Below are 131,619 nucleotides of genomic sequence, written 5' to 3'. Positions count from 1 at the left end.
GTTGCTGAAGTGGAGTTGCTTCACTGGGCATGCGTCGGAGACCTGAAAAAACACCTGTGTCACCCGGAGAGCTCATTCGCGGCGAGCAGAGACACAGACAGCAGTCTCAAATCCCTCCTTGACTTTTCACCCAGAGCCCTGACAGTAACTTGGATCCACTGCAGAAACTGATTTCAGCTACGTAGTCATTAAAAGATGCAGGCTTGATTATTTCAATCAAAATGAAAGAAAAGAGCACAAAATCTATTCACAGCTTTCTGTGAGCTCAGTACTCAGAAACAAGACATTCCAGCCAATGCCAAAAAACAAAATAACAACAACAATAAAAAGAAATGTCCTCGAGGCAGAGGCAGGCGGATCTCTGTGAGTTCGAGGCCAGCCTGGTCTACAAGAGCTAGTGCCAGGATAGGCTCCAAAGCTACAGAGAAACCCTGTCTTGAAAAAAAAAAAAAAAACTAAAAAGAAATGTCCATTAATGTCCACATAAGGGGATTAATTTTGTTTTTTGTTTTGTTTTGTTTTTGCTTTTGACAGTGTCACGATATAGCTCAGGATGGCCTCCAAGGCCTCCAATTTACTATGTAGTCTAGATTGACCTGGAACTGGGGATTCTCCTGCCTCAACGCCCTCGGGTGCTCAGACTGTAGGCATACTCTATCACTTCTAGCCAGATCTGGACTTTGTAAGCCTTGTCCTTCACAGGATAAATGAGATGAAAGCCAGGCAATCTTTCCTAGAAAGACAAACAGTGAGTCCTCCCCTAGGCGTGGGAACTTGTGTTTCCAAGCACTTGGGCCACGTTAACGAAAGACGGGTGCGAGGAGCTAGTGAGCACACGGAGAAGGGCTCCTGCTTCTTCCAAAGAGTTCAGACTTCCCCCACCCCCGAGTGAGTCCATGGAATGGAAGAGAAGTGACAGGTGAGCATGGACGTTAAGAGGCATGTTCTTTGCGTGATGCACTCCGCTGAGCTTCCATTAACACTTAGGGGAATTGTGGGCAACTCTCAGAGGGAGGGGATATCTCCACTGCTCCCGTTTTAATTTTTTTCAATTAACAGTTATGTTTAGCCGATTCCCCACAGAGTTTGCTGGTGAGATTGCTGGCTTCCTAATGCAAGCTTCTCTTCAGCTAGCCAAGCTAATGCTGATGACCTGGGTTCTGAATCTGATGTGCTGTTAGGCATATCCAATGTCTACCTAAATGCATTTGGGAAGTAAATCTTGTCTGGAAAGGTTTGCTCAGTCAACCTAGGGATTAGAAATTACATTGACCCAAGAAACAAGATTTGCTATATTTAGTCTGGGAACAATGCCAAAAATGCATAGCTAGACCAAGGGAATGGGGGGAGGGGGCTAGAATGTATTTACTCCAACATCTTATAAAGCATTACGGCTAGCAGTGGTCTATGTAGCACCCAAAACAATTCCAAGATTTCATGACTTTTTGTGTAGATCACAGTGACTTTCCGTTGTGGCGGGGAGAATGATAAAAAGAAATATAATCAACTCAGGCTAACCACAAAGTCTGGAACCTCCTAACTCAGCCCCCCAAAGTCCTAGAATTACAGGCCTAAACCATCGTGTTGATATTTTTGTTGTCATTTTGCAATGAGGAAACCAATCGAAGAAGAGACTGATTAAGACAATTACCCAAAGGGATAACTGAGCCAGTACCAGGCCCAAGACTCCAACCAAGCTTATCAGTCTGTGCACAGAGCCTTCACTGTTAACCCTCACCTGTCCTGGGAGAACAGGGCTCTGTCTTTCATTTCAGTTGGAAAAGTAATGGAGTGAGCTCGTTATAATAACAGAATGGTTTCCAGGCCTCTCAAGAAAAGCTAAGGAGCTTCTGACTCTCCATATCATCTTTAGACTATCATTTCCCTGAGTCAGGCTTCCACGCCATCTTCAGACTATCATTTCCCTCTCTCCTTCGTTGTCTGTCCTTCCTAAGAAAAGCACTGATTGAATTAAACATTAAAACTCCAGGAGGAAAAAAGTCTCCAGAAGGGCCGAGTGTCATTTATCTTTGTGTCTCTAGTGCTTGGTACAATACCTGGCCCAGAATAGGTGCATGTCTCTGACTATCCAGAAGGAAAGGGGGATGAATACGCCAATAAATAATTGACTTCATGAAGGTTACTTTATTTGTAATGCTTATTGGAAATTCTCCTCCACTTTTTAATGTAAGGTATATTTTTAAAAAATTTTCAGCCATATTATTTAAGTATCCTGAATATTTCTTATTTCTGACGAGTTACAGAAACATTGGCATGGAACTATTTTTTTCTGTCAGTAGAAATACATCTATCTAGTACTATCTTTGTGTCTCTAGTGCTTGGTACAATACAATTTAGTACATTTCCAAAATAGAGTTGAAACAGTTTCTATTCTAAGGACTGAGGCTGCTGAGCACCCAATGCACGTCTTTTAAGAGGGTCTTCTTAAACTTCATTAATTCAGTGCCAGAGTTTGCACCCAATGCCCCGTGTGTGCTGTGCATGCTCTCTACAGCAGAGGCACAGCCCAGCCACATTCTGTTCAATTAAAAGAAACAGATCTCGGAGAATGGTGGGGTTCGTAGCTCTCTCTTAAACTGTCCTTTGCAAACTGTGCAACTGTGATAAAAATAATTTCAAGAAAATGGGTATAAGATGGTGTTACCATTAAGAAGAATTTAAAATTAGAAGTAAAACAGAGCTGGACATGGTGCACCCATCAGTCATCACACAGGAGAGCTGGAGGCGGAGACAGAGGAGGATTGAGTCCAAGGACCCCCAGCTACATAGGACCTTGTCTCAAAATAAATACGAAGAAACCTAGAAGCTCATCGTTAAAACTGTATACAAGTATATTTAGGCTCAAGGAGTCTCCAAATGTGCATACACTGTCTTCCACACTGGGTTGTCTTTCTAGCAAAAAGCAAACTTTAGATTTTATGTTAGATAGAATTCCATAAAAAACTTTGTTTTTAATTTAAAAAAAAATGCTAAAAGAAAGGCAATAAAATATAAGTTCTGCTTCAGCAAAAGGACCATTCTAGAACATTATTTCTATCCAGGGTGGATCATCTCATATGAAATACAACTGAACTTTGTTTTGTTTCGTTTTTCTTGAGGCAGAGATTTTTTTCCCCCATAATACCACCTCTGGCAAATGTATTGAAATAATGAAAATGTCAATATATGAGGTCATATTTGAGGTGCATTTGGATTGATTATGTGTTCTAGTAGCCTGAAATCTAAATGAAGAGGTTTTTTTAATAAGAAGGTAATAGGACTACGGAGATCTTCATATAACATAAAACGCATGAGGGGGCATGTCGTAATGTGAATATGACTAATTGATCACCTTATTAGAAAAGCATTTATCTTGAGATGAAAAATGGCCACACTGTTGTCTGACATTTGGATGGTCGATGTCTTGACCAGGAGAAACCGTCGCAGGACACTCCAGAGGCAAAAGCAGTTCAAGGGATCAGCCGCCTGCCAAAGGTCACTGATGGAATAATAGGGCTTTTACTCTTCATCGTCTGAAGAGAATCCTCTGATGCTACTTTCATCCCGATGAGGGAAAAATAAAACACTGGCCAAAAGTCATCTTTTTATTACAAACAAAACCAGTCAGTGTTCCAACCAATACAATAGAAGACAGAATTTCTCCATCACGAAGTCCCTCAGTAAGATACTTACGTATATCACTTACACTCTGCTTATCTGATACCCAGACTAGTGGGATATTGAATTATTACTGAAGAAACACAGCTAGAAAGTCATCTGAGTAAGTAGTTCTATGCCTTAAAATTACTCAAATGGGTAGGATTCTAGATATATGTTTAGAATTCATATTTATTTTTAAATTTCCATGAGAAAAAGAGACTTTAGTTAGTCTTTAAAAGTATGTGTAATGGAGCCGAGGTGTGGTGCACACCTTTGACCCCAGCACTCAGAGGCGGGGGATCAGTGTGAGTTCAAGACCAGCCTGGTCTACACAGTGAGTTCTATGGCAGCCAGGACTATGTGGAGAGACTCTGTCTGAAACAACAACAAAAGCCTGGAAACAAGGTTCAGCAATTAAGAGCACTGTCCGCTCTTCCGTTTTGTCTCCTAGCACCTGCATGGTGCCAAATAACTCATTGGGAATTCCAGTCACACAGGGTCTGGGGTCCGTTCCCAGCACCCACATAGCAGCTTACAAGCATCTGTAACTGCAGTTCCAGGGGATCCGGTGCCCTCTTCTTGGTTCCATGGGCATCAAGCACAGACATAGTGCACAGACATACCCAAAGAGATCTGGTGGTCCCTCTCCTCCGCTGTGGAGCAAAGGAGATCTGATAGAAGGGCTGCTCTGGGCTCTTAATTTCTGTGCATCTTTGCTAATTTGCACATTTCCTATCCCTGAAGCTGCACACAGTTAGAACTTCAGTCTTTAAGCTTGCTTGGGAGTTTAGTATCACATTAGCAAATAGAACTGAACTATTCATCCAGTGTTGGCAACAGAGCTAAGAGGCACTGGTGGTGATCATGACTCCCAAGCCTTGGACTTCCTGCTCCATACCAAAGAAAAGACTTCACGCAGGGCCAGTATTAGCTGGCATATCTACTGAGCCCCATGCTAGGTGATACAAAAGCTAGTCCATCTCTTGAAGAGCTGACTCTGGCTTCCCCGCTACCTCTGAATTTTTGCCAGTGAATTTGAAGTTAAAAATCAAAAACAAGCTGGACAGTGGTGGAGCACACCTTAATCCCAGCACTTAGGGAGGTAGAGACAGCTGATTCTCTGAGTTTGAGACCAGCCTGGTCTAAAGAGCAAGCTCCAGTATAGTCAAGGCTACAGGGCTACCCTGTCTTCAAAAAACAAAAACAAAGGAGGCTAAAACAATGCAATCTGTTTGCAGTCCATGCTCATTTTAAACTCCATTGTGACTGGAGGGTAAAGGTGCTTGTCCCCAAGCCTCATGACTGTTTTTGAAACAGGGTCTCCTGGTTGGCCTGGTTGGCTGGTCTTGAACTCACAGAGATCCACACAGATCTGCCTCCTGAGTGCTGGGGCTGCTGGACCACCATTACCAAGCCAACAAAGCAATTTACTGTGACCCTCTCCAACTGGATCCGAGGCAGAATCATGTGTCTTTTTTCTTTAGCTCAGGAATAGTTGGTTGGACCTGAACTTCAGGGTCATCACTGACCTAGGCCCTCCCCCATACAGATGTCCCTTCCTCGCTCATCTCGGTCACTCTAGTAGAAAAAGGATTCCCAAGAACTATTCCTCCAATTATTCCTATCCCTGTGCACTAGTCTGGAAATTATCCACTGGTGTTTGGCAAGAAATAGGATTGACCTCTATCTTAGTTACTTAACTCACTGCTGTGGAAAAATATTTGACAAAATCAACACAAGGGAGCAAGGACACAGCTAGAAGATGGCATTTATGAGGAAGAGAACCCTTACCCAACACCGCATCTTCTGGGGTCTTGTCTTGGATCCTTAGTCTCCCAAACCCTGAGAAACAAGTTTCCGTTACTTATAAACCAACCTGAGCTTGAATGGATTAAGATATCCATAGTCCATTTCCACTATGAGATATGGGATAGGAGTCTAAAGAGATGGTTCAGTGGTTAAGAACTTTGACTCTACAAACATGAGGACCTGAGTCTGACTCCCAGCACTCAAACAAAAGGCGGAGCAGGACCCAACTAGGTGGGAAGTGGGAGTAGGACAATCGCTGGGATTCAGTGGCTACCAGTCTAGCCCTAGGTTCAATGAGAAGCATTGTCTCAAGGGAACAGAAGAGAGCGATACAGCGGGACATCTTGATGTCTTCCTTTGGCCTCCATGTAAACACCTGCATACACACAGATATGTAACACATCACACACACACACACACACACACACACACACACAAAACACATACACAGAGGGAGAGAGAGAGGGGGGTGATAATACAACTTACACACCAAGACAAGAAGATATGAAATTTAGAGCTATTTCAAATAGATATCAACTGAGCATTTCTGCTATACGTTCAATTCATTTTATCTGGACATCAATTATGTATCACTAATTTTTTGTTTCAACTTTAGAAGGTACTTGTGGTGTGGTGGTTTGAATGTGAATACCCTTCTCTCCCATCTCCCCTATAGGTTCAGCCATTTAAATAGTTGGTCCTCAGTGGAGCTCTCTGGGTTGGGTAGGAGGTATGGCCTTGCTGAAGGAAGTGTCTCACTGGGATGGGCTTTGGATTTTTAAAAGCCCTGTGTCACTTCCAAGGAGTTCCCTGTTTTGAGGTTGTGGTTCAATATGTGAAGCCTCAATTTTCTGGTCCTACTGCCATGCCTGCCTGCTGCCACACTTACCCACCACAATGGTAGTGAACTCTTATTCCTGTGGAACCACAAACCCAAAGAAATCTTTTCTTTTGTAAGTTGCCTTGGGTCAGGGCGTTTTAATATCTCAGCAACAGAAAAGTGGCTGACTCGGCACTTGTGATTCGGGCCAGAGAGATGGTTCTGTGGTTAAGAGCACTGGCCTCTTCCTGGGGACCTGTGTTCCATTCCCAGATGATGACTCACAACTATTTGTAATTCCAGTTCCAGGAGATAGATCCAAAGTCCTCTTCTCAACTTCTCAGTAATCAGGCATGCACATAATACACACACACACACACACACACACACACACACACATACATACATGCATATATGGCAAAACACCTATATACATAAAATAAATAGATAAATTTTAAAAGATGTCTGTGAGATCCTGAGACCATCAAGTCTCCTCTGAAGATAAGAATGAATAGCTTTCAAAACACTGTGTAATAGTGAGAGCTTTGCAGATCGCAAGACTACGACGTTACAGATGGGTTCCAGTGTCCACCACACGGTCATAATTCCGGAGTCGTCTTTTAACTATAGAAAAATTCCATAAGAAGAATCTAATAATCCCCTGGGTCAGCTGAACCACTGAACACATAGCCTGTATTCTAAATATAATCCTCTGCATTCTTCCTTAGAGGAATCTGGTGACATGTGTGGACCATATGGTCCAGTCTGCTATCTCCCCAATCAGCAAGGAATTTACTGAGATTCTTCCTAGAATCCCCCAAGGAAACAGAAATGCATGGCAAGAGAATTCAGGTTGAATTAGGGAACCCTCTTAGATTGAATTAGATATTGTTCTATCTGTAATGACATCAGGACCTGTTATTTTGTCATTCAAGAATCACAAATGAGACTATTTGTTTGAAGTAAGGGCAAAAAAGAATGTGCACACCGTCTTAGAGATAAATAGGAAATGTGCCCAGGTAACTCAGGGCTCGAGGCCCTCTGTCAGTATCATCTACCTGTTAAACGCTCACAGCCTACAGAGAAGGAAAGATCTGGAAACTGCCTGGCAATAGGTATCAGAATCAACCTAGGAGTGTGTTGGCTGCAGCCATCTCCCAAGAGTTCTGAGACACAGGTTCTTGGCTATAGTCTCCATGGCCTTTAAAATTAACAAAAAAAAATGCTCTGGCCCAGGATTTATTGCTTGATATACATTACATATACATCTACATACATATATGTATGTGTGTACATATATATATATATAGTAACTCCAATAAATATGTTCGTTGTAATTAAGTAAGATTTTGCAGTTCATTACCCTGTAATGGATGTAGCCTTTGGCTGTTTTTGAAAGGTAAAATATAAAGAAAAATGAGTAAGTATCTTGATTAACTTATCTGGGAAGATCTTACAGTCTTTTAAACAGACAAGTGAACATTTTTAAGAAAAATAATAGCACATAACATAAATATGTGGCATATTTGTAATGATAACCTGTTCTTCAAAACAACCACCACTGAGTTAATATTGCCTGAGCTATTCCAAGGATGCAGACAGCGAGACATTAGCAGGCGGCGTGTTTTGTACAGAGCAAGTTGCTTAGCGCAGCAGCCTCCACTTCCCAGCCCAGACAAATAACAGTGATTACTAGAAAATCCTTTAAGAGTTTCTAAGTTGTGGCCAATTTACTTACACTTACAATCATGTGATCAGTTGTTCTTTAAAGCAGGTTTGGTTATGGGCTCTGAATCTCTGATTCAAGCTGTCTTTCAGGCCCTCTGTCCAGGGCGAAGTTGATGAAACTCATTTTCAAGTGATTGTACTTCCCCATTGGGGATGCTTTAAGGTCTCATTCCAAACCCTCCAATTGTTGAGAAGTATGCAACAGGTGAGCCAAGATTCCCTACTTGCACGCGCACGCACACACACACACACACACACACACAGAGAGAGAGAGAGAGAGAGAGAGAGAGAGAGAGATCAGACCTAAGCTGCAACACAGAAATAGAAAGAAAAGTTTAACTTCAGTTATCCAGGAGCGACTCTGTGATTTAGATAATAGAAATGATCCACTTTTACTTATGCATACATGTAATGTGGTGTCTTTTTTTAAAAGAATTTTTGAGTGGTTTGTGAGAGAGGTCAGGTATAGCACGTGATTTCTCTCTTGGAAACTTACTGCTTACTGAACTAGGCCAGATACAGAAGAACAAATATTGCACCTCTGCGTTTCGATGAGGTGAGGCCTAGGACAGTCTGAGTGGCACAGATTAAATGTAGATTGGCGGCATGAGGCCTGGGGAAGCGGAGGCGGCGTCTCTGTTCAGTGGGTCCAGAGGAGTGTCAGCTTTGTGTGACGTTGATGGCTGTGTAACAATGTGAGCACACCTAACGCCGCTACATTTTCTGCTTACAATGGATAAAGAAGTAATGTATTGCTTTAATCCATGGTCCTTCCTGTGTTGAAAACAGTTTATTGTTTAAGTCATTTCAATTCCCATCATATTTACCTAGTCTTAGCCTGCTCTTTTACCTCAGTCTTTAACTCATCCCATTTTCCTCCAAAGTATCTGCTTTGTTTTCTGTTGCCTCAAGTCTTCATCATCTCCATCAAAGCCATTGAAATTAACCCCTGAGTGGCTGGAGTGACCCCTGCCTCCCCCTCTGCGATCTGTTTAATGCGTGTGTTCTCCGTGGTGTGCCACTCTCGCCCTGAGGAGATGCTCAACACATACTAAAACAGCCCAGTCTTCCATGCAGAAGGAACCGTGCGTTGAAGAGCGGACTATTCATACATGCACATTAGTTCACTTCTTTTGGCTGGCTAGGACTTCCCACTAACTTAGTTCACTGCCGATGGGGCGGTAGTGGAGGCCCTGTGGGAAGTAGTGACCCGAGCACAAAGTGAAGCACCTTCTAGCAGGACCAGAGTGGAGCACATGGGCAATGCTTCAAGAAACAAAAATCTCACTGGGCATGGGGGCACACACTTAAAATCCCAGCACTCAGGGGACAGAGGCAGGTGGATCCCTGAGTTTGAGGCCAGCTTGATCTACAGAGTGAGTTGCAGGACAGCCAGGGATACACAGAGAAACCCTGTATCAAAAAACCAAAAGGAAAAAAAATCTTTGAAATATTTATATAAAATTGGTAAAATCCAGCCAGGTGGTGGTGGCACACACCTTTAATCCTTGCACTTAGGAGGCAGAGGCAAGCAGATCTCTGTGAGTTCAAGGCCAGACTGGTCTGCAAGAGCTAGTTCCAGGACAGGCTCCAAAGCTACAGAAAAACCCTGTCTCAAAAATAAATAAATAGATAGATAAATGAAAATTTAAAAAATTAAAATTGGCATAATCCTAGACAGAATGAAAAGGAAATGGCCAGAGAATTAGAGTGGAGAAGATAAATATGTTATATATTATATGTCATAAATCATATATTATTAGATCTGGCCGTGGTGCTGTTATGGCAATAAATAGCAGCCCTTCCATAACAAAGATGTGTACAAACCATAATGCAGGCCAGGGGAAAGAAGCATTCAAATTAATAAAACCAAGCTGGACATGAAAGTGCATGCTGTAATCCAGTACTCACAAGGCTGAAGATAGAGAGCTTCAGGTTAGTGTGGGCTACAGAACCTGAACTTATCGAAGGAAGGGAGGAAGGAAGGAAGAAAGAAAAAGAAAAAAAGAAAGAAAAAAGAAAGAGGGAGGGAGGATCAGATTATGAATAATACTAATCAAACCATGAAACAAAGCCAGAAGAAATAGATTTGGGGGTCTTCACCAGCATCTAGTCCAACATGCCCACTTTAATCTAGAACCAAAAATAGCAGAGAGAGAAAGCTGATCCTGCCCTCCATCACTATAGTCTATGAGACAACCAGCAGAGACAACCAGCAGAAACAACCAACAGAGACAACCAACAGAGACAGCCAGCAGAGACAACCAGCTGAGAGCCACCAGTGGGAGTTGTGGGATTCCCCACTCCAGAGATCTTCTGGTAGACTCTGAAGTCTTATGAATTCAGTGGGCTGCCAAATTTGTTAAAGCACCTGGATGCCGGCCAGACTGCCACTTGGCTTTGTGCTGCGTAGACACAGTCCCACACATCAGAAGCTCCCAAAAGCATTTAATATCACTGGGGGGACTTATCCTGTGTCCCTTGCTACCAGGTTTATACATTTCTGGAGGGCATGGCACTAGGTTCTGAGCAACAGACACTGGAACCCCTAAACTCAGGGCAGTTTAGATGTGTGTAGGAGAACAGGGGAACTAGGCTTCAACCCCACAGCTAGCAAGCACTACCATCTAGAATAGGACTCTGACAGGCCTCCGTACTCCAATCACATCCTGTGGCGGCAAGAAGCAGCTCTTCTTCCTACCAGCCACGTGAGGGGCTGTTAGAGGAAGAAGTGAGTGGATCAAAACAACGGCAGCTGTGAAAATATGTTCCCCAAAATGTACATAATTCTAGACAAACTGAGAACGCTGGTACAGTTCGGAAAAGGATGACTAAATAAATAAATGTTAAGTGGCAAATAAATAAATAAATAAATAATACCCTTTCCCAGTCTCCTCACCCATATACCTAGAGGCACCCAGTTGCTAGGAAAATAAACCATCTTCTAAATAAAACCATTTCTCATTGTAGTTATTTAATCCTTACTAACTTCCCCCAGGCTTAACTCATGGACTACCAGCAAACTTTCCAAATCTGCATAACAGAAATGAAAGAAAAAGGCAAAGCTTTCTTACAAACGCATATTCACACCAAGGTGGTAACACACGGACTACAATCCCAGCACTTGGGAGGCAGGGGCAGGAAAACTGGGTTGGAGGCATCCTGGGCTGCATAGGAAATTTGAGATCACCTATCTCAAAAAGCCAAAGTTTGGAGATGTAGCTCATTTTCAGAATGCTTGCCTGGTATCTATGAGGCCATGGCTTTAATTCCCAGCACTACAAAAAGAAACAGAAACGTGGTTGTGTATATAGCAAGTTGCTCCTAACACTAAAATTTGTCTTTCTTAAGTTTTGCTTTATGAATATAGAAAATGGTTGTCATAAATGTGATTACCATATTTCTTTGTTTCTCAGTTTTTCCTAAGGTAGATATTTTTAGAGATTAAATTTTTTTTGTTGTCTGTATGTATCTGTGCAGGTGTGTGGGGCTACCTGAGAAGGCCAGAAACATTTGGATCTTCCAGAACTGGAGTTACAGGCTCTGGTGAGCTGCCTGGTGTGGGTTCTGGGAGCCAAACTCTGGTCAGTACTTGCTCTTAACTGCTAAGCCATCATCTCCCTAGGCCCATGGTAAGCTTTCGTCTTCCTTCCTAATGAATTCTGATTTTATCAACACAATTTAGAACTTATTTCCAACTGGTGAGAAGAAAATTGTCCCCAGATCCCACATTTAAAAAGCAACGGTGTGGTGGCAGTTTTGTAATCCCAAAGTTGAGAAGGCAGAGGAGACAGATCCCCGGGGCTTGATGGCTAGAGAGCCAGGGGAGACAAGGAGGGTAGTGCCCGGGGAAAGCCGCCTTAGGTTGTTGTGCTGGCTGGTCTTATATCAACTTTAGCACACACTAGAGTTACCTAAAAGGAGGGCGCCTTTATTGAGAAAATGCCTCCATAAAATCCAGCTGTGGCTGGGTGGTGGCAGCACAGACCCTTAATCTCAGCACTTGGGAAGCAGAGGCTCTTTTGTGAGTTCAAGGCCAGCCTGGTCTACAAAGTGAATTCTAGGATAGCCAGGGATGTTACACAGAGAAACCTTGTCTTGAAAAAACTTTTTTTTTTTAAAGTGTGTGTGTGGGGGGGGGGGGGGGGGAGAGTATAAGTAAGGTATTTTCTTAATTAGTGAATGATGGGGAAGGGCCCAGTCTGTTGTGGGTGGTGCCATCCCTGGGTTGGTGGCCCTGTCAGCCCCTGCCTCCAGGTTTGAGTTACTGTCCTGACTTCCTTCAGTGATGAATAGCAATATATGGAAGTGTAAGCCAAATAAACCCCTTCCCGCCCACCACAAAAACAAGAAGAAAATTGAACATATGTGACATCCAAATGCTAATTCCCTGTTGAAGAAATGAATGGTAGCCCTTATCTATCATTTACTTGATCCATGTATATGCACATGTACATTACGGACATTTTTATTTAATTATTCAAGAATTGACACTGTCTAATCCCTCTGGAGCTCTCCATCAGGAAGAGTAGATGCAAGGAGTGTGGCCATCAACTGCATTTTTTCCTTATATTTGAAAGTAATGACTTTATTATCTTTATACTTAATGAGTCACTATTTTGAAAACTTTAATACAGAAAAGCCCTACAAAGAAAAAAATACCAAGAAAACCCTACTACTTAGAAGTAGCCATCAGCAACATGTATCAAACCAGTAACAATGTATCAAAATGTATCAAACCATCAGTAACAATGTATCAAACATCCCTACTACATAGAAGTTACCATCCCCAACAGTCCATACATTTCTTTCCTGACATCTGGGAGCTGCCACTGGGAGCTGAGGAGTGATGATGAACCCGCAGGCACAATCGTTGCCTGTCACTTTTAAATAAAAATATGGAGCTTACCTTTACTTACATTTAGCAAGGGACAGAAAGAGATGAAACTAACAGATAGCAATGTCTTCTTCAGTAAGAGAGGAGCAAGGAAAGAAAAAGCCTTCTAAGAGGAAAGGGGATGTTTGGCAGTTTGTTTGTTCCTTTGTTGTTTGTTTTAACAACCCAAATGTTTTGAATTTTCTAAGCGTGCTCCTCAAGCTGCAGACCCTTTAGTGAAGTAGTCTCAGCTAACTCAATGTGACCATCATTAAAAAGGATAATAACGTTTCACAGCCTCAACTGGAAGGGGCAGGTTTGGGAAATCTGAAACCTTCATTCCTTATTTGTATATAACCTGGAGCCACCCTGGTCACTGTGGTGGCACGAAGAGGTATTAATCAACATTTTTATTTACAGGTGTCCGTTTAGAGCAAGCTCACTGGTGGGTCAAAATGTATATATTGTGATTGCGTGTTTTTAGGTGGAATCAAGACCTACAACAATGTAAGGACCCTTACAAAATTATCAAAACCAAGCACACCAAAACTTCTCTAAAAACAGACTCAAAAATTCTCATGTATTTTTCCCATGTGACAAACACAGCTGTTTTTAAAATCTGAGGAACCATATGCTCCTAAAAAAAAAATAGATTATTCTTTTGCAAGTGCACTTTTATTTGTGGTCGAACAGAAGAACAAATTGGCTGTCTTGCCAATTTGCTTTTCAAGTTGATTTGAGCGTTTTAGGGACAAATAGTATACTGTCCTCGTCTGAATGAAAAATGCTATAGCTTTAATTTGTCCTTTGGAGCTCATTTTATTTATCGACATTGAATCTATCTTAGCTACAAACTTTTCATAAGCCAGAAGTTTCTTTTCTTTCTTTCTTTCTTTCTTTCTTTCCTTTTTCTTTTTTTTAGCTTTTTAAAGGAAGATTTATTTAACAAGGTTCACTTAGTGCAATACAATGAAAGACTTAAATCAAGGCCTCAGAATTTCATACAAACACCAAAAAAATCCTAAAGTAGTAGTATTGTGTCTCAAAAATTTTCCATTAACTTAAAAAAAAAAAAAAACCTCACATGCCTTACAGGTTACCAAATGAAATTAGAACAAACATGCCAAATGTTTCACTTTTAATTGTAGACACAGCTCCTATATTAAGTTTTATTTTTTTAAAAAAGCATGTCTTCTCAACATGCATCAACAGTGTTCAATGTAATGTATATATATAAGAGCAACATTTAACATAATTCAAGTGCTTTAACCTAAATACGCTTACTACTTACATACATCCTACAGTAACCAGAGAAAAGCTGGGAATTGTTTAACAGTTACAGTTCACTCGACTTCACTGTATCATCCTAGGTGATGTTTAACATTGAACCTTAATCTTTTGAGTAAAGAAAGTAGGCACAACTCACAAGGATGGATTGCAACTGTTAAACTGAAAGGTTTTTGTTTTCTTTAAAAAATGATCAAGAGTCAGTGATCAAAGTCTATTACATTCCCCATCCACCACTCCTACTGGACATGCGAGACATCCCTTCCATTCCACTCACGCCCGTAGATGCACGGCTTCCGCTGCTGCAGTAGCTGCTGTTCACCGCTCCTTGGCTTCCTACGCAATGTTTGATTGAAAATCACTGGAGTTTTCCTGTAAAACTTGGATATCCACTCTCGCTGCTCTGACCGCCGTAACCACCTCCATAACCACCACTCAGCTGCTGGCTGGTGGGGCTACCATGACTGGACCCGTGTGACAAGCCCAGGCCTCCTGTCATTTGCCTACCGTAAGCACCAGAGCTTGCTCCTGCTGTAGAATTCAAGAAGAGTTCTACATATCTGTGTGGTATGTTTGCTTTATCTTTTGACATAGTTGCAGCAGCATCTTCATGGGTTGCAAACTCAACATCTGCTTCACCGGTTACTCTGCCATCAGGTCCAATCTCAGTATGTATTCTCACAGGGTTGAGTGGTGAAAAAAAAAATTATAAATGCCTTTCTCGGTAGCTCTGTATTCTCGGTAGCTCTGTATTCTCGGTAGCTCTGTATTCTCGGTAGCTCTGTAAGGTGGTCCCCGCATGTGTGCACAGTGTTCTGTTGAACTTTGGAAAGTAAAGCCGCCATCCCCATATCTGTGGTCAGGCATTCCTCTTCCAAATGTATCCAAACCAAATCCACAGCCATCATTATAACCATTATAATCATCATAGCCTCCATAGCCTCCACCATAAGCACCACATCTCATCCTTTCAAAACCAGCTCCTCTGTCAATGCTGTTACACCCTCCACCAGCCCCAGGTCTGTCACATGGCCATAAGTTTTCGTGGTGGGTCATAACGAGTTCTAACTTCAGCTTGACTGCTCTTAAATATTTCAATATACCTGTGCCCTATTCTTTCCTTGTGTTTCTTGAGAGCCTTTCCAGCTATTTCCTGTGAAGCAAACTGCACAAAGTCCTCCCCCGTACTCCTCCCGGGACACTGGCAATGTTATCCCATTTGGCACGGTTTCCAACCCTGAGAAAAACTGAACAATTTCCTCCTTGCTACAGCCAAAGGGAGTTCTCTATGCTGTACACAGCCATCATTGGCCGTGTCAGGACTATTTGGACCAGTATGCTTCAACACCCAATCCATTTCAACGTTGTTTGACTTGAATACTTCAACATATCTGTGTTTCCCATAGTTTCTCTGTCATTTTTCAAGGTCCATTTGACTTCATCTTCTGATTCAAGTTCAACAAAGTCTCGCTACTCGGTCTGCCTTCTCTGGTGTAGACAAAACGAATCTTGGGCCCCATTTTGAATTTTACAGTCAGAAAAAAAAGCGCTGTGCTCCATCCATGGAGCAGGACCAGGGCAAGCTCCAGACCTTCACCACGAAACCCTCTCCACCATCATCTCTTCGTGAGTCCTGGCGTTGAAACAAATCCCACACAAAGGTTCGGCGTGGCTGAGGAGAAATCAGAAGTTTCTTTTCTTAAGCCATTCACATATTGCACGTTTCACCCGAGATCCACATTTCGCCTGAAATACGGCTCAGGTTTCAAATGTAAGAGGACATGTAAACAACTGTGTCTGTATAAGGTTGTCACTCATAGAGTCTAATAAATGCTGACTCTATTCTGACAATAAGATCATAAACAGTTAGGAAAAATAAGCAGTTTTATCTACACAAAACATTACTCTACACATTTATTAGACTTTAAAGTGTCCTTTCCTGTTCATTTTCATTTGTTTTTGTTTGTTTTTTGTTTGCTTCATTTTAAGGTCAGATTTTAATAAACTTGTAGTAGAAATATACAGTTAAGAAAATTTAGTCTCCCACTTCCAAAGTAGATTGAAACAGAAATTTCTTCTTTCTGCATCAACAGAGTCCAGAATGTGAGTGGTTGGTTGTTTCTTTTTTTTTTCTTTTTTTTCTTTTTTTTTTAAATTTATTTGTTTATCATGTTTATTTGTTTATATGTATACAATGCCCACATATATGTACCTGCAGGCCAGAAGAGAGCACCAGATCTCATTCCAGATGGTTGTGAACCACCATGTGGGTGCTGGGAATTGAACTCAGGACCTCTGGAAGAGCAGCCAGGGCTCTTAACCTCTGAGCCATCTCTCCAGCCCCAGTAGGTTGTTTCTTAACTTGACTGTCTATGGAATATAGCAACTGAATAAAAATAAAAAAGGCTTTATTTTGGGGAGGACGTGGGAGGAGATAGGGTCTCACTGTGTCGTCCTGTTTGTTCTTGAGCTTACTATATAGACCAGATTGGCCTTGATATAGAAATCCACCTGCCTCTGACTCCCCAGTGCTGGAATTAAAAGCCTGTATTATCCAAATCCACTCCCCGTCTTACAAAATAGCCAGGCAGGGGCTAGAAAAATGGTTTAGCAGATAAGATCACTGACTGTTTTTCCAGAGGATCTGGATTTGATTCCCAACACCTACATGGTGCTCACATCCATTCATAACTCCAGTTACAGGGGCTCCAATACCCTCTTCTGGTCTCTTCAAGCATTTTTCATCATGTGATACATGGGTATGCATGCAGCTAAAATACTCATATGCATAAAACAAAATAATAAATTTTGAAAATAGCCAGACAAAATGGGACATACATTTAATTCCAGTGCTTGAGAGCCAGAGGCAGGTAAATCTCTGTGAGCTCAAGGCCAGCTTAGTCTACATACTGAGTTCCATGCTACAAAGTTAGACTGCCTAAAATAAATATATATAGGCAGGCAGTTATGAGGGCAGGCAGGCAAGCAGGCAGACAGACAGACAGACAGATAGTGAATCCTGTCTTCTGCAAAAAAGAAGCTCCTTTAATGACGGGGGGCAGCTACACTGTGGCTACAAGTATTTACAATACAGTTGGGAATTATACTGGCTTATGAACATTGCACTATATGTTCTCCAGAGTTTGTGACCTCATCAACCACAAGCAGTTGGCTAGGGTTGCAGTACTAGCCATAACTTCCCTCCTAGTCATCAGTCCCTAAGTCCAATGAGGTGGCTACTGGTTACCACCAAGATGCAAGCGCCACCATTACAGCCTCGGGTATGTCTTGCCTGCTGGTTATTGTAGTTCACGGCTTCACAGCTCAGTGGGACACTGGTGGCTTTGCTCTCTTGGCAGCCTGCTATCCTGTTTGCAAACTGTGGGAAGCACCCCCGGGGCGGGGGAGGTTTCCGGGGCTGTGGTAGACCTAAGTCCTGTGTAAGAAATGTGTGACATCTTCATGAATAGAATCTTACCTCCCAGGCCTATAAGGTAACCAGGGGCAATGGCAATAGCCTATATTGTTTGGGGAATCTTGTTTCTCCTGACCAACAACTCAAAGGCTTTCCCATGCCTGGCACTAGGATTTTGTTAAATAATCTGTAGTTCTTTAGGGGATCATCATCATCCCAAGTGGCATAATTTCATTTATATTGTTTATCTATGTATGCACACACACATTGTGTGTGTGTGTGTGTGTGTATTTTTGAGTAAACATAAAACAATTGTTTCCCTCTGGCTTTTACAATCATTTTTAGTGTTCTTATCCCTTTCTGATCCCATGCAAGTTTTATCTTTCATTCATAATTTTGTATTTGTCTTCTGAATGGGGTCCTCTCACGGCGTGTAAGTGTAGGCTCTATAGAGTTTCTGATGATAGGATGCGCTCAGCAGTTTGGTCCCCTAAAAATGCCTCAGAAGTGTCAGTAGCCTGCTTCATCAGCTACTGCAGGTCCAAATGACCACTTTCTGGCCCTCCTTTCCAAATGGTATCAATAATAGTGTTTGAAGCTGGAGAGATAATCTTGAAACCTCTACAAGCTGAGTGATAGGCAGTCTCTCCCACATGAATATTTAGGATCACTTTCCTCTTAGTTTATTATTGAGTTTAACAGTTTCTATTGAAATTATATTCCTGAGCAACAAGGATAATTTAAGAAGCAATTACAAATGAGCTATTCAATGGAGCTGTTTTGCATATTTATTGCATTTTCATATCTTGGAAACAAGATAGAAGTAAAAAACTATGAAATCTTGATTTCTATTTAGATAGAGATTTATCATTATTTGTGAGATACATCCACCATGGTTTTACTTTCAAACCACAAATAAAGTTTTAACAGTGGGCATTTTTCTTTTTGAGAGGTCTGTGGTCAGACTAAACATCTCACAGAACCTGATTAGATCCTGAGGTTTTCAAATTCAATATTCCACAGATACAGAGCACTTCTTCGGTCATAAGAAATGATTAAGAACTTTGGAGCAGATGTAACTTGCCTGAGCCCGTTTCTTTTTTTATGACGGCACGCCAATCAGACAAAACCTCCTCTGGTATCAGGCCTTGTCATGCATAGGTTTGAGACGGACTAAATCACACATAATTAATCTTTTGACAATCTAGGTGACATTGCTTTAGGTTTTTACATCCGCAAGGGCTGCATTTGCCAGCAGTCAAGTTAGGAGATTTTATGTTATTAAATGCTTTCTTTTCCCTCCCAATTACCCTGAATCCAGAAAAGTAGACACTCAGTCATTATGTGAAGACAAAGGAACATTGAATGGCTAATTATACAACAGCCAGAACTGCCCACTGTGTATTCGTTCTTATGATAGATCACTGGAGGGTGAATTAGCATATTTAGTTCGGAATCTTGTAGGGTAGAAATGGGATTGTTGTAGCGGCTAACGTTGGTGTGGCAGCCTGGAACTGTCAACAAAGATAGCTGGTGTAAAATAACACAGGGCTCTGAGTAATGAGAAGAAGGATGTTCTGTAAGGGAGTCACATGATAAGATGTGTTTGATGATATCTAAAATCCACTTTTTCTGTATTCCCACAATATCACTGTAATCCTACAGACTACACTTGCTTCCCTGGATACAAACTCTCTCCCCATGGCAGTCTTAAAATTAAATATGTAAAAGTCATTGAATTGTTGAATTTTCTGTAGCATTTTCCTTACTGGAAGAGATCTCCAAAGGTCACCTAGTTCAGCCCCACCTTCAGCCAGGACTGTCCTTAATACTGAATATAGCTGTATAGTGATCTGCATTAAGAAAGCTTTTAAAGATCCCTGGGGTTGGTCAAAAAATAGCTAATATTGGCCTGATTCATAGAACAGCATTATACGAATGTCAAAATAGCCACCTTCATCAAGGAAGACATCCATCAGGGCTGTTAAGAGCTAGGACCAGCTTCACAGGGAAACGCTCCACTTTCTCAGAGAAAGAGTGGTAGATTAAGGAAAAGACCAAGTGCGTAGTTTCTGGTTAGGTATTTCAACTCTTGTCAGAAAGGAAACATTGCCGTATCAAAGACCGCAGGAGGAAATTCACTAGCAGAGACTAAAAAGGAGAGATAAGTAGGATTTGTAATAAGTCTTTGCAAATAGCCAAAGAGCTCAGAGAGGAGGCAGCTGTTTGAAGCAAGGTCTGCTCAGCTTCAAGCTATTGAGGGGCAAATGATAAAGCCTAAGACTAGCAATGAGGAGCCTACTTTTAAAGTGATTTGTCCCCCTCCAGATCAGCTGAGATTGATAGAACTAGTATTGTTTCAATTCCATTAAATGGTGGGTACAAAGGACGAGCATTAAAGTGTGATTTCAAATGCCTGACACAGCTATCACACTGCTGGGTATCAAAAAGAGTAATGTTCCACTGTTGTTTAAACTCTGAAATTGCTGGAGTTGGAGAGTGTATACTGAAGTTGAGAAATAAAATGGAGTAGGATTTTTGTGTGGCTCATTTCCATCCTTAAGCCCTTCTGTTGACCTATCCGGAGATCTTAAAGAAATGGAGATAAAGTAAGGGAGATGTCCTAACTAGATAATTGTATGGCACACTCACTTGCCTTTATATGTTTATATTGTAATTTTCCTCATACTTATATTAACATGAGATAACACAGGAGCCTCCTTGGCTGTGGCATCTTCATGGGAAGGAGACTGAGTGGAAATAAAGACAGAGGTTTTGTGCTTCATTTGTTTTTAAACTGCCCTCTTGCCAGATTTCAAATTATACCTATCCTAAGAAATTAATCTGAAAGTACTCCACTGTTAAAAAGGGACAAGCACGCTGGGTTCTCTGGCAGAGTTTAGTCTAGGTTATAAGGAGAGGATGCTTTTACTGCTCGCCTCTCCCAGCCTCCGTTGTGACGTTTGGCTTTGGATCAGAAACAGGCAACTGGGGATTTTTCAATGAGCAGCAACTTTCATCAGAAGGATGAAGAAACCAAGTCTTGGGGTGACCTTCCCTCTTCCTTTGGTGAGGATAAGAGAAACAAGAAAAAGCAGGTCTCTTGGGGCACCTCTGGGCGGGCACCAAGCCCTTGAGTTAATGTGAATGTCCACCATAAAACTAAGGCAAGGGAACTATTTCCTTACGTATTTTATAGTTAGTGGAGTAGTTCTCTGCCTGATTTGTGCAGATAATCATGAACAATACACCGTGTGTGTGTGTGTGTGTGTGCGTGTGTGAGTGTGTGTGTGTGTGTGTGCAACCTCTAGAGGTGTTGTTTTATTCCCAGCACTCAGGAGGCAGAGGCAGGCAGATCTCTGAGTTCGAGGCCAGCCTGGTCTACCGAGTGAATTCCAGGGCAGCCAGGGCTACTCAGGGAAACTGTCTCAAAAGAAAAACAGAACAAAACAAAACAACAACAACAACAAAAAAAAACAACAAAGAAGAAGAGGAGGTGTTATTACTTTTAGGTTGCTGATGTAAACAACTTCCCATGTTACAGTCAAGCAGTTTCAAATGGAGGAAACTGAATCAGCCTAGGGAATCAATGAAAAGGATGTAAGAAAAGGCAAAGAAAAGTAGATTCTGTAACTTTTATTGCCCAACAAAGGTCAAAACCTTTACATGCTATGTATGACATTAAATGCCATATATATGTTCACTGCAAGCAAATCTTTCAAAAATATACATACTGTATATATTTACATTCAAGTGTGAGTAACTGACATCAAGGTATAATTCGGGCTCTAATCCTTTGCCACCCTGTGGATTTGCGCAGCTACTAACTAAACAGCGATTGTATCCTCACGCAGGCACACGAAGAGGTAGAACGCCACTTAACCAACTAACAAACTGGAGTGCAATGTGAAGATCGTCATTGAAGCAGCTTAGCTACATCAAGGAGACCCGAACTAGCTTTGGTTATCTCAGGAAGCTGAATATATCTAGGCTATCCTTGAATTGGAAACTGAAATGACTTCAGAGAGGTGCTTCTCTGACTGCATCAGAGGGTTGACAGAATTCGACGACTGCCTCTCTCCACCCAGGAACTGTGAGTGACTAACGGCAGCGCTCGGGCTGGCAGCTAGAAACCGGTTCCCTGATGAGGCAGAAATGATATGCAAATAAGAGATATCAAAATAATATCTCTGTACCCAGCCTCTGGAACTAGGAAGCCAATTCCCACAATTCCTTTGCCAGGTCAAATCCGTACTAATTTCTGCTCACACCCAAACTGAGCTCCTAAGTCTATACAAAGTGAGGGCAGTCTGTAACTTCTGTAGACCAAAGGTCCTCAGTCTCAAAAGTGGACCTCAGGACGGCTCTTGAGCCTGAGAAGGGCTTCCTAGGTTCCGGCCAGATTTAGTGGGACTTGTTTCTGACCGAGGAAGCTGAAGAGAGGCCACAGAGGCAGCTGTGGCCAGAAGCCCCTCTCGTTCCCTTTTCTTCTGTTTCATCCTACGGTTCTGGAACCAGATTTTGACCTGGGTGTCATTCAGCTGCAAGCAGTTGGCTATCTCGATGCGTCGTGCTCTTGTTAGGTACTTATTGAAATGAAACTCCTTCTCCAGTTCTGTCAGTTGCTTGGTGCTGAAATTCGTGCGGATGGCGCTGGAGGGGCTTGCGGCTCCATATTCGGAGAGTTTGCCTGCAACGTAAAGACAGGGCGTCAGCGGGGCGAGGGGATGCTGAAACTATTTAGTGGGGGCTAAGAGTTAGGACCAAAGTCACAGCGCGGCCCTCCAAAGTGATGGGCACAGCTGCTTCAGACAAAGCGCTCCGAGGGCTCTGCCCTAATATTCTCAGCTCCTGGGGCATTTCTGACCCTGGACTCTACCCGCTTAGGGGCAGAAGCTCTATCCAGGGAATAGCGGTCACGCTCCCGGCTAAGCACGGAGGAGGCTGCTCTCCCCATACCAGGTGCCTCCCTCCAGCGTCCGTCTCCTTACTTTTCTTGGGGGCGTTCCTCTTCACTTTCATCCACTCGAAAGTGCTGAAGGCCGGGAGACCGGAGGTGGGAGAGGCGGGCTTAGGACAGGCGCCAGGAGCCGGGGACGCAGTCTGGAAGGGTCCGGGGTGGCGGTCTGCTGGCTCCTTGAGACACGCGGGGAAGGAGCCAGGCTCGCCAAAGGCAGCGAAGTCCACCTGGCCGCTGAGCAGGAACGATCCTCCCCCGGAGAAGACCGCCGAGGTGGCATAGTGGACGTGCGCCCCGCCGTCGTCCGCCGCTCTCCCGAGAGCGCCGGGGAAATCGAACGCCGACCCGGACCCCAGGAAACCGTAGTCGGTGGCAGGCACAGAGGCAGGTGCGGTGCCCCGCTCGTAGGAGCCCTCCAGGGTGCAGGGCGCGTACCGGGGCGCGGAGGACTGTGGTCCCGGAGGCTGAGCCGGGGTTGCGGGGGGCGATGGCGCGGGCCGGGCGGCGGCCAGGGGCAAGCAACTCACGAAGGCGCCGTCGCCGCTGCCCAGGGGGATGGCGGGCTGCAGGGCCACGGGACGCGCGTCGGCGCGGCAGAACTTGGGTGCAAAGCCGAGCACGTCGCCGCCTACTCCTCCGTTGCTGCCGCCCGCGCACGACACGTATTCCAGGTAGGAACTCATGGCTGGCTCCGTCGGGTGCAAGCCCGGGTCCAAGCACTGCACCCTGCAGGTCTGCGCAGCTCCGCCTTCCCGCTACCCCCTCTGCCCTCGCCGAGCCATGGCCAGAGAGCTCCGAGGTAAATAGTGGCCTAATATACCGGCGGCGGCAGCCACGTGGTGCCCGCCGGCCAATCGGCGCCTTCCCCGCACTGGCCGGGTCCCGACTGGAGCGCGGTTCCTCAAGCTTGCCCCGCTGCCAACTTAGCCCGAGGAGCCGGGGGCCTCCGCCCAGCACCCCGGGGAGAGTGGCGCCAACCCTGGGTGGCCAAGGAAAGGGCGGGGCGAGAGCCCAAGGCACCAGCTCCCTGGACAGGTATTGCGTTAGAAAGACGAGGAGGGCGATTGATGCAGGTCCCTCTCAGGACCCTGCGGGCTACTCCCCCGGGACTGGCAGGGTGGCCTTGAAGGAGGCTAGGAGGAGAATTGCCTTTGCCCTGCGGGTGCTCTACTCTGCCCTCACTCTGGGAAGGTCAAGTTACTCCCGTCCCCTTTTCCTGGATGCAGACGGGTTTTCGCGGCTCTGGAGCCACGCCTGTCCTAAACCTAGAGCAGATGTTGGCTTTTCCCTCTTTTCTGCCTCACCGACAACTCCTGGGACCTGGGGATGAAATCACTTTCACTAGCTTTTCTTTGCAACATCCCTCACAACATTTCCTTTGGCATCCCTTCCAATCTGTGGCGACATGTTTACAATGTCAGTGTTGATTTGGACAGAAAATAAGTTTCTGTGTCCTGTGGAAGGAGCCGGATTTTCTCCTCCGAGGTCATCAGAATAAAGAATCCATCCACCCTGTGGTGGAAGGCCCCTTGTGTACTGTCTGAGAGGCTGGCACACCCACCAACGCTGCACACGCTTTCAATGACACTCTTGGCTGGAGGGCGGCGCAAAGGCATCCTGGGGACTGGTCAGATCTCAGAGGTTTGGACTGGCTTGTACCTTAAAGCAATTAAGCTACTGTTCCATCAGATAAGTGCTGCGTCGTCTCTTGCAAGTGAAATCTGAGGGCTCACGATGTTAATGGGCTCACATCTTTCCCTTGATAATATGGTTTTGTTTACTGAGACGGGAAATAAAAGTGCAATTGGCACAGGAAACGAAGAGTAGAAAGGTTGTACAGGCGGGCTTTGCATTGACAAACTTTCCAACTCCCTTAAGCATCTCTTTGTATGTTTTCCTCCTTAGGGCTGTAGGAAAATACCAAGTTAAATAAATACAGGTTATTTACACACCGCCCTAAGTAAATGAAGGTGGTTTCCTGAAAGCCTGTGTAGTGAAGATTCTAAAGGGTCTGCTCTTAGTCTCTTCAAGTGCCCTGAAAGCTTGATCTGTTACAGCCTCTAAGTTATAGTGCCTAAGGTTCTGTTATTGCTTACGGATCCACTTGTCATGAAAGTGTGAGTGAGCCCTTGCCTAAAAGTTCCGCTCTTTGACCCCATAGCCCAGAAAGCAAGTCCCTTGTAAGTAAGCAAAGCTATGCTAAAGTGTGCTATGCTGGTGAGTCTGAGCCAGCGGGGCTGAAGGACCCGGAGTTAGGAATGGAAGGGATGATATGGGACTGCACACAAGCTGGGATCCTCCCATTGAATGTAGACCTCCCACCTAGAACCGTCCATTATTCGCTTCCCCTGAAGCAATTTTTTGGAGACTTTTGTCTTTGCTTGAAATAGGAAATATGCTAAAATTAAATGGGGTAGTTGTTGTTATTTTTCTTATTCTTTAATGATTTATTGTTATTTTATGTACATTGGTGTTCTGTCTGTATGAGTGTCTGTGTGAGGGTGTTGGACCCCCTGGAACTGGAACTACAGACAGATGTGAGTTACCATGTGGGTGCTGGGAATTGAACCCAGGTCCTTGGAAGAGCAGCCAGTGCTCTAAACTGCTAATCCATCTCCCAGCCCCCTATTTTTATTAGTATTGTTTTGTTTTCATGATTGTATTGAGAGTGGACATCAGAAGTACGGGCTGGAGTAGGGTTCAATATTGTTCAGACTTAGTCGTAGTTCCCTGATGAACCCATCCAGAGAGCTGTGGTCTGCATCTCCTTCACCTGTCTAGTACTGGAGTCCTCAGGGCATACTAAGCTTAGGAACTCGGTTTGCTCAGAGTCTGGTTCTTTTATTTTGATCTTGTTGAGCTGAGCATCCAGCCCAGGACCAGACACATGCTAAGTGAGCACTCTACTCCTAAACTACACACTCAGCTCTTGAGTTAGTTTACTTAATGTTTGTGGCAAGTCAAGCCTCTAGTCACATCATGCCCAAACTCACCAGCTCCTCACCACCTGTCCTAGGTAAGAACATTTTATTATGCCTAGAAAAAGATGTTCTCAAACCAAAAGAACAAGATTCATTGCTGACTAAATTCATTCTGGGTCTTAGCTCTACTTTAAGTCTATTAGATGTCTCTCTCTCTCTCTCTCTCTCTCTCTCTCTCTCTCTCTCTCTCTCTTTCTCATGAACAGGCATGCACAAGCATACAGAATCACACACCCAAACCTCACCCAGGCTAGGCAAGTGCTCTGCCACTGTCTCCCAGCTCATACTCCAGAATAATCTTATTTACGATTCTCAAAGGAGAGATTGGAAGATAGTATTAGGGAAACCATGAATAAAAATAAGCGAATAGAGATTATTTTTAGTAACTATCCAGTTTGTCTCCAATGTTTGCGAAATATGGGGAAATGTCTTACCAATTTTAATAATTGCTTAAGTCATGAATCCTTGAGGGCCACTGGCCCCTCTGAGTTGGTGCTGTGAGTTCTCCCTGGGAGGTGACAGCGAAGGGGCCTGATTGCCCGGGTGAGTTTGATGTGGGAATGCTTTGAAATAGCCTGTCTGCTTACCACAGCAGCCACCCCCACCCCACCCCACCCCCTCTATCTTTCTCTCCCATTCTAATAACAAGCTTCTTTTCTGATATAAGTGGTCATTCCTGGTGGCCTTGTCTTCTGTGATTTAAAGTTGACTTTAAGAGACATCAAGGCACTGTCTTCCATAAGCCCCACTGTGCTAACCCTTGGAGATAAATAAGTGAAATCGAACTCTTAGATCTGCAGATCCAAAGCAGAGAAGATCTCTTAACCTGTGGGAGTAAAAGACAGTCAAGATGTGTCCTCTTATACCAGACTAAGAGAGAGGAGATTAGGATACGGCTCTCTCAAGCATCTCCAGCCATCAAAGGCTAGAAGTAAGTACAAAGGAAGAGGTATCCTAAAGACAGGTATTTTAAACCTCTCAGCAGTCTGATAACAGGAGCCTCTCCAAGGAAACAGTTCAATACTGTTCTCTCTTAAGTCTTGCAGATGAGAGACTCATGGGCCAAGTCAGTTTTTGACACATGGTAGGTATTTAATAAATGTCTGTTGGTCAGAAATGAAGAAGAGAAGCAGTGGTATACTCTACCATTGTTTAGTACTAATTTAAGAGGATCCTCAGATTATTGACACTCAAAAGGACTTGCTTTATTGGAATCACCATAGAGGTTTACTTAAAGGTACAGTTTTATTGGTCACTTCCAGAAATTTCAATCCAGCAGGTCTGACTTAGGAATCTTTATTTGTCTGTTTGTTATTTTCACTTGTTTTACTTATTTATTTGTTTGTCTGTTTGAGACAGGATTTCTCTGTGTAGCCATGGCTGTCCTGGAGCTCACTCTAGTTTTCTTTTTTTAATTATTTATTTTTATTTTACATGTATTGGTATTTTGCCTACATGTATGCCTGCATGAGGATGTCAGGTACCCAGAAACCGAAGCTACAGACAGTTGTAAGCTGCCATGTGGGTGCTGAAAATTGAACCCAGGTCCTCTGGAAGAGAAACCAGTGCTCTTAATCACTGAGCCATCTCTCCAACCATCTATAGAGCAGGCTAGTCTCGAACTCACAGAGGTCTGCCTGCCTCTGCCTCCTGAGTGCTGGGATTAAAGGCATAAGCCACCGACACCTGGCCCCTATCTTTATTTTTTAACAAGCTTCTTGGGTGATCTTACAGCAGGTATTCCAAAGTACACTTTGAAAATTTCTGCTTTGGAAGTTGGTATTGGGGGACAGTGGGTGAGCAGAGTGAAAGAGAGTGTGGCCTGGCCAGCTCACACATGAGTCAACCTGAACAGAGTCTATCCGCATGTTGAGTAGCAGTGCAGAGAAGTCAATGTCAAGGTCAGTGGTCCCCAACTCCAGAAAACATCTTAGAGATGTGGTTAATTGGGCCAGGGAGCTCAATGGTTAAGAATGCTTGCTGCTCTTGTAGACCTGAGTTCAGTTGCCACCAGTCACACTGGAGAGCTGACAATGACCTGTAACTCCAGCTCCAGAGGATCTAATGCCTTTCTCTGGCTTCCTTCCACACCCACACACATTTGTGCTTACAAGGACACAGACATAAATATACACATAACAAATAACTATAAAAATAAATAAATCTGGAAGAAGTGGTCAGTAGGAAATTCGCATGTGTTTTCCAGTGTCTGGTTATTCCATTAGTTTGCCTTGGATGGATAAAAAGTGAAATTTGTTTCTTCCATTTCTTCGAGAAACCCAGGAGTGGTTCTGAAGCAACCTTATAAGGAAAGGAGTTAGGATGGGTTCCTAACTCTCATTTCCTTCCATCTCCCAGATTATCTGGTGGGTGCATTTGAACTTCAGGGATCCAGAAGGGGTAAAACAGTCCTTGACCTAAATTTCTCTAGCTAAAGGACAGTCAGCCACAGTGTGAGATGGCAAAGCTGGAAAGCACCTTAGCCACAGACCGGGTGAAACTCTTGTTTTGGGGAAGGAAGTTGCTTTACTCAAGAGTTGAAAGAGAATGCCATCCTAGCAAAAATGATGGAGCTCAGTTTCCCACAGCCCATTGCCTTCGTGCACCCTAGACAAAGGAAGAACTAAGGCAGCTCTTGCCTGGCACTGTCATGATGACAGCCTCAGCCCCGAGCAGGCAGAAAAGTGTTGAAGGAGTTGCCTTCAATTCTGGGAGCGCATCTCTCCCTTTGAAACATGTTTGCTAAACCTATGCACTAGACTTGTGTTATAGGAGACTACTTGTTCAAAGCTTCCCAGACCCAAAATAATCACATAGAAATCATTATTAATTGCAATACTGTTTGGCCAATAGCTTAAGCATATTGATAGCTAGCTCTGACATCTAGAATTAACCCATTTCCATTATTTTCTATTTTACCATGAGGGCTGTGGCCTACCGGCAAGGCTCCAGCTAACACCTTGAGTCTTTCCCCTCTGGCAGCTCCATGGCATCTCCTGACTCCACCTTCTTTCTCCCAGCATTCAGTTTAGTTTTCCCTGCCTACCTCTATTCTGTCCTGCACAGGCCCAAGACAGTTTCTTTATTAACCAATGGTATTCACAGCATACAGAGAGGAATCCCACATCAGACTTGTGTTGCTCCACCCTGAGTCTCCAACAAGAGTATGCAGAGATCAACCTGGTCCCACCCCCCACACCATCTGCAAGGGTAAAGGATCCCCAGGAGGTTGACTATCTTCAGGACCCTGGAAGGGCCATAAGAGATGATCCTAAGCTAATTTCATTGCATCATAAAGCAAGCACAAAAAGGAACACACATGAGATGACCTGTTTTGGCTTAATATTTCTATTAAAAGGTTTGTGTCTTTTCTTTATTAGTTAATAAGCCCTTGGTGTGTTAACCCTTTCCCATGTGCTATAGATTTTCTTAGCAAAACAGTTGGGTGTGTTTGGTAGTAGAGTGTTTGTGTAGCATGCATAAGGCAATGGGTTTGATTCCAGCACTGAAAAAAAAAAATCTCAGCATACCATTCTCTTCTTATTTGTTTGACATCTAGAAGGTGGCGTCTAATATTTCCAAATCTACTTCTGGTTTCTGTCTTTGGTACATTATTTATAGAATCCTTCTACTCTCCGATGCTGTATTCATATTTTAAAAGATATGTATGAGCCAGGCGGTGGTAGTGCATGTCTCTAATCCCAGCATTCAGGAGGCAGAGGCAGGCTGATCTCTGTGAGTTCAAGGCCAAACTGGTCCACACCCAGCACTAATAATAATAATAATTTGTTGCTTTATCTTTTAAGTGAGTCATAATTGACAAGTGTGTGACTCAAGATTGAAAGGGGTATGAAGTGGCCTCTTCCTCCTATCCTTGTTCCAGCCATGTAGTCCCTCTGCACCTAAGCAACCAGTTTTATTCATGGCATGAACATTTTTCAGAGATACTTTATACATGAACAGTTCATGTTTCCCCACATTTTTAGCCCAGTGGTAGCATGCTAGATCGGCTGTAAGGCACGGTGTTTTTTTTTTTTTTTCCTGTTGCGTCTTAAGATCTTCCCATACAAAATACCTAGCACCACTTAGTTGTTGCGAATTAGGTCAGTCCATTAAATAACCAGGCCAGCTCAAGAATAACAATTATATTTTAATGGTTATAAGGGGAAACTCATGCTATAAGAGTGGGAGGTCTGACTTCCTATCTGCCTGCTCAGAGAGAGAGAGAGAGAGAGAGAGAGAGAGAGAGAGAGAGAGAGACCGCATCTGGGTCCTCCCAGTTTTTCTTCCTGGGCCCCAGGTAGCCACGCCTTAACTAGATGTGATTGATTGACAGTTTCCCCCATCACTTACTCAACTGTTTGACTTCATACTGCTCTACTATGTACACTTACTAAATTGATGTTACAGGTTCAGCTAATGGGTCTTTCACCTGTTCCAAACTTTTGCTAGCAAAAGTGAAGAGGGTGCCTGAACTGGCCATCTCCTTTATCAGGTTGATGACTACCCTAATTGTCATCAGAGAGTCAACCAGAAACTGATGGAAACAGATGCAAAGATTCCCCAGACAAGCATTGGGCTGAGCTCTGGGAGTCCTGTTGAAGAGAGGGAGGAGGGATTATAAGAGACAGAGGGCTCAAAGTCATGATGGGAGAACCCACAGAGACAGCCAACCTGAGCTCCTGGGAGCTCACAGACTGGACTGATAACTAGGGAGCCTGCATGGGAACAACTTAGGGGACATAGGCATGAGCGGGACAGTTGTGTAGCGCTGTCTGTCTGTGAGGCTCCTAGCCGTGGGATCAAGACCTATCCCAGGCACTTGAGCTGGCTTTTAGGAACCTATTCCCATGCTGGGCTGCTTCAGCCAGCCTTGATACAGGGGGAAGAGCTCGGTCCTGGCTCAGTTTGACATGTCATGCTTTGTTGACACACGTAGGAGGCCTGCCCCTTTCTGAACAGAAATAGAGGAGGAGTAGGTGGAGGGGTAGATGGGAGGTGGAAGATGGGAGGTGGAGAGGAGGGAGGGGAAAACTGCTATCAGGATGTAAAATAAATGAAATGTTTTAATTATTGGAAAAAAACTAGTAAAATATACATACGCAAACTTTTACCCATAAAGAAATTTCTTGAAGTGGAATTACTAAGACAAAGAATATATGGGCTGACATCTTAAACACATTTTGCTAAATTGCTCTTTATAAAAGTGAAGCAGGGTGTAGAAGTGTGGCTAGACAAGCTTGGAATCTCAGAACTCAAGGGTGAAATCCAGTGTGGGGCCATAGTGGCGCACGCCTTTAATTCCAGCATTCGGGAAACAGAGGCAGGAAGATCTTTGTGAGTTCGAGGTCAGCCTGGTGTACAACGTGAGTTCCAGGACAACTAGGGCTACACCAAAAAACTAAAAACAACAACACAAAACATAAAAAAGAAGTGCATCCCAGAGGCTGTATTAACAGGACCTGCTCTTCCAGAGGACCCTAACACCCACACATCAGCCAACAACTGTCTTCAGCTGCACTTCACAGGGATCTGATCCCTTCTTCCACACGCCCGAGACACCATGCAAAGTGTGGTGTAAAAATATACATGGCAAACACAGCTATCACACACATACAATAAAGTATCTTAGAAAGAAAGTGCACAAGGCAGTCTGGGCAATTGAGAAAGACCCTGTTTGTTTATCTCACACAAAACAAAAACTCATCTACCAGTAACTTATCAGGGCTCCTGTTTCCTGACAGCCTTCCCAAACCATCGGAATATTAAAGGGTTTTTGTTTGTTTGTTTTTAACAATCTGACAAATAGAAAATTTCATCTTTTATTGACCCTTACAACCTCCCATAATATGTCACTTTTTTTCCTTGACTATTTCACAGATGAAAACTGGTACAGTCAAGGCAAGCAGCTGGTATCCACATCCCTATAATAGCCAAGGTTAGAGACCCGGTGCTTTTCCTATACTACCCGGTTCCTCAGCTGGTATCCACATCCCTATAATAGCCAAGGTTAGAGACCCGGTGCTTTTCCTATACTACCCGGTTCCTCAGTGAGGGTATGGAACCTAAGCATCCTCTGATAGACAGATGATATTTTAAAAAAGAAGAAGAAGAAAGTGTCTTGACATCTGCTAAGAGGCCTCCTCTTTAGTGGTCTGGTACCTAGACCACGTTTCCATGGGAATCCTCCTGAGATTACCCATCTGGAAGTGGAGGGCTCTGATTAGCAATCTGATCCGACCTCACCCTTTGCATTAGCTTGAGTTCAATATCTGGGAAGCGGTGGGTGTTGTTGTTTTTAATTTCCATGGGATTTATTTCTCTGTGGCCACCCAGGATCTAAATATTGATCAACATGGGGAGGGTGGGAGTATATTTCCCCTAGGTTTTAGCTATTTTATATACAACATTTATTTGGGCCTGGTGAGGATAGCACCTCTAAAACACACACACACACACACACACACACACACACACCCTGATATGATGATAAACCTATGAAGGAGATATCTTTATTGACTGTTTCACTGATGAAAGTTCTGAGAGATTAAGTGGATCACTTAGGGTCTTGCAGTGTACCAGCAGCAAAGGGGAAACACAGTGTAGACCTGAACTGAACACATTAGCTTCCCCTCCAGGCCCTTCCTCTTCTTCTCATTGCAGTTAATGGCTTGACCCCACTCAGATCCTCCAAACGGAAAGTTAGGAATTAACGTCACCACCCCTCTCCTACGTACCCAGCTTACCACCAAGTTCTGTGAGTTCCTCTTAAATGCCTTTTCTCCTCAATCTTATTGCTACTTTCTCTAACTTGACTTTTCTCCTTTCTCCAGTCAAATACAGAGTTAGCTTTCTGGCCAGATAATGAGCCCACTTGTCTAAGCTTAAGACCTGATTCAGCAGTTACTGCCTGCATGAGAGGTCCAGACTCCTCTATGTAAACCTTGTGGAAACTTTCTCCCCAGCCATGGTGCCCTACTCCAAACTACTCCCCTGCTCTTCCTTCCTTTTTCATCTTTTGCACAAATTGTTTCTCTGCCTGGCATGTTCTTTCTTCCTTTGCCTGAAAAACTCTTAACTCTTTTTCAGGAGCCCCAAATCACCTGAGTATCTGTTTTGACACTACAGTATGGCTTCTCTCTCTCTCTCTCTCTCTCTCTCTCTCTCTCTCTCTCTCTCTCTCATCTTTAAGACAAAGTTTCCATGTGTAACCCTGACTGTGACTGTCCTGGAACTAGCTCTGTAGACCAGGCTGGCCTTGAGCTCACAAAGATCTTCCTGCCTCTGCCTCCAGAGTGCTGGGATTAAAGGCGTGTACCGCCATGGCGTTACAGCACTATCAGGTTGTTTTTCTCCCTCACTAAACTGAAGGGCACAACCAACCTGTTAGTTACTCAGCCTTGTGTTCCACAGCACAACACAGTGCACACAGGAATTGCTCGGTGGATTAGTGGGAGGCAGGAGGCAGGGGAAACTGAAAACCAGGATTAGTGTTTTTATTGCTCCATGGGTTGGGGTACTGCATGAGGCTTCAGTGACTCACCTCCTGTCTGAAGTAAAGTGGGAGTAGGACATTTTTCCAAAATAAGTTAGTTTCCATGCAAAATAATGAGGACAAAGAAGGCTGGGGGAGGAAGGGCAATGCTTTGATGAGGGCTAAGCAGTGCAGCCTAGCTAACTTAAGAACCATTCCAGCCCATGCCACCCAGAGAAAAAAGGCTCTAGGGGGGTCTAGGTCAAAGCTTTGGGCATTTACAGAGAGCATTCGCCATTCCAGAAGTGGTGCAGGCATGTTGTCACCATCCACTCCACCCAAACCATGCTGCTGCGACAACTCCAAGGCTCATGGCTGTCTCTAGAAATTTCCAGTCTTTCCTTTATGATAGTACTAAAATGAACCCCCCAAAAAGCTGAAGTAAAAGTACTTAATAGTCTTGCCGCTACAGTAGACAGGAAGGATGTTGTGGACGGTGCTTAGACATACTTTTATTGTAACTTTAAATGGCATTCAAGTTTACTCCAAGTTCAATAGCAGCCTTGACCTACTTACTCCCACGCAAAGAGGCCTGCAGGCAGAGATTTGGGGTCAGCAAGAAACCTTGATCCATTGGCATTTTTTTCTTGCCCTGCCTTCAGGGAAGAGGTGGCCCTTTCTGGGAATAGAAGGGCCTGTGTGAGTGTCACTGGGGTAGGTGTGTGTGTGGGGGGGGGGGGGTAATGTCAGGTCACAACGGGTCAGGGGCTAGCGTGGGTGCTGGCTTGCTGCGAAGTTCGAGGTTCCTCTGGTGGGCTGCGGTTAGAGCTTGGTAGTGACCCTCCCCCTCCCCAGGCGCGTCTGGAGAGCTGTCCTAGCTGCTGCGCGGAGGGCGCAGGACTTGCGTCGCACCCTCCCTTAGAGCTCACCCAGAGCATCAGCGTCTCCACGGCTCGCGGTTTCTGGTCGGCTCCCAGCTGGCCCAGACTTGCTCTAAAGTAGGAGGAACCGCTGTCGAGCGAAAAGTGCACACCGGGTGATTGATGAACTCTTAATAGGACTAACCTTTCCCGCCCCCCACCCCAGACACACACAGAGGAACCCCACTCCCCATCCCGCCTCCAAGGCGGGAGCAGAAGACGCGGCCGCCAGCCGGTAGGGTGATTAACTCACCGTTTGTCTTTCCTAGAGAGTTCTAGGTGGATGCGCGAACACCGGAGGGCGGCGGCAGCCGGGTCAGCGCGCGCGTCTCAGAGCGGCGTGGACCAAGCCGGCTTTGTGCTGAGCGCCCGACCTCCCGGGCTGGCGGCTGCTATTGTTCCCGAGGGCCACCGGGACGCTGAGACTGGAAACCACACCAGCCTCCTGCTTACAGTGACCCTAGGTCCCGGGCTGAATCGGGGCTTCCTTTGTGTTCTCTGCCAGCCACGGGATGGCGTCGGCGCTGCTCTAAGGAATGGCAGACAGGAATGAGGGACACTGGGACCAACTCCCTAGAGCTCTCCTCCTGTGACCCATTTTCCCTCGCGGCCCTGAGAAGAAGGTGGGGAGGGACAGAGTATTTGCAGGCCAAGGAAGTGAACAATAGAGCCATTAAAAGACCTACCAGTCCCTTTTTTTAAAGCAAGGTCCTTGTCCACAGGCCCTCCCGGCCTGGTTTAAGTCTCTGCCTCCAGTGCCCATCAGTTACATCTGTACCAAAGCTCTACGTGAATCCTGATTCATACCGGGATCATCTCTTGCTCTGGTCCTCTCTTATACTAAACCCCACTTTGGTCATTATTCCAGACCTTATTGAAAAATGAGCCAAATTGGCCAAAGGAACCATCAAGGTATTCCGGCCCTGGCTATGGGGGTGAATATTTGCCATCTTCCATATTTACCATCGGTTTAGCGGCTCCCAGGTTGTTTTAAAAAGTAGTTATCACAAGATGTAGAACAAGACATATGCAATGGCTCCAATCCCACAGACTGGAGTGGGTGGGAAGGCATGGTGGCATTCATCTCCCTCTTCTGCTGCAGAAGATTGGGCACCCTGGTGCCCTGGGCTTTCCCCCTTGTGGGAAGTCAGTTTGCTTCATACTGGACCTGACACTGGATTGTCTTTGAACTTTGCAACTTGACAGGGAGGATGAAAGACTCGAGGGAAGTGTTTAAGAAAAGACTTCAGTCAGGTTTCTAAGTCTTTTGACACCAACCTTGGACCCCAGAGGCAAGAACGTTTGTTTGTAGTGGAGTAGAAACCCAGGTAACAAGGAGATGGTCCTCTCTCGCCACCCCTCCCTTCAGCAGGAGCCCGGCTGTAAGGGTAGAGGATTCTCCCACCCAGTCTTTTGCTATCCACTCTTCTGAGAGAGAAATCTAAAAGAACTCAGAGGTATGGGTTAGGTAAGGCTTGGCTGGGGACAATACAGTCTCAGCGCCCTGAGTGTCTTGGTGCCCAAGGGTCTATTGACCCAGGTTCTATATATACCCTGTCTGGGGAACTGCAGTGCCCAAGAGTGATGAGATTAAATCTGGGGGTTAGGGCCTCCTGCCTCTCTTGCATCCTTGTAAACTTGGGTTGTGATTTTCTTTGAGTTTCTGAAAGAAAGACAAAAGTTTCGCCAAGAACTTCCAGGTGAAGAAGACCTCCCTAGATAGCCCTCTAAACTGGGATTACCCAATTCTTGACTTCAGAAGGACGTTTCAGTCAATTCTCCTGGTGAAGTCAAGACAGACCCGTGACAGTTCCTTGAATACTGAAGGTGTAAACAAGCTTGTGCCTCCCCCGCACTGTTATTAGAAGGAAGAGTTAAGTTCTTTGTTATTCAAACACACACCCACTCATGGCTCCTATGCCCTCCCTACTGAAAACCCTCAACAAAGGACAGCCTGGACTTCTAAGGCTGCAAGCTGAGAAGAGCTCTTCAATCCAGGGCTGGTGGTGTGGTACAGGGTGAGGAAGAAGAAAAGGGAGAGCTAGTATAGGTGATCACTACCCGTTAATACTTCTTAGAGCCAGAAATTCAAAAAATCTTGTCCAGCAAGGTTAGCAGCCTCTGGGGCCTCAGAAACCAATTTGGCTGATGCATCTCTGGTGAGGACCAAAGGAGAGTACTAGCTCTGAATTCTCTTCCTCTCTCCCCTTTGAAACCCTGTACAAAGAAATGGTACAAATGGATGGTTAACTTAATGATTCCATCAGAGGCGGATTTTTCTCTGTCACATCCCTGGATGAGGTTGTGTTCTGAAAGCCAGGAGGCAGAATATGTACTTGCTCGCCCTTTTATCTCCTTAGTGGAGTAGCCAGTGGCCAGGGCTACTCTCCAAGGCTTTCCGTGGCAACTTCCCTTCCCCTGGCTGGCTGCACATCAGAATGTATCCCGAGGTTTCCCAGATTGCAGGGAAAACTTCCCTTCTTCCTCTGCCTCCACCTCCATTTTGCAGCAGAACCCTACCCCCTTAGGCCTGATCATCATCCTGCTTCAACCTGCATTTGCTTCTCTGGACAGAACACCTAGGGATGCCCAAATGACTGCCATCCATGAACCAGGTTCAAGAACCTGACTTCTTTCCTTCAGAGCTAAAGTTTTTCAGATCTAATGGAGATCTACAACCTTCCCGACCCCCACCCCTCCCCAAAAAAACGCTATGAAGAATAAAGGAGGGCTGGTCAAGGCCTGAACTAAACCATCCTTCCCCTACAGCAAAAGAGGTAGACCTCTCAAGACCAACACTCTCAGGAGAGGCCCTGGTGCTCCTCCCTTCTGGCATACCCCCCTGTTGTGGCTAAGGCCTTCTCTGCAAAGGTCCGGAAAGGAAGCCACTGGCACAATGTGCTTCGGGTAGACCTGTCTGCTTCTGGGCATCCTCAACCTGGCGATGAGGGTCGGTGGTCCTCTGCCCCACGGCGGAACCGAGGGTGGTGATTCCCTTCCCTTGCCAACTTCCCGCATAGTGTCCTGCCAGGGGTCTTGAAGCTAGAGCGGAGGCCTGAGACTGGGGCGCCATTGCTGGCCAGGCTCCCCTCCCCCACTCTTCTTTCTTTGCTTCTCTGAGACCCGGGAGGGAGGAGGCGGCAGGCGCCTCTGCGGATAGAGCTGCTATTGTGACCTTCCTAGGCTGAGCGGGAACCCAACGGAGTGTGTACTGCCGCGGTGGCGGGGGAGGAGGTGACTGTGTGCAAACCTCGGGTGCAGAAGGGGTGGCACCGGGAAATAAATAAAGGCTTGCAACCTCGGGCAGTTGGGCCCTTCAGAGGGCGTTTGGTTGTGTTTAGACTTGGGTGCTTCCTAACACTAATTGCAGGCTCAAGAGGAGCGGAATTTATGGCGAAGGCCAAGGCGGCTTGTTTATAATTTATGAAGTTTTAAATGGTTGTGCCGCGGGCCCAGCTCTCTCCGGCGGGCGGCCGCGTGGGAGTGCGCCCTCCCAGAACTCGCCGCAGCCCCCACTCACGCTAGGAGCGAGTGTGTCCATCACGTGATTCACGTCAGTGGCAGGAAAGAAACCAAGCAATTCTCTGCTGTCTCTACAACTTCGGGATCTGAGAGATGGCCGCAGATTTGGTCGAAGCGACCCCCTCCCCCCTCTCCCAACACCCTTACACCACCACAGGGCCTGGGAGGCTGCCTCTGCCTACAGATGGAGCCCCCAACCTGACACTTCCTTAGAGAGCCTATGTGTGAGAGGAAGCTGATGTCAACCGGGCTAGACACTGTTTAAAGTCTAATCCATGAAACCCTAAGCCACAGATGACACTTGGGGTTTTACAGACACCCGCAGACTCAGCAGATACTCCTGCGGTAACCCACCGCGCTGGGAAATGCCTGGGGCCATGATGCATTATGTATTTTTATTATTATTTATGGTAGGAAGAGGAGATGAGAGAAACCGGGCTGAATCTAAACAGCTTGACATTTCATCTATTTAATATTTAGCCAGTTAAGAAAGGTGGGCTATGATTTCCTACAATGCAGCTAGCTCTTCTTTCATTTCCTTAAGAGCTTAAAATAATAATTTCTTGCCGTTATAGATTCTGTCTATAAATGCAAGTTTCATAGAAAATAATGTTAAGCCTTGAGAGTGGGTAAAATATGCCTTCGATTGAAGTCATTTATTCTGTTGATACAATTCTACAACATATATACTTTAAACTTGCTCAGATAGAGTGAAATTTAGCAAAAGGCTATCCCCTCCCACCCCAGCCTAACATGCCATTTTAAAAAACAGCACAGAGGAACAAGGAAACTAAATATTATTTTGCATCATCATTACTGAGCGAAACACAAACATCCAAATAGAAAACGATAGTTGTCCCACCAGTAGAGAAGCTATTTTCACACAATAGGAATTCCACCTCGTGTCACCAGGCTGGTCGTGGGGCTTGCATGTTTGCCAAACCAAATAGAGATGTGTGGGTGGACTTTGCTGAAATACAAAGTAACTGAACCTTGTCTGAAGACTCCAAGCATCCCCTTCTATAGAAGTGGGTGTAAGTGCCCAGCCCAGTCGGAGCCACACTAGTATTTACAAGACGATTATAAATGTTGTAGGCTTTTTGCCCATTTTGCACAAAGAAACAGGAGTAAACAAGGTGTTTCTGTGTGTGATGTTCCATTCATGAAACTTTTATTATTTTACATTTATGGAGAACATTTGTTTTCTTTTGAAATGAGCTACTGACCATTACAAAGGAAAAAAAAATCCTGAGCACTTCCTAGAGATAAAAGCCTGGGTGCTTGTCTCTGCGTGGTCATTTCTTTTTATACCCCTGCACCTTAGGTTTTCATAGCTTAATCCTTCCTGTTTCTCTTATGCTTTTTCTTTGATTGTCAGGTTTTTTCCAAAAGTTTAATTTTTATTATTTAATGCAGAAAAATGAGCTCTGCCTCCCCCCCTCCAATGTAACAATTATGTCCAGAAAGAGTCATGCAGGTGCTACTTTGGCAAAACCCTACCTACAATCACGCTCCGAGAATATCTCCAGGTTTGCACCCTCTGGTTACTGCCGCCCAATTTCAATAGCGTGAATGTAATCAAGCATCCCTCCAAGACAAGTTATGCAATAGGTTCTGAATAAACAAAATATTTTTCAGAGGGTCCTTTTTGATTGGGGGAGGGGCTTACAGAGGGATCAAGGCAGAGTTGTCTGCCTGCAAATGTGTGTGAGTAACACAGATACACTTCCAACTGAGGAAAAAAATTTTTTTATTCTAAATGTTTGTTCAAATAGTATCAGACAATTTGAAATCAATAAGCTGTGTCGAGTGGTGAGGGCTTCGGTTGTTGAGAAACGCCGTGCTATGCCACCGGGCTGCCTGCCTCTAACCATGAAGGGCCCTTTGTGATCTCAATCCTTTACACCAACTACAAACACCAGCCACGGTTACAACTGTTCAAAACTACTCTCTCAACTAGTTCAGACCAAGGGGACTAAAGAGATGAAATGTGGCCCCCAAGGCCCGGGAGCGCGTACCTAGGCCCAGCTGGAGAATTCTACAAATATACACATAAATACATTAAGACGAGGATAAATAATCAGGGAAACGAAATTACTCGCTTCAAATAATAAATACAGATTGTTTAGTCCGATGCAATCTTTACAGGAGGGGAAGGAGCATATAAATTAAGGTCTCTGAAACTAAGCTAGACGGAGGGGCCAGGCCCGGGATTCTCCAGGCTCTAGTCCCTCTTCAGGACACGCCACGGGTGGGTCTCGGACTTACCTTAGGGACACCATTACCAGATTAGAGTCCCTCGGTCCGCAGTATATGGCACTGTCAGGTTTACAGGGGAGGATCCTTGCGGCTGATTTATAGCGAGCCACCCAAAGGAGGACGCGCCTGGAGGGGAGGCCCAGTAGTGTCAGCCTCGGCCGCTGGAAGCCGGAGACTCGAGAGGCAGCGGCCAGACCAGATCCGGGAGGGGGGTGCCCCGAGCTGCCCCTCGGGCCCCGCCCCACCACCACCCCTGCCACCAAAACCAGAGAGGTAATTGCACCGAGCTACCAGGCCGGCGGCAACCGCTACAGATGTGTCAGTTTGGGGGCCTCGGGCAGGCGTCCCTGAGACGAGTGGTGAGCCGAGAGATCTGTGTAGGTGGGATGAGGGTCACACGGTCCGTGGTGGTGGTTGCCAGGGATTTGCGCGGCGCAGCTGTAGTCCACGCTGGCCGAAGACGGGTGTGAGAGGTGGCCCAGATTGAAGACCGGCCCGGATGCGGGCGCCATGGAGTCGACGAAGTTGCCACCCACGTACACCGGGCTGCCCTGCAGGTTGGCGCTGGCGAAGCCGCCGCCGTTGCTCGCCATGGGGTGGGGCTCGAACTCGGGCGCCGCGTAGCGCTTCTGCTGCGGCAGGCAGCTGCTGAGCGGCGCCGTGTAGGCTGCCAGGCCGTACATGTTGGGCTGCGATTTGGCGAAAGCGGGAGGCGAGGGTGCGTCGTAGGCCAGGCCGGGCACGGGAGGCAGCTGGCCGGAGTAGGCCACGTGGCCCGCCGCTCCTCCAAGAGGTGGGCTGCGCTCTGGGGACTGGCCCGCCGGAGAATGCAGAATGCCCTTGGCCTTCTGGTCCTTCTTGTATTTCATGCGACGGTTCTGGAACCAGATCTTGATCTGGCGCTCGGTGAGGTTCAGCAGGTTGGCCATCTCCACGCGGCGTGGCCGGCACAGGTAGCGGTTGAAGTGGAACTCCTTCTCCAGCTCCACCAACTGAGCGCTCGTGTACGCCGTGCGCACCCGCTTGGATGCTGGGCCCGGCGGGCTCTTATCCTCGCAGTTCTCTCCTGGGCAGAGGTAGAGACAGAGAGGGTGCTGAGCTAGGGGTAAGGAACCTCAGAATAGAGAGGGGTGCTTTCCTGCCTTCATTTCCCCCCTCTGCTCTCACCTCCAATCCCTCCAGTCTGGTAGAAGGTTTTGATAGGTCAAAGTCTGAAGGAACACTTACTCTACACGCCTCTAGGCCTACCTGTCCAGTCGCACCTGCAGCTGCTGCCTTCCTCTGCCTTTCCTTTCCTCTCCACCCTATCCCACCATCTCATCTCAACCCACAGGCCATGAAAGACTTTACTGTGAGGCTAAGAGCAACTTGTGAGACACTCCCCTGTCAAAAAAAAAAAAAAAAAAAAAAAAGAAAGAAAGAAAAAAGGAAAAAAAAAAGCCAGGCTTCTTTGAACACCTCTCCCAAGCTCTGCTGCTGGGGACTAGGGGCTGGAGGTTGGGGTGTCTGAGGCAGCTCCAGCCTGACTGGCTTGTTTACAAGTCAAGCACTCCAAAGAGTGAAGAAGTAGGGAGGGAAGGGTCTTGGCACCTGACTCCAGCCAGGTGCACCCAAAGGCCGGGAGGTGATAATACATCCCCCCACCAAGATACTGCCCTGGAGTTTGAGGGGATCCCAAGGCCAGGCTGAAAGCATGTTGCATATGGCCATGCAGCCTCAGCACTGGCTTCACCTCCCCTGCCGCCCCTCAGCTGCTTGTCCACTCCTTCAATGGGAAGACAAATGGATTTCTCCTGGGAGGGAGGGCCTGTGTCTGAGCTGAGGAGGGAGGGGCAGAGGGGGGAGCTTTAGAGCAGGAAGGCGCTTTCCTTTAGGAGCCACAAGCCCAGGGAGCATCAGGCAGAGCAGAGACCTGATAACAAATCACATCCCAGGCTCCAGACTAGCCCTGGACCCGGAGATTCAACCCCATCAAGAATGCAAAGCCAGAACCAACCGTTCAAGAAGGAAGGGCCTGGGCATCGGCTCCTCACTGGACCCATATTCTTTAGACTTAAAATGGACCAACAGAAGTCTCCTCAGCTCTAGAGTCTCCCTTCCCAGGGCAGGAAAGCCTACAGCTGCTCTGGTTCCAAATTATTCTCTCCCCTAGAACCTGCTCTTCGCTGTTATGGGTTCTCTAGAGTGAGCTGAGTCTTACAGTTTTGCCCTGAAGGCCCTGAAGTCGTGCCCCTTAGATCCCAAGTCCACCACTTTGCAGTTCTGGGGATCTGGGAAAAATGAGGGTGTTAGCATGTGTCTATTTTAAAGAGGTATTTGGAAAGTTAAATAAAATAAATAGATATGTTTATAACTTATTTGAGCATGGTTCTTTTTCTTCTTTGGGGGTATTATTTGTCTTGACTTGGCTTTCTGTTTTGAGACAAAAATCTCTTAATGGTGTCCAAGAACTCACTACGCTTCCTAGGCGCTCCTTAACCTGGAGACGCTCCTGCCTCAGCCTCAAGTGATGGGATTATAGATGTACAAAGCCACACCCTGCCTGTCTTCACATTTGAAGGGCTGGTGGGTAAAAGAGGAAGCTGAGTTATGATGAGTGCCTGGGACGGCAGATAATATGTCAGCATTAGAAAGAACTTCCTATTAATACGCTTGAGATCAGTCCAGCAAGGGCATCAGGGAGGAAAGCATGCCCTGTCTCTGCAAGAGTATGTATCCAATGAGAATCACTAGAAAAGACAGACATTTCTACATTTGGATACAGTGTTGCTAAGGTTGCTCTTATAGACCTGAGTCTCTTGGCTTCCAGGTAATTGGTTCTTAAGGTCAGTCTGAAGGGTTATGGTCTAGAGATGCCCAGAGAACTACCTGAAGTGGCACAGCTGTTCTTCTGCTTTGAGTTCTGCCGGGATTCTTTCATCCAGGGGAAGATCTGCTTGCTGATGGTGGCAGAAGAGCTGGAAGCATTAGGTCCACCTTTGGTCTTCTTGGCAGGTACTCCACCTCCAGGGTTGGTGGGCGAGGAGGGGGGCAAGGTGGGTGGTGGAGGAGGGGGCTGTGGTGGTTGCTGCTCAGAGTTCAGCCCAGGAGGCTGGTTGCCACCAGCCCCACCCTGGCTGTTCCCAGTGCCAGGTCGCATGCAGCTACCATTAAGTTCAGCTCCTTTATGGCCTGGGGCTCGGAGAGGTGCAGAACTCTGGATGGAGCAGGCAGAACCTGGGTAGTCACTGTCCAGGGAGTTGGCAGCTGCAGGGGGTGGGTAGGGCTGGTGAGGAGTGCTGTAGCCATATGCCTCCGTGCCTTTGCTGTACCCGTAACCTCCAAAGAGTCCTGGGTTCTCATAGTATGCAGCCTTCTGCATGGTGCACTGAGGAAGTTCCAGGGCCTCCTGACCCTGCTCAAATAACATTGACTACCACTCTCCCCTTCGCCACCAAGGCCAATGTCTGCTGAATCTTGAGAGAGCTGGGTCAACTCCCAGGTTCCAGGTGACCTGCCAAGAAAGAAAGGGGAGAGATCCTAGAGGGACTGCCATTGGCAAGACCAATCAATACAAACAGACTAGAGCAGGCTTTCAGCTTCCCACTCACTTCGAAGTAGAAGGATGGGCAAGGTTCTGGATTGGTGTTTTATGAAGCTCAATTTAAACAAAATTTTGAAAAAGTTGGAGTATTTCTCTTAAATGTAAGAAAAGACCTTTCTGGCCGGGAAGTGGTGGCACACGCCTTTAATCCCAGCACTTGGGAGGCAGAGGCAGGCGGATCTCTGTGAGTTCGAGACCAGCCTGGTCTACAAGAGCTAGTTCCAGGACAGGCTCCAAAACCACAGAGAAACCCTGTCTCGAAAAACGAAAACAAAAACAAACAAACAAAAAAAGACCTTTCCTCCTGAGTTCAACTTTAGCCTAAGGAAGAAGTTCTTTCCACCTCAAGATTCTCTTAGAGAATTGTCTTTCTCCAAGATTGTCAACACAGCTTTTGAGCCTGCGTGGGAAAACATTTATGGATGACTGATTCTTTCTCTAAAAGATGAACTTCTTAAAGGGAAGGATTGTGTTTTCTTTTTCATCTACATAATTCTAGTATTCAATGGTAGTGTTTATTGAATCGATGGATGAATGAGTGGATAGGTTACAGTCAGTCTTTGGATAATCCTGGGGTTTGGTTTTGCTTGGTGCTAGAGATCAGCTCCAAGGCTCTGTGCAAGCTGTAAGGAGGCTCTACAAACCCCCAAGCCCTAATACTGTGAGGGGACTCTACAAACCCCCAAACCCTAATGCTGTGTGGGGACTCTACAAACCCCCAAGCCCTAATCTCGGAGTCTGGATGGACAAAAGAGAAGCCCTAGTACACAACCAGAGTTTCCAGAACTTCCCACCTAGATTCAGAAGACAGTCCACTTTGATGGCAGGGTGAGAATCCACACAGTTAGTTTTATGGGTCAGCACTCTGAAATCTACAGTGTAGAAAACTAGAAAGCAAAAAAACAAAAGGAAGACTTAAAGACTCCCAAACTTAATTTGAAGCTAAAGAGGGGGAGAAAGGTTGTGTGTTTTTTTTTAATCTGCATTTCCCACATCCCTACTTTGTCTTTCTGCCACTTTTAGGAGGGGTGTTTCTAAAAAACAGCGAAAGGATTTAGATCTTAAAATGCTGCAGTGTGAGTGAATGGTGGATGCTCTCATAACTTTATCGTTTTCCTTTGGCTCTTTACACAAATAGATATTATACTGACCTCTGCTCTGGACAGTCCATTCTGCCCCACCTGTCACCCAACCTGTAGCCAATGAGAGAAGTTCTCCTGACATGATGGATGGACCCAGACTTAGAAGGATGGAAAGGAACTAAGAAAAATTCTTCTCCTTTTGTGTGCTCTGACTCTTCATGAGGGGGTGCTCTCCTCACCCATCCTGAAAGGCTCCCGAGGAGTTAAAGTATAACTAATATCGTTCAATCACTTTTGTCTGTTTGATAAAGAAAACCCACAGGTCAGCTCTCTGGCCTCAGTGCTTGAGCTCATCCCAAAATTCTCCCTGGCTTCCTCCATCAAGAGAGACCACATCATGCAGACTTAAACACAGGAACCAAAACACTTCTGCATTAATTTCCCCCTATATTTCCACCAGAGAGCCCAACCACTGAAGAAAAGTCTCCAAATTAGCCTTTGTTTGGTAGTTTGGTTGCCTGTTTTGCTTTAGAACACAAGTGAATATGCCATTTATCTTGATGAGAGAGATGGGTCCTTCTCAGTGGGTTGCAGTAGTAACTGAAATGTTTTGTCATAAGCCTTGTTTCTGCTAGTATCCATAAATGTGTGCAGTTAAGATATCCACCTAACAAAGCTAGACTAATTCTTTTGATTAATTTTCAATACCAACCCCTGACTATTAAAGTTACCAAAGAGCAAAGGAACAGTAAATTCTCATTCTGTGACTAATATTTATATACGTTTGCCTCAGGCCAAAGAAGCTGCCACACTAGGTCGACTAAGTTTTAGGGCTTTTCAGGGATCCTGCTCCGTTCTGGAGGTCTGAGTGGTTGCAGCAGGCTCCTGGGACCACCTGATTTTGTTTGCTGCTGCTTTGTCACTTCCCTGACAGCTGTGGAAGCAAAACATCCCCCTTCTGCCTCCATGTTGACCAAGTTTGTCTTGGGAGGTGGACCAGTCACATTAAAATAGCTTCTTGAGGAACCAAGCAAGCCTATGAGACAGATGGCTTTTACATATTATTTCTGCTCCTTTGGCATGCTCTTAGCAAAATCTCTCTTATAAAGGCCTCGGAGGCACAGATAGCCCTCACAACCAGAGTCGTCTCTCGCCTGTTTACATTGTCTCAAAGAATTTCCAGGCCCACTTCAAGGGCTAATGTCCACTTCTTTACAATCAAAGGTAGCAGCGGTGCTCTTCTTTTCAGGAAACACACACACACACACACACACACACACACACACGCACGCACGCACAACTTTGCAGCACCCACCATACAGAGCCCTAAAGAAGCTCCGTTTCCAGAGCACAACCTGAAAATATTGTTACAAAACTGATCTTTTTTTTTAAAAAAGTTTATTTCTTTCCAGAAATCTCTACTCCTTGTGAACTCTGCTTGAACCTAAAAAAACGGGACTGGGTCATAAATCATTTGGACAATGGTCAACTGTTCAGTGGCTCATCTTTTCGATCACTCCCCCCCTCCCTGTTAAGGCTTTCTTTTCTCACCCTTTGGTACCTTTGCTCATTTGAGCACCAAGATCCAAAAGCCTTGGGGGGGGGGGCACAGCTTTGGGGGAGGAGCAGTTGAGCAGGACTTCTTATTTTGGAGTAGTCCTCAGTTTTCCTCTCCTCCTCCTAGCCCCTCCCCCTCTTCCTTCTCTTCCTATCCCCCCCCCCCTCCCCGGCCAGAGGAACACAGTGCGGTGCAGCCACCCTGTCCTCTGGAGCACTCCTCTCCTCTTAGGGAAGGGTCGCCTAACTGAACTGGTTAGTTCTTTTCCAAAGTCCCTGGAAGTTACCCAACCCAGCGTGGAGGCCCAACCACAGGCCCAGAAGACAGGGCCAAATGGTTTCCAGCCGGAAGAAAGGCCAGGCACCCTCTCAGAGTTCGCATCCCTCGCTCCCCAGCCGCGCTGGCCCGCCCAGTAGGCCTAGCCTCAGAAGCAACGGAGCCCTGATACTTGCTCACTGCACTTAATTCTGCCCAGATCAATACCTAATATGATACCGAATAAATAAAAGGCGCTCACAGCGGCCAGGGGACAGGGTTATTAAGCAGCTGGAGCTCTCACGGTGCATATCAATGCACCTGTCATTGTGGTTTGTAACAAAATTTATGACTGCGACCACAGCAGCAGTAAACGCTTCAGTAAGGAATGAAAAGAAAAACACTTCCCAAGGCCCGGCACTTTTTAGAAGTGGAAAGCAGGCTCCGCGTAGGAGGCAGAGCAGCAAAAGAATCCCCTACTCCGCACTTTTCCCGTCCACACACCCTGCGTGCGAGCTGCGGGATTATATAAAGTGGCCGGCGCCGGCCTGGGCCAGCAGCTATGCTCGGTAGCCCGATCTGGAAAGAGAGGATCGCAAGCCCAGCCGAGGACCACAGACCTGCTACCCGCCTGGCCTCCGACGCGGGGAGGCTCCATGGACGCGCAGAGACCCGCTAGGCGTTTGCTAGCCGGCAGTGGCCTTTGCTCGCCCACCATGGCTGTGAGAAGGCCGAGGGAGAAGGAGGCTTGGGCTGGGAGGGAGCCGACAGCACCGGGCTGTGCTAGCGCTGCAATGGTAGTAAATAACGGGACTTCCACCGTCAGTCGGTGCCAGTTAAGACAGAAGTGGGAGGTGATGCTTGTGTTGGCTTCTCTTAAAATTCTCAGAGGTTTACGTTGATCTAACGCCTTACTTTGCTTAAGCCGGGTCTTCAAATAACCCACGGGTCTCGACTCTTACTGGGCATTTTTGTTAATTCACTGGGACCGAGCGTTGACACTCTTCCCTGATGGCTTTGCAACTTCAGGTTTGGGAAACCACTCCTCAGCGGGTTTGCTGGGAAAAGAACTATTTGCCCACATTGTCCCAACCTCTCAGTCTGAGCCTCTTCTGCCCTTTGGGAAGCCCAGAGTGCCCATTCTAAATCACTTCTGTTTAGCCCGGATAACTCAGTACAGTAACACACCCTGCATTTAAGACAGCGGACCTACTCTATTAAAGCGCCATAAATTTGAAGGCCGATGATCGGTTCTCATGTAACAGGCAGCCGCTCACACTGAGGTGATCCACTTCAAAGCCGCCCTTTGTTTTATGCCTTGATGTGGGAATCCTGGGATGGCTACTTTAAGCTGAAGGGAAGGAACATGGAAATGCGGTGGGTATTATTTATTTAAATCACCCCCCACGCACCACAGTTTTCTGTGTGAGTATATTGTCTTGAATTTTGTTTGTAACTCTTTTTGTAGGCTCTTCAGTTTTCTTTGATATTCTGCGGAAGCAGATCTGGAACAAAAATGGAAAACTCGGGAGCAGCCGGTTCTGTCTTGCAAACATTGCCAGGAGAGCCTTTACCCCCTTTAAGGGTGTCATAATCAATGTGGCTATTGTATGTGGAGCCTGCAGCCGTTCCAGATGCTTTGGCCCCAGCAGAATGAAGACTCAGTTGGCTCCAGGGGAACTAGAGGGCAAAAATCCTTGCCTGGGTGGGGGAGGGGAGAGAACCTGGTCGTGAGGAAAGGACCCGGGGTGAGCCAAGTGGGTCAGGCCGTGCAGAGAACGCGGTAAATGGAGGTGGGAGGAAGGGTTAGGAAAGGAGGTTAGCTACTTAGGTGCACCTGGGGTGGATGATACTAGAGCTGCCCCCAAAGGACCCGAGTGAACCCGGAGCTAGGCACTGGCTATATCCCGGTTTGCACATTGTTTCTCTGGCTCAGCTAGCTTTCCTGAGTCTATCAGAGAATACCCAAACCGTTCTGGGCCTGGGATGCTCAATTCTGGATCGGGACTAGGCTATAAATCGCCTTGAAGACAGCGGACCCACTCTGTTAAAGTGCCTAAGAAACCAACAGCCCTCCCTACCTCCACCCCAAAACCTTCATCCCAAGCCGCTCTCCAGCAGGCGCTGGCCCCTGGTCAGGTGAAAGGAAAGAGACGCTGTCTCTCTTGATCTGCCCTGTGCAATTTGTCGACTCAGTAGTTTGCAAACACTAAACTGCGCCCGGGAAAACCCCACACAAAGCGTTCAGGGCGCTTCTAAAGACTAGAGAGCGTAGCCGTAAGCCTTTGAAGTGACCTTTGGCTCACGCTGCAATAACTCACCCCTTAATGAACACCCAACGGAAGCGCCTCAGAGAGATCCCAGCCCGGTAGGATTCCTAACTTTGCGCCCTGGCTTCAGCTTCCCAGACGACCTGGGTCCAAAGGGGCATGTCATTTGCCTGCTTACTACACCCCAACCCGCTTGACTGGGCCCCCAAGGATGGCGCAGTAGAGATGCAGGGGTTCTCAGGATGCTCAAACCCATGGCCAAAGTCCTCAAATCACTTTATATTATGCAATCGCGTGGGCAGACATCAACCTGCGATTATCTTTATTTTTGAAAAGGGCTTTTTTTAGACGTAGAATCACTCCCCAAGAAGATGGATCTAGTTAAATTTTATTTTCCAGGTGCTGAGGAACCCGGTAAGTTCGTACTTGGGCTTTTTATGGTGAATGGTACTCTCTGAGCTCTGGGCACAGGGGGCTCGGGAAGTGGAAAGGGAAACGGATCCCAAGTGGTTAGTTGGGTCACAATCAAAACACCTTTCCTCCAGAGCTTTCTTCTGCGTTCCCTCCTCTCCTCTTCTTCAAACCAGGCGGCACTGACCTAATTTCTGTCTTTTGGGTGCCCGGCTAAGCCCGGCTGGATTCTCGTCCTGTCTGAGTTCTAGCACTCCTTTCTCAGCCAGAAACTTCAGAGGCAGAAGGGTCCTGCCCGCTAGCTGTTGGGGAAGAGCTGGCTCCAGACAACCCGACCCCCATACCCCACCCACCATCCAAGGAAAACTCTTCAGGATGGGGGCCAGAGAAGAGACTTGGTGAGGATTATTGAAAATTTCGGGGAAGTTCTAAGTGAGTGCTCCATGGGGCCAAATGAAATGCTGCTCGCAGTAATTGGATTCAGCTGACTAAGCTGGCTGGCTCGCAGCTCCGAGGCAGTGAGCAAAGAAAAACGTCCACCGACTTCAAATTCTGATGGAGCCCAGTGCAGCTGATTGACAAAACAACTTGTCTTGCTCCCTTTGAAGGCAAGGGCTGTGGAACTTAGTCCCTTCTCCCAGTGGGGCCGGGCCCAACTTAAATTTCGGGAGTGCACCTCAATTTGGGGTTCCTTCCATGGGGTAGTGCCTTGGGATCTGGCCCACTCCCGCTCATGAAGCCACTCACCCTTGCCTTGGTTGGGGGTAAAGACCTGCGATAGTTTGTCTTCTACACTTGTAGGCTGAAGTTAGGAGGAACAAGTCAACAAAAGGATATGTGGGATGCAGAAACCAATATGATTTAGCTTTTACCACTTAGGGTTATTTGGGTAGAAGGACCCAGAAACACTAAATCTTTCTTCATCATTGTAAGAGTCACAGCCTATGATGAGAGACTGGAGAAGCCTCTCAAACTCTTCAGGGTAGTTTGGGGGGGGTCTTTTCAAATTGGGGGACATTTTTTACTCCTGTGGGGAAAAATGGGAAGCCAACAGCAAGAGGTAAAGGCTCGCCAGTGTTTGGAGGTGGCTACCTGAACAATGCAGGGAGCTGGCTGGTCATACAGTTTATTTTAAATGCGTATAAATCAACCTGCCTGCACCCCAGCCCAGCAGCCCAAGACGCAGAATTAATATGATGTTCCATCTTACTTTGGCAGTGACAGTGTAAAAAAAAGTTTCTTTTTATTCATCCCATTTTCAGCCCATTCTCATAACTACACATTTACCCTCAAAATACTAACTCCAGCCCCTAGTCCGCTCAACAAACCCATTCCTTAAACTGCTACACCCCCTCCCCAACGCTGCCGGCCACCCTCCAAGCCTGGTAAGGTGGTGTCCTCTTAACCTTTTGGTAGGCGGGGAATGTCCCCATAAAAGCACACCTCGTTACGATTAATCACCCTCCTCAATGTATATGTAGGAGCGCGCATCTAGGTCTGCGGGCTGCCTCACCAATTGGCAATAATCAAGATCACAGATTACACAAAATAAATCATATTTAGTATCCCGCTCAGGGCAGCAAACAGCACCGTGCCCAAAGATTTCCATTTTGTCATGCAATTGCTTACCTGGATCCCAATTTATCATAAACCTGGTGTCCTCGGTCTCAGAGTGGGCGCCAGTGGGGGGCAGAGCTAGCCTTCCCCCTTTGTCTGCAGACAGCAGTGTCCCAACCCTGGTCTTGTGCGCTTGCAGACTCGGCCATATACCCGAACACACGGAATTCCCGGTAGAACGGAACCAGGCTGAGGTTCAACTACCAATAAACGCTGGAGGAACGAGTTTGTAGTCCCCAAGCTGGCTTCGCCTGCGCTGCTCGCTGGTCGGTCCACCCGCCCGCCGGTCCGCTCCCAGGCCCAGAGCGGAGGCCACTTGCTCCCCCACCCACTCCTGGGTTCCTGCCCAGCCCTCCCAGGCCCCCCAGAGCTCGGGATTTGTTTTGCTTTCGGAACGTGGTCCTTTCTGAATTTGGAGAGAGCCCCGGAAACCCCCTCATAGTCGGGAAATACAGACGCTGCCTTCAAATGCGAGCATATTTGTTCACGTGACCCCGAGGGAAGATTGTACTGATTGAGGCTGAAACTTTCACGCCATCCAGCCCAAGAGCGGAGCCAGGCCTGGGAGCTGGGAGGAGGGGCGCAGGAAGCTTGGGACCCAGGAGCCTTCCCTGGGGCAAGACCCTGGTGGAGGAGAGAAGGAAAGCCTCCATCCTCGCAGCTTGGGATCAGCGCAGCCACAGCCTGGCCGACTGCAGTGGGGTGAGGACTTGAGAGTCTCTCCGGGCAAAGACCTCTGACCCTGGCCCGGCCTTCTGCCAGACCTACCAGTGGATTGGACATTTTAGAGGTTTCCTCTTAGAAGCCTTTGTGGAAAGAACTATGAAAAAGAAATTCGGGGCTTCCCTAGCTCCTCACCCTTCTATACTCCATATCTGCACGCACCTAGACAAGATATCCTGCCCGTCCCCCAGGCTGCTGTCTGTCTGCTTTCCTCACTCCCCGCCAGGCACTTAAGTCACACAGCACCCGTTCCTGCCTTAAGGTAGGACCCGCTGGTTCTCAATTCTGGCCTGTCACCCTGCCACCCCCGCCACTCCTTGGGGGCGCTGGCTGGGGTTAGCGGACCCAGCAGGCAAGCTGCCGCTACTAAACCAGAAGAAAAAAAAATTGCCTAGCACCAGGGCAGGCCCTGGTGTGACCTCTTTTCTTGGCGCTCTGAGCACTACACCCAAGTGTTTTGGGGTCTGGAGTCACCTAGGCGAGGAATTCCTGCCCACCTTGATCTGTGTGAGTCCAGATCTGCTCAGAGCCGACAGGATCCTGTGTGATTCCGGAACTGCTCAGAGCCAACGGGATCCCGCAGGCCCAACAACAGCCGGGCAGCTTCCCGCTTCCTGCGGTAACTCCAATTGGGCAAGGGGGCCTACTGAATCGGGCTTACCTGGGGATAACGAGATTTCTATTTTAGAATTACTGTATCAGAACACGATCTCACCACTCTGCAAGAGACTAGATGAGATTGGCCGCAGATATTCTGCATGTAGGAAGAAGAGTTAAGCGAATCTCGAATCTCGGTCAAGGCTCACTCCTGGGTTGTAGAGAGCCCCTGTCTAACCTCTGGTCAGGCCGCCTTCACCCTAGAAGCCCATATGATGGGAAACTCCCTCCCGAATTTGGCTTTCTCAGTTTCTTAGCGGCTCTGCCAAGAAGTTGATGTCCCATGGCTTGTATGGCCTGTTAAGAGGCAAAGTGAACCCCAAAGCTATATATGAGCTCCAGGGAAAGAAAGAAGATTTTGAAACCCCAATCTAGAGGATCCGGCAGGTTCCAAAGAAAGGGTCACTAGATCCTTCTCCCAAACTTAACAGGGAGTCCCCTCCTTTTGTTCACCTGTCCTGGCCATGGCTCAGACCCACTTGGGGTGCCTGTCCTAATGGACCTTAGGCTAACCCCACTCCCCCCCCCCTTCTGAGGACCCCACCCCCAGGCCTCCAGCCAGGGGTTGAGCTCGCTGCGGACTGCAAGTGTTAATTCCCCAGTCAAAGAGGGGGGGCTGCTTTGCGGGAATTCATCTCCAGGAAAGGATCTAAGCCTTCTTCAATCGGAGCATATGTTCATAGAGCAATAAACCGGAAAGATTTACAGTCCTCGCCCGGCCCCCAACAGCCTCACACCCTTTCAGGAATTACTTACGATGATTTATCACACCAACCCGGGCAATTGTCACACTGATAAAATAGCCCGGGCCTGTGCCCGCCAAGCCGGGCCTTGGGAGGCTGTTGGAGGCCCGACCTCTAGTGAGACTGGGAAGCCTTTTTGTGGGTTCCTTTCTGAATGTACAAGGGGCTGTCTGAGTGGATCAAAGTGGGTGGGGTGAGCGGGGAGACGATTCTCATTGAGAAAAAAACGCAAGCAGAGAAAGCACCCGGAATCTGCGTGCAGGAGTCACTTGCTAAGCACATAAACATTTGTCATCTTTGAATAATTGAATTAATGTGTTATTGTTTGAATGTATAATTCATAACGGGGAAAACTTTGTTGCTGTCCTTACGGAGAAATACACACACACACACACACACACATATCAAAATTTTAAAACAAACATACACACAACTCTAAACTCTAATCACACAGGGCCTGCTCTCTGAATTCTCCTCAAAGTCAGTGGAGGCACGGATGTTGGGGGTGGGGGGAAGTGAACGAAAGGACTGTCCGTGGAGAATCCCGGGTCAGAGCCTGCAGCTAAAAGAAGAGAATGTTTGGTACTGGCCCCCATCTCAGGGCCGTGGTTAGCTGGGGTGGGGTTGGACCTAAGCACAGCCGCCTTCGGGATGTCAAATCTTGGAGTGGGGGGTGAAAAAAAAACTGAAAAAGTGAGCAAGAGACACTGTCGCTTTTGCGGCTCACCACAGCCTCGCGCCTTTATCGAAGGCTTCCCCTTGTTTTGGTTGCTCCGACTTGGAGGGCTTCTTTTCCTTTTGTTAGATATTCAAAAAAATTTACAAATCCGAAACTAAAGAGGAAGCAAGGAGAAACTGCTCGCTGGAGCGATGAGCCGCTGAGCTAGGGGTGGGGAAGGCAGAGAAAGAGAGAAGTAGCTTGGAATCATTATCTGTTGGTTAAAATCTGCCTGGGGTAAAATTTCAACTCGATTTTATAGCCTTCTATTATGACGCAAAGAAAAATTTACGAGCCTCGCTTGAAAAGAGGGCCAGGGCCTTTTCTCGCTGGTTTAAGAATAGGCGGCAGATGCGGTGACAGCGACCATTGTTCCCGGTAGACACAGGCGACCGGGCAACCTCGGCCCGCGTGCGCCAGGAGTGTCCCCAGCCCGACGGGATTTTTTTTTTTTTCTTTCTTTAAACTCCTGTTGTCTGGGGAGCAGGCTGCGCGCACCCTCACCCCCTGCACCCTCACCCCTCGCACACCCTCGGCATCCTCATCCACCCCCCCCCTCTCTCTCTCTCTCACACACACACACACACACACACACACACACACACACACACACACACACTCGGCCGCCCATAGTAATTTTTCATAAGTGCAAAGCTTCGCTGAACCAAAGGTCACAATCCAAGCCACTAACAACTTCTGGCCGGCGCGCGGTTCCAAACCAGGGAAGAAGCAACGGCAACTATTAGTCAGCGGTTCTGACAGCTAAGTTCATTAAGGATTGAAATCTGATGAAATAAAAGTAGCCCAAATATTTACCTGCGGGCCGCGCTCAGCGCCCGCCGCGGGGCCGGGTCTGCGGGCGCGGGGGACCCCCCTCGGCGGGCCGTGTTCTCGGGATCCCTGCACTTTCCAAGTCGGAGAGAGCCCTTTGCGTGGCAGATTAATGACGACTCCGTGTTTCTTAAGGGACGTGCTGAATTAATTATTTCGCCAATCACGTGGTCGCGACTTGTAGAAATCTATTCTTATCATCTTCCTCGCACTTTGAAAATTCTCCGGGTTATGAGCGGCCCTCCCCCGGCTGCTGCCGAGCCCCGGCTGCCCAGCCCGGCGTGGGGGGCAGGGAGGGCTCCCCAACATGGCGCCGTCTGCCGAGGGTCCGAGTTACTGTACTGTACTCAGTGGGCTCAGCTATGGACTCGCTTCCTCCTCATCCCTGCCGGTGATTCAATACACACAGCGGTATTGATGTATTGGTGGGCACAGGAGGAGCCATTAACCAGAAGACGGGCAGAGGACAATCATAAAATGTGTCTGAATATTTAAACTTCTGTCTGCGCACTTATAAATACACATGTCCACGCGTCTGGGTCGAGCCCTTCCATATATTAAGGACATATGTTCTATTTTATGTATTCTACTCATTTCCTGTCTTCAGCAAGACACCCCCTATCTCTTTTGGAACTCCTGTCTTGGCCCCCTCTTCAAAGCTGACGTCAAGATGTGGGAAAGCCCTCATGATAAAAATAGTGCATGGTACTTTTTATACTAGAGAGTGTTCATTGTTGTTTGAGGGGCCAGGAGGATGCAGGGAAGGGGGGCAGGTGTTGGTAACCCCAGAGAGGTTCAGCAGCCCCAGAAAAGTAGGAGTCCAAGATGGTCAGGTCGGAGCAACCACCAGCCAGCCAGCCTCAGCTGGGCCCAGAACAAGCACTCACCCAGCCTCTGGAGAGTGGGAAGGTTTCTCACACAAGGAAAACTTCCTGGGGGGGGGGGTCCTAAGAACTGGCCAGACAGAAAGCCTATTTGGACCCCCTAGCAGTTCAAGCAGTTGCTTCTCTTTCAACAAATAATGCCCTCCACCTTGCACCCTGGATCTGGCATCAGGCTTTCCAATGCTCACAAAGTATAGAAGTCAGCCTGGGAGTGGACAGAAATGTGGAATTGCTAGACCTTACATGACTTTTCACTTTCACACCATAGGCACCAAATAACTTGGTGTCAATTTTATTGCAGAAAATAAAAAGATAAATTGTTTATAATGAATGCTGGCTTTTAGGAAACTTAACAAAGAGTCTCTATCAAGGCACCAAACAGGAGGGAGATTTTACTACACCTTTTATTATTTCAAATATAGATCAATGAATTACATCAAAACTACAGGCAACAATTAATATAAATAATATTTTAATCGGTGGCAGTAAAACATGGTCAATTCTATTTTTAAAAAGCATCTTTGTGAGCGGACTCCAAGGGGCTGACTGACAATGTCACCTCTCAACAAAAGGCTGCCATGGACAGAATGAGGTGTGAGCCAGAGGCCCACTGTCCTCAGCAAACACTCCGCTCCTCAGCCCCAGTCACCAACCCCGACACAGGTTTTAAAACACCCAAATAAACACTTCTGGCTCATATTTGGGGGAACAAACTGGAAACAAATAACAGCAAATGGGCACTAGGGCCTTTCTACCTCTTGCTTTCTCTACAGCACGGTCCCAGATGGAGATGCAGTTCCTTCCCTGCCCTAGGTGACCAGGGTGGGGGGGGGGTGCGGGGGCTACCCCTTTCCTGGTCCATTCCTCTGGGCCCAAATGGACACCAGGGTTCGAATGGGACTTCAGGACTGGCAACTGCTCTTTAGGCCAGGCAAGAGCCATTAGCATTTCAAAAGACAATTCCTCCCAGCTGAGTGGCAGAGCTGAGACTTTAAAACAAAGAAGTTGTTTCCCGGATTAAGTTACTTTCCAAAGTAGTGGGGCTGTGTTTGAGAAGGAACCAGAGTTTTCTTCTGGAAAGCATACTTTTGGCTTTCCCTTGGGGCAGGAGGAAGGAGGGGTAGTATTTGGTCTGAAGCTGGAGGAGTAACCAGGACTTCCGAGGAGAGGGGGAAAAATCTATATAATAATCTTTATAGCAAGTATAGATGGTTGAATCTTGTGAAAATATATATTACCCCGCCCCAAGGCCTTGGTTCAATGTATGCTCAGATTTGGCTTTTAGGAAAGAATCTCAGCAACTTGCCAATTGGCCCAAGGATAGCTAGCTGCCCTTTTCAAACGCAGCATCCAAAGACTGTCTCCATGTTAGAGGGACAGGGAAAAGAAGAGAAGGGTAGTTACAGTCCAAAGGTTAAGGGTTTAGAGGTCAGTCCTCCCGGCTGGAATACAACCAATCGAACAGAAAATTTGCCCTCTGGATGAACCTGATTCTGTAATTTAGCCCAACTTCAGTAAAATACCTTTTCAGCTTCTCAACGTGAGGGCGTCAGAAAAAAGACATCTTGACTATGTATGAACTCTGTGCTTTTTGTCATAGAGACAATGATGCCAATAATGCGGGAATATCCATCTTTAATATCCCGACGTGGTGATATTCAAGTATTGCCATGTGCAAGTCTGAGAGCCAGGCTCACCCCAAGGAGGAACAAAGAGCTTTCCCCAGGGTCTAATACAAAAGACCAAGGCTTGGAAGATACTTCAGAGAAGCAGAATTTCAGTTTAGGGACTCCAGTTGAATCCTTGCCCTCAGCTCTCGGGAGACACAGAACCAAAGCCCAGGCCTTTCCCTCCTCCACTGAAATCTATTTTAAAAACAACAACCAAAACCTTCTAAAGTATTCTGAAATACTGAAAAAAGTAACAGCACTATTGATCTTATGATTAAAACTTAAGTTTACCCCTCCCTATTTGTTACTTGGGTCTGGGGAGACTGCAATCAGGGGTTTCTGTCTGAAGCCCAAGCTTTGGGGTTCAAGCTTTCAAAACCTCCTTTCATTTGAGTGTATAAACTCTATCATCACCTTTGACTCTTATCTTTCTTGTTGTTAAGGGTTAGTGTTTTAAGAAAATGAGATTTGAACTCTTCCCAGACGTGAAATAAAAGTAAATAAATAACTATCCCTCCTGTTGTTTGAGCTTGTTCTAAAGCCACTGGTTTCAAGTTAAAGAAGTGGGCCTGAAAACTTTGAGACTTTTACAATTTCTGCTTGTAAGTAATGTCTTGAGAAACACTTCAGAAAACACACAAACATACACACACCTCAGGGAAATCTCTTTAAGATCAACACTTGTGGACTTCCAGCATCTATTAGTTCCTTTTTAAAAACAAGACTTCCTTCCTTACCTACCCTCTTTCTCCCTACTGCACAGGGCCACCCCCCCCCCTCATAGGCCATACACTGATTCTGATTCCTATAAAAATTCTGCTATCTGGAGGTACTTGGAGCATTTGGAATCCAGTTGGAATAGAAAACTCAGAAATCATCTGATGGCCCAGGGCATATAGGTTTTGTTTTCTTTCCCCAGAGAAAAATATTGAGCCATTTGTTTCTTTTTTTCCCCTTCTCTTTCTTTCAGCCACCTTGCAAACACAGTGCTGGAGGAAGCACATGTGGAAATACATTTTCAAAGCTCAGTTTTCCTGGGTCCTTGGCTTCCCTCTGGGAGGGTTAAGGGCCTCCTACACTTATTTCCAGGGGATGGGTGGGAGGGAGGAGCTCAAAATCCCGACTAGGGCCAGAAGTGAGTCCCCAGATTTCTGATTCAGCCCCTGAAGCTCGATCCTTTTCGCTAGCCTAAGGTTGTTGACACACAAGTGCCAGGGATTTCCTGTAGTCCATTCCCCCAACAAATAAATATTTAAGCAAACATAATCAGAACATAAAATAACCCGTTTCCACTTCCTTCTTGGATTTATTTCTTTGGGCCTGACCCACTGGGAGCAAAGCATTTCTTTTTATCACAGCAGAAATTCTATAGATAACTCAGAAAGTTCTGAGATCCTCTCCCATCTCTTCTGTTCACACTGAAAGCACCTAGCACTGGGTGCTGGCCTTCTGCCTCAACTGCCCCCGCAGCTACTAAGCCACGCAGCCCCCTGGAGGGGTGGTGTGGAGGAGAATGTCCAGGTTCCCACTGGAGTAAGCCTCCGACCTTCATTTGCAAATTCAACATCCAACAGCAGAGGTTTTCATGAGTTTAATGACTCGCCAAGGTTTTATGTTCTCAGTAGTTCCTGCCATATGATAATATACTTAAAGAAGCCCGCCCACCCTCCCACCCCATCCCTTTAGGGAGGGGGCTGCCCTCGGGCAGGATGGTGACCTAGTCCGAGAGCGGCCTGCAAGTCCCAGGTCCACCCCCACAGTACCTTAGAGCCCAGTGAGGTGACAGCAGGCCCCGCCTGCACCCGCAGCTTCGCCTCAACCTGGAGTGCAGGGAGGGATGGGCTCAGGGTCCCCACTTCTATAGGGTCGTCAGGTCCGTGTGGTGGTCCTTGGCCATGGGCTGCAAATGCTGGCTGGGGGCAGCTGAAGAGGAGGAGCAGGAAGATGAGGAGGAAGAAGAAGACCTGCCCTTGGTGTTGGGCAGTTTGTGGTCTTTTTTCCACTTCATCCTCCGGTTCTGGAACCAGATCTTGATCTGGCGCTCTGACAGACACAGGGTGTGAGCGATTTCAATCCGACGGCGTCTGGTCAGATACCTGTTAAAATGAAATTCCTTTTCCAGTTCTAGGACTTGCTGTCTGGTGTAGGCTGTCCGGGAACGCTTGGGCTCCCCGCCGGTGTAGTTGGGGTTCACTGTGAGATAAAACAGACAGGACAGCCAGGTCAGAGCCCGGCCACTAGTTAGGCCCCTGGCTTGCCTCTGCCCTCACTTCCTGGCGCGTCCTGCAGCCCTCGGCCCTCCCCGTGCTCCAAGCTTGCCTGTTTCCTCCCTCCCGCCCTCTCCCTAAGACACACACACACTCCCACCCGACCCCTTTCATGCACCCACTCCCCAGGCTCACATAACCTCAAAGATGCTCCCTTCTCCCTGGCCCACCAAGGGCTCAGGATCTCCAACATTTTGGAAATGCCCTTCTCCCTGCTCTGCGTTCCCTCTGCTGTGGAAATGGAGTCCTCCCCCACCCCACCCCCATCCCCACCCCCTTTTGCGCCCACAGCCAAGCAGCCAGCCACATGGTCCCGGCCTGCTCCCTCAGCTATAAAAATTTATGGAGAGAGTAATTGTGGCGCCCAAGGAAGCTTCACAAGCCCCCACCCACTCGCACCCCCTCCAGGGGGCCCAGGCCAAAAGATGCGAGCAGAGGTGGGGGAGGGTTGAAAGGCCCCTACACCCGCTCCTTACCCGAATTCACATGCACCTTCTTCATCCAGGGGTAGACCACAGCCGGCTGCTTGAGGGCTGTCCCCGGGGGCGGCTGCTTGGGGCCGGTGGGCTGGCTGCAGGCCCGGGCGCCAGGCAGGGGCGCAGGCGGGGGCGCTGGGCACGGCTCTCCCGGGGCACCGTAGTGACTTCCTGGGCCACTCGGCTCCTGTCCGTGACCCCGCGCCGGTAGCGCTGAGCCAGGCCCCTGCCCGCCGCCTCCGAAGGGTTGCTCACCGAAGTCGGGCCGTGGGTAGAGCCCCGAGGGCTGGAAGTCGGCGCCCTGTGCGCCGCTGCCGTAGTAGTCGGTTCCCTGCTCGCCTAGATAGCCACCCTGCAAATATTCCTCGCACGGAGGAAACTTGGGGTCCACGTACTTAGAGTTCACCATATACGAACTCATGGCCATTAATTTCAGAAGGTAGAAAATACTAATTTTTCTCGTGTTGTCTTTTTTTCTCCTTCCATTGGGCCCTCCTACTTGCTGTCAACTGAATAAAGTTGGGCGGCCATGTGACCAGGCCAGCCAATAGGAAGGGAGCGAGTTTATCACCGGGTTTGTGAGCATCTCATAATTTTAACAAATTTAACTAAATAACATACGTGTAATCAAGTGACTTGCCGGGCCACATTTGAGAGTCCCTGACAGATGTTAATATAGTTCCAATTCTATCCCCAGTACTCCTGTTCTCAGCAGGTTACCCCGGCTTTTGTCTTCCACCGACTTTGCTAACCTCCCATGCCCTCCTCACCACCATCGCCTGAAGCTGTCCCCGAAGTGGGCACAGTTCCAGGAAGGGCGAATTCTCCTATTGGGGTGCGAAATAAGGAAGAATGAGCGTGGGCAATGTAGCCTCTGAGTTGGGTAGAGAGTGTCCCAGGCAGGCAGCCTGCCTGGCCAGCTGGCGGGAGTCCTGGACTCTGACATACAAAGACCTGTCCTGGCTTTGTTTTCATCAGGGTCACCCAAAAGTTACCAGTATCTGGCGGATCTGAATTGAGTTAGGCAATGAGTAACCGCTATGGTTTTCTGCCCATGTCCAGGCTGGGGTGTTTCTAGTTGAAGTTGGGTCTTGCTGAAATGTCAGGAGGCCCTTCAACTGTCCTGGATCTGGTAGCTGTGGATTGGGTCAGGTTGGGATGGTGATGAGGGGACCTTAACTTTACCTAAATGTTACCACAAAGGTCTCCAATGGCCTTCTTTCCAGATTGTCTTCTTCCCACACAAGGATCCTAAAACCAGGTGAGCCCCATTTGGGGACCGTCATATGCTCCTGAAGGAACAGCTGCTGCAGGAGCTTGCTGGCCTTTCACCTCACTCCCCAGTACCCTAAAACCTGCCCCTTTGGCCTAACACTCAGACAACCCCTTAAGCACCCCCTGGAACCTCTCTTGATAAAAGGTGAGGGCTTCTCCAAGAAAAGGCTGCACAATGTCACCAGGCAAAGTCGATCATCTGGAATCCAAGGTAATGAAAAAGAAAGGTGGCTGACCGGCTCGGCAGCCCCAATTCTCGGCGCCTCGGTCTCTGGCTATGTCGGAGACATATGAAGTTTTTGCATCGACCATATATTCCCCTAGAATCGAATCTGTGACTATGTGGGTACCACACAAATTCGGTTCTACAGGGTATATATAGACAACGTTACAACCTCGGGTCCTACCCAGAGCAGACACTCAGGCAGCCGCCAGCCTAGATCTCTTCAGCTCAGCCACCAGGAACTCCCCAAGCCCTGCTTTCAGAGACAGTTCAGGTAGGCTCGGAGACAATTTGCAGCAATGAGTCCCCTTATTCTGTTGCCTTGATCAGGGCTATGGAGCAGCTGAGCAACTTAAAAATAGAAAAGAAAAAAAGAGGAAATTTTCTTTCACCCCAGAGATAGAGGCTTTATTGCCCCCTTCCAGAATCCAAATCTCTCGCCCCCTTATCAAGTGGTATTTCCCAAAACGAAGCAAAGGCCGTCAGCGTCAGGGAGTTTTGAAAAAGGCAAGAGGGGATATTCTCCACCAATTCCTGAGCCAGGTTTTTGGCCACAGCTAGTCCTCCCAGAATTCAAGCATTTACCTTCGTGGGCCCTCAGCCCCGCTGGACTTTCGGATCCCGCTGTGGCGGCCGCTGCGGTTGCTGCTGCTGCTGCTGTTGCTGCTGCTCCTGCTGCTGCAGACCCCGAGGCAGGCGCTGTTTGCGGCCACCGAGTCGCCCTGGGCTGAGACCGTCGCGCTAATGGTGAAGGGCAGGGCGAGGGGTCATTCGAAATCATTTACAAACATAGCACAAAGTTTCATTATTTTTGCTTTGCCGACAGCAGCACAGAAGAGCACAAAAGTTCACGCATTTCGCCGCCCCAGCGCCTCCGCTGTCTTGGGCTTGCCCCTCAATTCAGGGCATCAAGAGCCCAGATGCACTCTGGGGCTGGGCTGATTTCAGGGGCAGAGGGATGCCCTGGTTTGAGCCGAGTTTTTTGGATGCCACATAGCAGGGTGAAGATGTCCACATTTCTAAGTATTGTTTTGATTCCTTCCCCAGTAATTCAAAATTTGCTCTCAAGCCTGGCCTTAGTTTGATGGGATAGGGGCAGGGGGACTCCCTTCACCAAAACTGGCAAAATTGGGTGCTCACTTTTACTCCACACTTTGCTCTTCCTGTAACTCCCACCGCTTCTTTCACTTGTACTGTTTTGACTATTTTGAAGGGATTTCCCAGGTGCCAATTCTAAAAAGGACTAGAACCTGTTTGGTTCAAGGCATCCCCACCCCAGATTCTGCTAATGTCAAGCCCTTTCACCCACGCCTTTCCTGGGGGATCCTGGGCCTACCTAAGCTTTATCCAGACAAATTGGGGAAACCCGATGGGTTGAGTTGGGACCGAGATGAGTATACACATTTTCATATTTGTTAGACGTTGTGACCTGCATTTCACCTTATTGCTCGACTTGTTCAGACAGGTCAAAGCCAACAAGTTATTGATGAACAAAAGCGTTAAATATTCACCTCCCACTCAACTGCCCATACAAATGCTTTTGATCTCTCCGGCTTTTTGTGCTATGAGCAGCTACAAGGCGCCAGATTTGGGTTGGCAAGCAAGCAGCCTCCGTAGAGATAAGCACCCACAGCCAAGGGTATCAGGAAGGGAAGGGGGTGACCAAGGGAAATCTGGGGATCCCAGATTTTTATCATGGAGCCTAGAGCCAGGTCCACTTTGTGCAGGCCTATTTCATAGAGGAGACTACAAGCTGGGGGATCTCAGCCTCACCAGGGGCCCAGCAAAGCAATCTGGCCCTGAGCCCAGTCCCTGCTTCTCTGACCCTGAAGGGAAGACATCTCATAGGAAAGGGAGGATGCCTGGTCCCTGTGGCCCTTGCCAATCCACCCTTCCAATGAGATAAAACCACTTGGGGTTTGCAAGCCACTGCTATTTCCTTGCCTCCCTGCTGTTGGCACCGTCCTAATGAGAAGGTTCTCCTGAAGGTGGCCCAGCATCCTCAGATTCAAACTTCAGAGCCCAAGGGCTGGAGTCCCTGCTCCTGACCCCACCCAATCCCACCGGACTCTGGAGCAGAAATTCTTCAACTGCAGCTAAGGAGAAGCAGAGGTGAAAGAGAAAAAGCAAGTACTCTTCTTGTTCAGCAGCTACCCTAGAACTCACACCGCAGGAGCTGAGACCCAGAAAGAGACACGAGAAGAATGCCTACCTAAGCTCAGACCGGGGCAGCTTTTCAGGGAAGCAGGCAACTCAACAAGCATCAAGGGTTCCTCGTTTGTTTCTGTTTGCAATACATCGATTTTAAAAGTTGAACATATGTATTACATATACAGCAAGGGAAAGCTGAGCTAGACTGGGCAGGCTTAATTTAGGTTGGACTGCAGGAGGGGACCGGGTGCCTTGGTGTTTACTGTGTCAGTTCTAGCAGTTGAGGAGGATGCTCCCAGCACTTTCTTGAGAGAGTAGATGGCTAATGAGCTGCAAGACCGCTGCACCTGTGCAAGCCTTCGAACCCGGGGGAAGGCCTGGAAGGTCCAAGGAGGTCCAAGAAGACGGCTCCCGCGGTGTGTTTACTTGGGCAGGTGACTGTAAACTAGGCCCCAGAAATGTTTCCTAAAGATTCAACCTGGGGCATCATTCTGCCTGGGGGCAGCACAGCTCCGCCACCCTCCCATCCCTGCTGGGGTGGACCTTCGACCACCACCGCCTCCCTTAGCATTGCTCTTTACTAAGAAAAAAAAAATGGGCAAGTACTTACACTGGCTCTTCCTGGTTCCCCTTTGTGCTCCGGAACCTGTTGCAATGAAAATGGGGTCACTCAGATTCCACCGGAAAATAACACAGAAATAGATGACATGCAGAAAAGTGACAAGGCCCAGACATTTCACTAATACCTAGAACTCCTTGCTTTGGGTGGCCGCCTTCAGGAGCTGCTCAAAATTCTCCGCGGATGGGTGGCATCCTCAAAGGCAGAGCCTGGGAGTATAAGAGTCTGCCCTGGTCACCTCCTCTACTCTATGTACCCTTGGGCAAAACCCTATGGCCTGACTCAGAGCACCAAAGACAGGGTTTACCCAGCTGGGAAATAGGAGGTCGGAGAAAATGGGCCTTGGTGCATCTTCTTCTGCTGCAGGCTGGTGGTGCGGATTCAGCGGGGAGGCAGCAGATATTCAAGCTGTCCCGACCCCAATTCCCTGTCTGCTCCCTCTGGGACCAGTTCAGTCCTCTTTTTTTTTTTTTTATTTCCTTCCAGTTTCAAGTTGGTTTTGAATTCCTCAATCCCAAACAGCAATTCCCATCCCAGCCTACAAACCTTCATCACAGAAGGAGCAGGCATGACTGGGATATGCTTTTTCATGTCTCCAGTTCCAACCAGAGTCATTTCCTTCCAAGGGGAAACGAGGAGGAAGGACCCAAAGGATAGCTAGAAAGGAAAATCGGTGTGGTTATGAAGGTAACTGATCTAGACCTCAAAGGAATGGTCTGGACTCTGATCTAATTCTAGGAATCCATATTAATTTTCTAACTTTGATGCTGAAGGACCTACGAAGCGATCACACAGGGCACTGGTTCCCCCCAGGCACTGATGTTCATCTTCAAGTTTTTAGTCCTCTAGGAACAGCAAGCAATGAGCTCTGAGATATCACAGAGCTGTCTCCCTTCACACTTATCCCCTCCCTCTCCACACCCCTAACTACTTTACTCTACTTTTGAAGCTTAGGTCCTGCTTTTGGGCTCGAAGCCCCCCCAATTTCTAACTTCCCATGTATACAGAGGGGGAGGGGGAAATCCAAGATCCCTATTCTATTTATTAAAGTAGGTTTAGGGTAAAATTAGAAATAACTTCGATATGCTTTCCTCAGGCAGAGAAGGCCAGGCTCAGAACCCCCCCCCCCAGTTATTGTGGAAAAGGAACTGAGTGACTTACTCTTTTTCCTTTCTGGTGGGTAGGGTAACTGCAAGTAGAGCTGTCTTCTGAGCACAGCGCTGGCTGGAGCCTCTCACTTTCCTATCGCTGCTCCAGGAACGAAGCATCTGCACTTGTACGCTCTTAACCTAATTTATGGTGGGAATTATATTTTGGCTTGTCAACTCTCAAGCCATAAAACAAAGTTTATTGGAATCACGTGCTTGTAAATAGCCACTCAGGTCCCTTCCCTGCAGAACCATAAATAACCTTTGGCTTTAAACTTTTATTCACTAAATAAAGGTTCCCTGCAACTGTTCCCTTGGATTTAAATAGTTCCAAATATCCAGAATGTGAGAGAGGTCATAGTCATATCAATACCCTAGGCTTTTCAGCTTGCATCTTTTCAGAGAAGGGTGTTTAAATTGGGGGATAGAGCTATTTGGAAAAGGCTGGTTGGTGGGCATTCTTATGACTCTGGCTGCATTCGCTGTGAGTACCATCAGCTCCTTCATTTTAATCATTTTCTAGCCTTAGATGTGGTAAATAGCAAAGCCAAAGGCCACTCCTTACTTGCTGATCACAAAAGTTGGGAATTATTTGCAATTTTGCTCAAGTTTCAAGAGAGAAAGAATGGCTCCGGAGAGGTTGGGTGGCCTTGGGGGTGGAGAGGCAGCTGGGATTAGCGCGTAGTTTCCTCTGTATTGTTGTGGATGGGGCTTGGGGAAGGTTGAAGATAGCCACATGCCTAGAGAGGTTTTTATAATTTGCTTAGATCTGAAAGAGAGGCCTTTGCAAGTGACCAAACTGCTTAAAACAGCAAGACTTGGGGGTTTGGTGAAGTGAGAAACTGGAGAATAGCCCCATCGGACTCTGGCAAGTTAGGCTCTAAAGAAGGTTATAAAACCATAAAACAGTCCTGGTGTGAAGGGCCAGGGTGTGAGGAAGCACAGGAGGCCCTTAAAAAACCTGAGCCCAGGAAGTCAGAAGTGCACAATTCCCTGTGGTGTGCCCGAAGAATCACTCAACGCAGGGCTCAAGGGACCCTGAAGGCCCGTCTCTGAGTAGGCTCTTCAGTAGCTCCTCCTCACTGCTACCCCCATCACAGGGAGAGACTGAGAAAGAAAGAAATGTCTGTCTGTCCTCCTGAGAAATCGAGGAAACAGTCTGGGCACGCCGCCACAGGAGAAGGTGGGAGATAGAAGAGACAGGAGTAGGGGATGGAGGAAATTTCCCTCAACTCCCAGGAGGAGGCACAAAGAAGAGAACTGGGCCCCAGCACCCTTCTGTGGCCTTCCAGAAGTGCCACCATCCTTGTGAAAATGTGATTATTTTCTGTTGTGATAAAATGACGAATCGCTGCATGGATTTGTAGAGCACACACAGAGCTATGCTTTCTAAACCAATGCAGCTACAACAGTTCCATTCTGAAAGCTGCACAGCCCGGAGAAAAGTCTTTGCACACAGATCTTAGCACGCTAATTTCCAGCCACTCTATGTGCGGTTCCAAACACACTCACTTTCTGATTTGACTCCCACTAGCCAGAAAACAGGGGGCTGCTAGTCCAGACACCAGGGTATCCATTTCTCCTTTTTAAAAAAAAAAAAAAAATCCCATCAGCCATGTGAAGAGACTATTGTGACTTTTTTGCTTGGTTGGTTTTGGTTTCTTGATTTTTTTTCCCCCCACAAATGGTGGCATATTTTTAAAGTAATGGGTAGAGGTAACCCTTCAGAAACTAGTTTTTGAAGAGCAGCTTTGAAATACATCCTTGTTAATCACCTAGAAGAGATAATTAACATTGGGGCAGTCGAGAAAAGCTTTAATTTTTAGGTTAAGATTCTTGAAAGGGCAGATGCTTTCGAGGTCTTTTGTAAGGAAGTGGGGTGAAGACAGGTCTTGGGAAACGGTGTGTGGACAGACATACAGTGCCTGGTATCTCGCTGGGCATCAGGAGAGACTTTTTTAAAAGAAAGATGATGAAGGATGGCGTCTGAGATGTGCTTGCAAATGTCACTGTAGGTGACACAGGGAGACGCGGCCTACTCTGGATAAAGAGAGTAACAGGAAAGCGGCCTCACGTAAGAAAATGAGGGGGGGGGGGAGAAATACATTGAGACAGACATCTTTGTTTTCTGATCTGAGAGTTCACAGGCAAAATGATTAAGGAGGAAGTGTGTGTCCGGCTGGCTCCTCCTTTGTTATTCCATCTACCTCCAGGGTCCTAGGATTTGTGAATGAAAGAGAGGGTGGGGATCCAGCAGAGAGAAAGTGAGCAACTGCAGGGGAAGCTGAGCTTGTGTACCAACCTGTTTCAGGTTCCCCAGGGTTTCTTCTCCTCCCACCCCCACAACTGAAATCCCTAGCAGGGATTTGGGAAGGTCAGGCAAGTGCTCAAACTCTGAGTCCCAGGCTACATCCTGTTCGCTAAGGATTTTCAATGTTGGCAGTAGTGGTAATCAAACAGGAAAGGAACAAAGAGGCAGTAATTGGTGGCACCTGCCTTTAATCCCAGCACTCAGGAGGCAGAGGCAAGCAAATCTCTTGAGTTCGAGGCTAGCCTGATCTACAAAGTGAGTTCCAGGATAGCCAGGGCTACCCAGAGAAACCCTGCCATGGAAAACAAAGAAACAAACCTTCAAAACTGTAAGGAATTAGTTTCCAGTAAACTAGGGCCCAGGGTACTGCTTTATCTCATATAGCCAGAAAGAGCCAATTCTAAGAATTTCTGCCTGGTGGGCTTCCATGATATAGGGTCTCCTGTAAGTCTGCTTCAACGCAGATGTCAGAGCTGCTCCAGGAAGGTGAGAGAGAAGGGGTTCCAGAAAACAGCATCAGATATTTCAAGTATACTGCAGGTCAACCTTCAGTACACCCTATAGAAAATCATGCTAATGTTTCCTAAGAGGCCTATTGCCTAGAGAAGATGTGAGCTTTCAAACTAAACATACGGAAAAATGGGGACAGAAGGGGTAAAGCTTTGGGTGAATTTCCTAGCCAAAGACACATGGCATAAGGAACCTGCCCAGGACTCCTGCTTAGGGACCCAGGCTAGGCGTAGTCAGAGAAGAGTGAACAGGAATTCCTAAGCAAGTGACAAATATGATTCTGCCCTCCTGGCACTGAAGTTCCCCTCTCCTCCATGACTTTACTAATTTAGGGTCCCCTGTAAGGAAGAGATGATCCAAAAGGAAAGGCCCTCAGTAGGAGATAAGAACCTCTTGGTCTAGAAAAGAACCTGGGGGCAGGAGGTCTGACTTGGGGTCAGAGGCTAGAAGAGATGGCAGTGGCTCCAAGAAGGGTATTTGGGTGCTAGAAAGAAGGAGCTAGATGGCAAGGGAATTGGATGACTTACCATGCTGATCCCTGAGGCTCGGGGCAGAACTTTACATGGCACAGCAGAAGAAGAAACTCTGTATGTTTCTGGAGATAATCTAACTCAGATTCTTGGCATAGTCAAGAGAAGTAGCTTGAAAAAGGGTGGCAGGGGGGAAAATCTGTAGGCAAGAGTCATGGAAGTCAGAGCTAAAGATGGAGGAACCTGGTCTCGGGGAGTGTGCACACATGTGTGGGTTATAACCTGAAGCGTGTTTATGAAATTCTTTATAAACGAGAAGACTCTCAGCCAGGCCCAGTGGCACACACCTACAATCAATGCTAGCCTTTGGGAGGCTGAGGCAAGACAACTGAGTTCGTGGCATGTTTGAACTTTATAACAGGACCGTGTCTCCAAAGAGCTTGCTTGTTTGTTTCAAAGAACTGGAAAGGCCTTTGAAAATTAGGAGACTAAGTCCTTCCTAAAACAGACCTTGTCATTACTCTGATCCAAGGTGGATTTCAGATTTAGCCATAGCCCTAATGCCTAAGTCACAGGATGCGGGTAGATTAATGGAGGGAGAGGGGCCTGCTGTTCATTTTCCTACCGCATCTCATTCTCATTTCAGGAGACTAGGATGCCCCAGAGCTGTGGAAGAAAGACCATCTGAGTAGGTATGACTGACATAGGACAGCGTGGCACTAGAAGGGACTGAAGGAGCTGGCAGTGAGCTCAGGAGAGACTGCAGACCCTCCTGAGAAGTTCAAAATGTGCCTCTGGGAGTGTGAGCCAAGGGCTCTTTCCTCCTTGTGGAACCCTGATATGTATAGATACTAACATTGAGACCCAAGAGGTCATTGCTGATGAGACCTGACCAAGATTTATTTAATTTTATTGTTTTGTTTTGTTGAGATAGGGACATGTTACATAGTCTAGCCTGGGCTTGAACTCCAAATGAAGACAAGCTGGCCTCAAACTCAAATGCGGATCCTTCTGCCTCAGTTTCCTTAGTACTGGGATTATAGGCATGCACCATCATGTCCAGTTCAGGTGTCTTTCATTCTTTCTAGAATTCAAGGCTTTCGTGAGTGAACCAGTTTGTCTCTTGTGGTTGACTGGAAAAGCCAAGGTTACTTATGACAAAGCAGGACCACTAATCACAAGGATCAACTCAGCTAATAAGTATAGTTAATGCAGCCAGTATTGAGCTCAATGCAACACTAACAGAGAAGTAAAGATAAAGACAGACGTGGTGGGTTCACGCCTGTAGCCATGGCACCCGGGAGACAGGGACAGAAGGATTGTCTTAAGCCCAATGACAGTCTGGTAACATAATAAAAATAAAGAGATCACACCTTTAAAAAAGCAAAATTCTCATAAGAACCCTTGATGATATTCTTATTATTCCTTCTCTCAAAGGAGGAAACAAGCTTAGAGGTTTGGTCCTGTTCACCTAAAGTCACCCAGCAAGTAGGTGGTAGAGTATGGGTTTTAACCCAAGTAAACTGAACTTAGCTTCAAAACTGCTCTCTTTGAGCTCTCCAAGTCCAAAGTGAGGAATCCACAGACCCTGTAATTCATCCATAAAATGGAAGAAATTACTCAGCTCTAGTGTAGTAACATAAAAACAAACCAAACCAGACAGTCATGATTGTAGCTGCAGGGGCTCTGGGAATGTACAGTGTACACTTAGAGAGGGAATCGGGAATAAAGAGCTAAGCAAGAGAGACTCTTGACCCATGGCTCTCAAGCCTAAGTACGCATCCTCCTTATTGCTTTGGGGAGGATGATTTCAGGATGCCAAGACACCCCATATTCACATTGGAATTCAGTGTGTTTGAGGGGAACCTAAAAACCTAATTTATGCAGACGTTTGGGTGCAGAGCCTTTGCTGAGACTCATTGCCTTGGAGTAGTGAAGAGGGGGACATTGCAGGACATTGGAGGGGACAACAAAGGATCAGTGAGGCAGGAGGAGTGGAAGTTGGTGTCGCCCTTGGAGGAGGACCAGCCTGCAAAGCACACAATAGGCCTGCAGTGAGCACGGTGGTGGGGCTGTGGTTTCCAGTAGCCCTGTGCCTCTGCCTGATTCTCAAGCTGTGGACTGCAAGGTGGGATTTCCCCAGGCTTTCAGAGTCAGGAAGTTGTCACGGGGACCAGGCCCTGTTCTAAATAAGCAGGGGGAGGTCAGTTGCCTTGCTAAAGAGGGGTTTCCATCCATTCTGTACTTTCTCAAACTGCCCGTTCTGGGTACCAGGATTCGGGACACAGTGAAAGACAGGGACTGAGGCTGTGTAGAGGGTGAGGCATCTCACTGGGTCCTGTGGTTTAGGAACAGCTTGCCCTTAAGATCCTAGTTGCCTGTCTCTAGAGAACCGCAAATCACGCCCTCTCTGGGAAGGCGAGGGACACAGCGTGGCCTTTCACCCCAGAATCAGACTTCAGGCTCCAAGAACCTAAGAGCTGTCTTTGCTGCGGGCAGCTGGAGGATAAGTGACCACACCACCCACCCTTGTCTGATGCTGTGCACGTTGTGCTAGCTCAAGTGGAGGGCGGAGTAAAGGGGTGGCTCTTGTGTCCTCCCCTTCCCCTCCCGCCCAGGGCATCTGCCTCACCGCGAAGCCAGCGAGACGCTTGTCCTACAGCGCCTCCTCCTGGACAAAGCTCCAGATAGCCGAACAGGGACACCACCAGCCCTGAAAACCCAAAGCTAGGCACTTCTTTCCAGGGGCTGAGGTCTCCCGGCATCAGAGGTTGGTCCTGTCAGGTCCATTGGAGAGGCCGAAAGAAGCCCAGAAGTCCTCGAAGCTACTTCTCCCCGCCCCACGCCCAGCTCAGACAACAAGCTTGTGCCCCAGAAGCGTGACAGGAGGAAAATCCTTCCAGTTTGGCCATTTATTTGTTTACTTATTTATTTACTTTGATTGCTCTTGGCTGAGCCTGCCTGAGCCTTAGGACGCGCTGTGCTGGCTGGCGAAACGAGATCCAGGGATGCTTTGGTAGTTTAAACAGGCTCCAGGAAGAAAGGCCTTTTCCCAGAGCAGGCTGCACCAGTCTGGAAAAAAAAAAAAGCTGTGTATTTCCTGAGGGTCTCTCTCTCTCTCTCTCTCTCTCTCTCTCTCTCTCTCTCTCTCTCTCTCTCTCTCTGTGTGTGTGTGTGTGTGTGTGTGTGTGTGGTGTGTGCATGCATACGGGGGCGGGGATCTACTTACTACTACTAGCGCATATTCGTAACCTGTTTCTAACATACAGACAAATTTGGGTGGGGTGGTAAGTCTAGATCTAGATCTAAAGCAATTGTGGTCAAGGGTAAAGTTAGCGACTATCTTTAGAAAAAGGCTGGAAGAAAAGATGAGCAGCAAGTCCTAAGGGAGGGGTATTAGATCTGGTTATCGGTTCCTTTTGCCCCCCCCCCCCCCCCATCTGTGCAGTGCTGTTTCAATCTCTGGGCTGGGCTGTTTCACTGCACATGCGCTGGGCGTGAGCAGCCCCGCACTGCAGAGGCTCTGAGCAATGCCCGTCAAGCACAGTACCCTGGACTGCACCGCACAAGACTCCGGCGCCTGGCTGCAGAAGCACTTGGAAATCCTATCCTATCTGCAGAGGCAGACAATGTAATTTTCTTTTTCAGGAAAATCTGAATTAACGCCTCAACTAACCTTTCTAAATTTGCTGGTCCAGTTTCGTCAAATCAGCAAAATCTCTATGTTGTTCATGAACACTCTCAGCATTCTTTCGGATCAGAATTTTCACATCTGGGGTACAGCTTCCCCTGAGTCCCAAGTCGTCTATCAATGAGGGGGAAGGGTGTCACCCCACCCTGCGTTCTGAGAGCATTTCTCCTTTAGTTTTACAAAACTATCAGGTCTAGGGGATACTTTCCTTTGAAACAATGGTATCTATTTTCGTCATTTCCGAAAAAGTGCACCTAAATTGGATTTAAATCGGAATTCCGAGTTCCTGGTTGCTTCTCCACAGCTTCCTGTGCCCCCGCATACCCTCACTGGCCGCACTGCGACAAGGCCGTAAATACCTCTAACAGCTGCCTGCCAGCCCAGGGTGAAATACTGTCTTTGTTCGGGTTTCTCTGCCTCTCGGGCTCAGAGAAGAGAATTCTGGCAAAATATACGTCTTTGTAAAAAAGATGTAACAGGAAAAACACGCTTAGTTTTTAGCCCTTGTTCTTGGCTACATTTGTGATAGCCAGCCTCTCTCTTTTTTGTGGTTCTCCCAGAGACTGACTTCCAGCTCCCGTTCACATCAGAGGACACCAAGGCCAGGACATTGGCTCCCAAGTCTATAAATAGAGGTTTGGACCCAGGATGCTGGGAACTGTGCCCACAAACCTCTAAACATTTAGGCTATGAACATTTAAAAAAAATTGTTTCTTTTCCTTTCCATTTTCTTTTCTATTTTTTTTTTTTTTTTTTTTTTTTTTTTGTTGTTGTTAGGTTCGCAGAAACAATGAAAGCAGCTCTGGTGGCAATGGCCTCTTACACTTTTGGAGAGAAAATGTGCGGCTTCCCAAATATTCATTTCTCAAGATGCAATCAACCACTCCTTCCCAATAAGCTTTCAATGCTACCATGAGGCTTACAAAGACTGCCTGCGTCCTCCATATCTGCACATGGCGTCACCTTCCTCCGTGAAATCATGACCATCTCAGTCACTGTAGCAGACTGGACCACCAAACCCAAGAAAAAGCAGTTGAAACCCCAAACCTACAACCTGGCCAGCAGAACATCCAGCTCACTCCCAGCCCTGCCCGGTCTCAGAACATCACATCTTCCCTCTCAGCCCCACCCAGCTTCAACCTACCTTGCTACAAGGCCTATACCCATCAAGGACCTGGCTTTCCAAAAGGGAATGCTTCTTCTGTCTATCAGAGAATCATCTCAATGTCATCATTGTGTGACGGGAAACTGCTCTACCAGATGCAGATACTCAAAATTAAAAAAAAAAAATCCAACTCTATACTGAGCACTCAGAATCACTGACCCAGGACAATTCTGCAGGCATCAACTAGTCCTCCATTTTGAAAGGGTGATTCCATTCTAAACTATTAAAAACATGTTCCTATAGGTATACCACCTATTGTTCACAAATACTTGCACAGCCAACACTGTTATACTGGAATATCTGGGCAAACGATAAGGATTTATTCATAGGCACTTTGGGGACTGGAGCCCACGACCACGTGCGGTCTCATGCGCAATGCGGCAATGCGGCAGATCTAATCGCCTGAGCTCTCCCTAAGTGTTCATGAGGGAATAGGAAACAGGAGACGCAAAATGCATGGTCAAACACCAACCAAATTTGTTGGGGAAAGCAGCATTAGGTTCTGCAAAGATTGTGTGTGTGTGTGTGTGTGTGTGTGTGTGTGTTGGTTCAGTCGTGTTTCAAAGTAAGAAATGTTGCTGTGTAGCATTCATTGGTAAGTGAAAAAAATACCATAATGCATTTAGAAAGCAAGAAAACAAATCTACTCTTTCACGACTCTGATAAATGAGAAACATACGCGGTGTTTGAACTGAGAAATACCTCGCATTGCTCTAATATCTACTGGAATATCCTAAAACCTGCACCAGATTTTCTGATCTTACATCCCAAAACAAACATCCATTTTGTGACATAAAATAGTTCAAATTCACCGGATACATTATCGGATACAGGAGAAACCTTGCTTGAGTTATTACCAGTCACCCCCCGCCCCGCCCTGAGGATTAGAGAATGTTTTAAAATGACTAAAACGTCATTTCATACACAAGGCCCAATAAACTATAAACCCTAAAAATTGGCCTCACTCAAGAAACACATCCTGAGTACACAGAATCCACCCCACCCCCACTCCACCCAGCCCCAACCCTCGAAAAACACCTGTTAACCTATCGTAGTATTCTGTACTATAGGAAACCTTTATTGACCCCCACCCCCAGCCAAGCTGAGGTTTCCTGAAGCCATCTGCACACTCTTCTTCCCAGGGTGGATTCCGGGGTGGGGGTGGGGGCCTCCGGATCTGAGGGTTTTCAAGCCAAGGGATGGGGGGGGGGTGATATGAACGCGTCCCCTATGCACTTTTGAGCACAGCAGGGCCCCACCTTGAGCCCCAAGGGACATGCATTAGGGAGAGAGACGCAAAGTGCGACCCCCGGGTTCTTGGGTACTATCGGGCGCCAGCAAAGTGGCACCCACTGCCCGAGGAGGTGGCGCGGGCAGCTAGGGCGCCTGGAGGGCGGCTCTTACCCGGAGGCTGCCGAGCTGTAGGCGGTCGGCCCCGGCGGCGACTGGAATCCATCGGGCGCTGCCGGGCTGCGCGCACCCTCGGCGGCAGGTTCGGGCTCATGTTGCTAGAGGGACCGGGTGGGAAGCACGCGGCCGAGAGCGCCCGGGTAGGCAGGCAAGCGACTCCCCGCAGGAGTGTGAGCCGCGACGGGGGGCTCGGCGCCCTGGGCTCCTTCTGGGCTCCCCGCCGGCTCCGTAGGCAGCCACGATCTGCACCCGGGGCGAGCTGCGGTGGAATCGCGGCGGGAGCCCAGGCCGCTGCGGACCCCGCGATCCCGCAGTCGGCGACTGGAGCCCACCTCTGCAGAGACAAAGGTTAGAAAAAAGAGGGGGTGAGGCTCTGGGAAAGCAGAATGCGGGGGCAAATTCGCCTGGGAAATCAGGAAAAAGGCCGTGAAGGCGAGCGGCGCCTGCACATGACCAGCCGCAGCCAATGACGACCGCAAATAGGTCATAAAAAGGTCTATTACCAAGTTGTAAATTTTCTTCAAACAAAAAGGAATTTACTGCAATTCCTTGCGGATTTTGCACATACAGCTCGCGAGCGCCATGTTTTTCCTCTCCTTTCTCCTCTCTTTCTCTCTCTCTCTCTCTCTCCTTACTACCCCTCCTCTTTCCTCTTTATCTTTCTTTCCTTTCTCTTCGAATCCCTCTTCTGTTTCTTTCTCTCTTGTGTGTCTTTCTCTTTCTTGCTTTCTGTCTCTCTCCCCCTCTCTCTCTATTCTCTCCTCTCTCTCTCTCTCTCTCTCTCTCTCTCTCTCTCTCACACACACACACACACACACACACACACCTTTTCTAGGAATTATTGGGCATTTTTGTTTTTGTTTGGCTCAAAACCTCCGTGCAATTGGCCGCCATGTGGGAGGAAAATGAGTGTTGGCAGCGCTCAGGCTCAGGGGATATCATCCCCACAGCGCCTCCCCCCAGTATCACGTCTCCCCTACGTTGGTCACTTGGCTTCTCTCCTCCACTCCCTCACAAAAACACTTGTCCAGAAGGAATGCCAGGCGCTCTCCGTTTTTACCCGCTCATCTCAGGCAAGCCACATCCCAAATCTTGCCCAGAAAATTGGGCTGCATAGGCCAAGAAAGCACAAGCTCTTGTCGCACTTGACTCCAACCTAAACTGGGACCCTCGGGCCTCCTGGGGGTTTCTGCAGTGAGAGAGCGGTCACCCATCCCAAAGGCTGGTAATTATTTCGAGATACTGTCTGCCTCTCCGAAATACCATTTTGAGCACCCATGACTGAGTCTTTATCTGTCGCCACGGAAGGAAGACCCCCCCCCCCCCAATATCCTCACTTTAGGTCCTAAGATGTAAGGACTTTTGGGGAATTTAATTCCAGTCCTCTGTGCTCTTACTTCCGCCACCGCCCCCCCCCCCCCCCCCCGTGTTTGACCATTGAAAACTTAATGCCTTCCTGAAGAGGAGAGGGGCTTTATCTTGTTCGTGATAAAAACAATCTAGAAAAAAAAACTTCTCCTCAAAGGTTGGAACCATATCTCCCTTTGCCTTGTCAGTGGCCACCTCTCTGGTGAACTCCACCTGAAAGTCAGTGTCCTTGACTGACCTCCAACATTGCCCTCATGGGCACTGCCAGCCAGCTGTCAAAGCCTGCCTGAAAGGGGTCACTACCCTGTTTGGTCTTTCCAGAATATTCTAACAAGACGTTTCTAACTATAAGCTCTTTGCCAGAAATATCTTCACACCCAGTAAGTAACTATTGGGTATGAACTCATTTAAGAAGGAAATGCACAGCATCCTTTTGTGCAGGCCATTTGTATCCCAAGAGAAAGTTCTGATGACCTTGAATAATTTTAGTTAAAGGGCTTCTGCCACCATCTGTCAGCAAAAGTCTTATTTCTGGAAAAGGCCAATGGACCCTAATTTTCCTGGCCCATTAAAATGTTTTCTCTCTTTCCCTTTCCACCCCTAGCCATCCGAGGATTCAGCAAGCACCAAAGCCATGGAGGGCAAATGCCGGATGTGAAATCTTGTGCACTGTATTAAACACCACATTATTACACACGTGAATGGGCAAGCTGGTGTTCCTTCCCTGGTCAGGAACAGTTTACATCGCCCTGTATGCAGAGATTGGTCAGTTCTAAAACATTCTAGAAACTAATCTCAATTTGTCTCTGCATCATCTCCCCTCCACCCGAATAAAAGCAGACTTTATCACCTGCCTTTGTGGTTTGGAGAAGGAGGGAAGGGACTGGATAGAAAGGCAGCCTTGCGCACTGTTTGTCCGCTCTGCGGAGGCAAGCAGTGTTTCGTGGGACTTCCAACAGGGTACCCTTGAACTGACTTTCCTCTAGAAAGAAGTAAGAACCACACCCTCGTTTTATGTTTCTGGCTCTTACACAGCCTAGTCACTCAGACGGCTTTTCTCTTTGAGTCAATGTTAACATGGAGGGGGGGGGTCTTAATTTTTCCCTAATCACTTTATAGACTTCTCTTAAGTCTCCTTTCTGGGCAGAAAAGCTCCCCGGTTTGCAAAGGGGTCTCCAAAGGTTTCTGTAAATTTATGCCGCAAAAAGACGTTTATTTCTTGCTGCAGTGCTTCACTGTTTACAGATCTGAGCCAATGTCATGCTGTGCTCCCAACCACTAATCCTCTACTGAGACACCATCATGGGTGGGGCGGTCTCTCTGCTCCTGGGAGAGGAAGAGAGGGGTGGGGGAGGGATTCTCAAGGTCTTTACTTGGAGACAGACCTGTGCTCTTTTTTAGGAAGCATTCATTTCTATATTACCAACACTTCTTTGTGAAAATGTATATGAACAAATGCATAAGCTCCTCACATTGGTTACTGCAATGGTCTTAACATGAGCTGGGATTTTACCATGGTGTAGCAGGCCAAAGGTGCATTTCCAGAGCAGTGTAGATTGCCAGAATGTCAAAAGTGGCATTTTTTTACCTTACTTTCCATCCTTGACTTCCACTCCCACTCATCCACTTAGTATGTCCTTTTCCTCATTGAATCTTGTCAAATTCCAGTTTGAAGAGTGATATTTGGAGGAGCATTCTTGAGTTGGCAATTTAAAATTTTTTTATTCTATGTGTATAAACATTTTGCCAGCATGTATATATGTACACCAACCACAATGGATTCCCTGGACCTGGGGTTATAGATGGCTGTGAGCCACCACATGAATGCTGAGACTCAGACCCTATTCTTCTGCAAGAGCAAGTGCTCATCACTGCAGAGCCATCTCTCCAGCCCAGAGACAGCAACTTTTAAAGAGTTTCCTAAATCAAAACTGTTGGAATTTAGCCAGCACTGGTTTTCAGGTAGTTTATGCCTAAGGCTGTTTCCCAGCCAGGCTCTCAGCCTGAGGCACCCTTGCTCTGTTCCAGCCAGCACTGATTCAAGCAGTATGCAAGAGCAAAATGTCCCCAAATCCAGCTCTGGCCTTTGCAGCTGTCAGCTCTGTGCAAATGGTTAAGCCTTGGACACTCCTGACTTAAACTGTCTTTCTGGGCTTAGGTTAGCAAATGTTACAGCCACAGCCTCTTCCCTGGCTAGAGCAGGGGATTTGCCTCTAACCCAGCCAGTACCGATCCTGAGATCCACCAGCACCTGGCAGTGAACCTGGCCCAAGACTAAAGAATCTTCTTTTCTTACCCATGTAATAGAAACCACTCTGAAAATTAACAATAAAACAAAAACCACATCTTTAAAAGTAAACGTGGCTAACAAAAAGCAGCCAGCTCTCAATGTCTACTTTGAGGCGTTTCCATTTTTCAAGAAGAAATGAGACTTTACTTGAATTTCTCCTTTCCTTCCCCTCTTCTCTCCCTCCTCCCCCCACCCTGTATAAAAAGGCAGCTGCACTAGCAGCCCTAAATGGGAAATGGATATCTTGTTAATAATAGATGCCAAACGCCAGCTTCAGCTAGGATTCTACGGAATTAAGCTGTGGTGTAACCTGGACTCTAGGTCACCAGGCCTACGACTTGACTGGAATCATTTTGAAGTTCAAAGCTGGCACAGTATCATACCAGTATTATTTAACGCAAGAAGACACATGGATAGTCAGCCCACTCTGCAAGGAAGCCCCAGACCACCAATTATTATTATTATTATTATTATTATTATTATTATTATTATTATTATTACTATTCAGCTTGGAGAGTATATAACCCACATCCGCTTATCAAATAGAAGGCTTGAGCAAATCACTGCCTTCGTGTGTGTGAGCCCTGGCCATTGTTTGTGCCGCGCACGCTCAAAGACATCAGCTCTGCTCTGTAGGGAGGTCCGTTTCTTTATTGCGGAGCTATGCTCTGAAGCGGTTGTTTACACTCGGAGTTCCTGCGTTTACAACACCAGGGCTTGTTTCAAATAGGTAAGACCATGGCTTTTCTGAAGGACAGCAGAGGACAGACGTACCAACCGACATCAAAGATGAACGCAGCAAGCTGGCTTGGAAGGTGCATGTGAGCAGCGCAAAGAGAACACGAATAAATATGGCACCTACTTGAAAAGGCAGAGACACAGAGCACAGAGACCTAGAAATCCCGGGCGCCCACAAGCAGGGTTCAAAATGAAAGCAAGGCCACTTGCCAGGGTGAAAAGTTAATGAAAATGTTGCAATTAGTTTTCAAGTATTAATTCTCTAGATCATTCCTTCAGTTGCCATAATTTCGCATGGACTACAGGAGCACGGCCAAACGTTACCCTCCTGTCACTGTCACTCGCCTAGGTCTCAGGAGCCGCGAGCCTGGACGATAAGGTACATTGCACTCTTCCGATAATGTGCTTTTCCAATGTTTGGCCCAGACTCTTCCCTGACAGACATTTACAAAATGCTCAAAGAAACCTGGAAGTAAACCACAAGACACCTGAACCACTGTTACAAAAGCAGAGAGAAAAATATAAATAATACATTAAATCAAATAATATAAAGTAAATATTCTGCAGGCATAATTTTTAAAAAAAAATTATCAATAGACTTCTTTTAATTTACTCATTTACTCACCATAAAGATTTAAAATGTTCAAGTGCACTTGTTTGATTAATAAAGCATTTTATATTCGATCATTTAGTGCTGATCATTAGGAAGTTTACGTTGTTGAGGCAAATCACCAGCTAAACATTAAAAACTACCATTATAAAAATATAGCTACAAGGTCGGTATCAAATTACCCTTCTATGGGGCATCTCAAGGACTGCTTCTATGCAATGCTACAAACTAATTTTTAAAAAAAACGCCCAAATCCCTTTCAAAGCGCAGAAACCTCAAGAGCAGTGACATTAAGGTAGCTTGAAACACAGGTAAAGTCCTTTCCAAAGAAGAAGGGGTGGGGGGAGGTGGCGTCCACCAGCATCGGCTGATCATTAGTCTTAAGAGTCTGCGGTATAATTTTCACGTTTAGACGTTAATTTGTGGGGCCTTCGGCTCCATCTTCTTCCAGCTCATGGCCTTCCTTTTTGGGCTCCCCCTCCTTTGCCTCCGGCCGGGACACAGGGAATTTGTCTTTGTTGTTCTCCTTTTTCCACTTCATCCTCCTGTTCTGGAACCAGATTTTTACCTGTCTCTCCGTGAGGGCCAGGCTATGGGAGACCTCGATTCTTCTCTTCCTGGTCAGATAAGGATTAAAAAGGAATTCCTTTTCCAGCTCTAGGGTTTGGAAGCGGCTGTAGGTTTGCCTTCCTCTCCGTCTACCAGGAGCTGCTGATGAAAACAAACGACAAAAAGAGGAGGAAAATCAACGTGTTTTGTTTGGTTTTTAGTGGTTGACGTCTCTGAAAGCTGATGGAAGTTTCTGGACCGGACTTAAGAGATGAAATACACAGTGGTCTTTAATTCTGATACAGATAAAGGCTGTGCAGGCAAGAGAAGCAGAGACAAGGTCTTCGCAATTATTCTGTCCCTATCATCTTTACATACTTAAAAAAGTCCGTATTTAGTTTATGTACAAGAGTCACAGCGGCTACACAAGAAGGCAGAGGGGGAGAGGGAAAGGACAGGGGAGTTTTAAAGCTTGAACGTGAGATGAAAGCAGATTTCTCCCCTTTCGCCCTCCTTTAAAAAAAAAAAAAAAGCGCATCCCAACCTTGTGGTCTCATCCAGGGAAACATTTGAGAAGGAGACGAGCTCTGATTTAAGTGGTCTGGGTCCTCGCCAATATTACCACGGGACGATTTACAGTCAGGATATTGTACCAGCTCGGCCTCTTGCTGGGTCGTAAAAATCGGCTGTCTCTGTAAGTTATCGTATCCGTAAAACTTCGCGGGTTCCCCGTGACAGGCAATCCCGCCGCAGGGGGGAGGCGGAGGGTGCGGAGGAGGAGGTGGGGCGGCCTGGTAGGCAGCGGCCGGGCTGCCCGCGCCGGCGTGGAAGTAGTCCTGACCCGGGCCCGGGCCGCCCCCTCCGCCGCAGCCGGGCGGCGGGGACGGGTGCGGGTGCGCGTGCGCCTGCGGGGGCGCGTGCGGGAAGCCGGCGGCGCTGTTGCCATAGAGCTGCAGGGCGGCGGCGTGGCGGCCGCTGACCTCGGGCGCGAAATGACAGTCGTAGTAAGTGGGATTGATGGCCTCGCCCGCCGCCGCGGCCGCCGCGGCCGCCGCCGCCTTGTACTTGGAGTACAGCGGGTTCACGAAGTACGAGCTCATCGGGGCGGCGGCCGCGGGCGGGCGGGCGGGAGGGCGAGCGCAGCCGGTGAGGGGCGCGCCGGGGCTCGGCCGCGCCGCCGCGGGGGCCTCTGGGGCGGCTGCTGCAGCCGCGGGGGCCGCCGGGCCTCGTCGCCGCCCGCCCGCCCGGCGCGCGCTTCCCCTCAGGCCCGACCGTCCGGCCGCCGGGCGCTCATGTCGGGCTCTCCCGCCGCCGCCGCCGCTGCCTGGGCCTCGCGCCGCCTCCCTCGCGGGCCGCGCGGCCTCTCCCGCTCGCCCCCGCGCGCCGCCGCCGCCCTGCGGGCCTCTCCCCCGGCGCGCGCCCGCCCTCCCGCCCGCGGGGCCGCGGTCTACTCGCCGACGCCCCCGGTGACCTGCCCCGCGGCCTCCAGGTCCCTCCCCGGGCACCGGGCGGCCCGAGCGCAGCCCCGGGACGGGGGGAAGGGGGGGTGGGAAAAAGAGTGCGGCGAGCGGAGCCGCGGGGAGGACGCTTAGGCTCGGGCTCTCACGAGCCCCCGCTCTGCAGGGAAACGAAAAGAAAACACACCCTCTGCCCGGTGCCACCTCTCACCTCCACCCCCCACCCCCCGCTGCCCCCTCCCGGCGCTGTCGCCGTCGCCGTCGCCCCCGCCGCCGCCGAGGCTGCCGCCCCGGTGCGCGCCGGCGAGGCATTTTCGCACCCGCCGCTGCCAGGAGAGGGAGCGAGATGGGGGGCGAGATAACCGCGCGGAGGGATCCGGCCGGCGGCGAAGCGGCCCCTGCGCCGGCCGGGACGCCTCACGCCGGCCCCCGGGATGCCTCCGCCAGCCTTAAAGGGGGCCCATAAAGCCGCACTGCCAAGGGCTCCTGCCCTCCCACCCCCCGGGCCGGCCGAGAGGGGGGGCGCGGCCGAACCTTAGCCTTGGGGCAGCCGGGGAGGTCACTCCCAGGAGGCAGCATAGGGAACGCAGTCGCCCCGCAGCTCCGGGAAGTGCCCAGCAGGGACTGGCCGGGGCCTTTTTTTTTTTTTTTTCCCATTTCTGGACGTGGACTGGCGGGGTGGCCGGCCTGGTCCTCGCATTTGTTTGGGGCCTATCTCCACGGTTCTGATGAAAAGCCCCAATCCGGCCCCCAAATCCTGGTCTTATCAAAGCGAATCAAAGTTGTGCTTTTTTCAGCCCAGCAGGCCTTGTACATTTGCCCTTGACGCACGCACTGCGGGCCCGGCTCAGGCTCCCAGGTTAATTGATATTTAATGGAAATCATGCCCATGAATATAGTTTCCGTCATTTCACCCTTGATAGACGTCAGGGTTGGGCACGGGGCGGGGGTGGGGAGGCCGGAGGATGTGGGAAGGGTACATTAGCTGAGGGGGTGAAGAGAAGAGCGGCAGGAACGTTCCCAGTGGGCAGGAGGCCTCACGCCGGGGTGGGTGGCATTTCCGAGGGTCCCAACCCAGGTGCCCAGCGGACGTGGGCTGGCTGTGGCCCCGGGTGGAGCGTGGGGGGCAGGCCCGCGGGTCCCCTGGCCGGCATTCGGATGGCGCCGGTTCCAGGCAGCTGCAGGCAGGCCCTGCCCTCTGCTAACGACTTTAGCTCACACACCAAATCCGTACAATAACTGCCGAGACTGGGTGCAGGCCTGAGTTTAAACTTGATTTTTTTCCCCAGAGAGGAAATCAGGAGAAGGCTCCCGAGCGGCTACTTTGGGAGGAAGGGAAGTAGAGCCTGCTGGGGAAATCCAGGGCTCGCGTGTTTGGGGATGGGCAAAAGTCAGGATTGCGGCAGCTGTGAAAAGCTGTGCGGCTAGACACTACCAACCGCTTCCCTTCACGCCTTCATCTCTTTTCTCTTATTTGAATGTCCAATAAATATATTTATTCTCTCCCTCCCCTCCCCCCTTTCCGTCCCTCCCTCCTTTCTCCCTTCCTTCCTCCAGCTTTAGGTGCTGAACCCTTTATCCTTTGGGATAATCGGTGTCTGGCGGGCACCTATGATCTGGAGAACAGACCTTGAAGATACACCCCAGCTCGCCAAAGACTCTGGCTTACGCTAAATCACACCGCGCTGACTTTCCATGGCCAAATACAAATGCCAAAAACCCCAGGTGGACTCAGGGATGCAGCAGGCCAGAGATTCCCTTCCATTCCCTGTGGGTTTGCTCAGCGCATGTGGACGGGATCCCGTGGTCAGTCCGAATGGATTGAACGTCGTTTTTATAAATAAGGTCGACACAGAAAGGCATATTTGGTAGTTACGTCTGACTCAATTCTTTCTACCAGGAAGGCTGAAAGTGGGGAAGGTAAACAAATGAATCTGGAGAGCTAAAGGCACGCGTTATTAAAACTGGTGGTAGAGAGTATGGGCAACTTGTTATTGGGGTGGTTAAGGGCAAGGGTGTTTTATCATTTTCTTTTTGTTTTCCTTCCAAGTATCCTTCAACTGCGAAGTGTAACAGCTAATTCTGACTATTAAGGATTTGAACTTCAATCCTGCAATACCCAATTAAAAGATCTTTTTCAATAAAACCTTGGAGCTAAACTTGGTAATTGTGCCCTTTTATTCCACCGTTTGGCATGGACTTCATGGGAAATGGGTATATTTGAACACTGAATAAATTCACGGATTTGGGAATGGAATGGGGAAAAAAGCCAAAATTGAGGACCTACATCTCAGTAATACCGGCACTTTAAAAACTCTATATATTTGGGAGCTTGTCCATGAACACAGGATTATTTCTACATATTCTGGCCTAATTAAAACAACAACAACACTGCAGCACATTTCCTCTGATGACGAAATAATGTGGGTTTTTTCAATTTTATTTAAGCATTCCGTTTGTTATTCGAAAGGAGGAAGAGCGCAGTTAACTTCGTAAATATCTGTGCTTTTCCTCATTTCTGTTTTGATGGAATGCATTAACTTAACGTTTTATAGTTTCTACACAGCCGTCCAGATTTTCTGAAATGCTGAGTGAGCCAAAATTTTATGTATGACAAGCAGGCCTTGAGAATTTAATAGTTCACGTTGTTTATTTTTGTTAAATTTATTCTAATTTAAGATTAAAAGTAAGATTGTAAATATTTTTAATCAAAACCTTCCGCCACCGCAACGCTAGCTTTACGAGATCAGAAAGTGGAGCAATAGCGCCCTCTAGTGGCCAAATGCCGTCGCGAGCTAACCGAGTTTGATTTCCCTTTCCTGCCCCTCAAACCAATTCTAATCTTAATTCTTCAGTTTGACTTGGGCTTGGACCGCTGACACTAATAATGCTTCATCTCCTCGACTGTCAACAAGTCAATTGCAGCAAAACGGGGCTCCTGAATGTAGAGGAAGTTCTCATTTGGGCTCACAAGAGCTTGCAAGTAGTGTGTTTGCCAAAGCTTCCAGTAGGTCGGTTGCCAGACACCGCAAGTGCCCTATTCTGTAATCTCCCAGCTGTGCTTTTTAGACACAATTGTACAACAGGCGAGGTTTAACACAAATCAACTTTAAAAATATTAATTGATGAGACTTTTGTTTTTCAAGAAACTGGCCACTTTGACAGCTAAAAAATTTTCTAGAAGTCAAATATTGTTGGTTTTTTTTCTTAAAGTTGTTAGTCTCAACATTAAATGATGTATATTTGCTAATTAAACTTCTAATCTTAACGTTTTGGGCCCATTAAGCTGGATAATTTGGGGCGGATTAAAGTCAAAAGCTTTTTCTGCATCCCACGTTCCTGTCTGGAAAGTCCCTATTGGGCTTATGTTTATTCAAATTTCTCCAGATAATAAATGAGATTTTTTAAGTTGTGTAAATGACTGAACCGAATTGGATAAGTGGTGTATGTGTCCTTTTTTTTAAAAGCAAGTATTACCAAATTGGTGTGTGTGTGTGTGTTTGCTAAATTAGTCTCTCTCTCATTTTCAGAAATATTTTCTGCTAATCTAGCTGTAATGACTGTATCTATGAAAAGTGAACAAGTCTCCATATTTTTGCTGGGAATTTGGAGTGGCGGGCCAGTAAAGAGCCGTGTAATGTTCCCTTTCCCCATAAGACATCATTCCAGGAGATACTTGCTTGAGTTAATGGCTCAAGATCACTGGCTTCCCCAGCTCAAGTAATGGAGGGGTATCATTGTCTTATTTTTCTTTTTAAAAGGACCAGATAGATCATGGCCACAGTCAAAATATTGAAGACCCACCGGCTATAGGCTGTCTCTAACGTTCGCCCCGTTTAAAAAGAAATTCAGAAATATATCACCTCTCACTTTTCTTTTCTGGGTGCTCACACCTCACTGGGGGGCTTCCTGGCCCCTGCCTTCTTGGTCCAAGTCTTGTTTATATTTTATTGTCCAGATTTTAAGACCCAGTTTTGTCTGCATTTTTCCTTTCCTCCCACAAACATCAAAATGAGATGGTTTCAAAGCGAAGCGCCTGGCCTGTCGTAAACTCATTACCTCCAGACGTCTCGCCGACTCGATGGCTTTATGACACCTTGGCTCTTCCTGTTTTCAAAGAGCTGTAGGTATCCGCATGGTCTAAGGGGTGGGCGATGCAGCACCTTCAGCCGGATCTGAGCCTTGGCTTTCCTTCCCAGCCCCCATCTGCTTTTTCTTGGAGTCCCCCTCTTTCATCAGGATCCCCAAGATCTCTGCCATCGCCCCCGCCTTCCGCCCATCCCAGGCTACCCGGCGCCGTGGCCTCCTCTAGGGCCTGCAACTCCAGTGATCCGACTGAACCCTCACAATGACCTTCATTTTAGCCTCTCAATGAGTCCTCAGAGGGCCAAGCTGGGGGCTAAACATACACAGAAGCAGGGTGGAGGGAGGGGGCGGCAGGAGGAGGGTATGGGGGGGGAGTGTCTTGACCATTTGGATCCTCTAAGGTCACTTTGGGGCTGTGGTGGGGAGGGGCTGATGCTCACTGCCTAAGGGACCCGACGTCAGCCAGCTTCACGGGCCTGGGGGAGTTACTCCACAGCGTAGAGTTGCCCATTCCCTTGTTTGGAGATGGGGACTGGCGGCTGGGTCTCGAGAATAGAAGTAGGCCTGGGGCGTTGTGTCAAAGCCTTAGCTTAAGGTTCCCGGTTCCTGGCTCTCTGCAGAAAGGCTCACTCAGGGCCTAGGGTTTGGAATTTACTGTGGCCCTGGCAGCACTGAGGGGGAAGCACCCAGACTCCTTCCAAAATTGTTCTCTTCGGCCAGGTATGCGCACACAAAAGGAAGTTCCAAAACACCTTAGAGACCCTCCAGGTGCTAGGGCCTCCAACTTTTAGCAATGTGTCCCTTCCTAGGGATGGGGCAGTCTGATGGTTATGTTATCTTCCAAAGACACAGAGAGCAGTCACACAACGTTCAGGGCCAGCGGCTGGGCTCCGTTTGCTCAGATCAGCATTTATTTGTTGGAAGCGGTAACATTTTACAACTGGTCCTCAAGCAAAAACATGGAGTGCCAGCACCCGGGGCCTTTCAAGGGAGTACAGCCCTCCTGGGGAAAGAGTAGCTCCTCCTGGGCTCAGGGGACTAAGCCTTCCCCGCACCCCAGCGATGCCCCAGGGCCCAGGACTTCTCGGTAGGCCTCACTGGAAGTCAGCCCATGGGCCCTCTGAGGAAAGGGGCTTTCCTGCGGTGAGCAGCTGGGTTGCGTTTAGGCTGGGATCTCAGCGGGGGTGTTCATAATCTCCCTCTGCCTTCAGATTCTGGGAATTGGATAGTTGGCCCTGTTTGGGAGGCTGGATGGGGTGAGTCTAAACTACAGAGCTTTTCAGAAACATGAGGGACAGTTACACAGAAGGGGGCTTCATCAAGCTTGCGTGCACCCACAAAATAGAGCATTTCCTAAGGAACCAATGGAGCAGGAAAGGGAAGGAGGGGGATAGGACAAAACCCCAAAGCCACTTGGTTTCTCCAACACATATGCGAGCAAATACAGTATCCCCAAATAACTCACAGAGACCAACCACACAGTCACTTCTACCTAAAAAAGAAGAAAACAGTCCGAGTTGCTGAAGAGTTTCTGAATCAAGCACCCACAAAGGAAAAAAACAAAAACCAAAACCAAAATCCGCTGCCTTTGACCGCTGCGGGCCAGGACCGCACTAGGTCAGTCTCCTTTGGGGCATTTCTCCTTGCTCATCTTCTTCATTTTCATCCTACGGTTCTGGAACCAGATTTTGACCTGTCTCTCTGTAAGGTTCAGAATCCTGGCCACCTCGTAGCGCCGGTCCCGGGTGAGGTACATGTTGAAGAGGAATTCCTTCTCCAGCTCCAGCGTCTGGTATTTGGTGTAAGGACAGCGCTTTTTCCGGGTGGAGCGAGCGTGGATCCAGTTCGCTGCGGGGTTGTCTAGGAAGAGGGGGATTTGTAGACAGGGAGCGAGGGGCGGAGGGGAGGCAGGGAGAGACACAGGGTGGGGAAGAGAGGTCGTTAAATTAATTTCACCAAGGATGGACGCTTTTCACAACTGGGGGAATTATCATAAAAAGCCCTAATGCCCGCGCTCTGTTTACCGTACAAACCGCGCGCCCAAGGTAGGTGGTTATGGGAAGCTTTTTTATGGATGCATGTTGCTCGCCTAGGCTTGGGTAGGCGTCTAGACGTTTTTATAGGTTAGTAAAACTATCAGTTTTGCACATTCGAGCCTTACAGGTTTCAGCAATAAATCAGGGGGCAATTTCTTTTGCACTTACTTGGGTCAAGTTGCTGCTGCGGCGGCTGCTGCTTCTCCTCCTCCTTCAGCGGGCAGCCCGGGCTCGGGTGATCGCTGCAAGCTGAGGGCTCAGACGAGCCTCCCGCCCCAGGCCCGGCCCCGATTCCCACCCCGGGCCCGTTCCCTCCCGCCGCCGCAGCCGCCTTGTCCCGCAGGAACGAGTTGCACGGGAATTCTGGGCCGCCGCTCCCCTGGGACTCGCGGACCGCGGAGCACTCAGTCCGTTTGGAGGAGGAGGACGAGGAGGTGGAGGAGGAGGTGGAGGCTACGGCGGGGGCCGGGGCCGCTCCGGTTTCAGGCTTAATCCCGTAGTGGCGCCCGTTGGCTGGGCCGCCAGGACTGGGAACGGAACCCGGGCCTCCGCCACCGCCGCCACCACTGCCACCGCCACCACCCGCGCCTCCAGGGAAGCTGGGCAGAGGCTCCATCCAGGAGCGCACGTAGCGACCCGGCTCGGCGGTGGCCAGGGGTGGCGGGGACACGTACGGGTGGTACAGGCCGCTCATCGTCGCCGCCGCCGGGGGCTGGGCGGCCACCGCGGACCACGAGGCGGAGAACACGGTCGATTTGGGGGCAAAACTACACGAGGCGAACTCGGCGGCGGCGGTCGGGCCATCGGCCACACCTGAGGGCCGGCCCTGTGTCCCCGGCCCTGGTGGCCCGAAGCGCGTGGCGAACACCTCGTCGCCCTCATGGCCTATGAGCGAGTCCACGTAGTAGTTGCTGAGGGTGCCACTGGACGACATTGTTGAGGCGCCGCGCGCTCCCACCCAAGGTTACACTGCCCGCCGCCGAGCCGCTCTTCGCCGGCGCCCGAGCCGCCGACTAGTTCGCAGGCTGCAGCCACCACCATTGGTCGCGCGGCCCACGTGATCATATTTACCAATACCCGGAGTAAATCAGTCCGCTAAACTGGGGGCTGCTGTGATTTAAAAAAAAAAATCATCAACAACAGGAGCTCTGCAATTAGAGCCGCCGGGCCCAGGTCCACGCGCCAGCCCGGCCTGGCCCGGCTCAGCCCGCCCGGGTGGCGGCGGCGACCACAGGCCTCACTGCGGCCGCAGGAGGCGCTGGGGACTATTTGTTCGTCTCTTCTTGCTGCTCTGGGTCTTGCAGTCTCCACCCCGGCTCTGGCTCCCTGACTCCTGGGCTCTGAGCCCTGGGTCAGACTTCCATGGCACACCTAGGCACTTACCCAAAGGCTGGAGCAGCCGGAGACTCTCGGCCGGGTGCTGCCCCAGACAGGCAGGCCTTTGAGGGCGGCCCCCTGGCGCCCAAGGGAAGTTGTTCTCCCTTCGCCTCTTTTCTTACCTAAACCCACCCCTCCCCACCCGTACCCACACACGCTCTCACAGCTTGTCGTGTTGTTTAAAACAGGTGGAAGACCTCTGTAATGATATTATGCCTTTCAATAAAAATTTTATGAGGTGTATTTGATTATAGATTAATGTGTCCCTAATAAAACGGACGGATGGAGCAGCTCGAAGGGCCCCTCCCTCTACCACACTCACACACTCCCTGTGCAGCCTCACAGACATCCTCGACGTGAGGCTAGGCACACGCCTAAGGCCCAAGGAGGGAGCTGGGGGCAACCGGACTCCCTGGCCTGGTCCAGCTCAGTGCGGTCTCTGTAGGAGCAGCCTCCGAGAGGCTTCTCTCTGCCCTCGGATGGGCGGTGAGCACTGGTGTCCCAAGGAGTCCCAATGATGGTCGTGGTGTCACATCTTTTTCTGGCCTTCTGGAATGGCCTGGAAGAAAAACATGCCACAGAGGGAAAATCCCGAACCCCAGCAAGGCCAGCTCTCACTGGCCAAATAAGCCTTGCCTCAGTGAGGCCGGCGGGAATCGTATCTCCGTGGGCAGGGCCGCTGAGAGTCTTTCACACGGAGGGGCCTGCAAACGGATTCTGAAGATGTCTTCAAAATCCAGAGGAAAGGACAGGTCTTTGAGCCACTCCCTTCTCAATTTTCCCTCCTTGCCTTCAGAGGTAAGGCCGGGCAGCCTTGAATCTGAGAGAAATGCCCATTGTCACTCCCAAATCCATGGTACAAAGCCCGGCTGGGAGCCGAGACAAAAGCCGCACGCCAGCGATTGGGAAGGGCATATTCCTCGCTCTACAAGTTGCCCAGTGCACCCTTGGAGGGCTCCCAGCCCACCTCCAGCCCCGGAAAGAAAGGGGTAAATGGCTACTTAGGGCCTGATTGATTGCCTTTACGAATGGCTCTCTGATTTTGTTTCAGGAGGCCTGCCCTTTTTCTGTAGCACAGGTTTCTCCCTATCAGAAACTAATGGCACTCCCCACATCGCTGGGAGAAACACAGATGTTAATATTGCTCTTCTTCTTCTTTGCCTATCCAAGGTAAATCAGGGGCAAATTTATCCCAGTCTTCTCAAGCTAGTATTGAGTCAGACACCTCTCTCTACCAGCCCCAGGAAATAAGCCCCAAAGGGGATCTGTCTTGGAACTTAGGAGGATTGGGGGTTTGGGGAAGAAAGTTTAAAACAGTAGGTACTGAGACTGTTTGAATGGGGGCTCCGAAGTTCCGAGAGACTACAGAGATTGTTTTTGGGGAGGAATGGGCCTGTGTTTAAAAAACGAAAAAGAAAAAAAGAAAGGAAGGAAAGAAATAGAAAGAAAAAACAAACCTGTTTTATGATGGGTCTTTGAGGATGGGATGAAACCACAGGCCGGACCTAGGGCAACGAATTCGGTCACCTCTTCCCACAAGGACCTCGTCCCCTTTCCCTGGCAGGACCAGATGAATCTGGCTCAATGGTGCGCATTCCACAGAAGCTGGCTTGAATTTTCCAATCTATGTGTAAAAGGACCATTGGACTTGTTGGGAAGTCACATTTACCTGCAAATTCTCTTTCAGTCGCCTCCCTGCTCAGCTACAGTGAGCACTTTGTTATAATAGTGGGAGATTTGACTGGGGAGAATTATTTCCATTTTCTCCTTAAAAAAAATCCATGTGGGCCCCTGAAAGGTAATGGCGGAACATAAATCCCTTTCAGAAATGAACCAAGGTAAAGTAAGATGAGAGAACTCACCCAACCTTGGTGTCACTGGGCCTGGTTGTCTTGAGCTTGGGATGGGTAGGAATGAGAAAAGGGGGAAGGGATTGGATCCGGTGCCATGCTAGGCTGTTGTTTGTTCTTGTTATGGAGGCAGGTTCCAGGTGGGCATTACTAGTTCCAACCCAGCCCTTGATGGCGGATTCCCCAGCCAGAAGTCATCAAGAGCTCACTGGAAGCATTAAAAATAACATAACCAAAAACCAAAGAGAAGAAAACACAGAGATGGGGAACTGAAAGTAAAAACCAGCACAGGGCACAGGCTTACTTACCAGGCTCAGGTTAGGGGGAAGCTCGTCCCATTGAGAACGCCAATATATGAACAGAATTGGAGGGTGGGAGAAGATGGGACACTCTTCCCAGTTAGGAAGAGTCTCAGGACGAATTCTCACCGCCATTGCCCAGTCTAGCACCCTTAGGTCCCCTCCAGCTTTCCCCCTCCTATCTCCTTTCTCCTGCCCATCCCCACTTCCCTACCCCAACTGCCCCAAGCTGGCAGCTTAGTCAGAAAAGACCCTTCCCAAAGGCTTTCATCTCCACCATGACCATGACGTATGTATTTCCATTTCAGAAAGCAGAGGGAACAAACTCATTTCCAGAGTTTATTGCATTATACATGCGACCAGAACATGCACAGAAAGCACAGGTTGCTCTTGTACTGCTACCAAACCACAGATGCACCACAAGGGAAAGGCTACAAGGCATAAGTCATCAATACTCCATTTCACCAAGGACAATTGCTAAGTTCATTTGTGAAAAGATACATTGTAATGTGCTTTTTAAAGTCCCCCTCCCCCCAAAGCTTGTGGGTTTTCTTATTCGTTTGAAATATATATAATATGTATTTTTTTTAAAGTACTAGATGTTTTCAAAATGACATGGATTCATGGGCTAACCACACACAGAGAAGTTTTATGTGAGGGAAAACGTGGAAAAGTCACATTTGCTGGCTGGCTAGATGGGAGGATGAGTGGATGATTGGATGGTGTCCTATAGTTCCAATAAGTTAAGACCCAAATGAAAATGCGCAGTAATAGGTACCCTGCATTACGATGAAAAAAAATAAATTACACGTGCTAAGTTTTTAATATATATATATATATACTCATAGGGATTACAGATCACTTGCAGCACGCACAGAATGACCCCAAAGTCACATTCTAGCAGGAAAACAGAACAGAACAGAACAAAACAAAACAAAGAGCAATGAAGGTTTTGTTTCCGCCTTCCTAGTCCTCCAGCACTCGGGCCTGGAACACGGTGCCCCCTCTCGGATCCTGGCCTCACATGGGCCTCAGACCTAAGAAAAGGTGAGGTTGGCGGTCAGTTCTCGGATTCGATTCTCTCGGCTCATCTTCTTGAGTTTCATTCGGCGGTTTTGAAACCAAATCTTGACCTGCCTGTCGGTGAGGTTAACGCTCTTACTGATCTCTAGGCGGCGCTCGCGGGTGAGGTACATATTGAACAAGAACTCTTTTTCTAATTCCAGCGTTTGGTGCTTAGTGTAAGGGCACCTCTTCTTTCTGCCACTCTTTGCAGTGAGCCAATTGCTGGTTGGAGTATCAGACTTGATTTCCTCTAACAAAATTAAAGGGAGAAGAAAAAAAATCAAGAATTTTTTTTTTCTCTCAGTCCATTCAGATATATACCCTTGGCCATGACCCTGCTGGCAGACAGGCCGCTTTGGACAATGCTGGTATTAAACATTACCCACAAAGGTGGGGCACGAAGGGGATTTTAAATTGATACCAAATTAGAACTAAAGACTTAAATTAATACAATTAATGCAGAAGGATATTCTGTACCAGGGGTTTGTTCTGTCTCTCTCTCTCTCTCTCTCTCTCTCTCTCTCTCTCTCTGCTACACAACTTTCTGACTTGCACAAAACGTTACTATAATAGTAAAGTTTACGAATTTCCCCAGCAACATTCTAAGTGGTCAGTCCATGACAGGACAGGAATAGAAGTCCCAGTTTGAGCTTACCAGTCTCCCTGCTGCTTCAGGGCCCCAAATTGGCCGCTTCTTACCCACCTCTCCTGGGCAGAGAGGGAGTCCCACAGCAAGGCGTATTGAGAGCCACATTCTTTCAAGAGATAAACAAACAAGAATACCTTCTCCACCCTGCCTGGGCATTGTTGCAGTCCCCCAAGAAATCGCTCAATTTTAAAATGTTTCTTTGCTTTCACACAAAAGCACGCCACCAGAAACGTAACTCTGTGGCCCACCGGTAGACACTCAAGGACAGACTGCGGGGATTGGGGTGGGTAAGATTCCATCTTAGAAACCCATAGCCCTGGTTCTTTGCCTTATCCCAGCCCTAAGTAGGCGATGCAGGTCCCTTCTCCCCCTCTTCCGCCTTTGCCCTCTTTGTATAAGGTTGCAAAGCCTGCAGCACTTTCCCCAGACAAAGCCAAGGTTACCTAGCCCAGCAAAGGCAAGACGCCCTCTGCTTCCTCACCCAAGCACCAAGCGGCCAAACCATTTCCTTCCACTCTTAGATCGCAGGATGCGGGGTGCAAACCCTTGAACACAAACACGATGTCTTGGGCCACCTTAAAATGATCCCTGGATGCAAGGCAAAACTAGGGTTTCAAATCTGAGCCAAAGAAAAGGGGCCACTGGAACCCTGTTTACAAGCCGTTGGTCTCCTTTTAGCTCTTTGTTGCTTTTCGGGTCTGGCTCAGGACAGATAAACCCGCCAAGCCTTTCCTCTACCCAGGCGCCATCAGCGTGGGGGCAGGACCGGCCGGGAGGGCCAGAGCAGCGGGAGAGAATCAGGGACCTTTTCAAGGCTGAGATCTCCCCTCTAAAAGTCGGGTGGAGCAGCACCTGCCCAGTCGGGCGCTGGGTTCCGCTGCCTGGACTCCGCTTTGGGTACCCGAGCGCTCCCTTTCCGAGGGTTTACCGGACTGCGCGCCCCGTTGGGGTGGCAACTCTGTTCATACCGACCTTTGCTTTCCTTCTCCTGCACTTCGGGACTGGACACCGAGACCTCAGCCAGGCAACTCCTCTCTTCTGGAAGGCCGCCTTTGGCCTCGGGGCTCTCCACTTGGGAGACTTTGGTGGGCTCCTGGCCGCTCGCGGTTTCGTTCATCTTCTTTTCCATCTGCAGCTGGGCAGCCGAGAGCTGCGGCTTGGCCGCGCCACGGGAGTTGAGCTGGAGCATGACAGTGGAGCTGCCTTCGGGGCTGTTATTGTACTCTTGGGTTTTCCCGGTGGCGTAGGTCTGACTCAGTCTAAAATATCCAGGGACAGGAACCTCGGGGTTCTCAACGGGACAGGACTCAGGGACCAGCCTCTGGTACGAAGGGACCTCGGCAGAAATGAGTTTGTTGCGCTTATCAGAATACATGCAGCAATTGGATTCTTCTTTAATGTTGGCGGTGAATGAGCAAGTGGGGACTTGCTGTGTAACAGGTTGCTCTATTCGACAAGATCTGTTCGGGTCTGTCCAACTGTCAACTTGAGGTATATAAGGATGCACATTCATACCCATATTTTGGTGGTTCACTTCTCTTTTGGCCAGAGACGGGAGCAGTCCACAGGTTTGCATTCCATAGGTCCCCATGTCTGCGCTAGGTGGTGGCATGTACATGCTGGCGCTGCTCGAATAAAAACTGTCACTCCTGCAGGCACTGATCAAGGAATCTACTAAAAAAGTATTAGCAGCAGGAGAGCTGTTGGGAAAGGACATTTTGGGGAGGAATTTGAAGAAGAGAGATTGTGTCCTTTGTAGGCTGACATCTCTAGGAAAACATTCCCGGTGTAATTGTGGATGCCTCTGCCGACCACATGACAACCAAGCCAATGAGATTTGAAAATGGCCTTGAGCCGCAGCCTCCTTGCAGGTCACGTGTTCCAGAGCCCGGCCGGCCGGCCGCGTAAGCACGGACAACAGCGACATCTACTAAGCGCCGGTGATAGTGCGCGCTGAAAACAACCGGCCCAGGGCTCTGCTGCTGGCCGGCCAGCCGGTCTCCCGGGGCTTGTTTGGCCGGCCGGCCTGCCCCACTCGAGTTCCCCACCCGGCCACTGGGCCACGCCGGCGGAAGGAAAGGCTTGATCCGAGGGCCCTCCGGGAGGACACGCGCACTGAGGGAAGTCAGAGCGCGGTGGAGCCTGCTCTTAGAAGCGTTTTTCCCTGCACACACCCAGGCAGAACGCACCCAAGAGGGCCGGTTCCGAGCAAGGGGTAGGGGCGCGGGCTGGTTAATGTAGCACTGGGCAGTTGGGAAGGTGAGTCCGATTCCTCTGGTTCTGAAACATCCCCCCTAGGGGTCCAAAGGAAAAAACTCTCTGCTGCAAAGATGATACGACCAAGGTGTCGCGGTAAGCACTAGCGAAAAGGGCCGCGAAAGGTCGAGAGGCCACGCAGCTGGGCAAATTCAGAGCACGGAGAAAAATTCCAGCCCGTAGTTACCCTCTCCTTCGACCATTCGACCCGGACTCGGGGCGCCTCGGCACCCAGGACCTGCTCCTGGAGCCTAGACTGTCAGAGTAACCACACCCTGACCTTTGAGGGACCGGCTGCTGGGAGCTTCTAGCTTGGATGGAGATAATCCTCGCCAGCCATTCCCTATCCGCGAAAGTGTTCCTCGGGCTCCCAGAGACAGCTAAACCGAGATTTCCTTTCCCTGATAACACAGGGCAGAGAGGAAGGAAGGATAAAAGAAAATATTTTTTTTTCAAAAGAAAGGGGAAAACTCGGACCCTCGGACTCCACAAGTTTTAGAAAGCGGGGCCAGAGCAAAGAGAGAGTAAAGCAAAGGTGTCATTTGAGGCTTCTGCAAGGAAAAATATGTTTTCCTTTTATGGATTTTGTAAAAGCATTGGTTTCTGACAAGTGCAAGGTACAAAAGGTTGTGGAATTTATTAATACATATTAAGAAGAATCAGGGCGATCAATAAAATTCTCATCTACATTCTTGGGCTCCTTGGTAATTTTCTTGCTTCTGAGGGTTTTTAAAGAGTTATACCCACTGTTGCCACAAACGGGAAGATATTTTATTAACAAATCAATCGAGACTTTGTAAAGGATAAGATTAATAGTTAAGATTTAGCATAATGGCGTTCGCTTTATGAATTATTGAAAATTATACTATTGATTTTTCCCCTTCTCTACTAACCAAGAAGGTCAATTTTTGTTTTAACACAAATCGTCAAATATTAAAAGCTATACTTTTGTCACAAGTTAAATTTTATAGTTTTGGGCAATCCCTAAAATTCTTTGACAAGGTTTTGCTTGGACGAGAGGGAGAATGAGATGGGAGAATCTTAGTCTTCCGTTTCCTCTGGCGAGGGAAAGTTTTATAAAGAGGATATGGTCTGGGGTTGTGGTCCAGCTCATTAAAGAGCAACCACCGCCACCACCACCATGGAAACTCAGAGTTTTATGAGAAACTTGAACAACTTCCTCCCTCTTTCTCTGGTTGCAGGCGGCGAGCCGCCCTGCGGAAGCCGGGGCCTAAGGACAGCAGCGGGGAACTTTAACCTTGATTTCCAAAGACTTGCCCTGGACCAGGGGCCCTGCCTGTGTGTAGGAGCTGTCCTTCGGCCTTCCGGGGCCCCTTCAAGAAAGTAAAACGGACCCTGAAACTGTGACCGTGAACCAGTTCTCAGTCCGAGGAGACATCTGTGTTCTCTTCTTTCCCACTAACCCAGGAATGGACTGGCCTTGGATTTCAGGCCCAGAGACTGAACTTGTGGATAAATCTGGTTTCCACCTCAACAGGGGTTCGATGCTCCTTAAGGCGCCTAAGCCAGTTCTGGGGAAACCTAGTTGCTCCTTCACAAAAACATTTCACTCCCCCCCCCCCCAAAAGTCCTTTGTCCCCTCCCTCCCCTAAAGGAATTTCTCCTGGCCTGATGAAAACAGGCGTTGAACGTTATTTTCGGCCTTGGGACCGATTGGCTAGCCCCCTCTCAGTGCCCTCGCCCAAACAATAACCCCTTTTAAAAAACTCCACGGTGGCAATGAGACAGACCTTTTAAACCTTTACGCAGCTGTTCAAATACAACATCATTGTCAGGTTAAAAGCCTGGCGCCTCCAACTGCTCTGGCTGCTGCACCCCGGTGGTGAAGCCGGAGACTTAAACCTTACCTTTCCACGGGGGTGGCTATATTTAAGCTGGGGAGGGGTGTGAGGTGTTAAGTAAGGCATAGCAGAGGGGAAAAAAAATTGAAACGTTTGCCTCTAGGTTGCTAAGATCCTGATCAAACCTAACAGCCACTGATTAGAGCCTCAAAATTTCCCTTTTTATTTACATTGTGGCGATCAAATCCTGAGCTACAGCTAAACGTGCCCAGGGCTGGACAAAGTGCCCGCTGCCCTCCCTGACGCCCTGACGCCAGCTTGGCGCTTTAGCATTGTGTTGCCTTGTATCTCGGCCAGGAGAGCTGCCCAGAATTGGACTGCCCAATTTTTCTAATCCCAAGCAAGGAAGGGCTGTTCGATCTAATCAGGAATTTTATGCCCATCAAATGCCCTTTCATAATCTTTATTTATACACGAAGAAAACACCCAGTCTAAAAACAAGCAATTCCTTCCTGAACTGTTAAGTCTTCAGCGAAGTTGTAGGGGCAGCTCTGCCTGCTCTGTGTGGGGGTCTTTCTGTTCCAGTGCCCCTAATGCTTTAAGCTCAAAGTCACCTCGTATTGGATTAGGGTTTAAATAGATCTCCACTCAAAGACAGGAAAAAAAAATGTGTATGTTAATTTAAAAATGCAATTTATTCTCTCAAAATTCTATTTTTTTCTCTTTTGAATTTCTGCCTTCAGACTGAGTCCTCAGAGGCAAATTTGTCAATATGTTAGATTTATAGAATTTAAATACTTGAGCAAAATGAAAATACTATAAGTGAGGACAGAAACTGTGCCTTAAGACCTTAGAACCGACACAAAGCAAACGGAAGGAAAAGGCAGTAGCTTTAAGGGCAACTTTTATTTTGCTCAGTGTTTAATGTAGTGGCTGGTATTTAAAAAAAATCATCTTTAGATCATCCAGAGCAGTTAGCATTAATAATAAGTCAATATTGCATCGTAAAGGAGATGTAGACCCATATTTGTAACAAGATGCTTGTCGCCCTGGCACAGTTCTTTCCAGAGAAAATTGAAAAGGTCGCCTTAGCAAGAAATTAGCATTTGCAATAATTAATAATCATCATAATAAACTGGTTTGCATTTGCACTTTCTTGTCTTCTTCAGGAGCGTGGGGTGGAGGCTCTGGGCCTAGGAGGACCTAAGGGCTCTTAGAGTCTCCCTAAATTAGACCTATGAGCCGCCTCTGTCACTCTTTAGAGATAGGATGGATAGGGACAAATTAAAAGCTGCCTCCCCAGGACGCCCTCTGGGTTGCACTGTGTACCATCGCACCAAGGGGAATAGTAATCGAAGGGGCAACCCGGAGACTACCACCGACTCAGTAAAGGGGTCTACAGAGATGACCGAAAGGGATCGAGAAGGGCCGAGCCTCTTTCTATTTACAGACACAAAAGACTCCTACTTGGCGCATTTTCTTTCTACTTCTGAACCTGAGAACTCGGCGCCTCCGGATCGGTGGCCGCCGGCAAGGAGTCCCACGCACCCTAGCTCAAGAAGGGGAGGTTTTCAGCCCCCAAAGTTCCTGGTCCCATCCCCTGGCCTGTATTAGGCCCACGTTAGGCGGGCGCTGCCGGGAGAAATGACACTGCAGACCGCTCAGCAACCGTGGTCTGCCGGCGGCGGCCGCCAGCCAAGGCCAAGGGGCCACCGCACAGCCAGATGCGCGCGCGGTGGATGGGGCCTCCTACAAAGGAACACAACGACATTTGGGGAGGGAGGTTTCACCCCACATAGACTAAAACCCGGGTTAGGCCCTAAGAAAGGACGCTTTAAAAGAGCTAACCCGGACCGGCAGCAGGACAGGAGGAGCCGGGTATCCGCGCGGGGAACACCCACGCCTCTCGCTGGCGCCTAGCCGGGGGTCACGGCGCCCTAGTCTCCCTCTAACCAAAGCCAACTCCTGGAGGCCTGGAGAACTAGCGGACAGGAGGACCCTAAAGCCTGAGGTCTGGCGAATGGGGGGGCGGGGGGGAGACAGAGGTCAGTGCAAATTCCAGGGCCTACAGGCTCTTCTCAAGGAACTTAGGGGGTGAAAGGGATCCGCCATCCTCCCTTTGAGCCGCCCACTCCCGGGAGCCCCATCTTCACACTTTTGGACCGCGGAAAAGGATGCAAGCGGAGGGGACACAAACATTTCCCAATGCCCAGGGCTTTGGAAGGACAGTGAATCTCAGGAGCGACTTTAACCGTTTATGAGAGCTTGAGCCCAAAGCAAACTGCGCACCTCAAGGTCGGCGGGCAACCAGGAAAGGTGGCCCGGATTCCGTCAAATACAACGCCAGGTTACTTCAAATGCATCCCCATTCACAACACTTTGAAATCCAAACGTCCTCGCAAAGAGTCTACTATCTCTAGAAACCGCATCAGTCCAGTCTGGCACCCGCACCCCAGCTTCTAGCCCTCTCTGTCCCTTGGGTAGTCAGGGGTAGCACCAAGCCATGCATAGACTGGAATCTTCAGCCCAGAACGACGCCCGCGGTCCTCATGGAGTTTCAATTTTTTTTTCTAAGAACACATTCAGCTAAGTTGCCAACGCCCTAATCTGTTTTAAACAAAAGCCTTTTAATCATCCCAGCCGTTTGAAAGCTCACAAGACACGTGCGGTTTTGGGGAGATGGGAGGGACCTTACGTTTGTCACCATTCGCCACACTTAAACCAATATGAAAATAGATATTCCCCGATTTAATTAACTCTCAGTGGCTATGACGTATTTCAAACCACAGATATTTGTCTTTTAAAAATATCTTCTCAACACCATACGGTTATATACCAAGGTATTTTTTTTTTTTTTGCAGCGGCTTTATCTTTGAGGAGACAACGGATTAGGGGATCCCCTATTTCAGAAGACTGATGGCTTCTTTTTCTCTGTCTCTCTACCACTTCTCGCAATCATGGCTGCTTAGAACAAGGAGACAGAAACACCTTAACTGCTGGCTGTTTCTAGCGGGTGGGCCAAGATCCCTTATGAGAGTCTAGTATTGGAAAATAGGGTACCACAGGCTCTTGGCAAATAAGGTTTCTGGAACGTGAGCGCGCCCTCGTGTGGCTGTAGAGGTTCTTGCAAACGGAAAATAGTATTTCTCGCTTTCGCCTGGTTTATGCTGGCTGGCACACAGCTTGCTCATTTAACCGCAGTTAAAAGAAAAAAGATGAAGAAAAAAACCAACCAGTTTTAATCTCCCAGGAATATCTTACTATTAGGGCATTTACATGTAAACCACTGCTCAGATTGTAAACAAAATAATCCTTTTCTGAGCGAAATAATTTGATTATCTGCTTTTTTTCTATTGCATCCTTTATCAAAAATTGAGAAATGTGTTAAAAACAGTACAAATATATTTTATCTTATTCTATATCTTAGAAAGTGCCAGAGTTTATTTAACACGGTGGCAAATTGCTTTCAAATGCTAAGGGTTGGTGTAAGTCTGATGAAAACTTACTCTCTCAACCACCTTTCAAAAAACTGCGGTTCTTCATGACAGTAAAGAGAAACTCTTCCTAAGAGCACCCCAAATTCTCAGTACATCCTAACTCTACTAATAGTTCATAGGCATTTTGATCTAACAAGTGTTTTTATTTTTTTTCCCTAAGAAGTCAATTGTTATTGAATTATTCTAGTGTTTGGGGGGAAATTAAGGTTATTGATCCTGAAATTAGGAATTTTCTTAGATTTATGGTGAACTCCCAGTATGATGCTATATAGTCATAAATATGGGCAAGGGTCTGGATATGTGAGCATGTATTATGAGAGTGGGTGGTGGTTGGAAATCACAGAAGAACTTTAAGGCGCCTAATTATTCAGAGAGGTTAAAGGTGATGACCTTGACATTTGGAAGTTCAAAGGCATACACTTATGCACTTATGTTTTTCTTTACCCCCCCCCCCAAAGCTTCAGCAATTAAAAAATTTATAATTCAAAAAGCACACTTCCTCAGGTGAGGCGTGTGGTGCTGTGCACCTTAGGGATTTATATTTTGCCTTTGGGTTTCTGAGAGGTTGAGAGTCATAAGACCCACTGCACTCTTTTGAGAGAAGGAGAAGCTTTTCTCACTTCTCCAGTTTATTGCACAGTGCGGAAATCTCTTTTGGGCCCACCAGAAGGTGTATAATAGAACCCAATTAAGCTGTTTAGAACTTTGGCTTTTATGGTGTTGTCTAGACAGTTCAAGGTTTTGTAAACAGCCTGGCTTGGTCCTGTGACATAAAGTGCTGTGCAACCCTCACCACATTCTTTAACTTAAAGCGATAAATGTGGTGAGCTGCAGTTGAGCAGCCCTGGCCTTAGCTGGGGGGCGGGGGGTTACATTCTCTGCTTCAAGCTCACTGTGACAGCAGAAGGACCCCATGCTCCCTGTACCTCTTAGCTCCCTTTTAACAAAACTTCCCGCCTCACACAGAGGGTTTTTCTTCTTTTAAGGAACTCTGGCTCTTTGACCTTCTTAAGAGATAATTTGGATCTTCAAATTAATTCAACATTTTGGGATTTTTTTTTTGTCTTTCCAAAAATTCCAAGTTCATTAGACTAGGGGTGGGGGTGGGGTGAGAATTTGCTCCTTAGACTCCTACTGCTTAAACCTTGTAGCCTGGGGGAAAAAAGGCAACCAGCATTGCTGGATCTCATTGCCAATTCAGAAAGGTAACACTACCATGGTTTTTAAAGCCAGTGTAGCCTACAGGGGGTGTGAAGGAACAACTCCTATCACAGAGAGATTAAAAAGTGCTCCAGCGGGTATTCAGTTGTATGGGGAACAGGGTTCTGGTCACTAAGATAACCTGGGAAGCTACTAAACTTTGTCAAACAGTAAAAATCCATGCAGTGTATTGAAGCTGTAACCTCCATTTTGCTAGAAACCATTTATTCACACACAAAAAGACAGTGACTCATGCCCAAAGGTACATTTCCCAGAGTTTAAATAATCTGTGTTCACTGAGGAGGGAAAAAGGGATTTCTTAGACTCAACACAAACACCACTCCTTCCAGCCCCATGGCCTAACTCCCTACAGATCCCGCCGCATCCACTAGGAGAGGAGGGACAAGAGCACATGGCGGTAAAATTGTAAAGGGACGATTGCATTTACCATTTTCCCCTTATTAGGATCCGCTCGGCCAAGTCCCCGGCCTCGTCCTCAGGCTGCAGTGGTCGCTGGGAGGTCCCGAGTTGACCGCGAGAAGGAATCGTGAAGTTCCACAGAGAAGAGGCGTCATTGAACCCAAGGACATTGGGCCTGCGGAGGGCAGGCTGGTGGGGAGGAGGGTGGGTGAGTGGGGCTCTGGGGAGGGGGCGCTTCTTGGAGCTCTCAAAATAAGGGGTTTCCAGTGAAATACTGCAGACGGTCTCTGTTAAGTTTCTTTTCTTTCATCCTGCGATTCTGGAACCAGATTTTGACTTGCCGGTCAGTGAGGTTGAGCATCCGAGAGAGTTGGAGTCTTTTCTCTTTGTTTATGTATACATTAAAGAAAAACTCGCGTTCCAGTTCGCGAATCTGGTACTTGGTGTAGGGACAGCGCTTTTTCCGGGACCTCTGGGGAGCCACTGCAAGGCAAAGAGACCAAGGGGTAAGAAAGTCTGCTGCTTGCCCCCACCCGCTCTGGCCACTGAGCTAGGGCCAGGCCTTGGCCGGGTTAGGGACGTCCTTTGCTGCCCGTTGAAAGGCCCTGCCTGCTTCGTGGGGGATGATATATGGGCGGGCACAGGAGAGTGCGGGCGTGGACACACACACACACCACATACGCACACCACACACATACACCACACACACACACACACACACATACACCACACACACACACACACACACACATACACCACACACACACACACACACACAACTTCAACCTGGTATTGAGATAGGAAAAAGAGGGCAAGGCAGACTCTGAATTGGAACCCGAGGGAAGAGAGACAGGAGCGCGCCCACCGGGGGCATCTGCTCAACTCCAAGCTGAGCGTCAGCCAGACACTTGGATTAAGTCCAGTTTGAATATCACCTACCCCCTCCCTGAAAGGCAGGAGACTCCCCTGTTCCCACTCACCAATTGGATCCAAACGTCCTTCTCCTCTCTAAGGTCCTCAACACCCCCCCTCCCCCCCCCCCCGCGCTCACGCGCACACACACACACACATACACACAAATAGAGGGAAAGCTCTCCACAGCGATTAATGTCCTCTTCGAAGTCTACCTTAAGCCCACCTAAATTGGTTTCCTATCATAAACACGCTTTACAACGACCCGGGAAATCTTATAGGATGTATAAACCCCCTCAAATGCTTATAAAGTAGCACATAAAACGGCGCAAGCAGAGGGAGGTCCCCGCCGCACCCCCTCCCCCGCCACCGCCCCGGGCCAGCCCCTCGGCCCGCGCCCGGCGCCTACCTGTGCCGCCGCTCTTCTCGGCCCCCGCCTCCCCCGGGGGACCCTCGACTTCGCCACCGCCGCCTTCAGCGGCCCCCTTAGGCTCCGGACCGGGAGTCGCCTTGGCGCAGGGACTGCCCCCGCCACCACCAGCCCCGGCCTTGGGGTCGCCCTTGTCAGCAGCGCCCTCGGGCTGTGGCGGCGCGGGCGCAGGCTGGGGCTGCGGGCCGGCGAAGGGGGCACCTGGCGCCGCCTCGTAGAACTGATCAAAGCCCTGGGGCAGGATGCCGTTGCGACCCACGGCGCTGTAGAAGTTGGAGGCGGCTGTCGCTGGACCGTGCGGCGGCCCGGGAGCGCCACACACCGGCTCGGGAGCCTTGAAAAGCACGTCTGGCCGGCGGCCGCCTGGCGGGAGCAGATCCCGCTGCATGGCCGCTTCCTCGGCCGCTGCTGCCGCCGCCGCTGCCGCCGCCGCCGCGGCGTAGTAGGGAGCGTATCCCCCGGAGCCACCGCCACCCCCGCCGGGGCCGCCCCCGCCGCCGCCCCCCGCGCTGCCACCGCCGCCGCCTCGGTATGGCCACTTGGCGCGCTCCAGGCCGTAGTCGCGAAAGGCCACCTCCCGCACGGGCTGGACGTGAGGCGCCAGGTTGGACGAGTAAGGGAAAGTCATCTGGCAGGAGGACGGCTGCGAAAGGAACGACGGCTTGCTGGCGAAGTCCGACGGGGCCACGTAGTAGGCGCAGCCCGGCAGGTACATGCTGGCTGCGCTCGGGCCGCACTCGTCAAAGTCGTTCATGGCTGCGCGGCGTGCACGCCGGCAAGCCTCGGGCCGCTCCCCGCGCCTCCAACCTGAGCCATCGATTGCACAAGAGGCTTGGGCCAGGATCAACTAAGCAAAAATCCCCACCGGGCGCTGACGTGCAATTCATCTTGATTGATTCTGGTGGTAATTATGTCACGTGACGCCATGGAGAGAAATGTCCTTATATCTATATCAGCACTCGCCAACACGCCCCAGGACGGCTCCTGGCGCCGAGACGCGCGCACGCTGGGGGCGGATCGGCCTCCAGCTCCTGCCAACTCTCCCAGGGCACTCCCTGACCAGGCTGCGCTGCAGGCCGGTCACCTGCGCGCCGCCGGCGGCTGCCACCGCTGGGCGCATCTGCTGCCACCGGACTGGGCCGCCCGCCCGCCTTAGCCCGCCCGCGCTGCTTTAAGTACCCGGACCTAGGCCGGAGGGGAGGAGGAGGGAGGGAAAAAGGAGGGGGGGAGGAAGGGGGAAGGGAGAGCAGCGGAGAGAGGTGGGGGGGGAGCCCCGGCCCTGGCACTGGGGACTAGGTGTGAGGGTGTGAGGTTCCCACCCCCCACCTTTCCTGCAACCGCTCCCTCCCCCGCGACGCAGCCACCCTCTGTAGCTCACCGGCTGGGAGCTTGTTGCTTCTTGTTCAAGGGGCGTAATTGTGACACTCTCCAGGGCGCTGAGAGCCCTGATTTACATATTTCTCTGAGGAGTGCGTTCCGGCTGGTAGAGATTTGACTCTCTTGGGTTCTTACACCAGGGACAAGTGTTCAGAACCTGGAAAAACGACTCCCGAGCGCTAGCCTTGGCCTGGGCCTCGGTGCCTACTCGACCTTTCTCTTCCAGATTTTTCGCTCCGTTCTCGTCCCTCCTTTCTTTCTCAATCTTCACTTGTCTCCTTTCTCTCTCCTGTCTTCCTCTTTTTTTTCCTTTCGTCTCCGTCTCGACCCGCTTTCTGCTTTCTCTCTTTTCCCCAGTCTTTTTCAGTACCCTCATCCTCTTTAGACCCTTCCTCCTCCTCCTCCTCCTTCTTTCTCTCTCTCTCTCTCTCTCTCTCTCTCTCTCTCTCTCTCTCTCTTCTCTCTCTTCCCCTACAACTTAGACACCCGGAGGTCCCAGCTTTCTCGCTTTCCTTAAAGCTCGGGGGCCTGATGAACAAAAGGAAGTGAAGCCCTACCCTCACGGCACAAGGGCCCTTCCTACTCACCGCCCAGACAAACCCTTGGTGCTCCAGCCCTTACCCCCTTCAATGTTCAGGTCCCTCAGACCTTTCACTGTATTAGAGCCCCACTAAGGCCTGAGCACCCCTCAAGACTCCTCTGGAGCCTTTGGGTTTAATGGTCACAATTCCCTGAGAGGTCGATAGCCTCTCCGGGGACTCTCGGTAGCGTCTGCCTCTCCCTCCATCCCCGCCGGAGTCTATCACTTCACCTGGCTCCGACTTAGACTTTTCAGGCCCCCATCCACTTGCTCCAAGGCCTCGCTCTCTTTGGGCTGCAGCAACCCTCCAAGTCCTGGAGTCCAGAAGAGGCCTGGGCTCCCACTTCCAGCTTACCAGGCCCTTAGCCTTTCCCCAAAATCCAAATCCCAGCACCAAAGGCTGCAGCCCAACTGGTTCCTCAGTAATCCTCTCCCCAGGAACCCCCCCCCCCCCCCCGTAGAGGCCGGGCTTCAGCCCTGTCCCCTGGCTAGGCAGCTCTGGCTGTGTGCTGGTTCCCTCCCTTCCCCAGGCCGCTGCAGTTCGGGTCCAGTGCTTTCTGCGCACCAAGCCGACTGACAGAGAAAAGGCGGGTGATCTGAGTTAATATCTATTTTCTAGTCGATGCTGCCCCTTCCTCTTTTTCTCCTCCCTCCTTTCGCCATTCCTCTCTTTCCTCCGCCCCCTCCCAGGGCAGCTTCCCTCCCCTCCACAATTGCGCAAACAGGTCTGTGGCAGTGAGGGCTGAAGCTCACCAAGCTTTCTCTCACCTAGCTGTGCGTCCTATGTGACCCCTCCCTTCATCTTCCACCCCTGCCTAGATTCCTGCTGGCACCATTCTCCCAGCCCAGAGCCCCCCCCCCCTTTTTATCTGCCTCCCTATCTCCATCTTAGTCCCAAGTCTCTCCCTTTCTGACTCTTGGTCGACGCCCCTGGATTTGTCTCTTAAAATGGCTCCCCAGACACAGCACACTGTTCCTGGGGTCGCCTAGGACGGAAGGCAGCGGCGGGGCCCCTGATCTTCGCATATCTTGGGATGCAAAAAAAAAAAAAAAATTTCAGCATCTTCCCTCTGCTCACCCCACGGACTGGCTTGCAAGGCACGTCGTTACCCCCAAAGTGAAGTCGGCTGGCCGCCAAAAAGGGAAATGGAAAGGACGAACCATTCAAGTTCAACGACATGGCGACGGCAGCTCCGGCGGGAGCGGCGGGAGCCGTTCTTAGGCAGGGGAGGGTGCACCATCTGCAGCGGCGCGCTGGCGCATTGGGGAAGGGGCAACGCCCCCCCCCACGCCTTAACGTTCAAGTCGCCCCCACACAGCACCCAGTGCATACATTCCTGGCGGTCGCTTTACTGTTTAGCCCCAGCTCTCTACCTTGGTCCACACCCCTGAAAAACCAGGAAAATCCACCGCCTTTGGACCCTCGCGTTCCGCCAAAGAACCTACCGTGAAGACCCGGGCGTTGTGTCCTTGTCCTTGCTTACGCAGTCCTACCCGAAACACAGGGAGCACACAGGGCCTTCGGGGCTCGGCCAGCAGCTCCGAGAACGACAGCTTTCTGCGCAGCGCGTAGACGCGCTGCGGTAATTTTGAGCCACCCAAGATAAGACACTAACTTGACCTTAACTTTGTCAGGGCGCCCCTGGTATCTGGAGAACGTGAACAGACACTGTCTGGCAGCTCTCGTAAAAGCTGACTGGGGAAGGGATTCTGAGTCATTTCGTTTATTACCACTACAGTTCTGCAAGAAAGCTTTTCCTCCCTGCCAAACTTTAATTATTTATGCTCTTTTAGGAAACGAAAGAAGAGAAAAGCAGGGGAGGAGGGGGGAACACCCAGAGCCAGTCCCTTCCCTGCAGAGCCTAGGAAAAGATTTCTTGAGTGGAGGCTGGAAAGCAAAATAATGTGGGGAGATCACCTTTGTCCAAGAACGGTCGGACGGGCGGGCGCTGTGCCCCCCACCACCACTGAGGGGAGTGGAGGCAGCTGGGAGAGGCCAGGGATGGGGCACACCTCCCTCCCCAACCACCAGACATGAATATTTACAATGATTCTGGATTTCTCCTCCACTAACTCGCATCCTGGAAGCCTCCCTAGCCTGCCTCCCAACGGGAGAACCCTGGGGCCTTAAAAGCTTCCCCCCTTCGGCCTTCAAGCTCTCAACGGATTGAACAGCAGGACAAACCGTTCATTTTAAAACCTCGGTCTTAGTTAAGAGGCCGCACGGACTGCCGCGTTTCAGAAGAAGCATTTATCTTTCTACGAGGGAATATTGAGTAATCAGATTTCAGTATCATTTCTTCTTTGGCATTTATTTCTCATCTTCGTTCCAAATTTCTGCCAGTACTTCAACTAGGGAAGGAGACACCGTGGTCTTTGATTTTGTGTGGATCAGTAAAGGGGATGCATTTGGAAAACACCGCTGAACCAACAGATAAATTTTATATTTAGGCTAATTTTCTTCTGGGACTGGCTTCTAGGAATATTCTCCTCCATCCCAGGCTACAGAGAAGAATCGTGATGCTTTAGTGTCTCTTCATCTAGAAAATAAGCCTGCACGCTTTGTTTTAAGGCCTGGGTATGAGTAAGTCTGGTTTCTTCTTCCTCTCTCAGCCCTCTGGACCCAAGGTCTCAGTACGGGGGTCTGCCTTTGTTCAGTTGTTTTCGAAGAGAAAACCTCTCAATACAGACTCGGACTTCAGAAATCTGGCTCAGTACCACTCCCTCCCTGACCAGCCAGATGGGGAAATAGTCTCCAGGACCTTCATAACGTTTTCTTTCTTACCTTTCAATTGTTGTGTGTAAAATTTTTAATTGAAAAATATTTTATGTATAAATCAAATCTGTTTCCCAGAAGGGGATTGGAACATTGACTCTTCGGTGTCAGCAGGGCACTGGTGCTGATTGTTCTTTCTCTAGTTAGAAGCTAGTTTCTACCTCCGTGAGTTAGGAGCCGGATTCAAAGGGATTAGTATCGCGCAGGCCCTGGCTTTAGTTGACTGAGGCTCTAGGCTCCAAAGGCATAGGGTGGAATTCCCAAGGGAGCATGCAGAACTCCTGGTGCAATCGCCTAGGGGATCTTCCTAAGTCTTAGCTTGGTCCTGAGAAGACTGACCAAAACTTGGCAGAGGGAGGTTTTTGTTTTGAAATCTGAGGAGTCTCAGATCATGACTCTACCCCCTTCCCCCACCAAATAACAGCAAGCTTTCAAGTTTGAGAATTTAGGCAAAATGGAGAATCCTCAATCTACAAATTCAGAGTTTTCTTTGTGTTTGAGATACACTCACATCTGCCCAAGGACTTTCCTCCTTTGGGTAGTTCACACATATTCTTCCATAGTTGCTTTTTCATATATATATATATATATAACTGTTTTCTGACTGTCTTGGAAGCCTTTTTCTCATTTAATGATCAGCAAACACCAGAGGTGAAGCAACAAGCAGAGAAAAAGCAAAAATGAATTTGGAGGCCTGAAAAACATTTCAAAAGAATCTAAAGCATCCTTTAAAATGAACAACAGCCCTCTAACAATGTGGCTGGGACCTGGGTATTTATTTTCACTATGCAGCTAGTATATACAATGAAATGTTATTTTACAAAATCAAAACAAAATATCCACGACAACGGTTAGCATAGAAAATAATATTATTTAAAATACCAACTGAGGTCAGTTGGGATGAGGCTCAAGGCTCCTTGTGAGGTGGCCTGCAAGGCCCTGGTCCTGGACCTCTAAAGAAAAGCCTTGGACTTAGGGGAGGAAGCGTGGGCCTTTAGGGTGTTGTGGATCTTGCTAGCGGTTGGGGGTGGGGCTTAAAGCGCAGAAAAAGAGGCAAAATCTCTCTCTCTCTCTCTCTGTGTGTGTGTGTGTGTGTGTGTGTGTGTGTGTGTGTGTGTAGGGCATGGGATGTATTCACTGAGAATAAAGCTAGGTGGATTCTGTAACAAATGTAGAACAATTCCATCAGAATTTCCATTCAGAAAACCTAGGCTCCTCAAGGTAAACCTGGCAGGACTCAGGGCCTTAAAAGCTTCACCAGAGCTGGACACAAGTGTCTCAGAGAAAGGGTGCAATGGTTGAGCTTTGATGGAGTTGTTGGGTGGTGGAGAGGGTGGTGGGAGAAGTTCTGATTCTTTCTGCCTTTCAAGAGCAGCAGCCGCAGGCTGAGGATCTGAGGTCTCTTCTCCCAAGGAGGAATTTTGTTTGCTTGTCTGTTCTTGTGGTGACCCATTAAGGTAACTCAAGAAAGACATGTGGACACTTCCATCCATTCAAGAAGAAAGCCATAGTTACAGCATAAGGACAGAATCTCCTCCGCACCCCTTGCTCCTCTTCCTTCCCTGTGCAGCCAAGCCTCAAAACAGGCCAGCACCTCCCACAGTTCAGTTCTAGGGGTCCAGTTACAGAGTTCATGGCCTTGGCTCAGGAATAGGTGAGCTTGGGGTAGGTGAATTCTGGCAGTCTTATCTGGAGATTGTAATTTGTTCTGGAATCCCAGTTTCTCTCTCCTGTCTCTGAGAAGGAAACCTAGTATATTCTACTCAGCCGGAGAGCCTTTGTAGAGCTGAGATTCCAAAGGTATCCCCTCCCCTCCCATCCTTCATGGCAAATGCGGGTTGTAGTGGAATCAGGCCCTTTCCTCCCTCCTGGCTCGGTCACAAAAGGCCTTGTGCAAAGAGGCTGGAGTTCTCTGCAGCCCTAGCCTCTACAATGGGATCCCAGGCCTCTCTGTGTTCTCTTCTAGTCAGGGCTCTAGCTAGCTCCTGTTAGATGCAGAAAGAGCTGGATAAAGAAAGAAAAAGAAAACTGACAAAATCCCAAATACAAGGATTCAATAGTAAGCCCTGGATATAAACACCACAGACAAGGGCAGGTGACAGCCCCACGCTGAACGCTTAAAGCCAGTGTTAGATTACAATTCCCAAACACCTCTTAGGAGCATCTCAAAGAGAGCTGAAGGCGAAGGGGCCCCACTGGCCTCATCTCCAAATCTCCTCCAGCCTCTAGGGCTTCAGACTGAGCCAGAGGAGGGCAAGGACCAGCGGAAGAGCGGTAGGAAAATCCTCAACCCCAGCCCCAGCACCTCCTCCACGGCCAGGCCTAGATCCAAAAGGGCTGACTTGGCATGGCCGCCGCCCCGTGAGCGACTAGTAGAGCGCCAGAGCCTGCTCGCGCTGCACCACGCGTTTCTTCTTCATGCGCCGGTTCTGGAACCAGATTTTGACCTGCTGGTCGCTGAGGTTCAGCCTGTTGGACAATTCCTTACGCTTCTGCCGATTGATGAATTCATTGACCAGGAATTCGTTCTCCAGCTCCGCAATCTGCTGCTTTGTATAAGGTTTCCTCTTCTTGCGGGCCCTCCCCGGGGCCGCCCCCCACGGCAGGCCTGAAACAGAGCCCCGACCCGTGTCAGTCCGCTCAAATCAACTTCCCGCCCCACAGAGGTTTGCCACTGCTGGCGATTCTCCTCCCGGTACAACTGTCCCTGGCACCCCACCTCCCGTCCCTGCCCAAACTGGCTTGGGGAGCCTGGGCACCGTTTACCGTCGGGCAGCGAAGATCGCAGGCAAGAGGCCACCCCGGCCACTTGCACTGCCATGTTCAAGTTGAGCGGGCCCTTGGTGTCTTCCTTGAAGCTTGAGGCGCAGGGGGCCCCCTGGAGCAGGGTTGCAGAGCCTGGACCAACCCGGCCCACGCTCGCGTAGTCATACTTGGTGCCTTTGAGAGCCGAGTGAGCCAGACTAGACTCAGGGGCGAAGGGAGGCCTAGTTCGGCTGCGTTCCTCTGATCCGGTGGCGGCATCAGGCGTGTAGAACTTGACTTGTTCTTCGGGTCCATCCTTGGTGCCTGGAGACTGCAGGCCAAGAGGCCCAGAGCCGGTCAAGTAGGGTTGAGAGAAACCTCCAAAGGCAGAGGCGGTGGCAGGCTGCGCAGGGGTGCACGAGGCAGGCGTAGCGGCCCAGGGCAGCGCACCGCGAGGGTACGAAATGGGGGGAAGTGCGGCCAACTGACTGCCATTAGGCCGCAGGTTGGAAAAGTAGAACGAGTCCGGGGACTGTAAATTCAGAAGCGAGCCCACATAGCCAGCTCTGTAGAGACTGCGCTCACACATCTCCGACAAAGGGCCTGGACTGTGCTCGCAACAGTATTTAGTTACAACCCGGAATAAGAGGCCCGGCTCAGAGGATTGGACGAAACTTTGCCTGCAGGTTCTTCAAAGCCGGTCATTTCAGCACCGCCTACATCCCCCGACCCGTCCCCACCCCCCACCCCCCTTCAGGGTATTATGATAACACCCGCAAAGTTGGACTGCGAAGGACTAGGCTGCTAGCAGAACCAAAGCATGCTGAGGGAAGGCGAAGCCCTTGAGAATTTCCAGGCTTGTTTAGGAAAGCCGATGACATCGGGATGGGGGTACCTTTGCCCGAGTGTCTCTTGGGAGTTTTTCTGTCCTGGATTGGGTTTGCCATCATTTCCCACCAGCTGCCTGGCCAGGACTTGCTTCTTTCAACTTTAAGTTGTAATTCATACATTTTCCAGTATGAATACATTTTCCTCTGGACTTGATTGGAGAAGGTCTGGCAGGGCCACCAACTGTCCCTGGATTTGAGCAATGCCACTCCAAAGACCAACAATCCCTTTCGTAGAAAGAACCTCTCAGGAGGCCTCTGCCCAAGGCCTTTGGCAGCAAGGACCCATTCAGTGCGTGTGAGCCTGGAGTCCCAGGTCGCAGACAATACAGGAGGGTGAGGAAACCATGGGGGAAGGCGACACAAACCATTCCTGGCATTTGTCCTCAGGCATTATGCCTTTAGTGGTGTTATCCAGGACCCTCAGGTAATTCAATACTTCGAGGAGCCAAACCTGTGCATAAGGTACATTCCTGTCATCTCCCGGATTCACCTTGGTGACAGCTCATAAGCCAGAACTCCTAGATGTCCAGACAACCAGCTAGCTGCGTTCCTTGTGTCGGTGCGGTGCCTCCAGGCACGCGGGAGGCTGCAGGTACATTGGCTGGGCAAACAGGGAAGCCGAAAGAGTAGTTACTCCTTGGGGGCAGCAGTGTGTTTAACTCCCTGAGGCAGGCCCTTCTGGGACTAAGCCTTTTCCTCCCCCCTCCCTCCGCCCCTAGACTGTGGGATGGACGCCCGCGTTAGCCTGCAGCAGGACCCTCGGTCCCTGAGCCAAGCTGGAATTGGTTAGGCCCTCAGCTCTGGCAAGGAGACCACACAGGCGCCGCTGGAGGGCAAGGCTGACCACCTCGCTGAGACTTTATTGTGTGAGTTATGGCGACCAATTGGGTGGCTCTCTGGACGCAATCGACTTCTTCCTCCGGCTCTGGGGCGCGAGCGGGGGTGGGGTGAGTGTGTGGGTGTGTGGGGGCGATAGGGTGGGGGTGGGGGAAGTCTAGGGCTCTTCAGGGCACTATTAATTCCCTCCGTCTCAAGCATTGGGACAAGCTCGCCACTCTGTTCTTTCCTGGGAGGTGGGAGAAGGCACAAGTTTCAACTCCGATTTTAGAGGCCCAGGGGAACCCAAGCCCTAGGTATCCGATAGTTCTCATTTTGTAAGAATTCTCCTTTCTTTACTGGAGAGTCCTTGGCCTGAAATTTCGGTTTTAAGAATCCCATCCCTCTCAGCGCCTCTGCCTTATGCGAGAGAGATTCCTAGGTCTTAGAGTGCAGCTTTAGACTCTGGCTGCCCTAGAGTTCTGAGTTCTGGGTGAGCCAGGAGAGATAAGAAAGCTCGATATTCTCTCTCTCTCTCTCTCTCTCTCTCTTCCTCTCCTCCTCCTCCTCCTCCTCCTCCTCCTCCTCCTCCTCCTCCTCCTCCATCTCCTCCTCCTCCATCTCCTCCTCCTCCTCCTCCTCTATCTTCTCCTCTCCCTCCTCCATCTCCTCCTCTCCCTTCTCCTTCTCCGTCTCTTCTCCATCTCCTCCTTCTTCCCCACTTCATCCCCCGAGTTTATAACTTTCGAGGTCTTGCAGGGAAAGGGCTTTTCGAGAAGCTGGTGACAGAGCTGAAAACTGGAGACCCGGAGGGAAGGTGCACGGTGGGAAAAGAGGCTTGACTGAGAATGTGGGGAAAAAAGGCATCTGGCTGAGGACCCGAATGGCAAACTCTGCCAATGTCGCCGAACGCCCAGGAGATGGCGAGCGTGCTCCACGCCTGGAGAGGCGCCGCCGCACGGTCAAGATCAACAGTGAAGGGCGGTAGGGCCGGCTTGGGGTCGCCAGCGCTGGCGGTCATGGCCCGCTGCCAAGGCGCTACGGACAGTCTTGGAAAGCCCGAATTGTAGCAGCAGCTGACCCAGACAGCCGAGTCAAGGGACCTGACGCGAGGAAGCCTTGTGGCAGCGTTTTTTGTTTGACCTTCAGCCTCTGTACCAACGCCCTTTTCACCCCTTGAATCACGAATCATCTGCCGATCTTGGTCTCAACCCCAATCGCTAATAACACGCCAAGTTTCTGAGCAGCTCTCTGACTCTAACCGAAGAAAAAGCCTTTCTCCAAACTCCCTTGGCCTTCCGGGCTCCCCACGGGCCTCGCTTCCAGGGCCTCAGCCACTTATCCCTTGCTCTCCTCCTCCCGCAATCCCTAATATAAAAGGCACACATATAAATAACAAAGCCTTCATCTGTTCCTCATTTAGCCATCAATCCAAATACCACCAGAGAGCATTTGAGCGCAGTTTTAATCTTCAGCAAACCCCATTTCTCTGAGGCTCAGGGAAACTGACGTGTAACTGCAGATGAAAGGGAAACCTCGAGGCAATTCCCTCGACCCGATACAGGAAACCTGAGAAACGGACCTGTGAGATGAAGTGTGGCCTGGGAGACTAGAACCTACAAAAAAGAAATGAGGGGGCCAGGAGAACGGTGGTTGGAAGAAAGCTAAAGTGTCCCCCCCTCCCCCCCGCTTATTTTCTTGATGAAACACATCTTGTGAACAAAATAGCGAAGATATTGAGTGATGTTTCCCTAAGTGTGACCTCCGGGATGATGTGATCCTCCCTTTTCAGGGGTTTGTCCTCCACAGATTGAACTACACTTTGTATTTATACTTGTCTATCTCTGCCAGTATCTCCTCCTCTATAAAAGAAGCTGGCCCCTGTAGTTCGTAGTAAAATGTGGAACAAGCCAAGTTGGATCTGAGAAAACGAAAGTACTTCCCAACCTTAAGCCCCTGTGTTTTCTCCCCACAGCCCTGAGAGAGCCCTCCTACCACAAAAATTTACATATTGTGTGAGCTTTCAGAAATCTGTTTAACTAACTTTAGTCTCTGAAAGTTAGCTCCTGCTAGACTGTAGTGATAAAAAGAAGGAACCCCGTCTTTTTGTGACCATTGTCCTGGGTGGCAGTGAGAACTTGAAAGTTCTCAATACCTAAAACTGTTAAAATGTACAATAGTGATTTCAGGTGTCAATTGCTGCCTGCAGGATGGGGTGTCAGAAATGTTTCTGTTTTGATTGCCAAAAATGGATATGGCTTTCTCAAATTTCTGGATCTTCCTAGTGAAGATATTTATAATGGACCCTCTTTCAGGTCCCAAATGTCCTAGTGAGTTTGCCTCTATCCAAGCTCCCACATTCACATTGATTAAAAAATAAATAAAGTTGGTAAGTGAACTGATAATATTGAAAGAAATAAAATTTATTGATTTCAATGAGTTGGTCTGATTTAAAAAATGATCATTTTAGACAGATGATATCCTCATTTTAAAACATCACTGTTTGTGTTAGAGGGAGGCGGGCAGAAATAGAACATGGAAGTTTCAGAGACCAGAACTGGTGGTGTTTCCTTCATCTACAGATGCCGAAGAGAGCACGGTTTTATAATAAATAAGAACAGTTTCAAGAGACTTCACAGCCTTGAAAATCACAAATGTATGAAGACTCAGTGGAAACAGAGGGTTCTTTTTATTTATATCTCCCTAGGAGTAAAAAGTGATTTTTTTAAATGCTCAAAGCACGGCTCACACACATTGCATCTACGAAAATAATTTCTCAGTCGCATAAACATGCAACATTTGAAAGTAGTTCAGCGTCACTTTCAGAAGTGCCCTTTTTCTTGCTGGTCCTTAGAGCTCCATATTTTAAGAATGTGTTAGGTGTTTTAAAGCTCTGGGAGACCCATGCGTTCAGACAATTAACTTCTTCACTAGGATCTGGGTAGAAGTTCCCACCCATGGCCTCACTGGCTCAGTCTCTTTCCGAGGATTGAGGAGATGGCCTCAGTTCCGTTCCCACAGGCCCGAGGAGAGCAGTGGATTTATACCATCTAGGAGACAAGCTGCTGCCAACTGTAGGTGTTTAAAATAGCTGCTTCTAGAGTTGGAGAAATGAAGGCATTCAAGAGGGCGTACTGTTTCCAGATTAAAAGATTACAGCTACAAGGCGCGCTAACAAACACAAAAAACATTAAATGAGATTGCCAAAGATGGGGAAGACTGTCTTCATTTCAATATTAATAAGGTAGCTGCTTTTAAAGCCACTAGGTGCCTTCAATCTCCAAGCTTCAGACTCTACCGGCGACCCTACTTCACTGAGTGCCTGGAGCTGTTCCCACTTGCCTGGGGGCAACTTGTGAGAGCTAATGATTCAATTACACAATCACAGGGTACGAAAGGCTGAAAACAATTCAGGCCTAATGGAGTATGAGCATAGGCAGTTCTGAAAACGCATATAAAGTCCTATTAAAAAAATAAACCCCTAAATCCAATGGGCACTTCTCAAATTCATTTTGGGGGATTATTGAAAAAATACTTCAAGTTTTCTTTTTATACTGGCCTGGAGGGAGAAACAATGTTTTTTTTTTTTTAAAAAAAATCCTAAAAACAAGCCTAGACAAGAACAAAACCAATAAGCAAGAAAGAAGCAGAATTACAAAGTCAGATTGCATCAAAAAGTTTTAGAGCCAGATGAAGGGGGGGGGGGGAGAGAGAGAGAGAGAGAGAGAGAGAGAGAACCGATTCACAATGTTTGCCATCCTAGGCAGGGAAAGGGGAAATTAAATACATTTTCAAGTCTTTTCAAAGGTATTTTTGGAGACAACGGAAAGCCTTTAAACTGTCTGTGGCCAGCCTGGCCCACATCAGGAGACAGTGTCTTTGAGCTTGGAGACGATCTTCTTGTCTTTCACTCTTCGATTCTGAAACCAAATGGTTACTTGTCTCTCCGAGAGGTTGGTGGCAGCCGAGATCCGCCGCCTCTTGTCCTTGTTAATGAACTTGTTAATGGCGTACTCGTTCTCCAGTTCTTTGAGCTGCAGTTTGGTGTAAGGTACCCTTTTCTTCCTTCCCCGTCTGTAGACACACATGTCGGGCTGATTTAAAGCCACATCCCCTGGCACAAACAACAGCATGGGAAAAATTAGACTGCGGTACTTGGAGCGCCTAAAGCTTCGAATTGTGTTAGGTGACTGTATCTGTCTGTATCTGTGGTGTATGCATTAGTACTGGGCAGGGGCAGAGAATAAAGAAAATGAGATTGTTTATACTTTATTATTATTTACATAGACATATTATTTACACATTATTAAAGGAAGACTATTTGCACTTCAAGACAAAGGCTAATTTGATGGATCATGATGGTTTTTCAAACCGGCATTTTAACAAGCCTGGGATTTTATGGTCTGGTTATTGGGGAAAGCTCATAAGGGCAGTTTCTGCAATTGCCAGTTGCACACACACACACACACACACACACACACTTCAGATCTTTTACTCAAGCTTTAATTTCTGTTCCTGTGTTTGGGGATTTATGGGCTCTAAGCTTTAGTGGTCATTGGAACCTCACTTGAAAAACTGGGTGCTCAACTTTGACACCTTTTAGGAAAAAAAGCCTCTTAAGTAAGGAGGTTGAGAAAGGGAGGAGAGGGGGAGGGAGGGAGAGAGAGGAGGAAGGGAGGGAGGGAGAGAGGAGAGGAAGGAAGGGAGGGAGAAAGGAGCAAGAGAAGCAAAGGTAACTAAAGATATTGAACTGTAGGGCAAAAGCACCTTGCTGTACAGGGAAGGGAAAATTTGCAGAGGCGGTTTTAATTGGGAAAGTTACAGATTACAGAAACGACACCAACTTTTCTAGTGTGTTAAACCCGGTCGGGTCTGTACGGGCTTTTCTTTTCTTCCTTCTCTCCCATCACCCGCCCCCCCCCCCCAGTGTTGTTCTCTTTTCTACGTTGCTCCTACCTGGAAAGGACGATTTCCAAAAATGGGACCCCTGAGGCTGGTCCTTGGCACAGTACACCTGGCTGTTCCACCCGTTGGCTAGCGTCCAGGACTGGTAGCCCTCCATGGAGATGTATGCCTCGTGCCGAGGTTCCCCGGATCCAAAAGTGGACACCATGTCGATGTACCCAGGCACGTGCTGATAGGGACTTGTGTAGCCCTGGTAGAAGGACACTTCCTTGGCTCGCGCGGGCACCTCGTTGGTCGGTACGCTGCTGCTCGCCAGGCCCGACACGTCCATGTACTTCTCCACCGGGAAACCTCCGAGAGAGGCGTGCGGCGACGACTTGAGAGCGTTCTGTTGTAAGCCCACACCGTGCGACATGCGGCAGCTGTAGTAGCCGTTGCCGAAGTGGTAGCCGTAGCCCAGCGCCGGAGCGCCCGGGGGTGCTGCAGCGGTCGCGGCGGCCGCTGGCGCAGGACACTCTTTAGCCACCGGAGCCTCGGGGCGAGTGGCGATCACAGCCGAGGATGACGACGACGAGGAGGAGCCTGTGCGCTCTGAGGTCCCCGGGTACGCGAAGCTGGAGGCCGCCGCCGCCGCTGCAGCTGCTGCAGCCGCTGCCGCAGCCGCGCGTCCGGAATGTGTCCCCGCGAACACCGGCGCCGACAGGAAGCCGCGACACTGGCCCGGCGCCGCCACAGAGGACGAGGAGGAGGCCGGCGCCGCCCCAGCGGCCCCGCCGTCCGCCCGCAGCCCGTCCATGTCCCAAGTCCCCGAGCGGCTCATGGCCCGGCCTGGCCCGGCCCAGGCCCCGGCCTCGGCCCCGCGCAGGACACCATGGCGCACCGCGCCTCCTCCCTCCTTCCTGTGCTCCGCGCCGCGCTCGCACCCGCCCTCTCCCTCCCGTCCTCTCTCCCTCCGCGAGCCTCCCGCCTCCTGTCCGCCCGCCCGCCGGCCCTCCAACAGGTTAGCTCATCGCGGGACGTTTATAAAAACGAAGTTCAGGTTGGGAGGGGGCCTGGGCCAGTCGGGGGGCCGCCTCCCGCCCCGAGGGCGCCGGCCCAGGACCGTGCCATTGGCTGCTCCCGGCCACGTGGGGGTGGGGGCGCGGGCGAGCCAGGCTCCCAGCCGGGATCTGGCTGGACCCACCCACAGGGCCCCCACCCCTCCTCAGGCCTTTGGGAGGCCCACCTCCCATTTCTCCCCCCCCCCCCCGACCCAGGAGTTTACTCTGCAGCCACCCCCTCGAGTTGATTGCGCGACGGCCCATCTCAGGCCTGTCTGCAAGGCGGGCGCCGAGGCCTGCGCCTCATATCCACCACCGTTGTTTTTGCCACCTCTCTTCTGCTCCTCGAGCTGCACACCAAAATGAGGGTGGAGGACAGAGGTGGTCAGATGATGTGAAGACAGAGCAATCCTGTTTTTTGTTATTGTTGGTTTTTTTTTAAAACCTGTTGCTTACTTAATCTTTCGTTAGTCTACCTCTACACCCTAAATTCGAGACAGCCCAGTTTTCTTACCTTGAACTTACCTAAAGGGTAAAAGCAATTCACACAAAGATCAGTCCGAGCAGAGTCTTGCTATACAGACACCATCAGGCCACAAACCACTCTCAAAACGCCCTTGAGGTACACCAGAGACTTACAACTCACCTCAGAGTCGCAAGCGGGACAGTCTGCGCAGCTAGGAAGTTTACGGATGCCAGCTCCAAATCTCTTACCTCCCGGCAGCAGGGAGTCACTAAGAAGGCTGGCCTCTCCCCGGGCCCGCAGAAGACTTCGTGACCAGAGCGGGAGGAGAAAGCCACACTCAGACTGCCACGAATCCTCTGCGCCTTGCCCACAGCCTACCGGCCCCCAAGCATCTTGCAGTCACCACCCACCCCCGCCCGTTACTCATACCAATTAATTGAAAACTTCACTTTCCCAGGGACCTTTGTTTCGCTTCCTTTTCCAGGCTGCCAACTGCAGAGAATTGAGTGTGCCAAGTTAAAAGGATTTTTTTTTTTTCCCAAGTAAAGTCGGGGCTGGCGATAGAAGCCGCCCAGAACGCCTAGGTCCGACTTCACGGGGATAGCGCGTTCGCTCTCACCGGAGCTGCTAACCCAACTTTGGGGGTGTATCTGCTACAGCTCTAATCCTTCTATATTCCCACCCCATCCCAGTTCCAGTCATTCTTCTGCCCCAGAATCCCAGCATAATTATTCTGGGATCTTAACCACTTAAGGGTCGCCCTTGTGAGTCCTGGGTTGAATCTAGGTCTCCTGAGAGCAATACTAGACGTGGTGAGTCAAAAGTGCTGGCTGGGTGGGTGTAAGAGCCTCAAAGTGAGCCACTGGGTGCTGTTCTATCGACCTTTCAGACCAGTTTACCTGTTAAGAAAATCATTCCTTTAAACGTGTGGTACTGGGGCCAGTTTGTCACCCAGCACTACTGCCCTCTGATTGAAAATAGGCTCTGAGAAAGAAGAAGAGAAAGAGTGAGCAGGTCTTCCTGGGCCTGGTCTGGTCTGACCTTGCAGGGTGGGCTGATGGCTTTGGGACTGTTGACACGAAAAACACAGTAACCATAAAAGGCTCAAATAAAGGGGGAAAGTTATGAGAGAGGTACTAGAAGAGAGAAGTAAGAGAATTTGTTTGACTTTTAAAAGTCCTAGACTCATGGTCAAATTCAAATCTGGAGAGTCTCTCCAGGGCTTTGTGGATCTGTGATGAGCAGCCATTTGTTGATCAGGATAGTTCTGATTACTTGAGAGAAGGGAAAAGTTAGTAACGGAAGCTAGATTGCATCTAAAGGGTCAGGTAGTGGAGTTGCTGAGTTTTAAAAAGAGATTAGCAATTAAATGTTTTACATTCCCTTGTTTTCCTTTCTGTTATTCAGAGAGAAAACAGCATGGGAGAGCTTGGTATTTCTCCCCATGGCTTCAAACATTTGCTGAAATATTTTGAAAATACAACGGAATAAGCAGAAATAACTGGAAGCAACAATCTTTTGGTCTCCTAAAACTCAATATTTTAGTGATTTTGTGCTCTTTAAGCTTCAGTACTATCTGCATATACTCTGGCTAATACATTCAATAAACATTTTATCTTTAAAACAAAGATAAAAAGATAGAGAGAAGAGTTTGTCACGTTCTGTGATTCCAGTTCACACATCAGCCTTGGCTTCTTTTTTCTTCCTTATTTTTTTTTTCCTTGGCAAGAAATTAAGTTGTACTCAACTGGGGTAAAATTGGGATTAATACTCAGGTTGAAACCTCTCAATAAGGGCTCATTCCCAATAATGCTTTGTGGTGTTATTATAGGACTTGGAGTTTTCTGCCGATTTCAAAGGTTATTTAGAAATAGAGGAAGTTTTGATTAATGAACTTTGCCCTTTGCTATCCCGGGGTTTTCTGTGACTTCAACAAAGTTAAGTGTTAGGTATGCAGGAGGAGCAGGTTACACCCAGAGAAAGGTTCTGAGAAGTCGCATAGGTAGAGCCCCAAATCCTCAGCACCCCAGGGAAGTTTCTGCTATTGGGCCATGTGGAGGTTTTCTGCTAGGCAATGCTGGGATTGCTTTGTAGATGAACTAGTAAGGTTGTTAGTTTATAAGATGATAGACAGGTATGGAGAGGATTCTGAGGTTAAATGGGGAGAAATATTTTCAATTTAGCTTGTGTATCTTGTGTCCAAATTCTATTCAAGTTAAAATTTAATTGCAATCCTTTATTTTCTTTCATCTTTGAGGCACAGATCCACTCTTTAGCATAGACTGGCTCAAAATTCCAAAAGGGGTGGGATTACAGGTATGAGCCACTATGCCGGCTTTATAACCATTTTCGTTAGATGTCCCAGAGCACAGGGCGAGCCCTATATTTGTGTGTGGGTGTATCACAGTGAAAATTTAACACAAGAAGCAGGTTATGTTAAGCAAAAGAGTTTTGCAATGACAAGTGTCTCCAAATACTTACCGATTGCTCTGTGAAAAGTTTTTGATATGTTTCCTGATTTTGGTGAAAAACTCGTGCTGTCTTTTGTTGCTCCAAGTGCTCCATTACTCTTCTTTCTCCTTCACTTGCTCCTAACCCTTCTTTCCCTCCCGAAGAGGGAATTTCAACAATTTCTTTAGAGAATTTTAATCTGTTCTGGAGTCATAGCCTCTATTCTTTCTTGAAGATTTCACAAATTTGTATGTCTATTTAGGGATGGAAAGTGGATGGATAGAGACTAGCATTTAGACGTATTGAAGTGTCCTGCTTACCAAGGTAGCAATGAGCTCAATTAACCACATAATTTCTGCCTATTTCAGCCAGGATGGCAGGGTCTTGTCAGAATGGGGTTGTGGGAGAGTCCTTTGAAAGCATTTACCTTGATGGTCACAACCAGGAAATACAGGATATCTGTAAGTTAACTTTTGAGAAAACAAAGATTTAGTAGAAAAAGTCTCAATTCAGAAACAAAGTCTTTTTTTCTTTTTTTCTTTTAAATTTTTTTAAATTTATTTATTTATTAAAGATTTCTGTCTCTTCCCCGCCACCGCCTCCCATTTCCCTCCCCCTCCCCCAACTAAGTCCTCCCCCCCCAGCCCGAAAAGCAATCAGGGTTCCCTGTCCTGTGGGAAGTCCAAGGAACCCCCACCTCAGAAACAAAGTCTTAAGTTGATTAGAATTGGTTGCTTAGTGTTCTTAACCATGCCTGTCTGCTTGCGCTGTAACTTATTTCCCCTCTCCAGCTAATAACCCACTTCACTCAGGCTGGGGGGAAAACAAAAGAGCAAACAAAGTACAAAGTAAAACTCAAACAAAAAACCTCTGATGTAGAAAAGGGGTTTTAGCAACAATCAGAAAATGCAATCCTGTGTTTGGGGCATTAGCTGTATCTCGAGGTGGAATCTTTTTGGGTTTAGAAACAGAATTAGTCTATATTAAAGGAAAATCTCATGCAACAACAAAGACCTTCTCCATATACCTCGTGATTCTTTAAAACTTCCAACGTTGCCTCCCATAGTACAGCAGGCCCTTATTTGAGATGGAGAGAACTCCTCTAGCCTTGGACAGTAGGAAACAGGGGGGAGCATCTTCCCTGCCAAAGAAACACTGAGTTTTACTGCAGTGGAGGCTCTGGGAAAATAGGGCCAGAGCTGGAGGACCGAATAACTTCCTGCTTTCTTTCTAAATAGAAGCAGATTGTAATTCGCTGTTTTGTCTCACGTTTGAAAGTGTGAGTTTCTAGCAACACACTTTCCTAACTGTCAGCAGTGAGGTCAAATAGAAGCCTATCACCACTTCAAATCCTTCACGTTCTCTATGGGCAACCCACGAGGTTATGGGTAGCAGCAAGGCAAATTTGGAAACCGCCAAACATGTAGGAGGAGCTTGAGAGGCTGTTGAAGGATGCCGGTGGAGGGACTTGGGATTCCTGAAAGGCGCCCGCAATTCCCCGCGCCTGGCGCTAGATGTCTCTGCAAGTTCTTGGGTCTCATGTGATGGTACACAAACTCCAGGCAGGAGGCAAGTCTGAGCTGCCTTAGAGTCTAGAAAGAGAGTACCCACCCAAATCCTCACCTGCAACCGTCCTAGGGTAGCCTGAAATTGCAGGGGGTGGGGGAGAGAAGGAAAAGGGATGCAACTGGGCTGACCAGATGAGGCAGAGGCTTGACTGCGAAGCAATGGGAACATGAAGTCGCTCTAGGGAAGGGCAGGCTTGGTTACTCCAACCCTCACTCTCTCCTATAAATCGAAACCTGCTTTTGAGGACCGCACTCAGCTTAAAGAAAACACCCCAGGCCCACAGCTCAGACTCTGGAGGCGCTTGCAGTCGGTTCACCACCGTCTGCAGTCCCAACTCTCCAGCGGGCTTGAGACTCACATCAACCTGAGAACCGGAGGCTCCTACTGATTGGAGCCCTCCATCAGGAAGCCTAGAGCTGGCTCAGACCACCCCACTGTGCCGGCCTATTGCAACTCCTGCTTTATTTTCGACCCACCCTTCTGCAAATCAGGAGCAAAATTTTACCTGAAGTCACAGACCAAATGTTTAACAGTTCACTTGGGGGACCCGCTGCTTACAAGAAACAAATACTTAGTTTGGAGGCCTAACCCCACCCCAGGAGAAAAAGAAAGACAGGAAGGAAGGAAGGAAGGAAGGAAGGGAGAAGAGGGAAGGATATATATATATATATATATATATATATATACACACACATATACATATATAGAGAGAGGGGGGAGCAATCACAAGAAAAATAGGTTTTATCCTTCCTTTTTGTCGTTCTTTCCACCAAAGCTGTGCTTTTGGATAATATGGAGTAAGATTTTCCTGCATGTCACCTCACTCCTCCATCTTCAAGATTCCTTTGAAGTCGTGGGCATGTGTTTGATTCTTGTGTAACTTGGTGGTCCTGTACTTTGGTGGTGGTAATTTGAAGACACCAAAGGCTGAAAACCGGGACAGTTTCTAGTCGCTGTGAAATGTTACTCTCCTAAAGGAAAAGTTAAGGATGCCTTTCACTGTGAAAGTTCCCAAGTGTTCTTGCTTCAACAAAACAATCTAGAAATTCATTATTAGTATTACTTAAAAGGAACAAAATAGCTTGAAATCACTAGCGATTGAAGACGTCTAGGAGAAATGGTATTTTCCAGTTTCTGAGGTCGAGTTCGGCCAACTTTTGGAGCCAGGGGCGGCGAGTCCAAGAAGGGATCAGGCAAAGGAGGAAGGGGGATCATCTTTTTAGGCCGCTGAGGCTTCTGTGACTGAAAAACAGCTCACAGCCGCTGAAACCGCGAGGAAAACAGATGGGGGCGCCAAATGACAGCCATAAAGGCTCCAGGAGGATTTCCGCCCAAGCTGAGCGACCACTTGCTGCCAGGGGCCTGGCCCCCCACGGAGCCTAGCCTAGACCAAAGAGTCTCTTATAATCCCCTGGGTAAGCAAGGATTGGGTAGCAGGACCCCTCCTCCCCGGGACACTGGAGCAGCGCCGGCCAGGACCGGTGAAACTGGGCATCCTGGCTGAAAAGCCGGTGGGGTTGACTGCAGGACTGGGCTCCTATCCTGCAAATTGCCTATAGAGTAGCCTGCTCGAGGAGAATAGAGCCGCCAGGGGCCGGATGACTACTAGGGTAGGATAGACTACCCTAGGGAAAGGGCCAAAGGGGGATGCTGGATCAAGTTCTCAAATGGAGGCCATAGCCCACCAGACAATTCTTAGTCTGCGAGCCTATCCAGCTTTCCACTTAGGATTTTAAATAGGTGGGGTTGACTTTCTCAGCAAAGCTTGCTTGTAGAAATAAGTTGGCGCCAAGGGGAAGAGGAGAGAAACTTTTGGCATTGACTATATATGTGTACACGTGTATATAAATATACTTCACACCTCAACTCTCCTTACATTCCTGACGCGCCCCCAACGGGTCCAAGGTTAAAAAGAAAGCGCCAATGGACAGATGGGCAATTAGATTAGGGGTTTGCCCCTTAACACACCCCAACGTGCTGGGTGTGTTCCAAAGAGGGAAGGAGGGGGTCCAGGTTAGGGCTTGAGTTGGTGTTGCAACCAGGATGCAAAGCCCGAGACCAGCGCCCAGCTTGCCAGGCTCTCCAGGTTGCTTCGGAAGCTCACACGCTGTACCACCGAGCACTGTCTTCGTCCTTCGTGAACCTCGCCAGTGCCGGGCGAATCTCTGCCTCAGGGGCAGCCAGAGAGAGCGAACCGGCACGCCGCACCCAAGTCGGGCAGGGTGGGGCGCAAGCGCAGGAGATGAGCGTATTTGAGTGAAGATTGATCTTCCTTAAAATGGTTGCCACCGGCGTCATTATGACTATCAAAGTTATCGCCAAAAGGCTCAGCCTCCAGGCTCGGGCGGACCGGAGAAGAGGCAAGGCTGGTCGGAGACTCTCTGCGCCCCCACCCAGCACCAGGAACACAAGGGACCACAGGTAAGAAGCTAGTGTGTAGTGGGGGAGCCCGGAGATGTGGAAGAACAGCAAAGTGGGGAAGAGGGCAGCAGGAGACTCCCCCCCCCCCACACACACACTTTGACTTCCTCCCAACCCAGTTGCTTTACCACGAATACCTCTATTTAGGAAGGGTGTGGGGTGTGGGATGGCAATTTTAAAAAGTGGATTCGGAGCGGCCCTTATGGTACGGTAAATCACGACTGTGTTTAAAGTTAGCTGTCGCATTCTACTATCAAACCGTCCAGTCTAGTTCATTTCCTCTAGGGGAAAAGCCGAGGGTGAGAAGCTTATCTATCAGCCCGATTATAAAACTAAAAACTAGGGTCTCCGAGTTCAGAAGTCAGTCTGAACACAGTGGTAGAAAATCAGAGAGGGTGTAACGATTTCCATTTGGAGGTACGGGCCCTATGTACCTCCCCAGCCACGTAGCAAGAAAGCATTTTCAAAAGTCCATAAGATATTCTCTATTTCTCTCTCTCTCTCTCTCTCTCTCTCTCTCTCTCTCTCTCTCTGGAGCATTCAGACTGAGAGAAGAAGTAAGGAGAGAAAGAACTCAGGGTCTTATTTGTTAAATAAAATACTTATTATTAATATTTGGTTCTTAAAACAGAAAGATAAGTAATCCTGACAGGAGCAGGCACCAAGGTCTTCTTACGCAGCTCTTCCTGTATCCTCCCCCTTGCCCGCCCCCTTACGCCCCCAGCTTGTAAATGTTAAAACAAAACAAAACAAAACAAAAAAAACTTCCCAAGGATCCACTCTGGAAAATCAAAGCATTATCTATTATTTAACACGTTATCTGTGTCCGTGGAAAAAATGAGGAAGGCACTGCGTGATTAGGACCTAAGGGGCAACCCAGCAAACTGAGAGCGTAATGATGCCCCTAAATGAAGGGGGAAATGTGCCTCGGCGTGCTCTATTAATCAGACTGTCAATTTCACCCCCGAGGCCAAACCCCCCGGGCGAGCAGAGCTGGCTGGGAGCGGGCAAAGGACCGGAGCCTTCTTCCTCACTTGTCGTGTCTTCTCGTCTCCTACCTGGATCTATTTGTCTGCTCTGAAGTCGCCTTCATTACCCACTGACAGGAGCGTGTATTTATTTGCTTATAAACCTGTTACAATAAATGATTATTCGGACGGCGTCATTCGTACCTTAATGACGAGCGGGCACTACTTTTTGATGAATGACATCTCCGACTCGGAAGGATGTATGGGTCATTTTGACCAGTCATTCCCTCGCTCTGGCATCCCACAATTTTTCCACCTCCCTCCAAAAGAGATAATAATATTTAGAGCCGCTTGCTGGGGCTGAATGAGAATCAGCCCTAGGCGCAGCCCATCATTAAGACGGGACAGCCAGGCCACTGTGACATTTTTTTTAGAAAGCTGAGATGATGGAAAGAATAAGAAAAGAGATGATTCTGATGGAGAGAGGGCTCCATAGCCCTACTGCTACCAAGAGGTTCTCCAATTTGTCCGATTCGGCTGGCAGTGCTGTGCTGGAGGCCTTGGAAAATTCGCAGCACCCGGCTCGCCTCAGTCCGCGCCTGCCGTCCGCTCCCCTGCACGGCGCTCTGGGAGACCTCCCCGCCAAGGGCAAATTCGAAATAGACACTTTGTTCAACCTGCAGCACCCGAGCAGCGAAAGCACCGTCTCCTCCGAAATCGCCTCCGCCACCGAGAGCCGCAAGAAGCCTGGTCATTACTCAGAAGCGGCCGCCGAGGCCGACATGAGCAGCGACGTGGAGGTGGGGTGCTCGGCACTGCGCTCCCCCGGCGGCCTGGGCGCTGCGCCGCTCAAGGAAAACAATGCCAAAGGTAACCGGGCAGCCTGCGGGTTCTAGCCCCATCCTCCGAGCTCCCTCGCGGGGCCCTCCAGTTCTTTCCATACCTTGGCGGGTCTGTGACTTGCAACTAGAGTGATGCACCAAGCGGGCAGGGGCAGGGGAGGGACGCATGCTGGGGACCGTACCCTCTGGTTCTGCTCTTTGAGCCTCCCAAAGCAGCCCGCCCGGGCCTGTGGAGCCTAAGGAATCAGGCCCTCTCGCTCAGGCTCCTGCCCCAGTCGGAACAAATGCTTCCGCTTACGGGGATCTAAGAGCCGAGGCGAGGCGACACGGTTGCTCACTTGCTCTAGGGGAAGGATGCACTGAACTCTGCTGCCTCTGGAGCCCCCAGGGCCGGCTTGAGGGGGAACGCCTCTGGATAAATCTGAGACAGCCTGGCCCGCACTTCGGCACAACCGCTTATAACAGCGGCAGAAAAGAGTTGAAAAGTAGACATCCCCTCTCCCTTTACAGACTCGGGTTTGAGCGGCAGATGCTTTGAAAAGCTTAAGATATTTTAAACCTAAAGGCTGTCAAAGAAAGGCTGGAGGCCGGTCTGTGGTTTCCAGACCATGTCGAAGCCACAGCTTCTCAAACTGCGTCCGAGGTAGGCATTTTTCCCTCGGCCAATTTTCCTACCGAGTGGAAATTTTCTAATTATCGAGAAAAGAACAACCCTCTTAAATTCCGTTCCTATTATTTGGTTAGGAAGGGCTCCCCAAACTTCATTGATTCCATTAACGGCGGCAATTTGTAAGCCTGACAGACCCCATCAATTCTGACAGCGACTTTCCTTCCCAAAAGCACTTTTGCCACCAGTTAGCAACCCCAGCTCAGGGTTCTCTGCCCCTGCAGCTACTCATGCTTTGTGGATTGTTTGCTTGCTAGGGTACGCGGAGAGCGGCTCAGTCGCGGGTACCACGACGTCGGCCTCCGGCTCGGGCCTCGGCAGTCTGCATGGAGGTGGCGGCGGCAACAGCGGGGGTGCGGCATTGGGTGGCTCCGGCTCCAGCTCTGGCGCAGATCAGGTGCGGCGATACCGTACGGCGTTTACCCGTGAACAGATCGCGCGCCTGGAGAAGGAGTTCTACCGGGAGAACTACGTGTCTCGGCCTCGCCGATGCGAGCTGGCCGCTGCTCTCAACCTGCCCGAAACCACTATCAAGGTATCGATTCTGGCGCCTGCCAGCTCAGGCCTCCCTCGGGGCACCTGGCTGATGTATTTCTTTCTTCCTCTTTTCTGCTTTTCTGGGTGGCGAGAGTTAGCTGTGGAAGTCCACCAGGGTTTGTCACCGAAGGAGTAGGCTTATTTATTTCTCCCATGCGAATCCCAATCGGCTGGCGGGTCTGGCTGACCTGAGATGGCGTCCTGAATCGCCAGGCCCATACTTCAGACCTCCCTCTGCTCAATTCTGCAATTATGTCCAGGTGACTCCTAACCTGTGTCCAAGGTCCTACTTTGCCCTAAGCGACAAGGCGGGCTTGTTTTTGTTCCTCTGGTACAAACCCGAGGTGAAACTTTTCATTTGCTCCTGATCTTGAAGATTTATTTCTAACATTAATTGTTAACATTTGAAGAAAAGGTTACAGTATTTAAAAAATCGATTGAGAATGTAGTTTCCTAAAGAACTTTTCTCTTGGATAACGAGAAACAACGAAATTGTCCTTGTTTATATATAGATATATGCAGGTTATCAATTTTTATTATGCACCCAGAAGAGATGGCTGGAACCTAGGTAGACTTGGGGGGCAGTTGGCGGAGCGTTGGACTCTCTAGCAAAAGGAGCCACCCCTTTTGCTAAGAGATAAGAGATAGGTACAGAAGTCCTTCAGTTTGATCGGGGCTTTCTTTCATTTAGAATTGTGACGAATGACGTCTTTATTAGATACTAGGCTAGAAGGGGTAGAAAAGTTCCCTTTCCAGGTTCTGGGTACCTAGCTTTTTGCCACTCATTTAAAGCAAACGATTCCAACAAAATCATCCTTCCAATACCCTAATCGGACCCATACCCTAGGGAACGGTCCTTGCAACTCCGAGGGCTCAAGACCTGGAGCCGCTGCCTCTCAGAAAAACTGGAGACAGCCTCTCTTCAAAGGCTGCTCGGAATCCCCGTGCAAATCCTGGGATTGACAGACCGGTGTTCAGTGAGGCTGGGCACCGGTGGGTGGGTAGACAGAGGGAGATAAAAGGTTGGTTTGGGAGGAGGAAAAAATAAAAGCAAGTATAGAGTCAGAATCTGAGGAGTCGCATAAAACACAGAAGAGGAGATTCTTTTGGCAGTGGAGGGTGTGTTCTAGGAGGCCCGCAAGTTTCTGCGTACCTTGTCCCATCCCGGAGAGCAAGGGGATTGAGCCAGGGAAGTAGGCCAGGCTCCCCTGGGATCGGGAAAGGGTTTGGAGACTCTGGGCGGGGACTGGAAATACCCAGCGCTCCCTAACCCGGGCGGTGGCGTGGCTGTCCCCGCAGGTGTGGTTCCAGAACCGGCGTATGAAGGACAAACGACAGCGCCTGGCCATGTCGTGGCCGCATCCAGCGGACCCCAGCTTCTACACCTACATGATGACGCACGCGGCGGCCACCGGAAGCCTACCCTACCCTTTCCACTCGCACGTGCCGCTGCACTACTACCCGCACGTGGGCGTCACCGCGGCTGCAGCGGCGGCCGCAGCCTCGGGAGCTGCAGCGGCGGCGTCGTCGCCATTCGCCACTTCCATCCGTCCTCTGGACACCTTCCGTGCGCTCTCGCATCCCTACTCGCGGCCCGAGCTGCTCTGCAGCTTCCGCCACCCCGGGCTCTACCAGGCTCCCGCCGCCGCCGCCGGGCTCAACAGCGCGGCGTCGGCGGCTGCTGCAGCGGCGGCTGCAGCTGCAGCGGCCTCCTCGGCGGCGGCGGCCGGGGCGCCCCCCAGCGGCAGCTCGGCGCCCTGCTCGTGCCTCAGTTGCCACAGCAGCCAGTCCGCAGCCGCCGCCGCCGCAGCAGCAGCCGCAGCGCTGGGCTCCCGGGGAGCCGGTGGCGGCGGTGGCGGCGGCGGCGGGGCAGCCGGGACGGCGGGCGCCTCGGACTTCGGCTGCAGCGCCGCCGCGCCGCGCTCCGAGAGCGGCTTCTTGCCCTACTCGGCCGCGGTGCTTAGCAAGACCGCCGTCAGCCCGCCCGACCAGAGGGACGAGGCGCCGCTCACCAGATAACTACGCCGCCGCTAGGGGCCGCGCCGGCCGCTCGGTGTGCGTCCCCTCGGGGCACCCCCCGCATGGCCATCGGCTAGTACTGCCGCTAGGGGGCGCCCCGGGGTACCGGAGGGCGAAAGAAATCTGCCCGAGTTGGGGGGCGGGGAGGAACCGGCGCGAAGACCTGGAGGGGTACCCCCCAAATGATCTCTATTTTTGTATCTCCAACCTAGCTGTTTCCCCACCCCCACCCCTACGCCTTCTAAACGTGGTTCCCGCTTTGTAGGTCCGGCTTTCCGCCGGTCTGGGGGCCTTGGTCTCCGGGAAGACAGCTCCCCAGGGCCAGTCAGACTCCAGGGTGTCCGGTCCCGGCTGATCACCCCCCCGGGGCCGAGTCACCCGGGGGAGTGGCTAGAAGCTATGGGACACCGTGACAAAGAGAGAGAGAGAGAGCTCTGTGGGAGCGTCACCCCCGAGATTCATGCTGCTGCTCTTTCTTGTCTTTAAACGAGGGGGAGAAGGAAAAGGCAGATTTTCTCAGCCTCAGCTTGTTAGGGGCCTTTGTCCGAGGGGGAGCAGGAGGATGAAGTGTGAAAAGCCAACGAGGCAGGCGAAGGCGAGATGTCTTTCTCAGCGCGCAGGGCTGCTGCGGTCTTCTCCAAAACGACAAAGCCGAGGTGGGAAAGGGTGGCGGTCACGGCGCTTTCTTCTTTCCAGTCCACTACAGTTCTCTTTAGTTTTTGGTTTCAGTGCTTAGGAAATGAAACGGTTTTTCGTGTGCATAGTTTATGCAAAATGTAATGGGTAACGAGGTTGGCACAGCAAGGCCAAGCGAGGACAGGGAAACCGAGAGAAGGTGAGAGCAAGGCCGACAGATCATTGTAGTTTGTGGAGAGGCGTTTGCATCTCAGTTTTCCAACTGTCGAGTTCCACTCGATCCGGGAAATACTTGAATCTCTAGATATATGATATTATCCTAAGACTTTCCTTAGACACCTTTATGAGTTCGAACTCTGTATTCCTCTCGACCCCTTCTCTCCTTGTTTTCCTTTTCCTCGGGTAAAATGGTTCTTGGCTTATTTCTCACGCATGTCTATTGCCTTCTCTGCAAAAGTCACCGCTGGGTTGCTGAGACCTGCTCTGCCATCCCTGGCTACGGGGGCGGGGGTGGTGTTCCTTGAACTTGAAGAAAAGGTACATCAAAACCCACCAGTGTTAACTGCCATGTCAATTTTGATGCTAATAATGTGC

At 48.9% G+C, this 131,619-nt stretch overlaps 10 protein-coding genes and 1 pseudogene across 12 annotated transcripts; 1 reads left to right on the top strand and 10 right to left on the bottom strand.

Annotated features, from left to right (window-relative positions):
- Nucleotides 1-14,516: 14,516 nt before the first annotated feature.
- LOC121439264 lies at nucleotides 14,517-19,571 on the bottom strand (annotated as a pseudogene).
- Nucleotides 19,572-21,950: 2,379 nt separating this feature from the next.
- On the bottom strand, nucleotides 21,951-23,238 carry Hoxd1 (homeobox D1). The gene is made up of 2 exons (XM_041639679.1): nucleotides 22,587-23,238; nucleotides 21,951-22,285 (listed from the first exon to the last, which is right to left on the bottom strand). The coding sequence occupies exons 1-2, from the start codon at nucleotides 23,236-23,238 to the stop codon at nucleotides 21,951-21,953; spliced, it is 987 nt and encodes a 328-aa protein (XP_041495613.1).
- A 16,781-nt stretch (nucleotides 23,239-40,019) lies between these two features.
- Nucleotides 40,020-43,120, bottom strand: Hoxd3 (homeobox D3). The gene is made up of 2 exons (XM_041639761.1): nucleotides 42,580-43,120; nucleotides 40,020-40,777 (listed from the first exon to the last, which is right to left on the bottom strand). The coding sequence occupies exons 1-2, from the start codon at nucleotides 43,118-43,120 to the stop codon at nucleotides 40,020-40,022; spliced, it is 1,299 nt and encodes a 432-aa protein (XP_041495695.1).
- A 15,332-nt stretch (nucleotides 43,121-58,452) lies between these two features.
- Nucleotides 58,453-59,915, bottom strand: Hoxd4 (homeobox D4). The gene is made up of 2 exons (XM_041639770.1): nucleotides 59,457-59,915; nucleotides 58,453-58,906 (listed from the first exon to the last, which is right to left on the bottom strand). The coding sequence occupies exons 1-2, from the start codon at nucleotides 59,881-59,883 to the stop codon at nucleotides 58,572-58,574; spliced, it is 762 nt and encodes a 253-aa protein (XP_041495704.1). The 5' UTR covers nucleotides 59,884-59,915; the 3' UTR covers nucleotides 58,453-58,571.
- Nucleotides 59,916-78,611: 18,696 nt separating this feature from the next.
- Nucleotides 78,612-81,383, bottom strand: Hoxd8 (homeobox D8). Of its 2 annotated transcripts, none has more exons than XM_041639768.1 (2): nucleotides 80,529-81,383; nucleotides 78,612-80,146 (listed from the first exon to the last, which is right to left on the bottom strand). In XM_041639768.1, the coding sequence occupies exons 1-2, from the start codon at nucleotides 81,082-81,084 to the stop codon at nucleotides 79,851-79,853; spliced, it is 852 nt and encodes a 283-aa protein (XP_041495702.1). In that variant the 5' UTR covers nucleotides 81,085-81,383; the 3' UTR covers nucleotides 78,612-79,850. The 2 variants fall into 2 exon arrangements, with proteins under 2 accessions (XP_041495702.1, XP_041495701.1); XM_041639767.1 differs by having other exon boundaries at nucleotides 78,612-80,143; nucleotides 80,529-81,114.
- A 5,027-nt stretch (nucleotides 81,384-86,410) lies between these two features.
- Hoxd9 (homeobox D9) lies at nucleotides 86,411-88,986 on the bottom strand. 2 transcript variants are annotated; one of them, XM_041639765.1, is made up of 3 exons: nucleotides 88,947-88,986; nucleotides 87,732-88,673; nucleotides 86,411-87,387 (listed from the first exon to the last, which is right to left on the bottom strand). In XM_041639765.1, exons 2-3 carry the CDS (start codon nucleotides 88,495-88,497, stop codon nucleotides 87,146-87,148), a joined length of 1,008 nt encoding a protein of 335 aa, XP_041495699.1. In that variant the 5' UTR covers nucleotides 88,498-88,673; nucleotides 88,947-88,986; the 3' UTR covers nucleotides 86,411-87,145. The 2 variants fall into 2 exon arrangements, with proteins under 2 accessions (XP_041495699.1, XP_041495700.1); XM_041639766.1 differs by lacking the exon at nucleotides 88,947-88,986 and having other exon boundaries at nucleotides 87,732-88,913.
- Nucleotides 88,987-91,428: 2,442 nt separating this feature from the next.
- On the bottom strand, nucleotides 91,429-94,536 carry Hoxd10 (homeobox D10). Its single transcript, XM_041639762.1, has 2 exons — nucleotides 93,776-94,536; nucleotides 91,429-92,404 (listed from the first exon to the last, which is right to left on the bottom strand). Exons 1-2 carry the CDS (start codon nucleotides 94,518-94,520, stop codon nucleotides 92,127-92,129), a joined length of 1,023 nt encoding a protein of 340 aa, XP_041495696.1. The 5' UTR covers nucleotides 94,521-94,536; the 3' UTR covers nucleotides 91,429-92,126.
- Hoxd11 (homeobox D11) lies at nucleotides 92,297-104,435 on the bottom strand. The gene is made up of 3 exons (XM_041639764.1): nucleotides 103,300-104,435; nucleotides 102,007-102,461; nucleotides 92,297-92,404 (listed from the first exon to the last, which is right to left on the bottom strand). Exons 1-2 carry the CDS (start codon nucleotides 104,072-104,074, stop codon nucleotides 102,226-102,228), a joined length of 1,011 nt encoding a protein of 336 aa, XP_041495698.1. The 5' UTR covers nucleotides 104,075-104,435; the 3' UTR covers nucleotides 92,297-92,404; nucleotides 102,007-102,225.
- A 5,987-nt stretch (nucleotides 104,436-110,422) lies between these two features.
- On the bottom strand, nucleotides 110,423-111,387 carry Hoxd12 (homeobox D12). The gene is made up of 2 exons (XM_041639769.1): nucleotides 110,820-111,387; nucleotides 110,423-110,661 (listed from the first exon to the last, which is right to left on the bottom strand). Exons 1-2 carry the CDS (start codon nucleotides 111,385-111,387, stop codon nucleotides 110,423-110,425), a joined length of 807 nt encoding a protein of 268 aa, XP_041495703.1.
- Nucleotides 111,388-116,367: 4,980 nt separating this feature from the next.
- Hoxd13 (homeobox D13) lies at nucleotides 116,368-118,229 on the bottom strand. The gene is made up of 2 exons (XM_041639672.1): nucleotides 117,461-118,229; nucleotides 116,368-116,618 (listed from the first exon to the last, which is right to left on the bottom strand). The coding sequence occupies exons 1-2, from the start codon at nucleotides 118,227-118,229 to the stop codon at nucleotides 116,368-116,370; spliced, it is 1,020 nt and encodes a 339-aa protein (XP_041495606.1).
- An 8,538-nt stretch (nucleotides 118,230-126,767) lies between these two features.
- Evx2 (even-skipped homeobox 2) lies at nucleotides 126,768-130,389 on the top strand. The gene is made up of 3 exons (XM_041639671.1): nucleotides 126,768-127,194; nucleotides 128,091-128,368; nucleotides 129,670-130,389. The coding sequence occupies exons 1-3, from the start codon at nucleotides 126,768-126,770 to the stop codon at nucleotides 130,387-130,389; spliced, it is 1,425 nt and encodes a 474-aa protein (XP_041495605.1).
- The last annotated feature ends 1,230 nt before the right edge of the window (nucleotides 130,390-131,619 follow it).

Source organism: Microtus oregoni, unplaced genomic scaffold (genome assembly GCF_018167655.1).
Source record: "Microtus oregoni isolate MIOR12 unplaced genomic scaffold, Mior012 000060F_ref0000265, whole genome shotgun sequence".
Classification (NCBI taxonomy): Eukaryota; Metazoa; Chordata; class Mammalia; order Rodentia; family Cricetidae; genus Microtus; species Microtus oregoni.
This window is presented reverse-complemented; position numbering and strand designations above follow the sequence as displayed.

What these genes read in the sequence shown, in the direction of transcription:
- Hoxd1 (XM_041639679.1), bottom strand. Translation starts at nt 23,238, where the DNA reads ATGAGTTCCTACCTGGAATACGTGTCGTGCGCGGGCGGCAGCAACGGA. An exon ending in GAGGAACGCCCCCAAGAAAA is followed by an intron (nt 22,286 to 22,586) that starts GTAAGGAGACGG and finishes TTTACGTTGCAG; the next exon opens with GCAAACTCTCCGAATATGGA.
- Hoxd3 (XM_041639761.1), bottom strand. Translation starts at nt 43,120, where the DNA reads ATGTTATTTGAGCAGGGTCAGGAGGCCCTGGAACTTCCTCAGTGCACC. An exon ending in GAACAGCTGTGCCACTTCAG is followed by an intron (nt 40,778 to 42,579) that starts GTAGTTCTCTGG and finishes ACCTCTGCCCAG; the next exon opens with GAGAGAACTGCGAGGATAAG.
- Hoxd4 (XM_041639770.1), bottom strand. Translation starts at nt 59,883, where the DNA reads ATGGCCATGAGTTCGTATATGGTGAACTCTAAGTACGTGGACCCCAAG. An exon ending in GAAGGTGCATGTGAATTCGG is followed by an intron (nt 58,907 to 59,456) that starts GTAAGGAGCGGG and finishes TTTATCTCACAG; the next exon opens with TGAACCCCAACTACACCGGC.
- Hoxd8 (XM_041639768.1), bottom strand. Translation starts at nt 81,084, where the DNA reads ATGAGCTCGTACTTCGTGAACCCGCTGTACTCCAAGTACAAGGCGGCG. An exon ending in TCCCTGGATGAGACCACAAG is followed by an intron (nt 80,147 to 80,528) that starts GTTGGGATGCGC and finishes TGTTTTCATCAG; the next exon opens with CAGCTCCTGGTAGACGGAGA.
- Hoxd9 (XM_041639765.1), bottom strand. Translation starts at nt 88,497, where the DNA reads ATGTCGTCCAGTGGCACCCTCAGCAACTACTACGTGGACTCGCTCATA. An exon ending in GCAGCAGCAACTTGACCCAA is followed by an intron (nt 87,388 to 87,731) that starts GTAAGTGCAAAA and finishes CCCTCTTCCTAG; the next exon opens with ACAACCCCGCAGCGAACTGG.
- Hoxd10 (XM_041639762.1), bottom strand. Translation starts at nt 94,520, where the DNA reads ATGTCCTTTCCCAACAGCTCTCCTGCTGCTAATACTTTTTTAGTAGAT. An exon ending in GCAGGAGAAGGAAAGCAAAG is followed by an intron (nt 92,405 to 93,775) that starts GTCGGTATGAAC and finishes TAATTTTGTTAG; the next exon opens with AGGAAATCAAGTCTGATACT.
- Hoxd11 (XM_041639764.1), bottom strand. Translation starts at nt 104,074, where the DNA reads ATGAACGACTTTGACGAGTGCGGCCCGAGCGCAGCCAGCATGTACCTG. An exon ending in CGAGAAGAGCGGCGGCACAG is followed by an intron (nt 102,462 to 103,299) that starts GTAGGCGCCGGG and finishes TTTGCCTTGCAG; the next exon opens with TGGCTCCCCAGAGGTCCCGG.
- Hoxd12 (XM_041639769.1), bottom strand. Translation starts at nt 111,387, where the DNA reads ATGTGTGAGCGCAGTCTCTACAGAGCTGGCTATGTGGGCTCGCTTCTG. An exon ending in GCGATCTTCGCTGCCCGACG is followed by an intron (nt 110,662 to 110,819) that starts GTAAACGGTGCC and finishes GCTCTGTTTCAG; the next exon opens with GCCTGCCGTGGGGGGCGGCC.
- Hoxd13 (XM_041639672.1), bottom strand. Translation starts at nt 118,229, where the DNA reads ATGAGCCGCTCGGGGACTTGGGACATGGACGGGCTGCGGGCGGACGGC. An exon ending in TTGGAAATCGTCCTTTCCAG is followed by an intron (nt 116,619 to 117,460) that starts GTAGGAGCAACG and finishes TGTTTGTGCCAG; the next exon opens with GGGATGTGGCTTTAAATCAG.
- Evx2 (XM_041639671.1), top strand. Translation starts at nt 126,768, where the DNA reads ATGATGGAAAGAATAAGAAAAGAGATGATTCTGATGGAGAGAGGGCTC. An exon ending in CAAGGAAAACAATGCCAAAG is followed by an intron (nt 127,195 to 128,090) that starts GTAACCGGGCAG and finishes TTTGCTTGCTAG; the next exon opens with GGTACGCGGAGAGCGGCTCA. An exon ending in TGCCCGAAACCACTATCAAG is followed by an intron (nt 128,369 to 129,669) that starts GTATCGATTCTG and finishes CTGTCCCCGCAG; the next exon opens with GTGTGGTTCCAGAACCGGCG.